The sequence below is a fragment of the Styela clava genome, chromosome 3 (assembly GCF_964204865.1).
Source record: "Styela clava chromosome 3, kaStyClav1.hap1.2, whole genome shotgun sequence".
Taxonomy (NCBI): Eukaryota; Metazoa; Chordata; class Ascidiacea; order Stolidobranchia; family Styelidae; genus Styela; species Styela clava.
Genome location: NC_135252.1, coordinates 1432250 through 1576428, shown reverse-complemented (window position 1 = coordinate 1576428; position 144179 = coordinate 1432250). Strand labels below are relative to the sequence as shown.

Here is a 144179-nt window from a genome sequence, read left to right as displayed (position 1 = left end):
CACCATATTGATCTTTATATTTGCGGTTACATTACACGAAAAGCAAAACAGATTGAACTGACAAGCATTTACGGACACTGTAAGGTTAGATAGCAATTGGAATGTCCCGGCAACAGTTTGAAACCTAAATCGTGTTAAATGAATGTTCGTTTTCTAAGTACACGCCCCATAGCAATACTATATGTATATTTTCCCACTGAGTTTTCAATGAGAGCTGCCATACTGATGTATACGCTACACCAGAAGCACAAGCTGCTGAGGATACATTCTAGAATCAGCTGTCTACTTTGTTCTATTTTAGTGGAATTTAACAGATTCTCGAAATTGGATTCCTGGGTTTCTGCAATCAATGTTTTATGTTGGGTATATGCCTGGTGCAATAATAATGGGACAGCTATCTGATCTTTACGGCAGAAAACGAGTTTCTTGGATAGGTATGTGTTTACTCAAAACTAGTTGTATCGTTACTTGTTTTGTGCAACTTGGTATAATTGTTGAAGAAAAACATCTCGTCATAACTCATGAGGAAATCACCAACTTCAAATCGAATATCGTACAAGAGTTATTTGCTTGGTCTATTCAAGATCTGTTAGTAGATGTCTAGGGTATGTCAAGTACAAGTATTTGACCCGTATTTATGGGTAATTGAACCTAAAAAAATCATCCTCATATGTCATTTTGTATGACCGCAGGGTGAGATTTTATTAGGAAATCAACTGAACTCTATTCTAACAATTTCACAGTCTATGCACTCAGTCTGGTTTTTCAAATTGTCACCGGATTCTGTCAGAACTGGCAACAATTTGCTGCATGTCGAGCAATATCGGGGTTTCTCATAGGCGGACTTGGTGTGGTTCAGACCATTCTAACTCAAGAAAGTACTGGGTCGAAGCTGTGGGTGGTAAATGGTAAGATACTTCAATTATATTTTTAATAACAATATAAATTGCATTCACTACATAGGTACAAGCTATTTGAGATATTCCGGAAGACTTTAAAAACGTATTTCGTCATGTTGGCTTCGAAGAACACTCGGTAACTGTGAAACGAATTCCAGTTTCTGATTTGTCACCGAGTATATTGGAATCAGTGATGTATATTTTGTTAGGTTTTTAATACCAGATTGAGAATATTGTTGAGATTACTGAGTTAATGAAAAATTGCAATGATTTGTGTTTTTAACTTATTATAACTCAATCATTTATTGTCCATTATATAGCGAGTTTAGGTTTCATTCGATTCTTCGTACATAATTAATTTTCCCATGCGACGTGACGAGTTCAGATTGGTTGTAAACACTGACCGGCTCACTCTTGTTCTTTTGCGTAACTGTTCCATCGGAAGCTTATACACAATGTGAGTTTGACGCAAGCCAAATCGAACTTTTATATTGGTTAGTATACATATTTTATTGTCAGAAATAATAGATTAACCATAACACATCAAATTTATTACGTCAATAAAATACAAATTTTTTAAGCAATTTCAAAACATGATCGCATTTTCAGGCGCTCTTGCTGAAATAGGATACACAGCTAACATGCTTGCTTTCTTGTGGATTGCTTATCTGTTTCCAAGTTGGCGACAGATGTATTTCATCACTACGATTCCTGGGATCTTCGTTTTCATCTATTTTTAGTAAGTTACAAATACTCACAATATATATACACATATGGAATTATGGCGAAGGGGTTCTCAAGCGACTGGACTAGGTTCGCTGAATCACTTTATTTATAACACATTCATATAAATATTCATATAACTATACGATAGTCATTTGGTGTTTCAATATATTTTCTGGTTTCAACCGCATCCAATAACCAGATCCAGGACATTTGCTCATTTGTGTTTATTAGTTCATTTTATTGGTTCAATTTATCTATAATGCGAGTGTAGATATTTAAAGTTATTTACACAAAATAATAATATAATTAATTGTTATTGATTATGTCGGTCCTGGTTTAATAACTTTATATTCTATTTGACTTCAGCATCGTCCCGGAATCACCACGTTGGTTACTGTCCCGTGGAAAAATTATCAGTGCTCAAGAAGTCGTTGAAAAAATATCAAAATGGAATAAGTCAAATGAAGAAGGTAAATATTAAGAAAACTTAAGCATAACCGACAACAACAATATTTCAATCATCTTCAGGTGTGGATTTTTTTCATACATACTCCCTTTTCAACTACGTATTCCAATCTCGTGCCTCACCAGTGTAGATTTTTTTTTCAACAAACACTATGCTAGCGGTTAAATGTTTTTGAGTAAAAGGAACATGCTGAAATCTTCGATTAGTGAATTTCTGCAGTAAATCTCTGTCGAGTGTATATCTGGAGATTCCTATGTACGATTATTCCCACCAATTCTTTTTTCTATTTCTCACATACTTTTTTCTATTTTATCACAGTTGAGTAATCTTAATGGTTATTGACAGTTTTGGTTTTCTTTACTATGGAGTACGTCGTTATTGGAATGTCAATATGATTTTACAGGATTTTTGTTACCCAACCAATCATTTGGTTAAAATGGGTGTAGAATACTATCTCAAAATTGGGAAAAAAGTGATTTTTAGTTAGATGATTCAAAACCAAATGGTAAAAACAGTTTTGAAAAAATTCCAATTTGGGAACTATGTTCAATACCACAACGGTAACAATTGAAGGAAAATAATTCTGCCTGTGACAATTACGTAGAGTTCATTTCTCATCGATCATGTTACATTTCATATATATAATGGTTACCCAAGTTATATACGCCGCACATTTCAGGGTAGAATTAATACGCTACTAAATAAATGTTACCTTGTGGAAACTACATACCATCTAAGTTCTTATATTCTAAATTCAGACTACGATCTACTATTAGATGACGATGCCGGAACGATTTCAAGTGATCGCCAGACCGGTGATACAGGTAAGTAGTATATGAATAAATGAGCGGAATCACTTTTTTTGCCAAGTTCCAGAAACGACGTTGACAAATTGTTGCCAAAGAGGAAACTCATGGTTATTAATATGATGAAATTTTTTAACGACGTTTTGAATATCTATCTTTGCTAACAAGTCGGAAAAATATATCTTCGTTTTGCATTACACCGGATGACACTCTGTTATAGCATGTGATATACCCTCGATATTCATTTTTGAAACAGGGCAAAGCAATTCCAGAGAAATATCAACTGCCAGACTATTAACATCCGAACCAGAGATTAAGAAAACGAGATCTATTATTGATTTAATCAAGCATCCTACTCTTCGTTACAGATCTCTCATTCTGAGTTTGCAATGGTTGGTGCCTTTGAAAAAACCTATTTTACAAAAAAATATTGTTTAAATCCTTAGTAAAGAATTAGAGTCGATATAATAAGTTTTGACAATAGAACAGGCTCCTTTAAAGAGGACTATTGGGCATCGACTGAAATCCTGGATAAGATATAATATCAATACTATTGGACACAATTGGTCAGGTCTGAAAAGCTTTGATGACATGACAAAACGAAGCTTATTATTCGAGACTCTCCCAATGCTTCATTTACAGACAATGACCCCAATGAGCATTGGCTGAAAATACGTTTCTTTTGGAACTTCGAAGCTTTCTTTTAAGTCAGTGGTTCTCGAACTTTTTGGAAAATTTTGCGTAACGGTCTCCCTGCATTTTTTATGAGAACTCGCGGTCCACTAAAAATTCAGAATAGGAACATGTTATATCGAGCATTGATTTATTGCATGTTGTTAGTACAGTTTTTGGACACGTAGTGGACATAACGATCGTTTGAATTATAATGTTGTTGTTGTTCTTGTTCTTTGACACGTTTTTAAAAAGTCGCTTTTCTCTTCGAATACTGGACCAATTGCTTTGAAATTTTTAGTGGTTAAAGATAAAAATTTTCTCCAGAAGGCTATTACTTTTTTTTTCGCTATAACGTCATCAAAATTATGTGACTCTACGTGTCCATATATTTGAGCATAGCTCTCTTGTTTTTAATGTGATGGGCGCAATTGCTTGGCTTCCACCTGTTCATCTATTTGGGGGTTCTGTTTGGGCCATTACTCTCGTATCGTGTCTCATGTGTTACAAATAAACACTAAAATCTTTTCAGCACTATCCCTTATAAAAAAAAACGTCACAGCAGTGCTTTTGTGTCGGTGTCAAGGTCCCCACCCCCTCCCCCCTCCCCCAAAAAATCATTGGCGGACCCCACTTTGAGAACCAATGTTTTAGGTGACTGCATTCATGAAAATTATTTCAGAGTAAACAGTGTGGTGATGTGAATAACAGATCAACACGTGGTCGTTCGCCACTTTGTCTCGACTGAATTACGACGACTTACAGTAGAAACAGTAAATTTATTGCAGTTTCACTGTGACAAATTGTGGCCTCAAACAAAGCAGACAATATTTGAATATAGCAACAGTATTCAATTACGAAGTTTGTGGGTTATGGTGCTAACATGCAGTTATGTACTTAACATGTCATATAAGTTATCGACACTATATCGCCAATGCCTCATTCATGTCAATACATTTCATGTTATACATAAGTATAATTACTTCACTTTCATTCTCAGGTTTACTGCAAGTTTTGTGTTTTATGGTATCACGCTTGGATCAGGATCATTTAGTTCAAATTTTTATGTTGCATTCATTATATCAGGAATAAGTCAGATTCCGGCTGTTCCACTCTTTATTTACCTCATGGAACGAAAATGGTGAGTCGTTGCATACATTGAAAATGGCAGGAAATACAATTTTACAAGTGCAATAACTTCATTGACATTTTTAATGAAACATGGCCTAGCAATATTGATGGAATGTGCTGCGCAGCTCTTTCAACGCTTGGTTCCAAAACATTTAATAAAATACATTTTTTTTCATCACCTATAACAAAAATAGCTGAATCCAAACACATAAATTGCTTTCATGGAAAATAGTAAATTGCCAAACATAATATATAATTTTAGATGAACTATGCTATCATATATTAAACATGGCTAAAGTCTGAATTTGTATAAACCATCAACCTAACCTTAGTTAAACACTGTGAGGCATAAAATATAATGTATATATATTTTATAGGGCTGGTCGTAGACGAACGCTCATATGGTTTATGGCTCTTGGTGCAATATGTATGTTTGTGATGTATATCGTACCATTTGAAGAAGGTAAACTCTATTTATATTACAAATTCAGCTTTCATGTGCATATCAAGATCTCGGGGTTAGAACTTAATTAAATTTAACTTATTGAATAGATTGAATTTTTTCTTGTGTCAGAGTAATAGCTCTTTTTAATGAAAATTACAGCGCGATCTCCTTCAATTCCATTTGGAAAATTTCATTATTTTATATTAGGTGAGCATTCCAACTATAAACTGGCGTTACTGTTCTTCGGAAAAATAGGAATTAGCGGAGCATTTGATCTTCTTTATATATATACTGCGGAACTATTTCCTACTGTTGTGCGGAACGTTGGACTGGGTTCAATGTCATTCTGGGCAAGAGTCGGAGGAGTGATTGCTCCCTTTTTAGCAAATCTAGCGGTGAGTAGATTTCCTTTGTATTGTCTATATATGCGCAAGTTTAAAACGCATATAGCTGTTTTCCTATTTGGTATAATAATAAGTCAATGCATAATATTAAGCGCATGTACCCTATTTTTTTCATTATACCTTGAAAAGGGTTGAAATGTAATTATATGTAATATAAAGTGAAATTGATAAATCATCCAGTCGACTTGCGGAATAACACAATATTGTCACATTATACAATTCTCAAACTACAAAGTATGGCCAATTAACACATACAAACTCTAAGGCTAAGTAATAAGTTCAGTAAATTTTGAGGTCGTCGAACAATATTTCACATGGTCATTCATTAACGTTGTATTAATTAATGTTTTTGAAATTCAACCAGAGACATACAGGTTCTTCATTTTAAACACTCATCGCTGTACAAAAATTTACGAATATTCTTGCGCCTATTTTATATAAATATGAATAACATGATCTCTTTCCACGAAATAGTAAGTCTATTTATAAGCTTTCGTTAGATCATAGTCTAACTTCTTCAGATAAAATGAGATATTGCTGGCTAATGGTATAAGTCAATGGTCTGTTAAAAAATATTAATAGACCAACAAAGACTAGAATATTTGAGGTGGGTGGGTTGAGTCTGTCTCTATTGTGCTTTCTAGAAGAATGATGTTCTGAGTGCGCTATACAAAAACGGTGATATTTTAAAAACTTGTTTGACATATATGTGTTATTTTCAGATGTTTTCTGGATTAAATACTCCGTTTCTAGCATTTGGTGTTGTCAGTTTTGCAAGTAGTGTTTTTGCTGCTTTCCTGCCAGAAACAAGAGGGAAAATAATACCAAATACTATAGAAGAAGCTGAACAGCAGGAAGACGAAACGGATGAAGATTACAATTTTTCTTTATGTCGAAACACCAATAAACATTTGTGAAGTATTTTTTGCGGTCATTCACATACTTAACCCGTTTTACGCCAGCTATCAACTTAAGTTTCGACGAATAATTTTCAACAAGTACCAGGAGCTAGTTATTGACCCACACTGGCAAATTGAGGATATTTATATTCTGATTATGCGCTGTTCACGTCACAAAACAATGAATACCTATGATGATTTTGGTACTATAGTATACTATAGAGCAGGAGTGTGCAAAAGTGCGGGCCAAATGCGGCCCGCGAGGGAATATTGTGCGGCCCGCGGAGAAGTGCCAATTTTGAATGATGTGCGGCCAGCTGAACTAGTTTTTAATTTAGTTTGATCTGGTTCCCTTTTTGTTGCAACGCTTATATTCGAGTCCAATTTATCGTTTTGCCTATGACGTTACAGCGTCCTAACAGCGGAGTGAACGACGCGATTCACAAAGCTGTCACTTACCGAGCAGCGAACAATTGAAAGGAAAATGCGGAGCAGACGCTAATGAGTTTGTAAGAACGGGCAATTGAAGATTAAAGCAAATGGAAAGCAGTTTGAAAAAATCTAATATTAAGAGATACAAAAGCTAAATGATTTTTGGTTTCAGCCTATCAGTTGATTTTGTTTAAATCTAATCTAGAATAAGGACACCAAAGTATTTGGAAATGAATCCTGGCGTATTATACCGAAAACATCTCAACTAAGATAACTTTTCACATTTGAAAAAAGTCATGGCTCCAAATATGGCACTTTTCGGTTACATTTTTTTCTAAAATGGGGGTCATATCGAATTGCTAGCACTTCCATAGCAAATTTGGATGAAAGTATTCGGAGAAAGAATCCAGCAGCAAAGCTCTCACTGAATTCGTTTAAATTGAGTGGGACAATATATTTGAATCACAGTTTTAGGAAATTTATGCGCTTTCTGCAAGAACCCCTAATGATGACGACATGAGATCAATAACAAAAAGACACTCTTTTGTTCCTGCAACCCTATGTTAAATGAAGAAATGTGCGTCAAATTATGTCTACTTACTATCTATATATAGTGCGCCTTCAATGTTAGAAAAATTCATCGTTATGGCAAAAGATCAACAAAGTTCGCCAATTGCAATATTTAGAAAATTTCTATCCAAGCTCTAAGGTAACTCTAAAGATAATATCCCAATATGATTGCCAATTTTCTTTCTCAGGAAATTAGCTTTTTTGATCAAAGCTTTTGTAATAGTTGTATACACAAAGTCAATCTGAACACTTCGGATCATATTGCCATGTTTTTGTGTTCTTTCGTTGTAACCCATGTGCACAGCAGTATCGTTTATATGAAGAATTGCCTTCCAACTATATCGGTATAATACATTGTGTTCTGTGCATTTGTTACATAAAATTGTGTGTAAGACAAAAGGGTGAAACACATGGATGGAAATATAGGAAATAAACAAAAGCAAATACAAGTGTGAAATAAGTTTGACAAAAAACGTGGCAGGTGAACATGTCAAAATTAACACAGGTCATCCAGCCACAGCTAAAGCGAGTAGGAGTGATTTAAGTAAAATTTTCAAATATATTTTATTTGCTAAAATGAAATACAGTATACATATTTTAGACGAAGTTTTGAATATGAGAGTGTAGGATGCTCCAGTCGACTAGAGAGGGGAAATTGAATTGATCGGCAGTTAAGACAACGGCGACCCTGTTCCCTGGAACGCTGGAGTTGAATCATAACCGATAATTCGAAGATGGGGTGGTACGCGCCAAGATTAATTCTCAAACTTCGGCACGTATTGCATGCCCTTGCAATAGCATATCTTGAAGGTTTTGGCGTTCAATATTTAATTAAATCATACATGTAAACTTACTCAGTAACGTCTTAGCAAAATTGTCTGTGACGACAATACTGCACACAGAATTTAATATCTATCTATCTTGTTTGTACTGAATACACATTGAGTCTATGCATTAATTTTATTAGAAAGTCAACTCTACTGGCTCCAATATTGATATAAGATATCTAACGAGCATTGACGTTTAACACCTTTGTAAATAACAGTGCGTAAATATATAATGAAATCTATATTTACTGGTTCTATACTGGTCGGTGCATTTTTAAACTGTCCAAAGTTTGTATAAACAACGATGTCGGTATGTTTTAAAATGAAGTTTTCTATTTTTAGGAGCAAATGCAAGCATATTATGTAAACAATTCCAGCGTAGATATATAATTGTTACTACATGCATTCAAGCTTTCCCAATGTGTGCCAACCGTATTCAGAAGGATCTCCTGCATCGCCGAAAGACATTTTACTGACGGGCAATTTTTCCATATCCGTCAAGTATCCTTCATCTTGTGTCATCACGTTACCGTTGTTATCACAATTACATTTATATTGGTTGTTGACGCACGTGCCTGAATATAATTACTTTTCAATAAAATTATTCTGTAACAATTTATTAGATGAGGTGAAGTGGAGCTGAAATTTTGTAGCCCACTATGATTACTGACCTGTTTCTCCACATGCACAATATCCGTTTTGTCTTGAAGTTGAACCTCCCCAGTAAAGCATTTTTTCCCCACCCCGTGATGTCCACCATGCGAAAGGAGAGGCTGGATTCGTGTGGGCGATGACAGCGCCGCGACATCGAAACTAAATTTCGGTATAATGATAAGGTTAGATGAAGCGTCCACTATAAAAAAAAGGGTTTTCTTGGTATGTTTCTTTTATCATTATTTCCTCACATAACTTGGAATAATTTCCGCAGAATGCACCTGACGTTTTGTAGACAAGGTTGTTCGTGGAAATAGGATTTTGTTACATTTCATGTTTATATAATTGATTCTTTTGTACTAATGGAACATCAATAATAATTCGTCAGCAATATAAACTGGTTTAGCAAAATTCCGTGTCACCCGTCCTGACAACAATTTCTGTATGTTTTTATCGACTAAATATATAAATATAAATAGAATTCAACATTTTCTCATCTGCGGACGTATTCGAAGTAATCCATTCAAGTCACATTTACCTATGACATATTAATTCCAATTTGTTTCAATTCCACAAATGAGATGAACATAGTTATGAGTACCTTTATGTACTGCTTACATTCCACAGAATTTTTGATGATTTGAATAATATGTTTGATGGAAATGCTGTACGTCGGCGTGGTGGAATAACAGCCTTTACCCTCGCAGTTCTTTATATTTTTCTCTCGCATTAAATCATGCCAAATTTCTGTCACGGCTAAGGAAAATATAGATATAACAACATAATTATTATATTTGGGCAAGGCACAAATTCGATATCAAACAAAAAATGTTTTGTGCGACCGTGCGATTAATTAACAAACTACAAATCTAATTATAATTACTGTATATTGAAATGCACGCTTTTGTTAGCCAAGCTTATAACTTACAGTTGTTTCAATTTTGAAATGTTTTAATGGGAGATAATTGCAACACTTTTTAATTCTCGAACGATCTTTGGGATGTAAATCACATTAGCAAATCGTCAGTGGTGTAAAAATAACCAAGATGATCCATTATACGCGTGTATAATGATTATATTAGGATTGTCGTTGAAAAATTCATATATAATTATAGCAATAGAGTATAGGTATAGAAGTAAGTTTAAGCTTCTGTTTGGGACAATCTATTTAGCGACGAGGTTTGGCACCAGACAAATTTGTCTCAAAAAGACAAAATTTAAATAAATTATATAGGCTTTATCGGATATTCCATATCTATATTTCTTCACACAGAATTTTTTTTATGCTTTCCATTTCGACATTTGTCTGACGCCAAATCAAGTGGCCACCGCACAGCTGTTATCAACTGTCAGCTCTCAAACGAGTGTGCCCACAAGGAGGCGTCAAAATGGGAGCGCTCAATAGTTCGGTTTCAACAAAAGCAAGCATCAAATAATAACAGGTTTTGCTGGGTAATCCTAATATACCTTTGAAGTTGGAAAAATTGCAGTATACTTGAAATGTTTGGGTTGAATTCGATGCCAAGAAAGTGTAAAATCCTGATTCTGTTATGTGAAACTTGTTTTTAAGCTGCTCACACGTAGAAACGCCTGAAAAGTGAATTGTAGTGTGCGATGAAAAATTTCAATGGAGAATGAAACAACATATTTATATTTTTTATATCTTACCATTTTTGGGCTGAAAATCACAGTATGCATATATTGCATTTAAACTTTCTGGATCCCTCATCAAATAATAACCTGTTTTTGTAATTCCATATTCTTTGAGTTCACCACAGTTCGATACAGCTAAACAGTAAAAATAAACATTTCATAATTTTTTAACATAAACTATGCCCACTACCAGCGCGCTAACGCAATCAGTTAAAATATGCGATTTGCCATCACGAATCGAACTTTTATGTCGTGCGCAGTAAATATATTGAATATAATGCATGTCCTGTAATCATGGCATTCTATATCTGTGGAAAATTTTACGTGATCTCTCGTATTCATAACGAAACGTTTCTGCAACCCTTCCAAGTCTTCAGTTCTAAGTCAGGTCAAACTTTTTTATTAGGTCAAGCATTCAGGCATAAGCTACAAACCGGAAAACAAATACATTTCTAAAACATTGTTTCGAAGGAAACAAAATAACGCTCTTATGACAAAAATAGTTTAATTAACATTTTATGTTTACTCTGAGTCCAGTTCCGAGAAATTACATTACCAGAATCATGTCTGCTATTGTATTTCTGCTAATGCGCCAAGAACGCTTATGTTCAATCATGCCTACGGAAAGAAACTATCGATATTTTCACGATATTTTATTCTTGGCAGTGATTGCGTGATTTACTTATCAAAGCGTCCTAATATTTTGCATATTAATATTTATATTATTTTTTTCCAATGTTAAAACTCATGAAAAAGTGTACGCACAGAGCTTCAACAAACACTCAAAAGTAACATCTACTTAAATACCGAACATTTTACAGAAACATAAGATAAACAGTTTGAAAATTACCGACTTGTTTTCGTGAGATACCAACCCATTGATCCTATTTCCTGTCGAACTCGCTGTAAATCTGCGTCATTCCCCGGTTCACCTTTCATGCCTTGTTCTCCCTGAATGCATTACATCATTTTTTGCATTTGAAATATGTTCAACCTGACAAGTGTGCAAAATCACAACGACAAGCTACAGGTAATGAGTTTAACATTTGACTAAAAGCAAGCTGTGAAATTCTCATAACTGATTCCTAATTATATTTTTTTCAAATATTTTGCACCAATAAGACAAAAGTCACACTGCAGAACTATGAATAACAATGACTAATTAGATCAAGAATATTCAATATTACATTGCAATACTTGATGAATCCAGAGACCTATTTAGAAAAAATGTTATTAACATTTTTACTTGGAAAATACGTTGTCCAACGTGAAAAAATATTTCATCTTCAAGAAAATTAGGCAAAGAAACGTATACATAAAATCTTACAGCAGGCATTTGCGTATTTTGCAAAATATGGGGCTACAGGCAACTATATGTTATCAGATGTGAATATTGGGGTTTCATTACATTTGAGCCCACGTACACTCGAACCCATGACAATTGCACCTGCATACTATTGCACCTATGGAAATTTTTTTTGTTTTACAGTTATTTGAACCCATACTAACCCTAACCCATGGGTTTTAGCACCCGCATATAGATTGAACCCGCGGATATACACATGGGTTCAAATGTACGGTCACCGAATATTGAATATTCAATACTATCTCATTTAAATATATTATTGCCGAAAGGCAGTCTTCCAATTTGATCACATTCGATAATGTGCAACACATCATTCTTTTATACAAATATTTTCTTTTGCCAAGCATAAGCCAAGTTTTACTTTTTCGAAAAAAGCGGGTTTCGTTGTAGATTGCCTCGTAGGTTTTACTGTATTAAAGATCGCATTTGCATTTGCACCATCAGTTGAAATGAACTGAATACATCTAGAAATACAAAATGCAATGTAACTTCAAAAAATGGTACGAGGATGATTCGGTAAGTTAGTGTCTTACTTTAAAACCTCTTTCTCCCTTTTGACCCATAGGCCCAATCGGACCTTTCTTTCCTGGTCGACCCTGGGTCTGTCTTGCTGTATCAGATTCAGTTGTCGCCTGTTGACGAACCCCACATTGAAAATTAACAACTGTATGAGCACCCTTTTCACTTGTCAGTGTCACTCTGTCAGACGACAGTTCTTGGCTATTGGAGTGAAAAACTGCATTTGCAAAAGCCATATAAAATAAGAAGGTACGCATATCCCTACTCCCTGATTTTTTCGACATTTACTAAAATTGTATAATTCATTAATGCGTCTAAATAAAGTTCTATGGTTTAGCTTACAAGCAATTACTATATATATGTATTAAACACAAAAAAGTACATCTGCATATTTTGGTCTAAAAAAAAATCCATGTACTCAAAAACTCCAACTGGAACTTATGTGGTAATAAATGGACCACATTTTATACAATTCCTGAGATTGACTAGTAACTCTAGCAAACAAAAACACTAGCAATTCTCATAGGTTGGATTTGACTTGATAGTTGTTAACCCAAAAAATAAATAATATAAGAAGTAAATTGAATCTGCTGTCAAGAAAGCTATAAACAGTCTGCATAGTCACGGCATCATGCTCATAATCGACCGTATTAACCACCAAATGCATACTTCAGCTGTCGAAATTAATTCTTGTACGCGGTTTGCGTAATGCTGTCAGATTTGGATTGATGATGTACCGGCTGTTCAAAACTCCTTGGCCAAATTTAAACAGTGGTTGATTGAACAGTGGTCTAAAATAGAATTTTAACATACTAAGCTGCACTGTGTAACGGTCTGCTTATCTAATCTAATTTTATGCCGCGCTACGTGCTATAGTTCTCGTGTCACTGTTGGGGTTAGCAAATTATATGCCGAATCTTTAAGATTTTTGGTTTAGTGGAAGTACTATCTGCCTAGCTAGATGTTGAGTATATGAATATGAAGCGTTCCTGGCTTTGCGTCAGAAAAAATTACCGGCGTCATTGTGATGGGCCACAAGTTATCAATGATTTTCCAACTTTCAAATGACGGGATAATCTTTCCTTACGCAGCTGTAATTAAAAGTAATTCAAGATTGATTATGTCGTAGGCCCATACATTCATTAAAATGTAGTATATACTGTATCAAGATTGTGAAGACTGCGGACTCAAATCGAAGCATTGTATCGTATTATTTTTCACAAAGAAAAAATAAATAAATAAACGGACCAATTAAAAATATTGTTCGCAATGCACACTTATGAGCAAATAAAACCAAAGTTTATTTTGTAAATTTTCTCTCGTAACACTTTGATGATAGAATGAAGAACGTTCTCATAAAACTGCAGAAAGTCTTCAAACTATTTGCTATTTAAGAGTCTTTTCTTTCGGCCATTGTATTAGTCAGCGACCTTTCTATAATAGCATGATAAAATCAATATCATATAATATTGTCCGCATAATGGCGATCTAAATTTGCATTTTAGGCAATATAGTAACAACATCGCTGCTTTGAATTCTTTTCGTACTACCCCACTGTAGATATGGATATTTAAGCACATATATAAAAGAAAAAAGCAAGTATTCACATGAAAAATTCAGTTGATAGGCAGTACAAGTCACGTGTAGCTGACCTAAAAATAGAACCCGCTGTCAAATACCATGTTTCCGCGAAAATAAGACCTACCCTTAAAATAAGATCTAGTAAATAGCAAAAAATAGTCTCGTAATTCTCTACTTTGTAATTTTGTTTTTGATAAATGAAAATAAAAGACATCACCCCGAAATAAGCCCTAGTGGTATTTTTCAAAAGGAAATTGAAATAGGACACCGTCTTATGATCATAAAAACAGAGTATCTAAGCCCTAAAGAGAAAGCAATTCAATGACGATTGGGACCATATAGCCATCTCTAGACGTAACTGTTATGAACGTGATGTCGTTTTAGTGAGGCCATTCTGTAAAATGTTTACAATCCTGTGATATTTTGGAGTGCGTCATTGCGGCAGATGAGATTTCGCATCATGGCCCGCCTGATTTTTCTCAAACCCTCTCACGAGGGCACTCGAGGTCGCTGCAAAGTCGCGTGTGTGCGCCTCGCAAGCTATGAACGCATTTGATTAACAATGCGTTTCCTAACTGTTTTTGGTAGCGTAACAAAGCATGCAGTAGTTTCATTCCAGCTATTCTCAGCGTAAAATTGGTGAGCGGCAATAAAGCCCGGGATTTTAGACAGTTTTTAATCTTCATCTAACTCAATTGAGGCCTCGTTGCAATGAAGGTTTTAAGTGCACTTCTATGACGGCGGCTGTTGGCGAATGTATTTGTTGTAAGGCCCACTACACAGGATAGAACTACACTAACGCTTGTCTCTTCCTATTGCTAACCAGTATGACCACATTGCTAACAAAAATTCTAGCACTTGACTATCTTCTCTAGCGGTTTTGCGCAAGAGTTGTTGTTAATCGCAGTGATTCCATACGTTAATTGATTTAAGACAAATTGAGCAGCAGCAATTATTATTATTAATCAATTCGATTGTAATACAAATACATGTATTCTAGTTCAATACATTCTGGTCGCTTCTATCCATTGAAAGGCATATGTATCATTGGTCGAAACTAAACTTCTCGTGTTAATGTATTTGTTTGAGATTGAGAGGACAACGTTAACATTGGACGACCAAAACCATAACATATTTTCCTCAGAAACAAACCCACAAAACACCTGTATATCAATATGGTATAGTCACCGCTGAAAACACCCTAGCTTATTCACCGAGGGTTAAACTTCGGTAGAAGTTGATCAGGTTTGAGAAAATCACTTGACTTTGTATCAAATAACATGTGTGGTTTTTCTAAAAAATGTATAAACTTTCCTCCTAGTCTTGAAATAAATGATATGTAACGGGCCCAATTTAAATATGAAATTTTTCTTTGCAATTCACTACTGTCATTTGCTTTGGCTTGTATAGCTGAGTATTATATATTACTGTTATGTATGTAAATTATGAATCCATGTTTAACAAAAGTTGGTGCCTGTATGCATTTGGATACCTTTCTTTGCTGTACCTAACTGTTAAAAGTTTTATGGACTATACACGTTTTTGTTAACGTATGTTACAGATTCGCCAATAAATTTCGAAAAAACTTGGCAAATGAGCAGTTGTTACAGGTGCAACTGACGGAATCGGAAGAGCAATCGCAGATCAACTTGCCCATCGGGGAATCAACATTTTTCTGATAAGTAAAAATCAAGAAAAATTGAAAAGGGTTGCCAGAGAAATTGAGGAATTATATAATGTTGAAACTAAGTTTTTGAAGTTCAACTACATTCGGTTTGATACCATCAATAATGTTTCACCATATGATTCCATATCACAAGCTTTTGAAAAACTTGATGTTGGAATACTCGTGAATAATGTTGGAATGCCAGCGGGAGATGTGAAGGAGTTTCATCTATCACATAGACCTAACCAAACTCTTTCCATTGCAACAAACAATCAAATTCATAGCAAGGCGTCTTCCAGGGCAAAAATGACTGAAATAATTCTCTCTGGGATGGTGGCACGCAAGCGAGGATTGGTTGTCAACATCTCGTCAATGTCGGCGTCTCACCCTCATCCCATTGTTTCAACTTATGCGGCATCGAAACGTTTTGACGATACGAGTATCGAAAATATGGAATCGTGATTCAGAGTATTCAACCAGGATTTGTGTTCACCAATTTAACAAAAGTAGTCATAAAAAATGCAATTTTGGCGGTACCAAATGCTGCTACGTTTGCCCGACATATGATGAAAACTCTGGGAAAGGCAGATGTGACGTCAGGCTATTGGGTACATGCCATTGTTCGTTGGTTTTATACAAGTTTGCCGGAAGGGAATTTGGCACGAAGTTTGAGACGTACGTTCAAGGCTTTTGGAGAATGACAAAACAAGACGTCGTCACCGACTTTAGACAGTGGGCTGCAACAAATCCAATAAAAATACTTATGAAATTTCTACTGACGTTGACAAGAGATATAATTGTGCCAAGAAATTCATCGAGTCTAAGATAGTTGAATTCATACTACAAAACGTACATTTTAAGTAGCTTCAAAACATCTATGCTTATATTGCTATCGTGTGGGCGATCATCATTGGGGATTACTTAGATACGATGCGTTTAAGGCGTCTGGTGTGAACACAACATTCTGCTTAATCAATGTGTAATTAATCACTTATAACGGATAAAACGCTTTATTTTCAGTTGCAAACAAACAGCAAAACGCGTTAATTAAGTCTAGCTAAGAATGTGTGCGAATCGAAATGAAAGGTATCCAGACTGGATAACATGTTGGCTATCCTGCCATTTAGACACGCAAAACTAAACATTGGTCCCTGTTAGCAAAAATCTTAATGGCCTTTGTTTTAATCAATATTTCTAAATATGAAAATTAACCTCGTACAGAGAGGGAAGGGTGTAGGAATCCCACCCCATGTCGCTTCTGTAATCAAGTGTTACTTCAGAGTTGGAGTGTTTTTTTCTTTCTTTCAAATATTGCCTTCGTTAGGAACAGCGATGTACAAAGCATGTGGCTCACGAGAAACCTTACCACGAAATCTCAAACAGCTGTTCACAATAAAATTTAAGAGTAAACCTTAGGCTGAGTATATTTCAGATTGAAATCATCTTGTGTGGTGTACTATCGCAACGCAATGTTACATCAAAATCACGCTTTAAGAAGCGTGTTATAAGCTTGATGCGACAGAAACATGTTTTGTTCTGTTATGTCTGGGTCGACAATAGTGGAGCTTGACGATGAAATTAGGCAGCCCTAAAACATTTGAAAATTTGTATTGAAAGCATTTTTTGTCAAATAAAAAATGGACCCACTTGCTTAATATTTTATAAATATTTTACGAGTTCCAAGTCTTATAATTTGAAAACAAATTTCGAGCTCACGCTCAGTGAAATTATGAAAAAATCGCTGGCAATTGGAAAAGCCAAGCTACTGTCGCTAAAAGGAGCAGCAAAATGTTTTATTTTTGTCCAACTTATTAGGTTACGTGATACGTGGAACACAGTGGAAAATCAGCACTCATACTCTATTCGGAATCAGGATGCGTGTTGATGTTCGACGCCGTATTTTGGTGAGGTACGACGTTCCCGCAAACTGGCAGCGGCCGTGCAGAGCGACGCAACTATGAAATGGAATTCGTTTTGAAACTAAAATGTCGTCATCTCAATCTTTTCTTTTTTCAACAGGACAAACCACTGTCCGTTTTGAAACTTATTTTCAATTGAACGAAACGATTTAAGTATAAAAATATTCACCGAGTTCACAATGGCAGGCTCTTTAGATACGTATGTCGCCAAAGAGGTTTTTGGTTGTCAATGCGGAAATTTTTTTTTTTAGGAATTAGAATTATTTAGAGAGAGACTTGAAATTTTTGGTTAAAAATCGATTTCAAAAATATTAAATCTCCAAATTTGAAGTCCCAGACTTCTTTAGATGATGGTTCTGATTGCTTGCTAATTTTTAACGGCATATATGGTTGAATTTAATAGAATACTCATTGTGCACTAGGGTGTGTCTAAATGTGCCCCACTAGTGAGGTGCAGTGGGACACTTGACAAACGTATTTTTAAAGCATTTTGGTGGTAAAATGTGTGTCGCTCAGAATTTCTTAGTCGCTGAATAAAACTTACATGTACGCCCTTCTTAATGTCAAATGAATGCTATATGGCTCAAAAGATGCAAAAGAAAGAAGTTTCCAAACCTTCACATTCCCTTACTATGATAAAAACAACCTATTTGTTCAAATCTTTCTTTTCTCCTGAATATTGCCAAGGTGACTGATCAATTACGTTGCACATCAACAAAGATTGCAGTCAATAACAAAAAGTGTGGAAATGACATTCATAATCAGGTTTCGCTATAGCTGCAAAAAATAAAATTCCATAATGTCTATATCTTATCGCATCTTAAAATCACTAAATCTTCATGGAATGATAAATGAATATTTATTTAAAAATATGATAAATGTGACACGGCGTTATAAATAAAATGTTGAGTTGCATGAAATTCGAAATTGTAGTTAGAGATGTACTCTAACCATTCAAGTAGATTGGATGGTAAGTTGAATTTAAGAACATTACTGATAGACAAAACACTATTGATAGATAAAATTATCCTTCCATTTTTTGTACGGTTCTATGACAAAAATGTCCAGAAATAGAAAAATATAATAATTCCTAGATTTGTTGTTACTTAGATAAAAAAAAGACAGCGACACTCAAATATATCGCAACGAAAGCCAGAGAGAAACAGTACCGACCCCAGCTGCTCTAGTGTACGGTACGGCCAAAAACTTTCGACTTTCGCGTTGCACGAGAGAGGTTGCAGAACCGCTACAAATAATTTTTATTAATTTTGGAGAGGTAATCACAAACAATTCCGAAGTGAAGACGAATCACATAGACCCCAAAGTGCGAGATCCGAGAATTGATTGAAGCCTAATTTCCCTTATGTCTCATTTCCTTATGGAAAATCGCACCAAGACGTTCCAGAGCAGGGGTCTCAAACTCGCGGCCCGCGGGCCTAATTTTTGATTACGGCAATTAAGCTACGACGCCCAAGCAATCAGAATGATCATTGAGTTCTTTGATCCATACTTGAATTTCTGAAACACAACCCTAAACTAACAAATAGCATGCAAAAACGGGGTAATGTTTATAAACACGCCTGAAAATATTTCTGAGTGACAAGTATCTGAGCATTTGCGAAAAAGTCTATTGTTACGTCACTTGTTGCGTCTTGCTGATTAGCTCATGTTGCGGAATAAACAAGGAAGTAGATGATCGGGGAAAGGTCCATCGCGAAATTACTTACATTTATGTTTTTAACATGTTTTGCGTATAGAAAAACAGTAAAAAATATTTAACTTTTTAAGTTTAAACGGATGCGGCCCGGACTCACTAAAGCTCCGTCTCGGCGGCCCCCAGGTAAATTGAGTTTGAGACCCCTATTCCAGAGCAAACAATCAAGGCAGATCGTTTGCGATAGAAAGATTTTTAAATTTTCAATAATACATCGACATTTTGCATATAACCGCAGTTTTGTATTTTATATGTGAATGTAGTATTATGGAATGCGCCTGATTGATGTTCATGTCGGCTGTAACAAGTATATATGTCTTTATATCCTATGCTTTAGAAGCCGTGCTTTTTTCCGTGGTGTTGTAGGGACGACTATTTGCATAGACCAGTGTTTCCCAACCCGAGTCCGCGGTCTCAAATGAGTCCGTGGAGCGTTTGAATGAGTCCGCCCGCACGTGCCAGAAATTAACTATCAGCCAAGTTACGATTTACGTTAGAATTTACACAAAACATAAAAAGCAAGTTTATTCACATAACATTAATCGAGTCAATAATTACTGGTTACTAAGTAGGGCTGGGCATATAATTGAATATTCAACTATTAGAATAGCAATTTACAATTGGAATCTTTAGTAACAGCTGACGCGACGGGTCACTTGCGCGTCGCCTAAACAAACGATTAGATTTCACAATTCACTTGCGGATTTCCGACCAAAACACGACGGCACACGCGTCTATAGATTTTCTCGCGAATTCAAACAACGAAGAATAAATATTTTTTTCTGGTAGATGTCAATGGTGGCAACCACAATTTTTCTAAATTGAAAAGCGGCAATACAGAATACTAAAATTAAAACGAGAACACCATAAGTTTTGTTTTATGATGGCCCGCGACCGATTAAAAACGGTTTTTTGGACATGCAAATCTCAAAATTTCGGGTGCTACGTTCTATAAGAACCAGGGCATTATCCCTCAAGATTCTTTGCTTTACTGCCTCTACATTGGTACGTACAGTACTAAAGTGCCGTAAGTGTTGTACGAACGGCTCAGATTTGTCGAATTGACAAAAATACGAATCAGAAGAAAAATAATTGGGCACTTTACCACGCATTTTTGTGTCTGCGGATTGTCATGATATTTTCTGAGTAGTATGTAATACCTTTATTTCGTTAACACAACCTCAAATAGACATGATCACAATTAAATTAATAACAAGCAAGGCGATTAATATGTATTTTTGATTTACTAATATACTTCAAATATATTTTTAATAAGTACTAAATCAAGTTGTATCTTCTGGAAATGTAAAGCGGATGCTCCTATCTTGTCGTAAGTCGACACAGCCGCGTGTTGAACACTATTAAATTACAATGAAAAGAATTTTCGTCGTTATCGTGTGTTGAATATTGTGCGACAGTAAAGGCCATTATACACTAAAAAAGTCGGCTCTTTTAACGAACGCGTAATTGCGGCGAATTTCCGATTTTGAACTTCTGTTGTGTTTGGTTTTATTGCTTCTTCGCACAGAGTACGGTTGCAATAAACGCACCTTGAGTCCGTAAAGGTTTTCGCCGATGAGAAAATAGTCCGCGACCAAAAAAGGTTGGGAAACGCTGGCATAGACAAAACAACTGCATCAACCGTTGATCCAACCTTTAATTAAATCACTACGCGGTGCTCCCGAAGTATGCGAACCAAGATGGCGGACATCGGAACGTAACATGGGTAACAGGTTAGGGTTAGGCGATAATTTTTTTTCAATTTTCCTTATTTTAGTCCTATTATCTGTTCGAAGACTAGCCAAGAGCCTCCCGTAGTATTTATACCTAAAATTATGGCCTAACCCTAACCTAGTACACATATTACATTCCGATGTCCGCCATCTTGGTTCGCATACTTCGGGAGCCCCCACTACGCTTCCTGGAAGAGTGCCAGCATATCCACATGATGAAGCCTGACGTGCTGAACAATAACAATCAGGTATTGAGATTTGCTTTAAAGACCATGGCATGCTTTGTACCTTGTATTGCAGGTAAGAATTGAATTTTTAATGAATGGGTCAAAAACAATATTTTTATTGTGAAAAAGAAGAGTAGCATCCAGTTCTCGCATAGGCTACCCCAAAAATGTTCTCCTTCCCTCTTGTTTCGCGCACCTCCAAATGGGACGGCTGTAACCAAGTTGCGAGAAATGTTTATGTCAAGGTAATTCAATAGCGTCACTTTTTCTTTGTTCTAATGACACCCGCAATTGAATTATTACCACCTTACTCACGTATTGCATACTCCAACGACACATATATCGCATATTCTATTATACTTTTTCATTCATGAAACTTGCTTTGAAAACAGTACTATGACTTACTTGCTGCATATATTGATGTCATTATTTGGAAGTCTCATTGTATTTGTTCTGTAAACATGACAAATTTCTCTTTATAATATTTGTGACTCGATGATCACCGGATTCATTGTTTATTTTGCAAGCTACCGGATTTTTTTGCTATGCTCTTACAAATTGCCCTGCAAGAGTGTTGACCTCCGAACCCTTCCCGTTTTCTGAAATGCTTTTTCTTTTACGCGGCTGATATGTATCACTCTTTGAATAAACTGGGATACCTTTATAGTCTACCATACTTTAGCTTTATAGTTGTCTAGGAATAGAGCTGGGCCGAAAATATGCCTGTCGGTAAAGTATATGATAACTTTGTTGAAAAATAAATATTGACATTGTATTAATTAATGAGTTGCTTATCGCGTAGCATGTACTAAGAAACACAATGTAACACATTGCGAATAGTGTTGAAACTCATGCAGCGCCACAGGTATAAATTTCCTACTTTAAGAATAGTTGAGTACAGATTGCGACCTCGTAAGTCTGAATTAAATAGAAACTTTCGTTATAATATTAAAGCTGGCTACTAGAAAGTCACTCTGCGATTTCAAATTTCGTTCACTTATTAACAACACTTTAGCCAATCTTATCTCGAGACATCAATTAAATTTATCTAGTCACTGTATATTGGATCGAGGGTAGTTTCATAAGAAAATAACAAAGAAAAAATAGAAGTTTCATTGATAGTAAGTAGTATTTTGCAGGTGGAAAATTATTGCATCGTTTGCTTCATATGTTAACTTATTTGGGAAGGTGAAGAATGTAGTTTAAAGTCTTTGCTCAAGGTAAATCTCATTACATATATACTGATCTACCAAACGTACGTAATATTTCGCATTCATGACTTCAGATAAATTCAAGCATAAACATAGTAATGGCTTTTAACGATGATATAACTGATAGTTTATTTTTACATATACTCGGGATCATCACGACGATGACACTGGTAGTCGAAGCTTTGAACAAGTTGTACAAGTTCTGCGCCATACACTTCTTTGATTCGCCCGTGCATTTGGTAAAATTTGGAAAATGGGCGATTGTTACAGGATCAACGGATGGCATTGGGAAAGCGATAGCGCGTGAGCTCGCAAAGCGGGGAATCAATATTTTTCTCATCAGCAGGAATTTGGAAAAATTATCAAAGGTTGCAGCCGAAGTTGAACGTGCTTACAATGTTGAGACAAAGATATTAGTGTTCGACTTCACCAATTTTGATCATTCATCAGGCACTGGTGATCCATATAACGTAATATCTCAAGCCATGAAAGATTTAGATGTAGGAATTATGGTTAATAACGTTGGTATGGCTGCAGGAGGTGCAAATGTATTTCATAAATCTCAAAAATCTGGCGATGATCAATCGAAATCAGTATCTAATGTGATCCACTGCAACGCATCATCCAGAGTTAAAATGATGGAACTTGTTCTTCCCAGTATGATCACCAGAAAAAGAGGTTTGATTATTAACATCTCTTCTATGTCGGCTGCTCTTGTCAGTCCCATTCTCGCGACCTATGCTGCAACAAAGCGCTTTGATGATACCTTATCGGTTTCTCTTGCGCAGGAATACAGAAAGCATGGCATCATTATCCAAAGTATTCAACCAGGATTTGTGCAAACTAATATGACCGAACCTTTAGGGTCATCTGCAAATTTATTTTTTCCCACCGCTACAACATACGTCCATCATATGATGAAAACTATTGGAAAGTTCGATTGGACGAATGGCTACTGGCCACACACAATTTCAAGATGGTTAATCATGCTTGTTCCAGAGCATATTACGTCACGCGCTATAATCAGAAAGATCACGGAGCTTGGAGAAAAATTAAGAACATAGAATATAATATAACTTAGATTGCTTCATGCTGGATATTTAAACGGTTGAACGATTTGAGTATACCATTTTTCTGTTTCGCTTTGTTGTGGCTTGTTTCGTTAATGTCTCTCTCCTCTCGTTTAGACAAAACTTGTTCGGAGTGGAATCATTTATTAACTGCAATACGAATCTTAGTCTGATACATATTAGTCTAACTATCTTAGTCTAATACATATTAGTCATTTCAATTTCTAGACTAAATCAATCTTTGATTCAACGAGTAGTAAATTACTACGCTTTCCGGCCAAGCTTCCTGCGCCATGATAAAGCCTGCGTGCTGAACAATCAGATAGTAGGTTTTTGATGAAGACAATATTTTGCACGTTGTATTGTTCATTATTGAAAGCTTTCGGGTTTTCTTGCTTAGCTGCATGTATAACGAGTTGAATAAGTGTATTTTGTACGTTAGGTTCAGAGTCGGGTCACAATACCAGAAGTGAGGCATTCCAATATTCGAAACAATTCACCAGTGAAATAGATAAGCGTTGTATTGTAAGTTAAATATTTACTTTGAATAAATAATGTGCCTGTAGCGTAGCATGTACTAAGGAACGCAATGTAATTACAGCGCTGCATTTATCGCATATATATTTATACAGATATACTTAGAACTTGAAATAATCATAGCATGTCGTGTTTGGACTTTAGCGCAATTGTGTGATAGTTCAATCGGAAAATTATTTTTACATTTTGATTCCGATACAACGGTTATTTGATGTCGGAATAAAATTATGATTTTCCTTAATTTAGGATAACATGGGGTGCGAAAATATTGGAATATGTTCGTAGGTTTGCCTGTTCAAATGAAATTAGAACTTCCAGTGGTTAAATTGAGAATATATTGATAAAAGCTAGGTCTGCTTGGAATGCCAAAATTACTTCGACGTGAAAACAACTTGGGCTTTAAAAGCAATTAGCATGATGATTTCAAATATGGGAATTACAAATTATTTTTTGGGTGGCGTAGAAGCCGTGACCGCCAATAACCTTGAGGCATTTAAGGTAATCAATCAGCTATGCGATGTAGGGTGTTTTCATATCACGCTCAGACGCTTCGCCGAGCAATACAAAAGGTTGCTGTTTACTGTAGTATATGTAGCTCATATTTCTTTCATGAACAAAACTCAAAGTCATTGTGTTAGTTTTGTTCTATATATATTGGAATTTGACTGATAGTTGAATACGAGGGGAAGTGATTCGTGTTAAAACGGTATTTTAAATGAAATGAGGATTTTGATTTTAAAATTCTCAGCTAAAAGTCCTTACCATTGCGCGCTTCATTACCATTGAGCAAGACCGCATAGGCGAGTATTCCTCACAATAAAATTTAAGCTGTATCCGTGCTAATGAAGCCATTAAGCGACATGACTGGTTCTATTTGAGTTTAGAAAGACCTTCGCATACGTTACATAGATTAAGAAAGTGTTCTGTTTCCAGTTACAATATTGAGGATAGTATTAAATCTGGCGCCACAGTCTTTGAACACGACAATTGCAAAAAAGAGCTAGTTCTATATCATTTGGTTCTAAATTAGAAAATTGCAAACCTACCATTGTGCCAAGAGTTTCAAATCATGGGGCTTTTGGAAAATTGATGATTTTTCCTTTTGTGTCTAAACCTGGCTTTATATCACTGCGATCTGGCAACGATGGCCTTGATAAACAAAAATTTACTGCTGCATCGTAGATAGTGTTGTGCATATCCGGTTGCTGGATTTTCATGATTTTTCGCTACCGGTCATACATCTATTGCCATCTGTTACCCCCCAGAATACTTCTTGCCTTCCATGCAATCAATTATGGTAGGTTAACATGATTTTATCGTAATAGAAGAAATATTACTCTCATCTGCACTGCATTTCTTGACCATTAAACCCAGGATTGCTTTATATCCAGCCATATAAGTTTGTGTTTCGTTCTCAATATCATATTTTCACCTGATTTTCTTACACAGTTACACAGAGTTGGCGCATTTTCGAGTATAAAGAATATAGTTTAGATTCAGCATATGATAAATTTGATATCATGTTGATTAAGTAAATGGACATAATATTCTGTAATTATTACAGAAATATACAGCATAAACAGACATGGCTTTTGAGAATGTTATCACTGATGGGTCATTTTTTTACGTATTCGGAATCATCTCTATGATTGCTATGGTATTTGAAGCTTTGAATAAGTTGTACAAGTTTTGCGTCATACACTTCTTTGATTCACCTGAGGATTTGGTAAAATTTGGAAAGTGGGCGATTGTTACAGGGTCCACGGATGGCATTGGGAAAGCAATAGCACTCGAGCTTGCAAAGCGGAAAATCAATATATTTCTGATCAGCAGAAATTTGGAAAAATTGAAAAGGGTAGCTGAAGAAATTGAACGCTCTTACAAAGTTGAGACAAAAATATTAGTGTTCGACTTCACCAATTTTGATCATTCGCTAGGCTCTGGTGATCCATATAACGTAATATCAGACGCAATGAAAGATTTAGATGTAGGAATTATGGTTAATAACGTTGGTATGCCTACAGGTGGTGTAGATGTATTTCATAAATCTCAAAAACCTGGCGAAGCTCTTTCAAAATCAGTATCTAATCTGATACACTGCAACGCATCATCCAGAGTGAAAATGATGGAACTTGTTCTTCCCAGTATGATCGTTCGAAAAAAAGGTTTGATTATAAACATCTCTTCTATGTCGGCTGCTCTTGTCAGTCCCATTCTCACAACATATGCAGCAACAAAGCGCTTTGATGATACCTTGTCGGTTTCTCTTGCGCAGGAATACAAAAAACATGGAATCATTATCCAAAGTATTCAACCAGGATTTGTGCTAACTAATATGACTGAACCCTTAGGGTCGTCAGCAAGTTTATTTTCCCCCACGGCTGAAACATACGTCCATCATATGATGAAAACTATTGGGAAATCCGATTGGACCAATGGCTACTGGCCGCACAACATTTCAAGATGGCTAATCGCTGTTGTGCCGGAGGACATGATGTCACGTTTTATGTTCAAAAAATCCATGGAGGCTGGAGAGAAATTAAAGGCATGAAACATAGAATTGAATTTGGCGCGTGTTGAACATTTAGACGTGAAGTGAATTAGATATTACCGTTTTTCTAAGATAAAAGTTTTGCCCTGTTGTCATGATTTCTGTGTAATTAAACCATTTCTCAGTGCTACCTTTTTGTCCAGTGGGTACACAGTTTTACAACAACTGTTTTTTATTTATTTATTTTTGCCTGTTTTGTTTGAAATTCCTGTTTTATTTGATTCCTTGTTTTAATTAGGTTCAAACAAGAAAAATAGCCTTAAATAAACGCCATCTCAAGCTGTAGCGCAATGCTCGTGTCGAATAATCTTTCTACATGTTAGTCATGAGCCGCTAGAGACGGCGAGATTTAATGTGGGTTATTTCGTGTCGAACGCGGTGGCAGCGTCGTTTGCAAATGACGGTGAACGGTACTGTAAATACGTATTTACAGCATGCCCAATGGAAAGGTAACTTAGATATCGCCTCTCGACCGTAAAATTTAACCTGATACAAGGTGGTAAGACTCACTGCAGAAGGGATGTATGTAAGCATTGCAATAAAAACATTTTTGAACTTTTAGATCGCGGTATGGGACATAATACGGAGGCAAATTTGTGTTTACATTCTCACTTCCGGTATATTCTGATGCTCAAATTCGATTTAGTTAGCTCATTCGATAAAGCATCAGGAACACGCTTGTTGCGGCACCTCTAGTCGGTACTAATGGGGATTTATTCAAAAAGATTTGTTTCAATACATTCATAAAAGACTAACCATTCCAGTCAAAAACTATCTCCGATGTCTGTTCAGTCAACTGATTGCAAAATTTTATAAAACTTCGGACGGAGGCAACATGTCAGTATATGGGCGAGCGGGATTTGGTGGAAGCCTAATATCTCTTATGTTAAATCCACTAAAGAAAATCGCACCAAGACGTTTTCGAGCAAACAATCAAGGCAAATCATTTGCAGTAAAAAGATTGTTAACTTTTCAATAACACTTCGACATTTTGCACGTAACCGCAGTTTGTATCTTATGTGAAAGTAATATTTAGTTTAGATTATGGAATGCGCCTCCGCCTCAACGAGAACCGACGTACTCGAACATGGGTGTCGTCCACAAGCATCAAGGAAATTTGAATGGGCCGTTCCGAAGTGGGGCATTGTGCTTACATTCGTATAGTCGTCTTGGTATTGATGTAGGCTACACAAGGTATATGTTTGTATATTCCTTGCTCTAAAAGCCGTACTTTGACCATGGTTTGCCAATCAGAGAGCGCTTCAGTGCGAAAGCACAGTGTAATTCAGAAGTCGTTGCGCATAAAGCGCAAGTGATAGGTAGTTCAGAACGATCGGGCCAGAGGAAGTGGGTCAAGTGGTTAATGCGTGGCTACCTGTCAATCAAGACATGCTCGAGTGATTTTAGTGTTTACGAGCCGTTTAGCTTCCTTTCCGGAGTGAGAAATCGTTTGGCCGAGAATTGGGATTTTTTTCAAGTAGATTTTGAGGTGGGGGCAGTGCCTCCGCCCCTTCAGTGATGAGGAAAAGTGTGGAAAACCACGCCCACTTAGTTAATATTGATTCTGGGCGATTAGGAGCACTTGGAATGAGATTTCGAGCAAAGCGATGCTTAATTGTCGAAGAGAACAATTAACTAGATATTTCATCACCGGGGAAATTGGGAATTCCTCCTTCCTGTCACGCTCCAGTGAGTCAGGAATGTTCGGCGACTCGGAATAAAGATATGGAGAAACGAAGTAGATAGGTACATTTGAAAAAATTTAGTTTAATGCTTTTTTCAATATTTTTTTTTACTTACCCCCAGCCAGGTTCTAGAGATGTTGGCTTATTGCGGGCCTCGGAGAGGTTCTATCAAGAATCAAATGACATGGGTATCTCTGGAAATATGATTTGAATCGTTTTTAGGTGAAATTTTTTCCTCTCATAATACCCAGGCAGGCTCCAGTGATTTTGGCTTATTACAGGCCTCTGAGAGTTCTTAATATCTAAAGGCATGGGCATGACTAGAAAAATTATTTAAATCATTTTCGAGGCAAACTTTTCTTTCTCCTCCCCTCCATTCACGCTTCAGTGATTTTGGGTCATATCCCGAGAATGGTAATAGATAGAGATGCTATATTTGGGTCATACAAGGTAATTTACGTGAAGTTTATGACAAAAAAATTTCGTCCCGGTTGAATGATCACGGACCTTAAATTGATAAAATTCGACTCCCCGTTGAGGTTATCAGTCAATCCATCTACCTCTGAGTGAACGTCCGCTTTTTCATCGTACTAAATTCTTTTCCTCACATTTACCCTCGCGGCTAGCGTAGCGACCGTTCCTGGATTGTATTGCGGGGACGGCTATTTGCATAGACAAAACAACTTAAAGGTGTAATCAAATGACTACGCCTTCCGGACAAGCTTTCGGTGGCGGCATATTCACAGGATGAAACATGCCTTGCTGGTGAGATTTGCACTGAAGACCATGCTTTATACCTTATGGATGGCGGACGCATGTCGACAAGCACAATAAAGAGATTCAACTTTCCTATTCCGGGTCTCAGACATTATTTATACATCGCAAGCAAAGTATACAATTTATGGGTGGACATTTGGCAGCTTAACATTGAATGTTATATCTGGATCTTCCGAAGGTTTAGGTTAAAATATATTATTCATGAATGTAAGTAAGATCCCGTGATTTGAGGCGTTTTTTATGACTGGGTTGGTAAGTTATTAAAATACTTTGCTACAGATTGTTTTGATGATTATGTTTTTACATGGTCTTGTACCAGCAGTTAGCTACTGCCGAAGTATATAGAGAAAATCGACAATGGTGCTGTGTATCGATAAAAAGCAAGTCTTGGACATTAAAGCAAAAAAATTGGGTTTTTCAGAAGCGCTGCCCAATTTTGATCTAATTTTTCTTATGGCATCTCACTATAAAAAATAGTGCCAAATCTTTCCCGAGAAAACAATCAAGGCAAATCGTTCGAAGTGAAAAATTATTGACATTTTCAAAAACATATAGACATTTTGCATATAGCAGCAACGTTGTATTTTATATGAATGTGATGTTTAGATTAGGGGTACGGCGCTGCCGTCCATAAGCGCATGAATGGTCCAGTTTGAAGTAGGGACAGATTCGCACGACAAGAAATAGTAGAAAAAGGATTACAAAACATTAGCGTGTAGTTCAGCGCAATCTTGTTGTTTTTTTAAGTTTAAAGAAATAGTTCTTCTTACGGTTTTGATATTCTGCCAGATCTTATTTTATAAGGTGCCTTTGAAGAACTGAGAGATTCTGGAAAATTAAGAACTGTGTCTATGTTGTTTCTTTTTTTTAGCTTCATCAGTAGAGGTAGGAGTTAAATTTCTATCTCCCACGTCAACATCTGGTATTCCTGTTGGAATTGCAGCTTGCATCCACTCACTCATTCTAAAATCTTGATTCCCTTCATGCACCCGTGTCGAATATGGTCATAATGGCGTCTTAAAATTCTTCCATCGTTCAAACGAACACGACACGTTTGACCCATAATTTCAGCTACTGTGGCAGGTAACCACTTGAACCGAGATCCAATGACTTCTGGAATAAAAAAAAAAGGTCATCAACGTGGAACGTTTTTACTCTTCCACCTGGTCCTGGAACGATCGCTGCTGAGTTTTTCAAACGTGACGAAGGTGCGATTAGATGCGTTCTAATCTTACGAAAAAAACATAATTCCGACGGAGTCTGACCAGTCGTTGTATGTGATGTAGTTTGATATTTAAATAACCACCGAACAAGTCTGACTGTCAAAGATGCTGATGCTTGTTTCTTCAATTCGAGTTCGACTTGTTTTACCATTGATTCAGCTCGGCCATTAGAAGCCGAATGTCTCAGTGGTGAAAAGTGCTTCACTCCATTTTCCTTTAGAAATGTTTCAAATTCATCTCCTGCAAAACTACCAGCGTTGTCAGTCACTACAACTGGTGATATATAATCCAACGCATCAACAATAACAAGAAGTGTTTTTTGTCATGGACTATTAGGATAAGACCTTGGCCTAGCAGGGAGTTGAGGTGCACGAGGACGTAACTGTTGACACAAACTTTTTTTCATTGAAGGTTTCACCAACTCTGAATCAGTTTTCGGTCAAAATATATTGTTCACGATTTTATTGCAAATCGTATAATCAAAATCATTCAGAAAATGCGCAAATGATGCTATTTTTCTCTATCATCTCTCAATGTAGAATTTGCAAATCGAGCACTGAAAATTTGTAACATAAATGGCTTTTAGTAACGAAATCGGGTTGTACTGAAATACTTCCATACGCGCTCGTTAAAAAGGCTGAGTTTTTAGCGTATACAGACTTTCCTGTCGAGTAAAATATTCAATTCATGACAACTACGATAATATAAAATTTTATTTTATATTGATATAATTGTGTCCATTGTATCTCGAAGTTGCGTCTTCTTGTGTCAAAATATAGCCTACACATTACTTGTCTAATATACCACTCAATCTGTTGATGTAAAAATATGAGATAAATATGCCTAATTGTATTTAGTTTGGTTTTCTGCGATCTTGCGAATTGTTATCTCAAGGTCCTCAATAAATTTCCATTTAGTACAATTAAATACATATAAACTATATCAGTTAATCAAAAATACATATTCATCGCCTCAAAAATTTTTCGACTTTTTTCGACTGATAATAATGATTTTTCTGTTGTTTCCGTATTTTGCGAATTCGACAGATCTGAGATGTACTGTTAGAAAAAACCCCAAGTCTGCTATAAAATTCCAAGGAGTGAAATTTATCTTAGTAAAATAAAAATTGATTGAATATACTTTAATTATTTATCTTATATATCACCACGACTCGGGGAAAAAAGTCGCGTTTCCAACCTTGTATAATACTACCACGAAAATTTCCGACGGAAATTTAAAGTAATGGACAAAAAGGTAAATTCCGCGCACAAGGCAGTAGTGGAATACAAAGGCATATTTCCTGCCCATACGCCTAACGGAAATGCCGAGATAAACCAACAGCTAAATCACGCGAACACCCAATGTTTTTGGTCCGATATTTTTACGTCATGAATCTGACACATCCACATTTACAGATTTTTTTTGCCAACATGAAATCCAAACTTAGTAAAAAGTTAGAAAACTTGGCCATTGGTACCAACGACAAATCGGCCCTATACAGTGCTTCCACATCTTCTTTCAGGATTTAAGTTATGTCCTTTGTAGCAGAAACATGAGGAAACATTTAAAGAATTATCTCAAGGACAAGGTCGGTAACAGCAAAAACCTTAGGAGATTAATTGTTAGTGAAGTTTTCGGTTTGTTGTGCCAAAATGAAAACGATTCAAACACTGAAGAAGTCGTATCGTATTGTAAAACTAGGTGCAAAGGCATTGTTAGATACTTCAAAACAAGATTTCTTCATTTATTTAAAAAGAATATTCGGCAAACAAAGTCGCTTACAAATGGATACCGGTGGACTAATAACAACAACGAGTCTCAAATCTAAACCATTCACTGAAATGCGTTTCCTATTGGAGACAACGTAAACTTCCCGATTTAATTCACATGCTTGGTGATATAATCAAGTCGTCGTATACCGATGTGAGAAGGTCACTGTTGAAGCAAGGGCCATACACGTTGTACCGACTCTATGCACGATTTTCGTTGCCCGTGCACACTTGGATGCAGATGACGAAAGCAGAAAGAAATAAAAATTTTAAAGATTTTTTACAACGTGTTCAGCTTGCGTCTCCTGATAAATGTTCCCCTCTTTATTTATCAACTGATAGTAAATTGCAAACAATAACTCCAACACAAACAGCTAGATTGAAAAAAGGAAGACCCAAAATTAGTAATTTTTTTTTATTAATTACGGACTTTATTTATGTTGACCTTGATAGAGTTGAGCTGTAAATTTCTACTTTGCTAATGCATGAGACACAATTCGTTAAATGCATAAGAATAACTTACTTTAATTGCATCACGTCAACCTGCTATTTTCTCAGACATGGATGACCATCTCAATAAAATGTAAGTAAATTTAGTAGCGGCCATGTTAGTAGGAACATAACGGGATCGCGAGTTCTGAAGCGAAATAGCCATATCGGTAGGGACGTCGTTGTTTTAGTGAAAACATAGCAGATATCAGTGGCGGCGCGTCAATAGGGCCAACCGGGGCAATACCCCGGTTGTTTTTTCGGTATAATAAAAAATATTCGAAAAATACCCCAATATCGGTTGCACAGACTGTCTACACTAGCCATATTCTCCCGACATGGTTCATTTTTCGCTCGCAAAGCCTTCGCCGAACGTCGACGGGGCGACGCCGATTTTGCCCCGGTTGCTCATTTTATATCGTATTCTCTCTTTTATCTTCCACTCGCCGCGTTTGTCTCGTTTGTTTTCTGTTTCTTTTCCTAAATCATCGGGGCTAGCCCCGAAATTATGACGACACAATGCCGACGTTTCTTACAACAACGTGTTGACATATTCACGCATTCCTTCTCGTTCGTTGGTTGCTTGAAGAGTTGATAGTTTCCTCGCCTTCGTTTTTGTCGCTGGTTTCGCTATTTGAATCAGTTAGAGACCTTTAGTCCATTTGCTTTCGATTTTCCACATTCCTTTTGAGCTCCTCACTTCTTTCCGGCTTCGCATTTCTTAGCCTTAGACCTCATAATGAATAAGGTTGATGCACTACTTCTCACTCCGTTTTCGCAGCTGCCGCTGGAACAAAAATTAGAGGTACAACGTCTTGGGCCTTATCAACCAAAAAATTGTTCACTGGAACAATCCCATGACATAGGAAAGCGTCGGCGTACATTCTGCGCAGAAACTTGGTATAAAAAAAACAAATGGTTGTGTTACAGCGAGGACAAAAATGCACTTTTTTGTTTTTATTGCCTACTTTTTGCTACCGCCCGTGAGTCACGTTGGTGTAAATTTGGTTTTAGAGATCTTAAACATCTTTCCGAGCGTGCCAGGGATCATCAATCTTCTATGGAGCATCTGGACAATACAGTAAAATACCGAACATTCGGAAATGTTAATATTGCAGCACAGTTGGATGAAGGACGCGCGGTTTCTATTCGTCGGCACAACCAAAACGTCGAGAAAAACCGCCATGTTCTCGGTCGATTGATAGATGTTTTGAAGTTCATTGGTTGTCACGAGCTGTCCCTCCGTGGGCACGATGAACAGGCTGGCTCTTCTAATAGAGGGGTATTTTTGGATATGGTGGAATACACCGCATCCCTAGATACAGTATTGAGAGATAGTCTTGATGCCGCAACTGTTTCGAAAGGGACATGTGAGGATATCCAAAATTGTTTGCTTGACTCAATGTATAAAATTTATTTACAACATTTGGCTCTGGAAATTGAGAATTGCCAGTTCCTTTCGATTCAGTCTGACGAGACAACTGACATCACGCGCGTTTCCCAACTGGCTGTGATTTTTCGGTTTGTGAAAGATGGTAAACCTACCGAGAGATTTCACAGCTTTGTACCAATCGTTGATCGCACGGCTTGCGGGATATCGGCTGTACTGAAAGAAGTGTTACAGCCTTACAACGCGAAGTCAAAATTGATAGCTCAAACTTATGACGGTGCGGCAGTCATGAGTGGGTCGAAACATGGTGTTCAAGTTTATATAAAAGAAGATTTTCCTCATGCGCTTTTTTTACATTGTTATGCACACCAATTTAACCTCGTTATTAAAAATATGTGTCTTGATACCCCTCTCGTCCGTATATTTTTTGCAAATGTTTCGGGGTTTTCTTCATTTTTTTTTTCGTTTCGCCGAAGCGCTCTGACCTCTTTCGCCAGATATGTAGCCGCCGTCTCCCAGCTTGTGCACCAACACGTTGGAATTTCCAATCACGCGTGGTGCAGGGCGTGTCCGAAATTAGGTTTGAGCTCATTGAGTGTTTCAATGGCATTCAGAGCTCTCCGGTTTGGGACGAACGCTCTGTGAGGGAGGCGGCAGGTCTAAAGCGTCTGCTAGAAGATGGTGAGTTTTCATTTTTTCTCCACAATATTTTATCACGTGGATGTATTATACGGCGCATTGCAGTCAAGGCTAATGGATGGAGCGTCTGCAGTCGTGTATTTCAGATTTCTGCGATGCTGTATCTCGTATCCGGGAAACAATAAAATACGACGACACATGGAGTGCTTCTTTACGCCGCGGGCAAACAACGCAGCGTTTGATTTTGTCTGCAAAGGAATGCTGTGACATTCTGGTGAATCAAATGAGCGATCGTCTGCGCACTGAACACCTTGCCGCGTTCTCTTTGATGAACCCCAAAAATTTTTCAAAATTTGCACGTCAATTTCCCATCCATTTGTTAGCTACTGTCTCCAAATTTTACCCCATGATAAACGTGGGTAAATTGGAAAATGAATTGCGATGTATATACACCAATCAAACTTTTTTGAACATCACATCAACTTGCGCGCTCTATGGGTTCCTCATAGATAACACTCTAGTAACTACCTTTGCGGCGTCTGCAAAATTTCTGGACATCATTTTGACGACGCCTATTTCTATTTCTTCCGCCGACGCAGAGCGAACATTCAGCACGCTGAAGCGTATTAAAACGTATCTCAGAAACACAATGAAGCAAGATAGATTAAATTCCTTGGCTGTTTTATCCATTCACAGAGACGTTATTTCTGGGATGCATGACTTTAATCAGCGCGTTATTGAGCATTTTGGTTCCAAGAAACCGCGGCGTGTTGCATATATGTTCAAGCAGTAGAAGTCTAGCAGCATATATATCTATGAGTGAGCGACGCATGTCCTTATCTTTGCATTAACTTTCCTTTCTTCATAGTAACGTTTCAAACCTTATTTTAGGTTTTGTCTGCTTTCCCGAAGTTTCTGTTAATATGTCATTGTATTTATCTGGGTAAATATTGCCTTTCCTTTTGAAAGAGGTTTCAAAATAAACTATGTCTATATTTATTAATCCCTTGACTTGGACCGGTTTTAAAGACACTTTCTTATCGTTAAAAATTGTCGCTTTTGCCGATTGGTTGTTACCGATGGAATGGTTTTTATACTCATAAAATGATGGGAGAACTTACAGCGCTCATCCTGTCCCCGTAGATGGGGGTGACTTGGTCCCGCAGTAGCTTGCCCCGGTTGTCAAAATGACCATGCGCCGCCACTGGCAGATATCACTATTTTACCTGGGCAAATATCCATTTTAGTAGGAACATAGCGGATATCCCCTAATTTAGTATAGGGTCATGGGAACTACGCAGTTTTAGTAACGACAGTTCATTGCACTAAAAATTCTAAGAACATCAGAATTTGATTCAGTTCTGGAGGTAGTATCATTGCTTGCTTAGCAAATTCGAAGAAATATGACATGATCAAATTCTGGTGTTTTTTGCATGGTGTGATAATTTCATCTGTGTCCCAAATAGAATTTCTTCTTGATTCCTCTAACTATCAATATATATAAAATGATGAGCATTAAATGATCAATACCTTCTAAAATTAATTGAATACTTTCATTAGTCTCCAAATAATAGTTCACCATGTTCCATTTCTCTGATGCTCTGATGAATCTTGCGTGTCAATCAAGTTTAAGGTAATTTTGGCTCTAATTTGGTGAAAAGGTTCAATTGAGCAGTTAGAGTCATACTGCTCTTGGTCATTGGACCAAGTTCTTTTCTTGAATGACATATTTCACAAAAAGACTCCTCGGAATTGCAAAGAGTTTTTGTAGAAAAGAAACGGTGAACCACTCTGAAAATTGCGGTGTAGTTTCAGATACCAAATCGCCAGATGGGTATAAAAGCATTTGTTCATTGCTTTCGAAACATAGATACGGTATGTATAAGCGCTTCATTGAGGTGTCGACATTTTTACGCAAAGCTCCGTTATGAAATATTCTGTACTAGAAATTCTATCTTTCAGGGAAATTCGAACGTGCCCTGATTTCTCAATCATTCGTGTGCACTTATTATATTTAACTTGTTCCTTAAATTAAACTACGTTTTATTAGTAGGATATAAATAACTTGCCGTTTTTGCAAATATTCAAGTTCGAAACCCCGAGGTTTGTAATAAAAACCTTAAATATTTGTTGGGAGTTAGAAAGCATCTAAAAATGAGGTTATACGGAGGTACATCTAAGTGCGTGTATCGGTCAGTCGGTTCATCTTTAAACTTTCCTTTGCGGACAGGACAAATATAGCCACATTGTTTTGGCACTTGTGTATTGAACAGAACGCGCAGTTGTTGAATCCACTTGACACTGGTATAGCATGATCCGATCTTTTATCTTTACATAACTGTATATCGCAGTGATACACCTGGTATTAATTGGTTGGTTACCTGGTTAATTGTTATAGCACAGGGGTGGCCAACCTGTTTTCGACTACAGTCTTTAAAATAGCTCGCGATCGACTGATTTTTGTCATACACAAAAACGATTGAGAAAATTCCAATCTGTCCCGTGGGCGCAATCGCCAATAAAAATTTCCATGTTACATCCAATTTGTTAATTTGATTAATTAAGTTGGGACTGGAGTAAATTTTTAATCATTTATTAGTTAAAATTTTTCAAAAAACCTTGCAAAGTATCCATATTATCTAAACAGAAAAAAATACATATTCTCAAACCATAAATGTTACGTGACTGCTCAAAGTTCAGTATCTAATTTACAATTTCCTTCGAATCCGATTCTTCGCTCGCTTGAAATTTGGAAAATTGTGCATGTTGAATACCAATGTCTGCATGCGAATACAATTTATCACACTACTCTTGGAGTCAGACAGTAACTTTCCCATAGTCTACTGCAGAACTTTTAAGACATATTAAAATTTCATTTATTACGTAATAATATGCGCTATCGAGCTTGCCCATGACTCAAATACTGTACTATCAGTAGTAAGGTTGCTAAGTATGACTACTTACAAGTATTCGATCCTTATACGATTCCTAAACTTTCGATTCCGATTCCCGAGTCCGAATTTCGATTCCTCGACATATCTTACCGGGAAAACATACCATCCTAAACAATACTGTAATAAATCGAACAAGTGAGCACTGTTCGAACATATGGACACGAAAGCCTGGAACGAATCGCACACTTAATTAATTAATAAATAAATAAAAGTAATTACCTTCTAGCGGAAAAATACAATTCCCAACCACTGAAAAATTCCTAGCAATTGGTCCAGTAGGTAATGATAAAGATAACAAGAAAATGAGTTCTAACAAAAAACATAATAACAAAACGATATGTATGTACATTTTATGTACAAAAAATTATCGTCACAGCAAAAATATATTGCAATATAAAAAGTCCAATCCGTTTACATGTCTTTCTGTATGCTCGATCGGATTTTGGATACGGAAAGCTACTCTGAGCTAAATGCTCTTTCTGATGCAGCAGATGTTGCTGGGGCACTGGGATACTTTTGGACGAAAACTGCGATGTTTGGATATGTTTTTTTTTGCAAAATGTATTCTATGTAGCTGATATGGCAAAAGTTCTTTCATTCAAATATTTTGATATCTGAAGAGAGCTGCCCATACCACCACTGATCAGATTTTCAATACATTCTTCACTCCATTTATGGAAAAAGTTTTTTGCTATTTTGTTCTGTTGGACTGTGGGTTGTTCCATCTCTGAGGTGTAAAATTTTCTACTTCAAAGTGCAACATGTATTTCATTTTTCTTGCTCCAACTGAATAGAAGTTATGAACGCAATAAGTTAGACAAAATATACACGAAATAGTTCAGTGCCCTTGTCCCGCGCAAACGAACAAAAATGAGATTGTACAAAAATATTTAAGTTTGCGGCGTTGTAGGGACACATATTATACATGTATATTTATACACATATGTGAAAGACTTATCACAAAACGTTATATATACCTTGTTTGCAATCCAAGTTTTCACCCTAAAAATCGATTCCGGAGTCGATTCCTTCATTCCTAATCAGTAGAGGTGTCGCGAGACTATCTCCCAAATGCTAAATGCCTTTGCGCTATAGTCACGCAGTGGTTCTTAACCTTTTTTGAAACATTTACCCCTTTAGCGAACAAGATTTACCCCCAATATAGCCATTGGTGATCATTTATTAAAAATTCGTCAAGCTAAGTATAAAGAGCTCTAACTCTAGACGCAAAGCCTCTCTATCTCTCCCTTCTCTGACCCCGCCTTCTCCTCTTCTTTGAGCTTCAGTTCAGCGTGGAAATGCAAGAGTGGGGTTCGGTGAAGGAGGAGCGGTGGGGGAGAGAAAAGTAGAATGGGGAGAAGGTAAGAATAGAAGTGGGAAGGAGAGAAAGTTGGGTGGGAGTGACGAGAGGAGGTAAGAATGGGAATGAGAAAGTGTTGAGATGGGAGAGTGACGGGAGGAGGGAAGATTGGGGGAAAGTGAAGTGGGTGGCAGAATAGAGGGGGAATAGGTGGGGGGTAAGAGTGTGGGGAAATTTCAGACATATCGATCTTATAAGCTCCGTTTTGTTTGTTTTTTTCAAAACATTTCGGGCTAAAAACCTATATTACCAAATGAAGAATGAACAGAATGGCTTGGACAGGAAGAAAAAAAAACATTTAATGCGACCGCTACTCTTGTTTTTGTTTCAACCAGATCTTCATCGTCTGTTGAAATAACGAAAACTTGAAGGTGTTGGTAAAGGCCTACTGATAACAAGAGAGCTGTCCTCAAATATATGGACACGGAGAGCAAAACAAAATATCGTCACGCTAATAACCGAATTGCGTAAGTCATTTTTAGCAGTTTCGAGAAAAACGTAAAAAACTTCCTAATAATATTGTTATGCCATTGAGAGTCAATAATTTGCCATGGTTCAATTTTTTGATCGTAACCGGATTTAAGTTAATTTGTATGACGCAGTTAAGTGACGTCATAATGTCGCACTGTGACTTAGGCAGAAATGTGTCTATGATTTGGGGACATACGCAATTTTGCAACTTTACTATATACACCAGTCCTGAAAACTAAACATTCCAGAAACGAATGTAATTCTCAGTATCTACAATGTCTAATCCCCAAAATAGCTAATCAGTTTTAATTACATTTTATTTTGGGTTTAAAAATATATATTTCATCAATTTAACACGTTCTGCACACCCACCGAAATAAGACTAAGATTAAATATAAAGAATAAAACAGCAATGCACCCAATATAAAAGGCAACCAAGGTGAATTGGACTCGGACAGTGAATATCACAAGTGCACGTCTTCCTATACTGTAGTATAAATTCAAATTAATACGCGCTAAGCTAGAATTCGAGATGCAAAAACTCGAAAATACTTGCAGAGGTTATTTTTCCTTTGTGACGTCACAATAGTCCTGCGGTAACAATGATAATTCATTATGACGAAACAATTGCACAAATGTATACGTCATACTGAATCTCCATTTTTATGGGTTTCGGAATTCTTAAAATAAAATCTGAGTTAACAGACAGGTATGAGTATGAGTTTATTTCGATCTCCCCTAAAAAAAAATACACGAAACAAACAATGAACACACAAAACATAAGAATGAACACACAGAATAATGGGGAAAATCGGGACAACAGGCAAAACCTTTAGTAAGGTTTAAAACACGCAGAAATTCATGTGCCTGTTCACCCATTTCACGCACACAAACATATTACAAAATAAAAACACGAACGTATATCGTTCGGGCGTCGTCTAACTTATGTAACAAACAGACTGCAGGTGCGGTGGATTCCAAACTGTTTACATCGAACGGACATGATTGGGTTGTGCCTATGTATCGTTTCGAATTTGTTTACATGAGCCCCTTAAAGTGAACAAATAACTTGATTGGCGTAGTCATAAACAAATGCCAAATAGTGTGTCAGGTGAAAACAGTGTCAGCAAAGGTAAAAATGAATTATAATGGGTTTATATGGAATTCTTCATCAGAAATCCGACGTAGTGCTGCGTTTTAATGTATGAGGAGCAATGTAGTTTCACATAAAATTCCCGGTCATTTAATAAATACCTATTTTAAAAAACTCAAAATCGCCAAAAATGACTTACGCAATTCGGTTATTAGCGTGACGATATATTATCATCATTTCCTTGAAAATCTTGCGCGGTAACTTACCGGCAGTACCTGTAGGCCTATCGGAGTACCAGTAACGGTACAGGAACTATACCAGCTTATCCTGGAATCTTACAAAACGCGCATTTTCACGACAAAACATGTACGTATCACTATCACTTACAATTTTGGACGTGAAAGGAATTTGGAATCTTTTTACAAAGCCGCCACAACAAAAACACTTTGTTTTTGATGTTCCTATGATTTTGCTGCATTAAGAGTCAAGTGTATTTTCAATTTATCTGTATTCGAACTGGATTGTGAAACTTTACAATATACGAACATTTGGCATTCAATACATTGTATGCTTCATTGACCTCTGAAGGAATTCAGATCGGAGTTACATTCCATAACGTGTGTCAATTCAATAACACGGGAATCGAATACGCATATAGGGCCAAACCTATCCCTATAAAGCTTTCTGTGGCAGAATATCCACACGATGGAGCCCGTCGTGCTGAACGATGCCGGTCAGCTGATAAGTTTGGTATAAAGACCATGCTTCTTTATACGTTGTATTGTTTATTTTTGCAAGCTCCCGGATTTTCTTGCTTGGCTATTTCAAATTACTCGGCAACTATGTTGAATTTCGAATTATGATCGTTTTTTTAAAATGCTTTTTCTTCTGTGGTGTAGCATATGTATGTTTGTGTATGCCACAAATGTATTCCAGAAGTGCATTCGCAATATTTGAAACAATTTGCCCGTGAAATTGTCAAGAAGTAAATATGATAACCCGCGTTGCAAGTTAAATATTGACTTTGAATAAACAATGCGCTCGCAGCGTAGCTTGTACTAAGAAACACAGTGTCATCTCAACCCTCCATTTATCGCAATAAGGTGCGAACCGCGCGTAATTGGTGAATGTGAAAGCAGCTTTATATACAGATATATTTAGAACTTGGAAGAAATAAATATATCACAGCATGTTGTGGCTGGACTTCGGCGCGATTGTGTAACAGTTTAGAAGTTAGCGAAATCTGTTCAATCGGAAAATTAATTTTATATTTTGATTCCGATACAACTCTTATTCGGTGTCAATTTTTCCCTAGTTCATGATAACCTGAGTTGCGAGGAATATATATAGAAATATATACAAACCTTAGGTGTTTACTATTGTGAACACTGATAATAAATGTTCAGTGAACAAAAGTGAAGTGGTTTCTTGTCATTAGCAATATTCAGAATAACATTAAAGCTTATTGGTCGTCACAGTCTTTGTACATGGAAATTCCAAAACAAATTTCTGTTTTGAAAGTTGTTCCACGAATGTTCTGTAACATTCCGGCGAAAGGCGATACATACATGTTAACAATTAATTATTCATTAAGTTCAGTCAAAAGAAACGAGTTCGTGACCTTTAAGAACAATAATGTGCTCACCAAATGCACTGCTGCAAAATAAAATCGAACTTCACTTAACGGGCATGGAAGTAAGGAATCAAAGGTTTTTTTAAATATACATCTATTACCAGTGAATTATAATATAAAAGTTTCGTTGATAGTGTTTTTATGGAGAGAAGTTCAGTCTGTTGCCTTATCTATGAACGTCAGATCAAGAATGTAGTTTGAACTTCGATTATTGTAAATTTGATTACATGCTGATCAAGCAAACATGCATAATATTTTGCAATTATGACTTCAGATATATTCAAGCATAAACATAGAAATGGCTTTTAGCGATGTTATAATCCATAGTTCATTTTTTTACATGTTCGGAATCATCACTGTGATAGCTCTGATATTCGAAACCTTGAATAAATCGTACAAGTTTTACGTCACACACTTTTTAGATTCGTCCGTGGATTTTGCAAAATTTGGAAAATGGGCGATTGTTACAGGATCAACGGATGGAATTGGGAAAGCAATAGCACATGAGCTCGCAAAGCGGAGAATCAATATTTTTCTCATCAGCAGGAATTTGGAAAAATTGACAAAGGTTGCAGAGGAAATTGAACGTGCTTACAAAGTTGAGACAAAGATATTAGTGTTCGACTTCACCAATTTTGATCATTCGCCAGGCTCTGGTGATCCATATAACGTAATATCAGAAGCAATAAAAGATTTAGATGTAGGAATTATGGTTAATAACGTCGGGATGCCTACAGGAGGTGTAGATGTATTTCATAAATCTCAAAAACCTGGCGAAACTCTTTCAAAAACGATATCTAATCTGATACACTGCAACGCATCATCCAGAGTTAAAATGATGGAACTTGTTCTTCCCAGTATGATCGCCCGAAAAATAGGTTTGATTATTAACATCTCTTCTATGTCGGCTGCTTTCGCATGTCCCGTACTCAACACATACGCTGCAACAAAGCGTTTTGATGATACTCTATCAGTTTCCCTTGGGCAAGAATACAGAAAGCATGGCGTCATAATTCAAAGTATTCAACCAGGCTTTGTACAAACCAATATGACGAAACCTTTGGGATCCTCCACCAATTTAATTTTTCCGACGGCGACAACTTACGTCCATCATATGATGAAAACTATTGGAAAGTCTGATTGCACGAACGGTTACTGGGCGCACACCATTTCGCTATGGTTAACCATGCTAATACCGGAGGATATACCGGCACGGGCAATGTTCAAAAATTTCATGAAGATTGGAAAACGACTGAAATCATAAAACACAAAGTAGAATTGGATTTGTGAATGAAGATACGTGCTATGTATAATGAATTGAGTAGTATGTTTTCGCAATGAATTCTTTTAGACAATCTTATCTGTCTCCACTTTTACCTTATTTACTCCTGAACTGGCTATCCTCAAATCGATAATTGGAGAAAAACAACCAGTTACGACTGAAATATTTAATTTTGAATGATGTGTTGGTATCAATTATATCATTTTCGTAAAACACACTCTTTGTGATTTGAGCATCTTCTTGGAATAAATACGCGAATATCGATTGTATCTAGTTATCTGTGTCATTTTATTAGCCTGAATTAGTTGCTCGACGAGGAAAATTAACATGATGACGTTCGCCAATGATTGGAAAATTCAATTTGACCTTCAAAGCCTATAATACTAACCTGTTGAGTCAGAGTTAGAGTGTATGTAATAAGTACAGTATCAAAATGACAGGTGATCAGAAGGACGGATTGCTCCGTCATCTGGACTACAGCGCCTTTTGATAAATAAAGAAAATAAAAGAAACAAATAAAAAGAGAAGTAACAATATAACACGATAGAATCAAATAAATTTCGGCTGCTCATTGGCATACTTTAGTGGTGACAGTATCAAATTGTGACCTCTAATAAATCGTTATGGGAAATCGACAAATTTAAACCACGTGATTGTCTGGGGGAACCCCGAGACTTGTGAACAAAAAAACATCCGCATGAAGTGACAACTAAATAAGACGGAATAAGTTTTAGTACTACGATCGAAATAATTAAAGTTTGTAAAAATGAATAACAATATTAACAGATTTGAACCGGTAAAATCAATATCATTGGCGTACAAATTAGTTACTAGTACCAGCACCGGCTGTATTTGAATCATATGATAGCATTTACATCATGATATAGTCCATTTCTATGCTGTTCTTTAGTTATGCCTCGTGTCTTTATAGACATATTCGGCGTAGCGTAATGAAATAATTGTAATATAAGTGACTTAGACATAGTGTGATCAATCACATTCCTATCACCATATCTGTACCTGTATTCCATTACCTGTATCTCAAGCTTTAGCGCAATGCTCGTGTCGAAAAACATCTCCACATGTGAGTCATGACCCGCTAGATTCTCAGGGATTATTTCGTGTCAAACGTCGATGGCTTCGTCGTTTGCCAATGGCGGTGATCGGTACCGTAAATAAGTATTTACTGAATGCCCGATAAAACGGGAAGTTAGATGTGGTCTCTCTGCCGGAAATTCCACCTGATACAAGGTAGTAAAATGCACAGCAGAACGTCTGCGGCAAAGACTTCGCTAAACTTGAAGATATCGTGATTGGACATTAATATGAAATCAATTTAGTCTGCAATAGACCTTCGGCGGTTAGCCCATTTGATGAAGCATCAGGAACACGCTTGCTGTCGCACCTCTTGTGGTAACTACTGCTGGGGGTTTTGTTCAAACAGATTTGTTTTAAAATATTTGTTCAAAAATACTAGCCATACCTGTCAAAAAACAGTCAACGAATTGCAATCATTCTCTGAAAGTTCGGAAGGAGACAGTGTGCCAGTATATATGGCAGGTGTTTTTACGACCCTCCTGCGATAAATCTCCAAGAGGAAACGATTCGACGTTCTCAAAAACCCTTGTCGTTTTTGGCATAAAAGAGATTTGGGATCTTTTGTAGAAACCCCCCGGAAAAAACACTCCGCCAATGCTGAAAATAAAAAAATTAGTAATTATCCGGATAGGGTTAGAAATGCAGATTATGCTGGAAATTCAATTTTTTTAATCATTCCTAACCTTAACTGAATAATCCCTAATTTTCAATTTCAAAACTTGACTATTTCAAATCGTACATTTTTGCATTGAGATGGCAGCTTTGTACAAAATATCCCAGATTTGGTTAATGTCTAAGTTCCCTTATGTCAATTCACTACGGAAAATTGCACCAAGAAGTTCCCGAGTAAAAAAAATCAAGACATTAGTTTGCGGTAAAAATTTCCCAAATTTTTCAATAACACATCGACATTTTGCATATAACTGCAGTTTTGTATTTTGTGTGAATGTAATATTTAGATTATGGAATGCATCTTCCCCTGAACGAAAACCGACGTACGAGAACTTGGTATCGTCCACAAGCATCACAGACATCTCAATGGGCCATTTCCAAGTGGGGTATTGTGCTTATATATATATATGGTCTTGATTTTGATGTCGGCTACATAAGGTATATATAATATGTTTGTATATTCCTTGCTCTAAAGTCCGTGCGTTGTCCTTTGTATTGTAGGGATGTCTATTTGCATAGACAAAACAACTAAATCAACCTTTGATTCAGCGTGTAATCAAATGACCATATAGCCAATATAGTAGAATATTTTGACGTCTTGTGTTGTATTAGGGCAGATGGGAGCGGTCCAATCCCTAGCTTGACCTCTATCACACTCTCTTTCTGCGATTGCCTCATTCTCACTCCCGATATGTTTGTATAGTCACTCAATATACACATAAACACACGTGAAAGCAATGCACAACACAAAAAGCCAATATCATAATATGCATATACAGCCAAATTAATATACATATGCGGCCAATGGTGTAATGTACATACCCAACCAATGCAATATGCTCATATGAACTACTTAGTATACTTATACAGCCACACAAGTAATGTCTACAAGTCGCAAGCCTGGATGTCATATTAATATGACAAATGAGTTAAAATGACTCTCAGAAACCCCAAAACGGCTCTTGATGGAACTTACAATGAGTGCACATGTATTAAATTAGTGTGACATTAGCATCATTTAGTGACAAGTCTCGACATGTTATTTGTGTGTAACGATGCATGCAATGTCAGCCGCTCATGGTGCATAAATACTTACAATAGGTTGCAATCTATGATGCCATGAGCCCACAACCGCTTATTGTGATAACATGAGGGATGAAAATCCTGGCAAATAAAAAACATGGAAATTTAAAAGCAAAATTTTTGTGCTAATTTAGATGCCTTTGCAAAAACTCTATGGGCATGCGTCGCACCGGTGAAAAAATGTCCCATGGTACTGACTTATTAAAAACTGACTTTTCCTTTATTGGAAAACACTGCCATTGTTCGGGTAACATTTTTCGATTCAATTTAACATGCCTTAGAATGAACCTTCCACCTTTTTTTAATTCTTTGGCATGTGCTTGGCTGAGTTTTTTTTTACCGGCACCATGACACCATTTTATGCATAATCGTGTGAAAGAATACTGAAATATCAAGCTGATCCGGCTCCAAAATTAAAATTATTAATTTGTCCTTCAGGCCTATGTAAGTAAGGTCCGTCGGAATTTTCGATGTGTTTCCGTTTATTTTGCAATATATTTCAATGAAAACACACCCAATTTTGTTCTCGCCAATGGGCAAGGTTGTATATGGCAATTGGTCAAGGATGCTATTGTAAATTGCCACTACCTTCGGTGTGTCATGATGGAATGTTATGGCATCCTACCAAGTTTTCAGTTCCACAATTTTCAAAAGAATAGGTGCAACATTTACGTTCTGGTTCGGAAATTCGACATTCAAATTATTTAGGAAACATTTTTTAACACACTGTGAACTGCAACGATTCAGATCCATAGGAAGGCATCCAGCAATGGCATACTTTTCAAGCCCACAGAGGGGAGGTTTTGGATACGCGAGTAGAGTGTATTTCTGGTTTTATGTGGATTCTAAACACGTCTTTTTAAAAAAAAAAACTTCATATCATTTTAAATAAATGCCATTTCCAGCCCTTCATTGAAATTATTGTTATACGTCAGTAAACAGGGATCCATATTTTTGCAAATCGCTATGGCGTTGGTGCTGACAAATTGCTATTTGCACGATTTCAGGATAAGGATACTTGATAAAAGACTGTCGTACACCGATGCATGATTTTTTTTTTCCGGAAATAGTTATCCAGTGATTTTTTCTGCTGTTCATTATTTTAAAAAAGATGTTATAGGATATTATCATGAATCCCAGCAATGTCGATATCATTACATCCTTCAGTCTCGATAAGTGATAATATTTTATTTTGATTAACACCGTTGCTGCATTTAGATTGTATCATTCAAAAATTAATCGATCCCGTATAATTTGATGGTCAATCAAATCTAAATAAAGACATTCCAACCAACGGTAAGAAATGGATTTTTATTTCAGTATACAGCATAAAATTCTACAACAATTGTTTTATTTATTTATTTTTTTGCATGTTTTGTTTGAATTCTTGTTTTTTGTTCCAATTAGCTTCAAGCAAGAAAAATAGTTGTAAATAAACGCCATCTCAAGTTGTAGCGCAATGCTCGTGTTAAACAATCTTTCCGCGAGTTTTTGACATTGGCAAACTACGGCCCGCGGGCCAAATCCGTCCCGTCGGGTAGTTCAATCTGGCCTGTCTGATGCTACCCCTACCAAACTAAAGCCAAATTTTTGCATGTTGAGCTTAAATAGCTCAAAGAATTTATTGAGACTGGAATTAAATATAGCTTTGGCACGAGACTCATTGTTTTCCACTTTTGCTTTTGTAACAGTGTAAATATTGTTCAAAAGTATAACTTTTTACGCCGCACTTACATGGCCCGCCAGTCTAAGTAGGCAAAATTGTTGGCCCCTGATAAAAAAAACCTGCCCACCCAGGCGCTAGATTCTCAGGCAGCGAGATTTTTCGGTTTTAATTAGGCTATTCCGTGTCGAATGCCGGTGGACGTGTCGTTTGCCAATGCCGATGATCGGTATAGTAAATAAAAAATTTACTAAATGTCGATGGAAAGGGAAGTTAGATAAAGTCTCTCTACTGGAAATTCCACTTGATACAAGGCGGTAAATATCACAGCAGAACAGCCGTGTAAAAGTATTGCGACGAAAACATTGTTGAACTTGTAGATCGCGTGATTGGGCATTCATACAAAACAAATTTCTGTTTATATTCTTATTTCCAGTATATTCTGATGCTAAAATTTGATTGCCTCAGAAGTATATAATATCACAATAGACCTTCGACGTTTGTTAGTTCATTTGATGAAGCATCGGGAACAGAACACGCTTGCTGTCGCACTTCTGAGCGGTAGTACTGGGGATTTGTTCAAACAGATTTGTTTCGAAATATTTGTTATAATATACTAACCATCCCATTCAAGATACTATCTCCGATAGCTGTTCAGCCAAAGGGTTGCAATAATTTTTTAAATATTCGTAAAGGGACCGTATATGAACACAGGGCCGATGCTAGGAACTGCGGAACCCAATTGAAAATTCGATGTCGGGCCCCCTACTCTTCATAGTGAAATTTGTAGGTTTCCATATTTCATAAAAAAAAAAACATACATATAAACCAAATAATAGACATTTATTACTTGCTATAAATCAGATTTAAGATGTTTTAATAAGTTTCAGCTTTAAAAAGCTTCTTTCCCCTGATGCAACAGTTATTGGCATAGTTAAATAATTCCTCAATGCATTGAAAACTGTTGTAAATTTATTGTTTCCCATCAGTTGTTCAAACAGGGCATAGGGCTTAATTTTAGGTCAGAAGAAAATTTTCAGAGCTTCAAGTTCTTCAGCCAACATATACCCATCAACATCTTCATTTTTTCAATAACTAATTTACCTTCAGCGTTCTGTCGTATTATGGTAATTGTTAAAAGAGCTTCAAGGTTTGGCGTGTGTTTTGCTATTTCTTCCTTAAGTATATCTTGAAAGCTATTTATAAACCCAAATAATAATTTTTAATTAGTCTAAATCTACTTTCCAATGACCAATTTCTTTTGAATCAGGATAAGGTTGATCACGTGCCTCATATATTTTTTCCTAATTTTTCCATGAAAGATTGTTTTACTTTTTATTTCACGTTTTCAGTAGTATTTTGTGTAGTTTGTAGTCTTTGATATTTTATCGCAGATCTAGGGATTCTAACGTTGATATCTTGAAAATAATCTTGGGTGGTAGCATTGTGATGAAGCGGAGTCAGTGTTGACAAAAACGTCGAATTTGTATAATTCGTAACATCACAAAAAACACGAACTAGATATAATCGGTCAGTTTGAAACACCTTTTATGACCGTGGATTGGCGTGCTATTTTGTTGTTATGTTCATATATTGTCGACGCAGGTCACATTGAACACACAATTAAATTAATAAAGAAAGATATAATTAATAGACTCGGATTACTCGTCAATTGAATACTATGCGCAACTTCAATATCATTACCCAACAACATAACAGAAAAACGTTATCCGTCAAAAAAGTGTGATATTTCACAAGTGACCTACCTGCCTAATTTCGCGACGATTTCATGGAAATTTCCGGATTTTACCGATTTCCACTCCGCCTCCCTTTTTGGTAATTCTGACGGCGCCCTTGAACGTATTTCAAGATACGTCTTATCGAACCTTCCTTTATGACATTTTGTGTTGGGTTGATAATGCAAAATTCTAGGTAATAATGGTTCAGATAAGAATTTTGGAATCCTTTGTAAAAAGCCCCAACCAGAAAACACACAACCGCCCTCGCTGAAAATAACAAATAAAAATCAAAAATAATCCAGTTACGATTGTGCGGGCTAGGAATGCAGATTGCGCGGAAAATTCAAATTCTGCAATCTTTTCTAACCCGAACCTGAACCGCAACTAGGTTGCCCCTTCTTCATTAATGCCTATGGGTTTACCGATTCGACATCGTCACTAGGCTAAGACAATGGTTATTTTTAATCCAGTGTTAAATGTATCGATGATCAAACGAAACAAGATGTATTGAAAATAGCGGTGCCAGTAGTATAAGTAATCGCGCTCCCGTTTTCTCTCTACAGTCCCTAAAGGTATGCGACTTCAAGCAAAACATACACCGAATCGGCTGAATGCTTTGCGGGCGCACGAAATATCTTGGCGGACCGCAGGTTCGTCATTTCTGTATTACAGGAGCCTGCCGTGCCGAAAGATACCGGCCAGGTAGTAGGTTTGTTTTAAAGACCATGCTTTGTACGTTGTATTGTTTATTTTTGCAAGCTTCCGGGATTTATTGCTTAGCTATGTCAAATTGCTCGACAACAGTGTTCAATTTCGAATTATAATCGTTTAAAACGCATTTTCTGTGTTGGAGATATGTATATATGTATAACGAGTTCAAAAAGTGTATTTTGTACGTTCGGTTTAGGAGTAGAGATGAGATAGGCAACGAATGTATTCCAGAAGTGAGGCATTCGCAATAATCGAAGCAATTTAACCTTGAGTAAATATGATAAATCCGCGTTGCAAGTTAAACATTGACTTTGAATAAATAATGCGCCTATATCGTAGCATGTACTCAAAAACACAGTGTAACCACAACGCTCAATTTATCGCAATAAGGTATATATGTGAAAGCAGCTATATATATATATATATATACAGATATATTTAAAACTTGGAAGAAGGAAAATTATCACAGCTTGTTGTGCTTGGACTTAGGCCCGATTGTGGAATAGATCAGAAGTTGTAGAAATCTATTCAATGAAAAAATAATTTTTATATTTTGATTCCGATACAACTTTGTTATTCGATGTCAATTTTTCCTTAGTTCAGGATAACTTCAGTTGCGAGGAAATATATACAAGTCTTGGGTGTTTACTATCGTAAACCTGATATTAAATGTTCAGTGGACAAATTTGCAGAGGTTTCTTGCAATTGGCGATATTGAGAATAATATTAAAGCGCGTGATTTTATTTTGAAGGGAATTTGCATCAGTTGCACTTTCTATAAACGCCAGATAAATAAAGTGATTTGAACTTCGGTTATTGTAAATTTGATTACATGCTGATCAAGCAAACATGCATAATATTTTGCAATTATAACTTCAGATAAAGCATAAACATAGGAATGGCTTTTAGCGATGTTATAATTGATAGTTCATTTTTTTACATGTTCGGAATTATCACTGTGATTGCTCTGGTATTCGAAACTGTGAATAAATCGTACAAGTTTTACGTCACACACTTTTTAGATTCGTCCGTGGATTTTGCAAAATTTGGAAAATGGGCGATTGTTACAGGATCAACGGATGGCATTGGGAAAGCAATAGCACATGAGCTCGCAAAGCGGAGAATCAATATATTTCTCATCAGCAGAAATTTGGAAAAATTGACAAAGGTTGCAGAGGAAATTGAACGTGCTTACAAAGTTGAGACAAAGATATTAGTGTTCGACTTCACCAATTTCGATCATTCACCAAGTTCTGGTGATCCATATAACGTAATATCAGAAGCAATAAAAGATTTAGATGTAGGAATTATGGTTAATAACGTCGGAATGCCAATAGGTAGTGTAGATGTATTTCATAAATCTGAAAAACCCGGCGAAGCTCTTTCAAAAACGATTTCTAATTTGATCCACTGCAACGCATCATCCAGAGTTAAAATGATGGAACTTGTTCTTCCCAGTATGATCACCAGAAAAATTGGTTTGATTATTAACATCTCTTCTTTGTCGGCTGGCTTTGCATTCCCCGTACTCAACACATACGCTGCAACAAAGCGTTTTGATGATACTTTATCAGTTTCTCTTGCGCAAGAATACAAAAAGCACGGCGTCATAATTCAAAGTGTTCAACCAGGATTTGTGCAAACCAATATGACGAGACCTTTAGGATCCTCCACCAATTTAATTTATCCGACGGTTACAACTTACGTCCATCATATGATGAAAACTATTGGAAAGTCTGATTGCACGAACGGATATTGGGCGCACACCATTTCGCTATGGTTAACCACGATACTACCAGAGGATATAACGGGGCGGGCTCTGTTCAAATACTTCATGAAGGTTGGGAAACGACTGAAATCTCGAAACACAAAGTAGAAATGAATTTGTGAATAAAATTACGTGCTATGTATAATAAATTTAATTTTATGTTTTTTCATTGTCAACAATTTTCTGATGTTGTCATGGTTCCCGTCTAATTGAATATCCACAAATGCTACATTTTCAAACTGAATTGTGACTAATGAATCACGCCAGTGTTTGAAATCAAAGCACAAAATCGGGCGGATGCTTTCCGCAATGATTTCTATTAGACAATTCTTATGTATAACCATTTTCACCTGATTTACTCCTAAATTGGCTATCCTCAAATCGTTCATTGAAGAAAAACAACATGTTACGACTAAAATATTTGAATTGAATTCTTTAGTATCAATTATATATCATTTCCGTAAAACACACTCATTGTGATTTTTGCAGCTTATTGGAATAAATACGCAATTATTCATTTTCTCCAGTTATCTGTGCAAAATTAGACTCCGAAACCTAACGGGTAGGAACTAATTGATTAATTAATTAGATTAGTTAATCTATTAGAATAAAACTCCTGTTTACGCAAGTTCAACACATCAAATTAGAATATCTTATGCCGGAATCTTGCCATTTTATTAACCTGAATTATTTGCTCGACAAAGAAAAATAACAAACATAATACATGGTGACGTTCGCCAATCAATCAAAAATTCAATTCGGCCTTCAAAGTCTACAATGACAACCCGTCGCATATAGTCCATTTCAATGCTGTCTTTAGCAATGCTCCACGTCTTTGTGGTTCATAGACTCGGCGTAGCGTAGTGACGTAATTGGAATATAATATACTTTGACATACTCGTGATCAGTATGTTCCCCAGCTTTTTATTTTAGGGGGGGGGGGTGTTTCGAAATTTAGGGGGTGGTAAATAATTTACTATTAGAGATAATACTAGGTTATTTGTATTCTTAAAAAAATGGTATGTATTTAAGAAACGATGTACATGAGGGGCCCCCAAGTTGATTGACGGCGAGCCAAAATCCACAGCAGAATAAAATTGTAGGGCCAGAAAAGGGGAGCGAGGAGAAGTGCGGGACGACACGGCTGGGGTTGAGAAATAGGCACCAAAATAGGCTCTAAGCTTGATTTTAGATACACCTAGCATCGCGGTTTGTTATGTAATAAAATCAATAATTACAATATTTAGCTGATAGAATTCCCGGGAAATAGATAACAAGCACGGCTTTCAACCGTAAATATATATATACTACTACGTTTCAACAAGTAATTTGCAACTGATAGTGACTAATGAAGTTACTTGCTCATCTGGCATTGTATGAATGGCTACTTATGGCTTGTTTTGTTACACATTTCACATTTTTTTGAACATGTATGTTTGACTTTTGTATGAATTAAATTTTGAAATACGCGCGTCAACTGATCATAATGGCGCATAATGTTGTATTCCTTCAGAACTGAAATTTTAGGGGGGGGGGGGGGTGTTCACCCCCTATAGGGGGGGTGTAGGGAAATCACTGCTCGTGATCAATCATATTTTCATCGCTATAACCAATGTAGATTGAAATGGATCTATGTAACGTCTTTGTCATGCTTCAAAAGTTGACCGAGTTATTTGAAAGTTTATTACTATTTGAAGCGATCAAGCTAATTTTGGAACATGACATAACATGAGAATCGTATACGCTTGAATGAACAGTCTGAGAAATTACTCTAGCTAGAACGCTTTTGACTAAGAATCTTGAATATAAAACACTGGCTGCTCAGGGGTGCGTGCTTAGGGTGGTTGCGTTTGCCGCCAATGTAGCCAAGATGCATATTTGAGATGATATCATATGTGACATGCAAACTGCAATATCATTGTTTGAGCAGGCTTCTCTTGGAATTTTCGCCTTCAACAGAATTGTTGTCGGAATTTTCCACTGAAGTACAAAAAATGTAAGGTTGATATGTAGTTTATTATGAGTAGAGTTAGACGAGCAATGTTAATATGTGTAATAGATTATGTGCAATATATAATCGGGAAACTAGCAATCCATTATATGTCAGCATGGGAGTCAGTCATCAAGGTTACTATTGTACCTATAGAATTTTTTTTTAGATATTTGAACCCACGCTAACCCTAACCCATGTATTTTAGCACCCTCATAGATTGAACTCGCGGATATACGGTTGCAAATGTATGGTTTCAAATGTACGGTCACCATCTTGAAATTATTATCGGCAGGACAGAAAGCCAGCTAAAAGTCAAAAAGTAGACCAATAACGCAATACGTCATTTAAATGCTGATGTTGAAAAAAATTAGTGCAATAAACTATGAAAAAATCAAACTAAGAAACAGCAGTAAGACAGATTCACTGAATGCAATACTAGTTATCATTAAATTTAACCCAATTCCAAATAAACAATGTTGCACGTCATATGAGGAACCTGTTTCGGTTTCAAAAAAAATGTACAGCAGAAAATATAAAAATCCCTCTGAAGCAACAACATCAACTTCGTATGATCTTCGAAATCCTCTATGATGTAATATAATGTACTATTTGAAACCTCTTGTTTTGTTTATTTTTATTAAATTTAGTAACTTCATATTTAGATATATTTTTGGATGTTTTGTTTTCCAATCTAGATATTTTTTAGGTCAATCTAGTTTTTTCAGCGCTGCTAGGGCATCTCGTTGTCTAAATCCGGCCCTGGCGTAGGTTATTCAGTTGTCATGGTATAATAATTCAACTGATCAATAATTTGTTTGTCAGCAAAAAGGACGAAAGTGGGCCTAAATGAATGAATATACCAAATAAGTGTACCATGAACGTAGTTTGTGTGACAGAAGTCGAGAAGTCTTCGAGCTGCAACGCTGATTCAGGATGCTAACATGAAAACAACTGCGAGTAACAACTATGAATGAATCAGTTGAAATTGTGTTAAAATTGCTTATCATATTAGGAAAAATTCTGGTGTCAGAGCAATAATGGAGGATTACATAATTTTCGAATAATAAATGATTAAAATAGGTGAACAGCATGATTTCATTTTTTTATTTTATTCATTTTTGGAAATTTCATTCTACGAATAGAATTTTGTTTCAGACATCAACATCTTATTCATATTGGATGCATTGGCGTCATATCGAATATATATATATATATATAATTTATACAAGGGTTAGAAATATATCGGGTACAATATATATTTTTGAACCCAAACCAGGATCTTGGAATAATTTTCAATTAGAATACAATCCACATAGATGGAGTGATGACGGACTTCACCGACATGGCTAATGAAGGTTTCTTATTGTACGGAATTGGAATACTAACCGCAATATATGTGACAATTAGGATAGCACTTGGACTATACAATTTATACACAACATATTTCATCGATTCATTCTTAGACTTAACTGCATTTGGGAAATGGGCAGTGGTTACTGGTTCTACTGATGGAATTGGTAAAGCGTTTGCTGTCGAACTCGCAAAGCTAGGCCTCGATATAATACTTATAAGCAGAAATCCCGAAAAACTGAACCAGGTATCCAAAGAAATCAAAGAACATTACAAAATCGAAACAATGACGATTGCTTACGACTTTACCAACTTTGATAGCACAACCGACGAGCCGTCGCCCTATGGAGTGATATCAAGTGTAGTCAGAGATCTCGATGTGGGAATTCTGGTTAACAATGTTGGGATGCCGAGTCCTAAGACGGCAGCATTCTTGGACGCATTCAACGATGGCGAATCGTTAGCATTATCTATGACTAATCTAATTCATTGTAACGCATCGTCAAGAGTGAAGATGATGGAAATAATTCTACCAGGAATGGTGAACCGAGGGCGAGGATTAATTATCAATGTATCTTCACTGGCATCGTCGTTCACCTGCCCCATGCTATGCGCATATGGTGCATCCAAAAGATTCGACGATACTCTCTCGCGCGTCTTGGAGAGGGAATATCGTAAGCACGGTATAGTAATTCAGAGCATTCAGCCGGGAATAGTGCGAACAAATATGACCAGGCATGTGGTGAAAAAGTCAAGCATGGCAATACCCACTCCCGAACGATACGCAAACTGTATGATAAAAACGATTGGAAAATCGACGATGACAACAGGATATTGGGCGCATGAACTGATTCGGTTGTTTTATGCGAGTTTACCAGACTTGCTGCTTCCCTGGATTATAAAGTGGCGCTTGCGACGTCTAAATCAAGCAAATTAGCTATTTCGGATATCAAAATGAAGTCAAAATACGAGAGAAAAACATTAACATATGAGAAAAGAAGTAACATACAATTGCTTGATCGCAATACCAGCTAAATACCATTTTTAAATGCATTTTCTATTTGCTATTTTTTGAAGACATGCTGTTGAATTCTACTGCGAGCATTGGTTAATCATATGTTGAACCTCTTGTCCGGTTGCTCCACATGCAGAGACATGGAAGGTGAGGAAAGTTGAAACAAACCATCAGATACTTGGAACTGACTGTGATGGTGAGAAGCTCAGTGCTACTCTCTCACATGATTTTTATTTCACATAAGATTTGAACCTGTCTTAACCCATGCAAGGTATTAAACATATATTAAGATAATCCATGGAATATTCATGTTAGAGTATTGAATATCGAATTCCGCATGTGTTTATATCCATTTATGAAAAAAAAATCTAAAATTTTCTACGAAATACAATATAGAATAGATAAGAATTTAGTTCCCAGCAACCTTAGTTTTAGATTTTCGAAGCTGTTTAGGAGCCGAAACAGTCACGGTTGTGAAAAAAATTTCAAGTCTATTACCTAAAAAAGGAGGTTCAGTTATCTCTTTAACAATAATTACATATTCTCCAGGATTAGCACCTTTCTCAGATGAAACTTTTTGTTTCGAAGTGACAATTTTACCCTCCGAACTTGATGAAGATACTGCACTTGCTGTTCTGCTTCCCTTTGACCTCTTAGATTTAGCATCATCAGGCACTTTGTTGTTGGGAGGAACGTAAGGCAAAAAAAGATTGTCAAATCCAAGAGTTCCGTTATATACTGTTCTAGTTGGTGTAGTCAGATTATGCCATGATCTAGATTCAACAGAAACAGTTGAATCTGTTATTGAAGGTTGCTTTATAAGTAAACTCTCATCTTTTATTTCAGAGTCTGATTTGTCTTCATGTGATTTTGATTCACTAACTTCTGAAACATTTGGTAAACTTTCGCTGCTCTGTCTTATTACCTTTGATGTCATATCGTCTTTCCCACTGTATGGTTCCAATTCAACAATGGGATACGATAAAATATCATATCCGAAAGGAGTTGATATAGGTTTTTCTTCTATATCTTCTATTAGTTCTAGAAGAGACTGGTTGCTTTTGCTTTGAGGAACATATTTAAATCCAGCAGAAATTTCAAACTTTCTGCCACATTCTTCAATCAATATATTACCACTTCGATCAAGTAATTGCAATTTCAAATTAAAAGCTTGTCCTTGCAGACAATGATTTCCTGTTGTACTGTCAGCAGGAGCAATTTCTTTCGCAATTAATGCAGGCTCTCCATTGAGCCACAGACCACTGTATGAAATACCACTACAATGGGATATTTTACCCTCACCACTGAATACATCTGCATGCCATTGGCCTTCATAGAATCCGCCATCAGCAAATCGCATGAGACCGTGTCCTTGTCTATTACCTTTAACAAAGTCACCTTCATAAACATCACCATTTTTAAATGTTAAAATACCATGTCCACTTTGTCTGTTGTTATACCAAAATCCTTCATACTCATTACCATGTTCATCCCGATATACACCATTTCCATGTCGGCAATTGCTAGAAAATTCACCTTTATATTGGCTTCCATTTGCATAATTCAATACTCCATGGCCATGCATCTCACCAAAATGAAACTCACCGGAATATGAATTACCACTTTGTTGCCATTTACGGAATCCGTGTCCCTCTATTTCACCCTCCTTGAACTCTCCTTCATAATAGCTCCCGTCAGCCATGATAAGTTTTCCATGACCATGTTTTTTCCCTTTGAACCAGTCACCTTCGTAACGAAAGAATTTGTTTGCATAATAATAAATTCCAATTCCATCTCGAAGTTGATTCTTTGTTTCGCCCGCATAGAAATTGGTTCGTATAACAGCACTCATTACTTTAGATATAATAGGGTAGTCAAACAATATTCTGCAATTAAAAACATATTATTTAATAATTCATTGTTTTGCGCTACAAAAACAATAACATTACTAAACTAATTTCCTCCAGTATATCTCGCCAAATTCTAATTTAAGCCAACATAGTTCTAATGTAGTTTTTTTTCAGTTGGATGAGGTATCTACAATGTAGTAATGATTAAACACAATTCACTGGAATGAAGTTATGAATATATACAGACTATTTTAAAATGAAACTTCTTGACCAATAGACAGATAGAAGGATAGACTTGCATATTTATCCCAGTGGAGAGGAAAGCTGTAAAGACTGCTTATTTACATTGCGGAACCGTGGCCACCCGCTCTGTCCATGTTGGGTAGGCTACCGTATTAGTTCAGTAGTTATAACAGTTACCGATAGCCAGTTCAGCAGTTATTCGTTTCAGATTCATGGACTTGATGGTGGAAGAAGCCGTAACCCAAAAGCTGTTACATGAACCACCCTACGGTGGCAAAGAGTCTAGCAATCCACTTTGACATAATTATTCCAACAGGATTCGAACCTGCGAACCCCCGCAGAGTATTCAGAGGTGAAGTGGCAAGAGTACCTTATTCTAAAGCTTAGCACGATGCGCCACACCGCCGAAGCTGTTATTTAATTCACTAATCAGCTACTGGTACCCGTAATGGGGATGGTCTAACTTATATTTTATTAACACTAAAGTAAACTAGTCTGACTTACCGTACATCTACAACCTGACAATAAACTTCTCAATGTGGGGTACCGGTACTGGACGAATAACCGTGACGCGCCATATAATTAGATTTCGATATGAACTTCATTTACTCTCTCCACGATAAATAAGAAAATGCTGTCATAGTCTACTCAAGTTTCATGTATCTGGGATTAATAGTCAATGAAAAGTAGGCCTACATCCACAATTTACTTAATCGCGACTGAACGTGAATGGAGCAGGAGAGTATCAAATTTCCTTGACAACCGAAATGCCGATTGTGGTGTATGGAGTCTTGACTAATAGTATTATAAAGTAAATGTAACCCTCTCCGGCCTCTCTATCGTTTAGCAGTGGGGAAGAAATGATATTTAGTGAAAGCAATACTTTTAGGTCATATATAATAAATTTTTAAAATTTTTTGACACTCCGACTCCTTGGGGGAACTTACTGGATGTTGCACTATTGCAAATTCTGCCAAGAAAAGACTATTTCTAAGATATCACATGTATGTTGCTCAATCGACTTTCCTCTCCCACGGGATAAATATGTAAATTCTATCCTAATTTGCAATACTTTGTAACATGACCAGTATGTATACCACGATGGTTAAAAATATTAATGGGATTGTCAAACTTATTTCATGGCTCAATTCAAAACTTCAATTATGATAAAAGGCGCATTCAAATGTAAACAAATGATAATGTAGATCAGGGTCACCAAACTACGGCCCGCGGGCCGGATCCGGCCCGCGACGTCATTTTATCCGGCCCGCGGCGTCATTTTATCCGGTCCGCAATAACACGCAAAAATGGCTAAATTTTTTTCCAAGGAAGATTTTCATGAGCATCGTCGTCCTTGTTTATTTCGTAACATTGGCCAATCGGCAAGATGCAGAAAAGTGACGTAATAACACTTTTGTCACCCTGACAGATTATCAGTCGTGGTTGTAAACAAAACTTCGTTTTTGCGACATTGAATGCTACCAGTACGTAACGTTTTCTGCGATACACTTGTACACTCGTGGCGCTTGCTTTCGACGAAACTGTTTGTTTTTCGTGCTAAAATAAACGTCGAATGTGCATTTTGTGCTAACAGTACTGTAATCCCTCGCGTACTGCTCCAATTTTAAAAGCCACACTAACTTTTGTACTGCTTTGATGCGGATATTCATGTAGGTATGTTACAAAAAAGTTGAAGTTCATCCGATTTAAATAAAAACTAACGGAGATATCGGAATTTTAGTACCGCCCGACAGCCAATTTTTTCCATAATGATTGTATTACTTTTTTGATAAGAACTGTACTAAATATGGAAAAATAACACATATCAATCACTAATCTTTCGATGTGCGTCACATCTATGGTATATTGAGATAATTTCAGGATTTTATTCTGGCAACGGTCATTGACACCGCCGAAAGATCGTCGCAAATAAACGCTGGAGTTGTGCATGATAGTTTGACAGTGGTTCATTGTGGGTAATAATTAACGATGTTCTGATTGTACGAACTTCATAAAAATTGGTACGTATCAAGTTAGACAAGAAATACACACGTCCATATAAATTTTATTGGTGTCCATAGACAATATCAATAATTTGCCCTACGTATAACTGGAGCGTAATTTTTAAAAGCGTCGAATGTTGGGAAATTTATGCGCTAATGAAAAAATTCAAATACCAGATAATAGTTGTTTATTTTATCTAAATTATGTCAAAATTTCATAGAATTCCAAGCTACAGCAGGCAGTCGTTTTTATGAGCGGTATTTCAACACGGCGTAACGGTACTTAGCAGACGTGATGCGTACATTTTTTGCCGCGGATTTTGTAACATTTCTAATTCATGACAGCAACGTTTTGATAACAGCTAAACTCAGGATAGTTGTCTAGATATAGAAATCTTGTTAATTTTTTTCCCAGGATGTTCTCGATCTATATTCTGCGATATTCCCAACATTTGTGAATTTATTGTATTGCATTGACAAAAATATTCATCCGGCCCGTTTCAACACAATTTGAGTCATACCCGGCCCGCGGTCAAAAAAGTTTGGTGACCCCTGATGTAGATCATGTTTTTGCCTTCTAGGTAGTTTCTTAAGTCAAAATATTCAAAAAATGCATATGAGTTGTTCCTTGACACTTTCGTTTACCTTTAAAATTATTTTAAACTGAATTTCTATAAGTATTGAAATGCCAGAATATAGAAAATCTAGCTTTTACATCAAAATATTCTTGCATTTACTTGCTGTTATGTATTTTATCGAAGAACGAATTCTTAGCGTGAGAGTTCTTTTGATCACGCTACGCTGCAAAAAAATAGAAAAATAGAAATAGTTTTAAGATTTCGAGATTTTTCTCTTTTTACTTCAGACTTTTTACTTTAGACTCTTTTTTACTTCGTTTGGATTTATCGACCGGCCATGCCCCCACTCTAGAAGACGCTATAAAAACACGGCCAGCGGTAGTTTTCTGCAACATTTGTGTTCAGGGGTCACTTCCATTTTTGTGTATACATTTATTGTTTTGCTCAGCAATTAGTATAGATTGGTTTATGAGTGAATTGCAATACATTTATGGTGTTGTCAAAAATTCGGAGCAGAGAAAAACTGTGCTCCCCCGAACTTTGAATTAGCTATTCTTTTTATCTGGGTGGACTGCGCCGCACTCTGACTTTCAAAACACGACTAAGTTTTAACTCTAGATTTGTTTTTAGATGGCTATCGTCTGTCCATATATATTCCCACAGTCAAAATGCTGGAATGATCTGATTTTTTAGGCTCAAAATCTTACCTACATAAATATCGTTTTGGAAATTACGTGTTTTATCAAGATCAGCGTCATCATATTCATAATTGTAAGTCTTAATTGCCTTTTTATCTGAAAGTGTTGCATTAGAAATACGCGCGAATTCAATACAATTTCTGCAAAAATTCTACCCTTTGGCATTTTTGCAATTGCTCTGCTAGATCACTGAAAATACAAAATAGGAAATCTGACCAATATCTTCTCTATCATTCTAAACACGTATTTATGGCTAATATACCTCGATTTCATTTGGTTATAAATCTAAACTAAACCGACGAATCTTAGCTAATTTAACAACCGAAATTCCCTTCTGAGGGAAGATGTTGCACCTATGCAACACTAATTTTAAACCACCCCCTCATGAAAACACATAAACCGTTCGAGGTTGCAATCAGTTTGTAAAGCTTCTGTATACACTATTCTTTTGTCCCGTGTACAGATATGACGAATTCGGTGTATATTAATTGATATCGTTGCTTAAAATATGACCATGGTTCACCAGCCTGACACGAGCACCGGAGACCGCATCTTGCAAAAGACGCTTGCAGCGTCATCAGGCGGCAATGCAAAATAGTAGTTGCAACTAAGTACCGCAGTAGTATGTTTAATAGAAAAAAGCATTCTGCGGCAGAAAATGTAATTCATGGCTAATTTACAATATGTTGTTGCATACGTGTTACGCATTCCCGGAGAGGGGGAAAAGCGCCTTGTACTTTCATACTACACACACAACTTCACGATAGTCGGCATACCATTTTCACATGATTTGCAATCCACCGTTACCTGTTTCTTGGTTGACTGGGCCACCTGTTGCCCGCTATCTACATAACGTTCGGTATGCGATTTAAATATGATTGGAAAACTACCGCTGCTGATAAAACTCAATGGCTAATTAAATTCCCATATTCCCATATTAATATTCCCATATTTATCTCGCATCAGAGATTTAAAAAATGTTAATCGAATGGAAAACCAACCTTTTTTATCATTTTCAGTTCAGGTCTCTGTGGGTACCCCATTAGCACGGGTCGGCAACCTTTAGCTTTGAAAGAGCCATTTGGTATACTAATATTGCCATTTGGTATATCGTTAAACTCAGACCTACTCGGAGCCGCAACATCTAGGCTACTCTAATGTCAGTGGCTATTAAAACTTGTAAAACCACCTATGCTTCAACATTCTAGTTATTACTAAGAAGAATCCAACTAAATTACGATTGATGCAATAATTCAATTTACGACGAAATATAAAGATCTTGAAAAATGAAAAGAAAATTTTTGTTTTGACAGATTTGCATCGCCTTGATGCGACCTAGTTTTACCACGCTCGACTCACACCTGTTGTAATTGGTGAGTATAACCGACTTTATGCCCCTGACTTTCATTGAATCCCCATTGCTTAAAAAAACTGCTGTTAGAGCTCCGAAAACAAATAGCCACATTCGGCTCCGGAGTCGCAGGTTGCCGATCGCTCCCCCAAAGCGTACTAATTAATCGTAGCGGATAAATGTGAGGTTTCTTAATTTCTTTTATTTAATTACTCGACGCGGCCGATCCATTGGTCGCGCTGTATCACTTGAAAATTTTACGGTAATATTATAGATCTCGCCTTCTACTTTAATCCTCCTACTTTAGTGCAAGATTCCTGGATCTAATTTTCTCTCTGGATCCAATTTTTTGACCTCCTCAGTAACAAATCTTTACTCTACAATTTAAAATAAATTCATTTACAGTTGCAAAATATGTTCAACCATATTTACGGTTTAACCCAGCAATGATAAATTTCTCCTAGCAAATGTTTTAACCACATTTATTTATCATTATTTATTCATTCAATTGGCTCTTTCTCGCATTTTCCAATCTCTCGTTTTCTGTCACAGAATGTGTTTTTATTCACTCATTATTATGCATACGCTAATGGGTAAATCAAATTTAACTGAGTGATGTTGCTTCAGTTACTGCAAGCCCATGCGAAGATCAGAGCCCACGAAGATTCAACTTTTAAATTGCCCACCAACGATTAAATTTGTGAGCAATATTTCATTTTTATCGGATCGCTTTAGAATGCTTTATCAAATGGTACTACATAGAGAGCATTTTAAAATCCAGTTAATAGGAAATTACAGAATGACGAAGAAGATAATACACTGGTACAAGTCAAAAAATAAAAACTGATATACACGTAAATCAGATAAAATGATAAAATCAGAAAACACTCAAGGATCGTTTGTAGAAATCCCCCTACTAATGCGAAAATGTGTGAGTTGACGAAAACAACACCCCCGCCAAGCTTTGAAGCACTGCGGACCGCGTTAGCGATGGCGAAGGCTTTCTACAAAAGATCCACACTTGAAATAAAAATATTACTCAAATGAGTGCAATTTAATATTTCCATCTTTATGAAATACTGTCTACCAATACATCAAAAGGATTAGCGCATTTCGATACAGTGCATAGACGTGCATAGTCACCATGCCTTTCAGTGATGTGACGTAATTACATCGAATATATATTTATAGTTAAATAGGTTTTCAGATTTTTTCCAAACATACATTATGTCTTCATCGGAGGAGTTGTAGTTACATGATGGGCATTGCGCGTGTAAGATAAATCGCTCTTTGCGCGATTGGTAATCATAGAGGTTGTGTCATCGGGTGACGGTGTGTTCGATGAGCTTGGGGCACGAGACAGATCGGGACAGATTTCCCTCGTGTATGGAACGGCGTTCTGCGCAGGAAGAGAAATTCCGTGGCCAAAAGCAAGTCTATAGGTTTCCTGAACATCACTAGAGAACATTCCAATACGTGGATAAAATGCAGACGGACTAAGTTGCGGCGTACAGTATGCGTGCGACTTTTGGTGACCCAATGTTTGTGCCGCCAGCATCGAAAAGTAAGGAGACTGCGCATTGTCCACAAGAGAGGCTCTTCTCTGATAAAGCTTGTTGGGCACGTCAAATTCAGTTCGCAGTGAGTTAAATGGAGATCTTTCTACCATTTTCAATTCTTCATCCATGCAAATGTTTTCACGTGTATCCGATTTGTTCGATCTACTAGTAGGAGAAACTCCTTGCCCATCGGGAAATTTGGAAACCGCATCTTTACGAGATAAATACCCATTTGCTAGCAATGCCTGTGGTCGAATCGGGTAAGCTGTGTCCTCAGTAGGAGATAATGAAGATGTTCTTGACAATGTACTATGTTCTGGCGACGTTGAAGAGACAACCGGGGGAACCATGCTACCAGTCAATGCAGGATGAAAGGAGAGTGGTCCTGGGAATCTGTGATCTGCTGAAACAACAAGGATCTGTGAATTATTTGTGGAATTTATTCCATATTACCGATGTATCTCAAACTTAAAATGGCTGATTTATAAAGGAAAGCTAGCTTATAATGTACTTAAATAGTATGAATATATTATATTAGTTTCAAGTCTATACTATTTTTGTTTCCAGAAGATTTATTTCTTACCATAATAATGTGGCAATGTAAACAGAGGATTCGGAGCATTAACAGACATCTGTGACATTAACATTGCGTATACAGGGTTCAAAGCAAGTGGCCACGAGTGCGTCATTCTTTGCCGCTTGTCCTTCATTCGACGATTTTGGAACCAAACCTTAGAATAAATTCAAAAAATGTTACATAAAATAATAATAAAACGCAAAAAATGTGATGTTGGGGGACAAAATCCTGATTCTGTTCTCGCATAATATTCGTGGTGAATGGAATCGTGAATCTGAAAAATCTCAAACGAAATCGTATTTCTCTTTATTACTGTTGTAAGGTAATTAAAAAACTGAAAAATCGATTCTTTCATGGTACCTTTATCGTTGTTTCGGGTAGACCTAACTCTTGAGCCAGTTCGCATCTGCGAGGTCTGGAGACGTAATTTTCTCGCAGGAATTCTTTTTCCAAGCTAGCGACTTGTTCTCTGGTGAATGCTGTTCTATAGCGCCTAACTGCGGAGGGGTCAGACATGTCATATTTTCCTCCACTATCGCTGCTTTCGGTGCGTCCAACATTACAATGTGTTCTGTGGTCTGGACTCTGTAATAAATATTGTAACCCGATTAACACAATTAATAATACCATACCTCCATGTTATGTTATCGTAGTTTCGAACGTTTCCTTGTGAATTTATGTTACATTATTTGGCTCTCCAGAAGTAAGTGTACCAATATGGAGGTAACTCATTTTGTTCGCCTACTTTACATCAAGTTGTGTAAAGGAGCGGAAGCCTATGGACAGAGTCTGCGCAGGGAGTATATTCACTTGGCTAACATAAACAGTCCCCGAACTCGTAATAGAACTAAAATAAGGAAAATCGGAATAAAATTATGTCAATTATTATTTTATGTCAATTATCTACTTACCGAAATATTAGAAGACGACAACATTTGTTTAACGTCGTCATGCTTTTGTAAAGCTGTATTCGATCGGTCGGTTACAATTTTATCATTTGTTGATGTAAGATCATTCTTTCCGTGATATCGGCTATAAGAATCAAACAAGCCGGAAGGCATCAATTTTTCGTTCACTTTTTCATAATCATCGACTTCCCTTTTAACTCTCTTGTAAGGAATTATGGATTCTGCATCTTTTTCGCGGTATTCGTGCCTTTCATCTTCATCGTGGACTTTTCGTGTCAGTAAAGAGGAGCCAGACATTTTGCAATTTTGTAATGGAGAATTGCGATTTACCAGGGAATCAATCGAATGTGGAATAGCAGGATTTTTCATGGACTGTAACTGAAGATGCTTGGATGGGTGTGCACGGGGGCTTTGCATTCTGAGATCAAGTGATGATGACTTGTAATACTCTTCGGTCCGTTTTGATGATTTTTGTTGATTCAGTCTGCTTTAAGAATTAGTTACATTTTTACGCGACGGTAATTCAATACGACCAAAGTAAACCACATCTAGATAACTTCAATTTTCAGAATCGGAGATTTGTGAGTATGTTATTCGATAATTCCCAATTTTTACGTGTTTTATTTGTTCCACTTGACAAAATAGATAACAAAACCACTGTATGCCAGTCTTCGAGGTATGTCATTTTCAGTATAAGGTAAATATTGTTGATGTTTTCCTGCTTTAGGCATGATTGTCCTATATTATAATATCCATTATTACTTAGGTTAGAGAGAAAGACGCGGTAAAGTAGCAACGAGTATTATTTGTTCTCACTCTTAAATAACAGCATATATGATATCTTTCTTGTTTTTTTAAATGAACTTGATAGTATCAATTTACATATATACAGCGCATACCTTAAAATTTTTTCTTTCATGAACTTCTTTTCTTCTTCTCGTTCGGAAGATGTTTCACCAAAAGTTTTATATTCGTATTTGATATTATGCTCAACACCGTCTCTCATATCGTGTATTTTTTAGCTCTGAATTATTTTCAGTTAATTACAACAAATTACTTCTGAAACAAAAACAATTATTTAAAATATAAAAATGAATACTACTCAAAAAAATTCTCCACAAAAGTTATAGTGATATTTTTACAAATGCAGAAAGTATCATTTATGTAAATTCTGTTTTTCCCCTCGAATATTCTTGAAAGCAGCAAAGTTTTATTACAACACTTTTCAGTTAGAACTCTGAACACTTTAGCTTCTGCCATTTGCTAAATGGGTACATAATCATTCAACTAGTATGCTGAGAAAAAATTCATATCTGACTTGGTTGAACACAACCTTCGTCGGACCTGTTCGGCTGACTAATAATGGCGGGGTAATTCCAGGACTTATATATCGCAAATCAAAAACCATTAGCCCCGTGTCGTCAAAATCCGATGAAAATGAAAAACGGCAATAAAACCAGATGCTTGCGATGTATTTTCGGAATCACTGTGGAAACGGAGATCGAAATTGAAATATATGTATATATATATATATTTCTCATTGAAAAATTAAATTAAAAGGCAAAATAAAATCACATGCATCATGCGACAGCTCGTAATTGCGTCTTGGCGCCAAACGCGAAATAAAATATGTCATTAATGCTGTTTTGTCAAACATCTATTTGCGAGATTCTATTTGCTCATCTGTCATATAGTCTTTTGTTCGGCATTTTATATGTCTAATCTCTTCATGAAATTATTTCTGGGTGCTGGGCTATAAAATGATAACTACAAACAGTAGCAGTTATATGAGTCCTATTTCATTTATGAAATTATCAGCCCATTTACGTAATATGAAATCATAAAATATCTCCGTTGGCAAAATATTCATATTAGCTTACTAGTCTTATCTAGGCCTAGTATGACGCGACAAAAACCGTGTATAGACAGGGAGTTGTCCGCTACAATCAAAGTAAAGAATAAATTTTAATGAACACAGATGAATAGAGGGAAATAACCAAAAGCGTTGGTCGTCCGTTATCGACTTCTTTATGGTAAATCAAATTCTGGCTCCACATCAATTACGCTAGAGACGCGCTTCTTACACCAAAAATTGGTCTTAAAATACAATTATCAGTGACCGTACAATGACCTCGCTTTTCCTATTTTGTTTTCCGCGGAAATAATAAACTGTTTACATTGACCTTCATAGCAGCAAAAGACTATTTTAGGAACAAACTTTTAAGTTCACTTTTTGAGATGTAATATCTGAAATTATAGCTTGGATAACTTATAGTTTATTATTTTTTTAGTCGTTGTACAAAATATATTATCATCAAGTCAAATGGATAAAATACTCCTACACTGCTGACAGAAGCAATCATTGGAAATTTTCATGTTCATTTTTCTACATAATATCAGACGGCAGTCGTCAAATTGAATTTGAATTTTCAATGGAATCCTCCATTACCAAGTGAAGGCCATGCATGGGCTTAATATAAAAGTTCCAGTGGGTTTGAAATTGCTTCTCCAACCAAATTCCCAAAATTATAGCGCGTTTTATGGGCTATTACAGTGCAATTCATGATTGCATTGTCGGAGACGAATGAATACGTTCGATGCCTAATGAAATTTATGTAGTGGCGCCCTAATGTCCCCCTCATAAAGTTGTCAGTGGCTTCCATATTACGCTCGACAAACATGGAACAATAGCCCGACGGGGCTGACCCAAGCCCATCCCAAAATTTTAATATTACAACCAAAACGTTACTCTTTATATCTTATATTACAGAAACGTGACTGAAAGCTTGTTCAATGTTTTCCAAGCATGGTGCATGGTTTATTCTAGTCTGTTGATATCAGTTTATTGTAGATTCTAAGTTGAATCAGCTACACCGGTCGCACTTTTGAACCCTGGTGGCATTATCGTAAACATAACATCAGTAATATAACAATCCAATTCCAATCAGTTGTAAAATGTCCTTCAAATTTTTTCGCTGTGTGGGGGCTGAGAATTAGAATTCATCCATTTTGGTCTCATTTTATCAAAGAAAAAAAGGAATGGTAATCTGGCGCCCTTGTGGATGAAATAACAAATATTCAAAACCTTTAATAGGTAACATTAAAACAGTTATTTTTAATCAATTACGTTTCACTGAAGACGTAAAAAACTTTTTTCGATTCGTACGTTTTGAGAAATGAACATTTAAAGTTACCTATTTTTTGTGATATCAAAATGCCGAATTACAATCTTCCTAATATTAACATAAACGATGTAATCATATATCTTCGCAGTTTATTATTAAACATTTCATCATATTTTTCATGGGATTTAGTTGAATTGGAAAAAGCAGTTTTTTTTTTATAATTAGATCATCGCGTTTAAAATATACATTCACAAATTTTTGTTCCTATTTTAAATGATCGGGGGTAGTGTTTACAACACAAACCACAGTTTCTTCTGCGAAAGCGGCTTCTTGCAGGTAAGCAATTACTAAGTTTGAACATGCCAACTGACTAATCGATTTGTTTCAATCTACCAATCTATTAGTTAATGCACCACAGTTGCCTTCGCGTTAACCAGTGCTTGATTCTCCTACATGTATTTGTTAGTATATGAATACCTGTATACCCTCATTTTCACTGCTCACACATTTGTTTCGCTGATAATCACGCGTCTCCAAAATAATTATACTTCTGTATATACATCGAGATCGCTCAAGTTCAGCTGTGGGTTTTAAAATCACTAACAAATGTATGAAGTGCCGCACAATACTGTCATCGGAGTCAACTTCATGTATTTGCCACTATTGAGTGTGTGCATACTAAATTTATCACACACATGATAATTGTTCATCATTACACGACACCTAATGAAACTATTTTCACAATATGAGGTATGAATATACCTGGTTAAAAATATATATAAATTCTCACTGTTGAAATATTTTTATTGAGTATAATATTCCATTATATTCAATAAGTTCCGAAAACACTCAAAACAACATAATAAAAATATCACGGTGTATTATTCACATTATGCTAAAAAGGATCAATAAAGACCTGTTGTAATACTGTTGTAATTGCCTATTTATCACATGACACACTCCTTTATGAATCCCAAAATAGCGTTGAAATCATGGCTACATCAAATTTAATAATATTTCTTCTATGTTCAAATACCAATTTGCTAAAAAATTATATTTTGTCGAAAACAACAGAGTTTTAAAGTTTTAGTAGCGCATGTGACTATTCTCCAGTCGGAAAACTATAATTGGAAATATGAATGAGTTGAATTTCAAGTTATTCTATTTTCGGGAAATCGCGAATAATAACAATCTTACAATCGTACGCAGTCAATATCTAAATAAAATTTTATTCTGTTCCAAAGTACAACATAAATTTAATTGAAATCCAACATGTTACTGTGAAACTTTTTTGCCAACAATATCAAATTTAATCCCTAATTACGCCTAGTTCAGCGTCATTCAAAAATTCGCATGTTGTAATGACGACATTGAAAATAATAATAACAATAAATTACTATTTGCCTAACAATTAAACCGAATAACATTTCCCCGATACCCTTATGAATTAAGGAAAACGCGAAATGGAACGACAACTTTAGTATTTTAACCTTTAGTAAATGTGGGCGAATAATACCGCAGTAAATTCTGCCGATCATTCTATTTCTTGAAATATTATTTCGATCCAGATTCATAGATACAAAACACGCGTTGTATTGACTTCTTATGAAGATTAGATTGAAACTTTTTCTATATGCTACACAATTAAACACATTTTTATAAATTTGTAGCAGTTTAAATCCCGTTTTAACGTGTCAATTATTGAAGAAATATGAATTAAAGCTTCAGCGAGAGTGGAACGCCACATTTCATATCTCTTCGTTATTGACGTCTAATGGTAGGTTGTTGCGCTACCCCCATCACTCAGCGAAGACAGCGGCGCTGGCAAATGTCAGCTAAAATCCATTCTTTCGCCCCGCTATTCGAATTAATTGAACATTATCACAAATCGTTATCGGTTCGCTTTACTAGCTTTGAAGACGTCAGACTCTGGAATGAAATCAAAGCGCTACCGCACAACAAAGGGATTTGCGGAAACAACCACTTTCACAGTTGTTTTACCATCGAATGTCGCCATTTTGATTCGGAAGTCGGATACGCATATGCCGTATTCCAGGGTCGTTAAAAATACATCTCCGCCAACAGGCGCACAACATAAGCTTATGCTTAAGAGATTTTCCCATAAAGGTATACCAAATAAAAAGCAGAACTTTTCCTGAAGTCTTTTACTCTTTCACCTCTAATTGATTACCAACGTTTATCCTGACCTAAGCAACTTCTTGTTGGCAATTTGCCATATAAATACTTGAGTACTTGTTCAAAATTGGTGAATTAATTTCAAAAAAACTTAAGATAAACGAGTCAATATTGAATTATTCTAACACTGAATAGTTTAAATTATTATAATGACAGCAAATATACAAGCCATTGGGATGTTTTAACTTGATATCCTCGCCGACTATGTTGTATGAGCTACCTAACACAAAAATCCGAAACAAGCCGTAATTTTGAAACTCAGGGAAAAACTAACAATTTTTAACATTTATAACAAAAAGAGCCAATATACATATTTGATAAAAGATCAATACTAAATTACACTCGACTCTTTATACCTCACGCCCTGCTTTGAATAATGCCTGCGCTGCGTGTGCGACTGTTTTTCGTTTATAATGAAGCAACTCCCCTCCCTGTTACTACGATTAAAAAAATGGATTCTCCGTTTATTTAGATTTCATAAAATAAAATCTCTCTGCAAAATATTACCGATGCATCTCCCAACACCAAAAGTAATGTGAACAATTAGGTAAGGGAAAGAATATTATATATTTATTACTCTATTGATAAATACAAAAAAAAAGAAAGAAAAACGCGAAACAATGATTGAATAACTCTAATGACCACGGCCATCATCATCAGTCAAATGATCAACAATTATGTACAATAACGAGATAAGCTCAGCTTTAATTACCACACATTGTCACCTTGAATCTAGCAGAGATTAACTCGTTACACGCAATGAAACTCCAGGAATTTTTTATTCTTTCGCTGCGAACATAAAGCTGAGCTACAGAAATCTTTTTCATCTGTTTATATTATGATTTAAAACATTCAACGTAAAAGTAAATAAAACAATTTCAACAGTAGGAAATCGCTTCCGGATTATAAAAGACAATATTTCTATTTCCACGCACGAATCATCGATGAAATGCTAGGTTGATACAATAATTTTCATTGACATTTTAAATTTAATCGAGGATGATCGAACATTAAACAAAATTTAATAAACGAGAATTTACATCGAAACTGATTTAATCTGAAAATCGGTGTCGTAATGAGTTATTCTCCTAAATTTTAATGAAAATCGTGTTGGCTTAAATATTGCAAATATAGGTAATTGCCAGAGCTTAATTGCAAATTTTGGGTTCAAACATAAGAGAGACAGTGGCATTTATTGGTCTTTATTGTTAGTATTAGCATCGTTATTACTAGGGAGTGACGGATTTCGTTAGGAAGTCGAATGCTTTTGTTAAATTGAAATATCTCGGTTTAAGATTGAAATTTCTGAACCAAACATGAGAAATTATAGAAATGAAGATGAAAATTAATATTTTAACATCTTCTTAAAATTTATATATAGAATCAAGTATACATGTGAATATTCAGTACAACAATTTAGTGGTGGTTTAAAAGTAGGTATTCGGAGGCTTTCAGCTCAAGTTGACTTAAAACTAATCGAGTGTTCGTTTACGTTTTATCGTCAAGTTCCACCTAATACAATTGAATATTGAACCGTTATTTTCGGAAAATAAAATAGCTCTTCTTCACTAAAAAATGTACTTCAAAATTGTAATAAAAAGTTACAGTCTGTGTATTCCAACTATAGTGTGGATAGTTAAATTAAATATTAATTTTTTGAATATCAGTTCCTTGCGACGGTCATATTTCGAGACAGAATGATATTCATATTTCCAGTATTTCAATTATAAAGTAGGAGATAAAAAACGTGATAAATTTTGTTATAGTTTGGAATGAACATATTAAGGTCGACACTCTAATTTCTAATAAGGTATCTGAAGTAAAGCACTTGATGCAAGATATCCTTCACAATACAAAAATATAGTTTAAGGCAAACAAATAACCTCTTATTGAATTATCATCGAAGCCGGTCTGTATTTCATAATAATGCCGTTGTTGCTGTGTAGCCGTTCTACATGCGACGTTAGAGTTAAGATATTTCGTTAAAACGCATACAACTCGTGTGTATGTATGTTTTATGATATTGAACAACCCTCATTGTCGCTTCAAATGAACGTTAATTACTCTCGGATTTTACGATTTTCCGGTGCTGGTTGTTCTTTAGTTAATAACGCTGCAGAGAGAGGCGTTGTTGTCGCGTTTCATCATTTTCCGTTCTATTCAAATATTGAAAGCGCTATTTAATTTTTACTTTTATAATTAATAAAACAATAATATATTCTCCCAGTTGTAATGATTAAGTATTATTTGTTTAGATTCAGACCACACGCGAAAGCGACTGGGTACGCTTCAATTATCATTTTCTTCCTCCTTAATAACGAATAAAAATTTGACAAGAAAATGTTCTATATGGAAATGTTTTCCTACCGGAAATGCTTATTAGATATATATGAACATGCTTCATAATTGTTGTTGAAAATTTTGCCACGATATTGTACTATAACGTACTTGTTTGCTTTTAGAGAAAATAAAAGTATAATATCTAAAGTTTCAAGATATTCTCAGTAAAAAATAACAAAAAAATTAGCTACATACATGAATTTAAACGAACCGAATTTTTTATATATAATATTATATTGTATGTTAATTGCATTGTAATGTTAATTATTCATATGTAATATATATTGTATGTTAATTATTTAGAACATCTATATTACAATTTGGTTTTGATATTTGGTATTGTTTTCAAAATAACATTTTGTCATCAGTGAATTTTCAAAAATATCTGGTAAAATAATATATCTCACAAAATGGACGACGCTCTGTGGTAAAATATATAATTTCTGGTTACTTATTAACTACGATAGATATTTCTTGGTGAAATATTTTGGTGCAGAAAAGCTTTATATAGTCATGTTGTGTATAATACAATAATAATATATAATAATAATAATAACGACCATTCCAATCTTATGAATATTGTTGTATATCTTTTTTTCTTTTATAGATCATAAATATATTAAATCTAGAATTAAAGACAAAGTCGCCACATTAGGAAACCAAAAAGAGTGGTACCTTGACTGTATAACATTGCAGTCTGATTGGATACATGCCCAATACGATAGTGACGTAACGACGAATTCCACACCGCAGTGATTACTCCGTGCTACAGCGTAATGACGGCATTTAGAGGAACTAATTCCTATAATAACGTACCATTAAACAAATAGTAATGATCGTGAGGTGACCACAAGTATTCACCTTGTCGCGAGAGCGAGAAAATTACTTTTTAACGAGAATAATAAACAAAAATTAGCAGTCAAACTGGTGGGAATTATAATAAACTGTATTCCTTTTCTAATGTTTACATAAACTTGATAAACTCATTCAAAATACTGGATATAATTTTGAGGTTATTGCTGGAAAGATTGACTTATTTGATATTTTCGTTGTCCGTGTCGAATTGTTTATTGTATAACCTAACGTATTTACTATAAATCTATGTGTATAACCACGCAGGAAAGCAGAGTTTTCACGTGACAAATTGGTATTATACAATCGCTACTTTGTGCACCTCCAACAGGTAACGTTACCTTAGCGCTCCAACAATTTTCGCGTTTGGGGCAAATAGTCGCACTGTTCTTAGAGATAGGACGTCACATGTACGGATAGAAACAAAAGTTTTATTTTTATTTTATAGTTTTATCTATTAATTATGAATCACCTGAAACAGGCAAAATAGGCGAACATCATATAATTAATAAATGTTTTTCATCTTAATTTGACCGTCGCGATTTGTGGTGACTGGCTGTTACAACAGAAAGGCATTATCGTGACAATTGGTATTGCACTTAAGACGTCTTTTCTAGAAAATTATTTGTTATTATATGTTTTTCTTTCCAAGTGCAATTTGCGGATTTTCCAACGCAACTATAATTATAAAGAAATTTAATTTCAAGTTTTCCAACTGGTAATTCTAGTCGCGAAAGCCCTACAGTAATTACGTGAGAGAATGAGGTAAACTGAATTGTCCAATTTTGACGCATTTTTGTTCAATTTGAAGTAATCCGTAATATTCAACAGTCTTAAATTCTGTGTGATGCGCGTAATCAGTAATATCGGCCATTTTGAACAATAATTTTAGAATAATCTTGATTCACTACACCGACAATAATTTATCCAGAATTACTTCTTTAAGTCAAGATCTTTGAAATATGTTTGATACAGATTATAAACTATATTAAATTTAAAATTTAGAAAATGACTTCAAATAACAACGTGCTCTCAAATCTGATTTTAACAAATAAATACACGCGTGCATACCAAATCGCTGTTTCAACAGCAGTCAGAATCGCCATGGACGCTCCGCTATATGAAGATATATTTCCGCCTGTTCTTACCATCACCATTGATAGTTGCCATTTTGGCAGTAATAAAAATAAACGAAATCTTACAATAAATTTACGGATAGCTGGTAAACTTGATTTATTTCAACTACATTTACTGAAAAAATGAAACTATTTCAACATAAAAATATAGATATATAGATAGATAATATACAGAAGGCTCCCGAGCATATACCGTATGTAATTTTATTTTGCAGGCCTTACTCTATCTGCTTCTCAATCTTGAAATTAATGCTAACCTGTTCATTTTAAACAATTAAATTGCGAAATTTAACATAAATCGCACAACGTATGATAGGATTCACGATTCTGCGCTCGTAAAATATTACGACCAAAATAGCTTCCTTTCAACTAGCTTTTGGGGAGAAACGTTCGCGTTTATATCTATTTTTTTATTAGTTGAATAATGACTCGAAAAAGTCATATCGAAATTTGCAATGAACAAGCTTGATAAGCTGGTAGAATTAAACTGCAAGTTAAGTGAACCCAAACAAATATTATAGAATAAAGTATCATCAATTCTTCCAGTATTAAGGATTCAATATTTATTATTTTCTTCAAAATGTTCGTTTTCAAATTTTGGAAAATCATCTTGGTATTTGTCGAGTGGTCCTTGATTTCATAAATTTTTCGGCGAAAAATGAAATGCCCGTGATCACGGCGGTATTGAGTTTCGTTTTACGACTCTCTCGTGATGATGGGATCTTTGCAAAAACTGTGACAAACGCGTGGCAAAAAACCACAGTCATTCAATTATTTCAATATCACTCCCGTTTTAACGAATACGCACGCATACGGATCCACCTGCGCAAAGGCATAGAGCAAGGAAAGGTAGTTAGTTTCACGCAACCTCAACTGTTAGTGTATTATAGGTGTCATTTGATTTAAGTCTACTTTGTAACTTTGTTTTTATTTCGTGCGTATGCAACAGTTATTTCATTAATACTTGAGTTTTCTCGTTTGTTCGTCAGCAATTGATACTGCGTCCTGATATAAATGGTCTTCAGCCCACGGCGTATGTATGTGTTACAGTCTGTTAATTTAAATTTCGCATCTTTCATTGAAATGTGAATCGAATTATACTACAGTGAGAAGTTATTTGTTTGAAATCAGTATGTCGACACTATGAATTCTCAGAAATGGACGAAGCCCATTTTTCAAAGTTTATGTGATAAAAGTCAAAAGGGAAGCCGCCATAATCGGTAATTATTCTTCTTGTCGGACAGGCAGTGCATGTTTCCTATCTTGGCTGCTGACGAGAAATGTTTTACGACTTCCATTTTGTACCGTCGCATAATAGATAATTAAAAGATAAAAGAAAGCCGACAAATGTAACCATTGTTAAAACAGCTATTAGCAGACATCAAATGCGGAACTACGACTACTCACTTAGCAAACATAAATAATATTATCCAGGCTGCTTTTGAATGAAGGCATTAGTGAAACATATTTTGTATTTCCTCCAAGTCATATTGTTTGCTTGAAGGAGTAAAATATTACAAACATTATTTATCATTTAAAAGTATCTGCTAACCACCAAAGTTATATTATATATACATGAGTCGCGTCAGTCTGTATGTTCAATCAATACCAATTGAAGTATACATCATCTTTCAAACAGCTATGGTCTCTGCAGAACTGTTCAATTCAAAAAATCAGGGATGGGCGACGACGTAATTGTGACAAGCACACAACACACAAAAGAGCAAAGCTCAATTATATGAACACGAAAGCCAAAACAAAATATTTTCCCACAATTTCCCCAACACCATATCCTGAACGAAGCTAAGCTATGGAACGGCTACCGTACCTGTGGGTCTGGTGTAGTTTAGCATAAGCACTCTCTGAATAAATTCCACAATATTATAATACTCAGCGAAATGAATTGTAGGAATTATGACCGATAAAGATACGATCGCGTGTTTTGTTTCATTCGTCAGTCAACTGCAGTATATTTTTACTGCTGATGACTTTTGCCAACAGAAGCTGTATGAGCAACCACATCAAAAATACCGCCTCTGTCATTACATGACGCACCGTAATGGATAATGGGCTACAAAACCTAGAAATACTGTGTGTTTTCCGTGATGCGTTTTATTTGATATGCCACTTCGATTATACGATATAATTGTGTCTGTTTAACGTGTGGGCAAAAATATTATTCTGGTTAAGTGGTGAAAACACGTGAGGTATTTGGGGAAATATCCCAAATATAAATTAGATAAAAACATGTCAGTTGTCGGGGGCTGTTGACTCAATATAAAAGAATAAATTTTATGATGTAATTAACCAAAATTTCGCCCTAATTGTTTGTTTTCGCAGGTCACCGATCGGTTCTGTTTCGTCTGTACTAGCCCCAAACCACCACATTTCCCATGCAGATGTAATGCATTAGGTGAGATGAGGAAACGCAGAAAACCTTGTTTCGCGTTCTTATAAAGATAATAGCAAGATCTACATAACAAATAGTAAATGCCGCAATACAAAATATTGAATCATTTTTAAATGATGAGTTTCGGACTCTGACAAGACTTGTGTTATAGAGCGTCGAGCGTCATAGTATCGGAGTGTGGCAGCCGTCGTTAATAAGTTTAATGTTTGAGAGATAAACGTTGTTGTGATGTTATCAGCCGTATTTAGACACTGAATAACTTCATATTGCTCTTCCTATTTTCCGAAGGTAAACATTTTACAATGGGTCAGAATCACGTATTCCATTTTCTAAATTATAATCTAGTATAAAGCATAGAAATGCCAAGTTTGCCTCGCCCAATTTACACTGATAAAATTCGACACTCTCCTCACTTAGGACATTAACGTATCTTATCACCATATCACAAGATAAACGAATTAAAATTCTTGATACGAAATCGATTTTTTAGTTAATTAAATCATTTGAAAGCTTTTAGGAAACATTATCACAGTTTCGACTAGTGAGGTGTTCCTTATCGCAATGCCTCTGAAAATTTCCTAAATGCCTCGCTTTAATTGTCTGGTATGAAAACATGCTGTTTGAAATTTTGATTTATTCCAATATGCTATTTTGTATAACGAAGTATATTCAAACGATAAGAACATCTTATTTGTGGACGTTTATCAATCGATATTCGCTAGTATGAATATCATTGTTACATCACAAAACAATATGATATTATATTAAATTTTTCCAAATATCATTAGAAATTGATGTCATGTAAAGTTGCAAGATGCCCGGCATCTTGAAAGATGTTCCGGGGTATTTTTATCCTGCTTGTTTGCTCATTATATTTACAATTGCTTCCTATTTTGGATACAGACATGCTGAAACTCTTGAAGATCCAAATGCAAAAGGTATACTGTACAAGGTTTAGTATAGTACACTTTGCTTACTTTTAGCTTGCAGAGCATATACTTGACGCATTGAGCTGAGTTTTGAAGTAATTGAACACGTAATTTGTTTCTACGCTAACTCCGGGTATCTTTTCAGGAATAGCAATCGGCGTCATCGTTGGTACTTTTGTAGTTACCTCAATAATCTACGTAACTTGTAGAAAATTATACCAGAGTGGAAGGCTTGAACCTCAACGTGGAGTTGCAGCAAATGTAAGATCATTGGGTGCGAAATCCATGAATCGATTGAGAAGACATAGTTCCCTCGATGTAAGTTAATTTGCTTCAAGGAGATCACTAACTCCGATTTCAAACCTTTCAACTATGATGGGCTCCGACTCAATATTGACAACAATTTTGACTATTACTCCGGGTCAGAAAACGCGACTCTTACCCAATATTTCGACTGGAAATTTGTCGTTTAAAGCTTCGACTCCTCGAGATATTTCGAAAGCAATATCCCGCAAAATAGCGCATCAAACTCCGACCAGCCTACATGTTTTGTGAAAAAAAAAAAACTTTGGCTCATGTGTATTGAATCTCACAATATCCACGTCAAACTGACATTCCTACTTTATTGAATGTTTTACTCATTTTTGCAAACGAACCTTCGATTTGGGCGGCTCGGTTGAAATGTTTAATTAATATTAGCGTAGCGGTTTCACCGTATGCTTACGGCGATACCTCTTGCGCTGCTTATCTTATTCAAAGATAGCTAGATTCTGACATGGGAAATGAAGTTATTGTTGCTTCAAATATCAATAATTGAAACAGAAAAGGAATATTATTGATTTTTATTTTAAATTTGCATTATTCTTTCTTTCCAGATCGTGCCCTTGCCGGGATACACGGAAGCTGATTTTCGCCGCACCGTGGCTACGAATTGAAGAAAAATATCATCCACTTCCATGAATTATCGTGACATTGTTATAACACTTTATAATGAATAAAGTATATTATTTTCAATACGTATGAATGAGCGATCGGACGCATTAGATATGTTACTCGTTATCATATCGCGGTGATCTCTTCTAGGATATTACTTTTCCAAAGTATCTCTGTTTGCTTGTTCATAATTCTTTGATCGTCAGAAAAGTATGGAATATGTAGGCCTAACTCGAACTTGTTTCGGTGAATTTTAAAGAGTCTGTCAAAAAGTAAGTCTCGGAAAAATAATGTTGTTTGGCTTTCAAGCGCATATTATAATTCTATTCATCTATGCACCCTGTTAAATTCACTTATTGCGTCACAGATCCAAACTTGGAGCGATGTTTTGAATTTGTACTGAGAAATAGAATAGATAGGAATGTTAGATATAGGTAGTTCAAATAGGTAATAGAAATTAGGGTAGGTCAGCGTATTAAGGCCATTGTTTGTATTATTGTTAACGACGTTTAAATTCGGCATGATTTTTTTGGATTCATCGGATGAATTTCAAACTAAGCCATGCTGCGTTTTCCTGCGTTCGTGTTCCGTTATAATTTTTTTGGCGACTGCACTTCTAGGGATATCTGCCGGAGGCCAATGGATAGTTAAAGGTGTCGGGCCTCGTTACGGTAAGAATATTAATCATGAATCTTTACAACCTCCGAATGAGTACAATATGGGATATAAACATACCCATTTATTAGATATAGTGTTTGGCGACAGAAAGCATAACTCAGTCAATATACAATTTCGTCTAGCTATTGAATAAACTAAATTATTGGACACGAAATGGACTCATGGATCGATCGTTTTGCTAATATGTTGTTATTGTGGCGTATTGATTCAATTACTACTAGAGCTGGGCATTTTTTTGAATACCTGATGCCTCAGAATAAAATCGAATATTTTTTCCAATCGAATCAAATCTCTAATACTTGGAAGATGAAAAATTGTATGTAACTTCCTTATTGTAATATAGGTTTCGTTTATAGGTCGTGTCCATATATTTGAGCATTACTTTCTTGTCGAACTCATATTTGTAGGGTATACAAATCACAAACAAACCCGATACATAGAGACTGGTGCTGATGTGGTTTTTAAACGTTCCTTTTTTTACGCACATGCTGTAGTCATTGCGTTATCCTCACGCTGTACCGACGCTGATACGATGATTTGAAATTATCACAGTTCACTATTCATCCCATTTTAACGGCGCTAATATACAATTTAAAGGGAACGCAATTGTGCAATCAATGTAATTCAAAAAATGGGTTCATTACTGGTGTCTCTTAGCGATGGGAAACAAATTGGTCATTGCTTGCTGTATTTGCTGGTAGAGAAGAGTAGATACGCTTGATACAAGTTCGTACATATAAAATAGACATTCCATGCGAAATGAAACAGAGCGTAATGCACATTGTCCATGACGCGTTTGTGCGTGTAGCATAGTATGTAATTACCGTTTCCCGAAACAGGGGGACTTGTCAGTACGAATAAAAGTTGTCGCTTTTGTATGTATATTTTATTAATTTTAGTTTACTTTTACGAGCCTATTACTGTATTTGCAAATATTTTTAGGTTTCATTGCTTGTGCTGCTTTTGTGATCGGTGCCGTGATTGTGATCTTTTGCATTTTGCGGGCGTGTTCTGCATGTGACAGCAGGTGAAGACCAAATCTGATCTCCTTATGATATTTTATTAATTAGTACTTTAATCAGTAAGCATATTTTATACATAGCATTTAGTGATCAACCTTATTCGATGGTTCACTTATTATTCGATTACCAAAACAATGAATCTGGTTTATAAATTAGCCAATATAAATACCAAAGCATACAAACAGACCTAGAATGAATAAGTGCTGGTGCTGAATATTAGACGGCGTTTCCAGGCATTCTGTCTAAACAAATTTCAGCATTGCCATACTTGACATAATATTTTTATTGTAAAATGGGTACTCCCGAAGTATGTGAACCAGGATGGCGGACACCGGAACGTAGTATGTGTTCCAGGTTAGGGTTAGGCCATAATTTAAAGTACAAACACTACGGGAGTCACTTGGCTATAGTATTCGAACTCGTAATAGAACTAAAATAAGGAAAATTGGAATAAAATTATGGCCTAACCTGGTACACATACCACATTCCGATGTCCGCCATCTTGGTTCACATACTTCGGGAGTACCGTAAAATTTCAGTGTCACCACTAAACTTATTTCTCTTTAGTGAATTTTCTATGTTGACAACCCGATATCTCCAACCTGCGACGATTGGTTACGCTCAGCGCAATAGCCACCGGGTCATGGTGCAAACTAATCAATTGTCTTATTTTTTCTAGTCCAACCGAAGATGGAGACGATATAAGCAATGCAACAAGTTTTGAAATATTGCAAGACGAAGCACCAGTAGAAGAAATTAATTCTTACGACATTTCACCGCAACAAGCGCGCCAATTAATATCCGAATTCTGTCAACACATGTCGCCCGGAAGGTGAAACCAAATATATTGCTTGCTTAATTATTAATTATTATCCACTTTCAGTCCATCCTAACTTTGCTACGCTTAATATAGGGTAGCCTACGGAAGACCTACACTGCACCAATTTTTCAAACTTCTAATTACGTTTAGTATATAAATTCAAAAAATATAATCAGAAAAAATGCGATCTTGATACAATTCGTTCATAAACTCCAAAACGCTTAAACTACGCATTTGTCATCTATCCGAAAGTTAATTTGTCCGCGCATATTATAGTTTTATGGTGGCATTGGCATATTTATAGAGTATTTTTAGATTTCTTCCGTCAACTATTAAACTGAAATGCATTTTATACAATATCCGTTGTCACTCTACTTGCAAAAAAGGTATCCATATTTTGACACCCATGTCTGGTCCCCGTTCATTTTGTTTACTAACTAGTTCGCAATAAAGCGAGACAAAATTCAACACTGGTATACTTAAACCTTAGTTGTGCAATTTAGGCCAATCACACTCTTTCCGCCGGTGGAACATGAAGTGAGTCAAATGATCGATGGTTTTACCAAACGAGTACAAGACTTATATTCGAAGATAAATCGTAATAGTTTAAAGCAGGGGTGTGCAATGTGCGGCCCGTGGGCCAAATGCGGCCCGCAAGGGAGAATTGTGCGGCCCGCGGAGAAGTGCCCATTTAGAATGGTGTGCGGCCATCTAAACTAGTTTTTCATTTAGTTTGATCTGGTTCCCTTCGCGTTATATTCGAGTCCAATTTATTATCTATGTCTATGACGTTACAACTACCTAACAGCGAGGGGAACAACACGATTCACAAAGCTGTCACTTGCTGAGCAGCGAACAATTTAAAAAAAGTGCAGAGTAGACTTAATGAATTTGCAAGAACGGGCAATTGAAGATTAGGCAACCATAGACAGCAGTTTGAAAAAATTTATTATTAAAAGACACAAAAGCTAATGAGTTTTGGTTCCAGCAAATCAGTTGATTTTGTCTAAATCTAATCTAAAATAAGATTTGACAGCAAATTATTTGAAATGAAATGAATCTTGGCGCATTTTACAGAAAACACCAAGATAACTTTCCACATTTGAAAAAAGTCATGGCTTCAAATATGCCACTTTTCAGTTACATGTTCATTTCTAAAATGGGCGTCATATCGAATTGCTAGCAATTCCATAAAGCAAATTTGGATAAAAAAGCATCAAATTTCTCACTGAAATTTCTCTCGTTTAAATTGGATGTGACAATATATTTGAATTACAATTTCAAATAAATTTATGCGTTCTACCTCATCATTTCTAAAAAAACACTAATGATGACATGAGATCAATAAGAAAAAGAGACACTATATTGTGCCTGCAACTAATAGAAAACCTATGTTAAATTGAGGTGCGGCCCGCGGTTTTACCCAGTTATTGATATTTGACCCGCCTGCGAAAAAGGTTGCACACCCCTGTTTTAAAGCACTAGCAAATGTTTAGAAACCGGATGTACAGTACTCTAGTAATGAAAACCCTAAAATTTCTTCAATAGGCTACTTCTTCGAAATTAAAAAACACTTATTTAGCACTTGAACTTCTGTTTGTATATGATGGTACTCAAAAGTTTCACACATGTAGGACATTTTGCACAAAAGTTTCTTTGGAATGTGTTCCAAATGACCCGAGTTCTATTTCACCATGTATAGCACACAGCCACACACCACCCATACTTAATACATTAACCCCGTCTGAAGAACTCACGTGGACATTCGCGCAATCATGAATTACGGCAGTTAATTGTTGAAATTTCTTTTTCATAAATATTGGATTACTCATAACCTACCTTGATTAGTTCATGTCATGATTTATACAGATGGCACGAACATTCGCTGGAACAAGGATTTGTCGTTAATCTCGAAGATCGACCTCCATCATATGACAAGTTATCACTCATATCGGACCAAGAAGAAGCTCTTCGACCTAAGATAGCTTCAAGTCAATGCAGTGATATTTCACCACCAGACTACCATCAAATTTCTGATTAAGTGAATAATTATATTAACCAATAGCACTACATTGTTCGAGAACTGATAGTTTTAGGATTAGGAAGAGAGGGATTCAAAATTTTAAAAACATGTTCTCTTTTAACCTAATTTAAAAAAACACTGCAGAACCTATAGCTCCACAACTGGTATGTTTGCAATAGAAGAAGACAATAAAGTTATTAACAAGGTTCTAGAAAAGCTTGAACTATTCTGTGTTGGCCAAATAAATGAAAGCTATGAAAGATAAGTTTTTAATAATGGAGAGCAATTGCCTGGTGAATATTTTGCCACATTTTTGTCAAGTCTGAGATCTTTGTCAAAAACCTGTAATTTCGGAGCATTGGAAGATAGTCTCATACGAGACCAAATAATTGATGGAGTACCTGATAATGATCTTAGAGTTAGACAAAGATTGTTACAAGAACGAGATTTAACTCTTGCAAAGTGTATTGATCGCTGTTGAGCTCACGAATCTACAATGATTCGCTTAGAAACAATGAAGGCAGCGATAGAAAATGTCAACGCAACTGAAAGCAACCAAACTAAAAAGTCACATTTTACGCTTGGGACTGAAAGTACTAATGAGAGTAAACTCAATATTCATGAGTGTATATTGTATGGTAGAAATTATCGCCCAGCGTAAGGGAAAATTTGCACCAGATGCAATTTAAAAACCACTTTGATGTGAAATTTCTAAGAACTGAATATAATCTTGGGACCAATGGCCCAGATGCTGAATGTGTCGATACCTATTCTAAAAATGACATTGTTATGTGTGAAAAAATTAATACTAATAGCAGTACCAATTTATCTCATAAGAAGTTGTTTACTCAATTATTGTTGAATAATTTTAGTATCAATTAGGAAGGATCTCTGTACCGGTTTATAACCATGGGTTTTGGGGCAATTCAAGAACTAAATTTAGTCAATTATGGAAATATCTTTTGTACCAGCTCTAATTCATGTAGATTTGGCAAGATGTCGCTCAGCCAAATTTTTACCGAGTTCGCTGGAAAGGAAAATCGAAACTCATGGAAGTTGATAATACTGTTATTCCGGTTCCATTGTCACTTCAATGCAAAGGAATGAGACTGGTAAATGAGGGAGGGTATTATATCTCCTGTAGATTGTCATACGCCATAGATTTCAAATTTAATTGTAGTATCGAAGGAATTTGAAAAATAATCGTGTATGTCTTGCCTTGTCCCAAAGCCTTAATTTAAACAAGAGAGCTATGCTCAAATATATGGACACGTAGAGTCACATAATTTTGATGACGTCATAGCGAAAAAAAAAGTAATAGCCTTCTGGAGAAAATTTTTATCTTTAACCACTAAAAATTTCAAAGCAATTGGTCCAGTATTCGAAGAGAAAAGCGACTTTTTAAAAACGTGTCAAGCGGTACTGAGTTAGCAGTCAGGCAGCATCTTACCTGTACACTGTAGGCCATATACGGTAATTGATCTCAGAACAGTTGTTCCCTTGCCAATTTTATGTTGTTTACACTTTAGGACAGATATTTGATCACAGAACAATTCTTCCCTTTCAAATTTTATGTTGTTTCCAGTAGACTCTCATCAAAATAAACAAATATAGTAGGCTACAAGTGCTACAACGCTTGCATTACTGCACTGGTAGGACCGTGAAAGAATAAGTTACGGTAATTTCATTGTGGTAGGACACCGGTACCGGCACCAGTACCAGTATCGTACTTACGTACTGAGCTACCAGTACCGGTACCGAACCTGTAGGTCTGATATTCCGTTCCGCATACGATAGGCTATAAAACTTGCATTGCAGCATTAGTTATACCGCGGAAGGAATAAGTCAATTTCACTGCGTTACGGTACCGGTATGGCAACTTACCAGTACCGACCTACAGTAGCTGTAGTACTGAGCAAGACAATCGATCGCGAAACCGCTTGAAATAAGTGTAAAACAGTGTTCCCATGAGTAAAAATAAATACCGCGAAATTTTGTATGAAATATCATATCTCATAGGATTCATATAAAATTTAAGAATAAACAAAAGTAATAGCCTTCTAGCGAAAAAATTAATCTTTAACCACTGAAAATTTCAAAGCAATTGGTCCAGTATTCGAAGAGAAAAGCGACTTTTTAAAAACGTGTCAAAGAACAACAACAACAACAACAACAACATATTATTGAAACGATCGTTTTGTCCACTACGTGTCCAATAAGGCACTCGAACGAAACAAGCATTCAATGCCTACTATTGATGATGCAATGCCCCACTTGCATAAGGCAAAAAGTACTCACCATTGCCGACGTTAAAAATGAATTTTGGCATATTGAACTGGATGTTAGAAGTAGTTATTTAACAACATTTGGTACTCCATGGGGGCGGTATAGGTGAAAAAGAATGTCATTCGGAACTTGTGCGCCGTCTAAAGTTTGCTCTGAACGTTTCAAGTGGAGTTATGCCAGTTACCGATGATATCTTGATATATGGTGTGGGTGATAGCATAGGAGAGGCGACGTTCAATACCAAGAATTTTTTTTTATGATTTTTTGAAAAGATGTAGAGTGAAGGGTATTAAGTTGAATAAAGAGAAATTTCAACATATGAAAACTGAAGTTGTTTACTTGGGTCAAGTTGTCTGCAAAGACGGTTTAAAACCAGATTTGACAAAATTGGAAGATATCAGAGATATGCCTCATCCGACTGATAAACAAGAGGTAGGCTACGAAGAATTCTGGCTACAACAGATTTCTTGCAGCGATTTGGTCCAAAATTATCTCAAATCAATGCATATATCAGAGAACTTCTTAGAAAAGATAATGAGTTCATATGGGACGAAAAAGTACAATTGTATATTTCAATACAATTTAAGGCGATGAAGTCGCCTATTTTGCAATATTATGATGAGAAAGCGGCTATTGATTTGCAATGCTGCAATTAAGCAACGAAACATCATGTGGAGGACATAAATAGGGAAACATCGAATAGTAACAGTCAAACAGAATTGCGTAGAAAGAAGTGGATGGAATGCCGTCTTCTGGGGCCGTTCAACCATGTGTGAGCCCATACAATACCCCGATCGTGCTTATCCCTAAGAAAAATTGTAGGTGGTGGTTCTGCATTGACAAAAAGCTATCTTCTCGTCGGAAAGGCTGGATGTTTTCTGCTTCTTAATTGTGAAACTACCTATAAGTACATTTCATGTCCCACAAATGCGTGTTTCCCAGAGTATCGATTTCCTTGTTTATCTCCGTAATGCGCGCAATGAGACTTTTAGGCTACCACCACTAATGGTGCAGTACGGTTTACCCGTACAGTCAGATCACAGTCTACAAATATATTTACACCAAGCGAAGCAGTACAGTAGGACTTCCAACTTTCGCTAAGGCGGTACGGTAACGTCCCCGCAGAAAAGAAAACTAACAGTATTGCAATAATGTACGGTACAGTACCGGTACCGTAGTAAGACAGCGTAAGGAAAAAATCGTAGCAAAGTACCGTAAGGACTTCGTTACGAACCATCGACGTTCGATGTCACGTGATCAAAAAGATGAGGAGTGTCGGGCTATGCGTCCGCAGAACGTTCGGTGACGTCATAGCAAACAAAAACAAATCTAACAAAAATATTTGAAATAAATAAAAGTAATAGCCTTCTGGAGAAAAATTTCATCTTTAACCAGTAAAAATTTCGAAGCAATCGGTCCAGTAATGAAAGAGAAAAGCGGTTTTTTAGATTTTCCACTAGATGTCCAAAATGTGTCAAAGAACAACAACAAGACCAACATAATATTGAAACGATCGTTATGTCCACTACTTGTCCAATAATAAACACTGTTAAAGGTAAAGACTGGAGGGAGCGATACGATTATACGGTCATACAAGTCAGCTCATCCCAAATTCACTGTTATTGGATGACTATGTGTGTAACGGCTAATTATTAGAATATTACACACTTATATTATTGAAAAAAAAAGAACAAATAAAAAGGGGCTAATGATTGAATTTAGTTATCAGGTTGAGCCATGCACATTTAGAAAAATTACTAAGGGTCTAGAAATTTCATAATATAGAGAAAAAAATGGGGTAATGATGCCCAATGATTATGAGCATATTTGGATAATTGGTATGGTATATGAAAAAGGAATATAAATATAAGGGATAAAGAATTGAAATATTGGATTTACAATGATAGAATATAATTTGGTGCAATTTTCCAAAAATGGAAATCGAAGGTAATCAATTGTCTGGAGTCCATGCTAACTTTTCATATTCGAAAAACAATCAAGTTAAATCCACATTTTCAACTGGTTTCAGCAACCGTTTCCTGAAACCAATCGGGTTCTGGAGAGATATCAGTTCTAGTGTCTATGACCCTTTCCCCGAGCATCGACTTCCTTGTTTACTTTGTGACATTGGCCAATCAGCAAGATGAAAAAAGTGACGTAACATTTCCCCCTTTTCGCATTCGCTCAGACACTTTTCTCACTCAGACAGATTTTCAAGCGTGGTTGTAAACATTACCTCGTTTTTGCGTTTTTGAACTCAATTCGTTAGTTTTCAGTTGTGTTTCGGAAACTTAAATATAAATCAGATAATTCAATGATCACTCTGTCTTCCTAGAAGTTTTAATTTAATTGCAGTAATAAAAATTAGTGTAGAAATATCAGTGATAGACTAGTTTGAAATTCTTTACCAGTACTTTTAAAAAGCAGATTGTTGTATGCGATGAATCATAATGATGGTTTGAAATACATACTTCATTTTACAAGCGCCAACTCGCAAAAGCACTCTCAAAATAGCCTCGAACATTTTGCAATGGTAAAGTATAGGAACAATTTTCCGGGGGTCAAAGGTCGGGGAAGGGTTCATAGGGCCGGCCCACTGTGTAACATTTTTACCAAATTTACCAAACAGCAATATATCTTTACACTGTAAACTCTGAATAATTATTTATTTATCGCAATCCCGGTCGTAGATTCAACCGTGAACAAGAGAGCAATGCTCAAATATATGAACACGCAGAACAATTCCCCCAAAATCATATGCGATGACTTACCAGTACATGTATTAGGGTACTGTGACGGTACATGGACTGGCATAGATATTTTAGGTCCTGTGACAATGATTCATTATTGTTGATTATATTGAAACATCAATTGAAATATCTCTGGATGTGAGTCAATTATCTACCGTATTACCGGATCAGGTACCGAACCACAGACAAACATTTCACATAAAAACGTTACAAAATAACATGCGTCAACTTGGAACCACCTGAATCGGGGTACAAATTTTGGTACAGTGACTGTCATAGCCGTTTAGGGCTGATCAACGACTAACATACTAACATGGGGCTGATGGACAATTCACGTGGATGGACACGTGATCAAAAGAACACGAAGAGGAGTGCCAGCATATGCGTTCGCAGAACGTTCGGTGACGTCATAGCAAATAAAAACAATTCTCACAGAGCTAACAGAAATATTTGAAATAAATAAAAGTAATAGCCTTCTGGAGAGAAATTTCATCTTTAACGACTAAAAACTTCAAAGCAATTGGTCCAGTAATCAAAGACAAAAGCGACTTTTTAGATTTTCCACTAGGTGTCCAAAAAGTGTCAAAGAACAACAACATAATATTGAAACGATCCATAGGTTCACTAACGTGTCCAATAAATACCAATACGATTCAACAAATCCTGCTGGAAAGGTTCCTTGTTTTTCTGTGTAACCTCTGTCCTCAACACGACGTTAAAACCTCGGTCCCATTAATTTATGGTGCCAGCGCAGGCCGACTGCTCCTGCTATCGGAATTCGGAAAGCTCGTATTGTCAGTATTAGGGCTAGCGTTAAATCTCCACCAGAAGAAGGTACCGCCGTACCGGTACCGGTACGGTACTGATACGGGGACCTGACTAAAAGAGGTAGATATCAGTGACTAAAAAGGCAAGAAACAGTAGTAGCATAGATGACTAAAAAGGTAGGTATCAGTAGTAAATGCAGAAATGACTGAAAAGGTACCGGTACCGGTACCGTATCATTGACTAAAGAGGTACCGGAACCGTACCGTACGGTAGGTATCAGTACCGTAGTAGATGATCAAAAATGTAAGGTTAGGGTTACCAATACCCCAACCCTACCTTTTTAGTCATCTACTACTGATACCAGTGGCGCAGCCATCAGGTCGAAACACCTCTTTTGAAGTTTTTTGAAAACTGAGAAAGTCGCCAACAACGCATGCAATCGCATTTAGCTAAAATCGCAGATTGTTTTCATCAGCGTGACTTGTTATTTCTGTATTTAGGTCGTAGACGCCTTTATGGTGGTGTTTATTCTCTCTAAATTCAAAATTACAATTTTTTTTACAAATTTGTGCCACAATACCGGTAACAATGATAATTATTTTATCTTTGTACCGGTACCGGTACCAGTACTCGCACGGAATTGTGAATCTGATGAAAGTTATTAAAAGTTCATCGGCGGCGAGGTTCTAAAGACAAATGAAGGAGTGAATCCGCGGTGCAAATTTTTTGATTGAAAAGCGGTAATATAAAATACTGAAATACTGAGAATAAAACCGTAAACAATAATAAGTTTTGTTGAGGCCCCGACAGTCCAAAAACCCTTTTCTACGCACTGAAAATTGCAAATTTTAGTAGTCTATGTTTGGCTGGCGTTTAGAAACATATCAGCATATCGTCACTGAAATCGAAACACTGTCAATTGTGAGCGGGATTTATCTTTTTATCCATTACCATACTTTAAATTGTCAGATTGTCGTATTATACTGTTATACAAGGTTGGGAACGCGACTTTTTCCCAGGTTGTGATGATATATAAGATAATTAATCTAAAGTATATTCAATCAATTTTTATTGTATTAAAATTATTTTACTCAGTGAGATTTTACAGCAGATTCACTGATTTCTCGATTGGTTTTACTGTTTTAGCTTAAAAATAATCGGATGGCAGCATTGCGATTAAGCGGAGTCAGTGTTGTATGTATGTATGTTTATTCGTCTCGTAATAGTGATACATAAATAAATGAACAATTATTATTATTTAAGACGGGATGCACGCACAAGACCTGGCTGGCCTAAAACACAAATGTGCGGCATGCACCTCTTTTGACAAATATGAAACAAAAAACATTAGATTAGATATGTATAATATGCTCCCTTATATAGACAGTTGTGCAAGGTGGGGCAATGGGTGGGTTGGTGTGGTGAAAGTGGTAAGGGTGGAGTATACAAACTGTATATACAGGGGGGCAATTCCATGGAAATGGGGACAAATTAGAAAAAAATAAAAGTGATCAATCCTGCATAAACAACCAAAATTTTCATAGAATATATCTTGGAGTTTTGTGAACGCAATTTATAACAAACCTACAGGGACAAATAAAAATGTGACAGTCATGGAGAGTTGGTGATGCATTGACCCCAAATTTCGCCATCATAAGTCATTGAAACAATCTTGGGGTTTTAGCCTTAATGACGTATCATGAAAAACCATAAATTATTTGATATGTTGGAGTGGCATAACCATTCCCAAAAAATAATTCAATTTTGTATAATACTATTTCTTGGCATCATTAGCCGCAATCTACTGGTAACAATTTAAATGTAGCGAAAGTACATTTTTTTGGGCATTTTTTTATTTATCTGAAAAAAAATACTGTAATTCTTTTTTTTTAGCAATACACCATCTTCCTGTAGATAGCTACACATACAATATGTGCACATTTTTATTTCTCATGGTTGTATAAAGTTTTCAATATTCAATGTCATATTGTGTAACGCAAGTACCAATGTAACGTAAGTAACGAAACAAGAGAAATGAAAATTTAATAAATCAAAAAGGTTTTAATAATAAAAGATATATGTTTTGGATATTTAGTTTTTATTCTTCCCTGGGAGTTTATAAGACAAGACAATATATATAAATAGAGACAACACAACATCAAATATACATATATTCATAACAATGAAATCAAAATTTAGGCGCAAATACAGCACCTTTGAGTGGTAATATAATAATATGCTTGTATGTATGGATATGCTCGTATCAAATAGGCCTGTATTGGTCATGGATTGATTGCTTCGCACAACAGAAAAGTCATTATTCGTTGAAAAAGTCAGCTCTTTTAACAAGTGGCGTAATCGCGGCGACTTTTCCACGTGAATTCCGAGGCGATAAATATGTATTTTTGATTTACTGATATACTTGTATTTTATTTGATAGACAGGTATTTTCATTGTTTGAAATAAAATTGTACTCTACGGACTTTATATCAGTTATTGAGATTTTTCTAACGGCTATAACGAGTTCGCCGCAAGATTGCAAAAATACGTATCAAAATTAAATGCATTAGGCAGTTTCACATATTTTTATATCCAGAGATCGCCGTGGTATTTTACGTGAGTGATGTTTTTATTTTGATATGAGAAGACGCAACCGTTACGTTGGACTCAACTAAATTATTATATTAGGACATTTTAGAACATCGTAGTTATTATAAATTGAATATTTTATGCAACAGAAAAACCATTATACGCTGAAAGGGCGACTCTTTTAACGAGCGCGCAATCGCGGTGACCGTGACAGACGGCAATGGAAGGAATTTCCGATTTTCAACCCCCCTCCCCCTTTTTGAAAATCCTGGCTGCGCACCTGACTGATACCTACCTTTTTAGTCAATTAAAACTGATACCTGTGATACCTTTTTTAGTCGGGGCCCCTGGTACGGTACAGAACCGGTAGTCCGGTATGTTAATAAATTACCGAGTTAGACGAATGCTGGGATGTCACATTGCTCATCGAAAGAGAGACGTTGTATAATAAAATCGAGATCTGTTTGTGATTTATCTTCAATAAGAGAAAATCCGAAAATGATATGGTAACTTACCGCTAGCGACCGAGCCTCGCACGATGTTGATAAACGTATTCCAGTTTATTACATCCAGCCTTCTGATTTCATACCGGTACCGGTCGGTACCAAATTTTCGATAGTCAGTACCTGCCGTGACGCACATGCATTTAAAAAATTAGAACCCATACTCCAATATCTCAATCTTACTACAGTACCGTACCATACTGCCATATGCTCAACTTATCCATTTAATAAATCTGCTTATGTCTGTATGTACCTCCAGACTTCTATGCTAAACTTGATTCCGTGGCAGGTGAACGCAACACGCCTGAGTAGACTTGTGCTCTCAAAAATGCATGTGAGCAAAAATCAATTGAAGGGGAGAAAATTCGGAAAATGTGTCAATCCTAATAACCCCCACCTGACTAAGCCACGCCAAATGCTGGTTACCAACTAAATGGCCTGTCTTGAAAAGCAAGCGCAAAAACTACTTCGCCTGTATAAAACTGTTTATCACAGTTTGTTTGTTACGATTATTTAACCTATGCGAAATTCGCAACATCGCCATCTTGCGTGACAGGACTGTGCTTCAAAGCACCAGTTGGCATGTTCCGTTTAAATAATTTAAAAATTATTTGTCCAAATTTATATCAAATGGGGCCATTCTGTCAGTTGCACGCTAACAATCTACAAACAATCTTGGTAAGTTTGCACACAGGCTCAGGGGTTTGGCATGTCACACTTTGCACGCTGAGATTTTTGGATTTATTTCAGGATCTATACGAGTTGTGTACTAAAGTTGTTCATCCAGTTTACAAGCAACTTCGTTCCCATAGCTACAAAAACCGTAACTACTGAACTTGCTAACTCTGAAATGTTCACTCAAAGTCAGTTCTGTAGTTAGTTGCATTATACACTCCAAATACTGAAATACAACCACTGCTGCACTGACAGTTTGACTTTTCAGGGCTCTGAATCTACTGTATCAAGACTAGCAAAATGATGTCATACATAGACACACATGGCATGGAAGAATTTGACCTATCTAAAGAGAATACGATCAATGATATATTATATTTCTAACTAGATTCAATACAATTAAACCATCATGATAAAGTTGCTAGACACTTAGAAATCGTTTCTTTTTTGTGAGTTATAGTAATCGCAAAAATATCGATAATAAATGCAACCAGTGATAAAAATCTAATTCAAAAATCCCCACATTCCAATCATGTATTATGTTTTAGCCTATTATCCCTTATGGTTTTTTGTTTGTTTTCGACAACTTTCCAAAGGAAAGTACTCAGCTATTTGGATTAAATATTATTAATCTATTGCTTGCTATCATTTTTATGTTTTTTTCTTGAAATTTGGGTTTCTGGAAACTTGGGTAGCACATCACCCGTCTATATTTTTTCAATATTAATTATGTTAGGTTATTAAAGTCAATGATCTGGAATTTGTCGTAACGCAACATAGGTAAACCACCCTATGCTATGCCTGAGAGCTTGGGCCAACACTGCTGTTCTCATTTTATAAACATTAAATTATGAAATTGTTGAATAAGGTACCGGTGGCGGTAATTGTGATTGAAAAATAATAGCTTAGTGGCGATATTGACTAGATTAACTAAACATAGCCTACTTTGTCAGATTTGTCCTAAACGTATTGCAAGTTTAGCATGCAAAAATCAAATAGCAATTCAGGATAACATATTTCGGGAAAACCAACAGGAAAGACCTCTGATGTTATTTTCAATACACCAGGAAACAGCATATTATGCTGATTCAGTTAATGGAGAAAATTACCAATTTATTGCAAAGAATTTTTTGTTTTAATTGATGAAAAAACGTTTTCAATGATGAAAAAAGATTTGGGTTTATTTTGAAATATTGTAATTCCATAAGAATAATTGAATCAAAGTAACTATTTGTTGTGGATATTGCAATAAGTCAATATCAAGTGAAATTCTAATTGCAACTCTATATGCCACGTGTATTTATTTGAAGTTTCTGGCTCATTTGATACTTTTTTGAATAAAAATTACAACCAGTTGGTTTGAAGATCATATATAAAAAATTCTACGAGGTTCGAAAGCATAGAGATAATGTAAAATCATCAATTTGAAGCAATAAAACTAGCCAACTATGACTGAAATCCTGGAGTAGAAGTCCTGGAGTGTTATTTCCAATAATACATTTTAACATTATTGTCTTAATTTCTAATCGAAGTACAAGGTATGATTAAATATATACCAGTATAATCAACTGAATAACCTGCAGAATTTAGGCAAGAATATTTATATATTCTCTTCTTGTCATTAGGATCATAAACTACGAATTTCAAATTCATTCACTTAAAACAGATGCAGAGGTAAAATCAGAGATATGGATTAAGGTTGCTTTTAATAGTTACGGTAATCATGACATATTTCAAGCTATAAGTGGTTTAAAACAGTGTGGTTTCTGAAAATTGGAATATTTTTACAGTCATATATGATTTAACTTGCCTTGAGAAAGTATAGTGAACATTTTATGTATGTTTGACCAAAATAATTTTATGCCTATGGCATTGGTTCTCAAAATTTGCTATGTACGCCCCGAAAATTAACAGAATTGTGTTGTTATAGCTACAGTACTATATGGTTGAATATTTTACATATCGTTTTATTATAATGTTTTATTGTTTCCTATTTTAAATGCTGTGTATATAAATCAGTGAATTCATTTTTACCTTTCTATGTTGTTTACTTTCTGTTAGGTAGTGTCTGCCTCTATTGTTATGTAACAATGGAGATAATCCTAGTTGCTGCTATTTCATGAGCTGCAGTTTATTTATCTTCTGAGTTTAGCAAACATGTTTTTAGTATTCCGAAGGAAATGAAAATAAAAGACATCCCCCCAAAATAAGCCCTAGTGTTATTTTTCGAAAGAAAATTCAAATAAAACCCTGCCTTATTTTCAGGGAAACACGGTATAATAAAGTACTAGACATAGGGCTTTGTTCTGCAATTGAGTTGACAATTTGTTAGTTTGCAGACACAGTGTAGGATACACATGCCGCAAACCATTATCCATATTGTCAGTTTGTCTGGTTAAGATGACACAGTATCAATGTCATTATTTCATTACCAAGTTAATTCTGTTAGTTCTGTTTTATTTTAATCTATAAAGAAGATGTTTTGTAGGGCTCAGACTCTTCAGTTTGGAACAATTCCTCATTCTTGGTTTTTCAACTTATTTGGTAATATTTTATAGAAGTGCCTGAGGCAAAGGAACATATCTGTTCTTATAACATGAACTATCATCACTTGTGACACATCTTTCCCCTCAGGCAAAATCTGGTATTTCTAGTTGACAAATTTTAAGATGAAGACTGTAATTGCACTACTTGACTATGCCATGAAATTATTGAGCTTTTAAATGACTTATAGTATGTATTAGGCTTCAGTTAGAGTAAAATATTAGAGTTATTTATATCATATATATAACAATATAATAGTTGTCAGTTCATCCATGGTTACACTGTGTCGTATCGCAGGGAATATCATTATCGTAATCAGTGAGATTGTATTTGAGAATAATGATTCTTATATTATCTTAGCCATAGCATATTTTCATAACACCTCAATGTGAAAAGGTTTCTTCCATCAATGAATACTACACAGTTATGAAATACTGGTGCATTAAAAAAAGTTTTGAGGTTTTCAAATTAATAATGTTCGAGAAACAATATAACTCATTACCAGTAGTATGTCCTTGGTCAGATTAACTGCGAAATTACATTTCCATGTTCCAAACAGTATGTACCGTAAGTTTCTTATTTCAGAAGCAACCTAGTCAAAGGTCTAAAGGTGTTTCACAAAGTTGTGGTAAAAATTACAGTAACTCAAATAATCTTTGTAGTTGATTTGTAGTAATATAAATTGTAGACTTACTATTTCTTCTCTATTGCTTTTCAATTGGTGTATTATAGCAAATATGAATATTTTTTATTTAGTCTTATTAAGCCGTGCTTAAATGCTGCACATATTCACAAATTATGATTTTTAATTGTTGTGGCCAATGTCAGGCCTCATCAGGCAATTTACAGCATTGATCGAACACATTTTTTTGTGTGTAAATTGTTATGGTGGTTATGATTAGTTCTTATTAAACAGTAGAATGAGTTTATTCCTGTTTTACAACTTTAGTCTCCTTAGACCAATTTTATGCAATTGTTTTTGACATGCCAATTTCATTTACAGCTGATGACTTATATAATATAGGTTATGTGATACACCTGCAAAAACATACAGTCTGTAATTTTTTATTGCTTACTTGAGGTTTAGGAAATTTGAAGTTGTAATACACAAGATTATCATCATGTCTTCTGGGCTCATTCAACGGAAGACAGAAGCTACTATGGCTGCAGCCCAGATGAAAAAGAAAGAAAGTCGTAGTGATGACGAGAAAAGTGATGATGATAGGTTTGTAGTTCATTTTTATGTCTAGTTCATTTTGCCTACGTTATATCTATTGCATCAGAAATGCTCTAGCCAAGAATTTCTCAAAATTATCCCTCCACATATAGGAGGGCACAGAGCGGCATTGTGGAGGTCAAGAACAGATATTCACTAGGTCACCGTTCATGATAACTGCATTAATTTAGAGTAAACTGAGAACGATTTTTTTGTTTATTTCACCGTAATGCATTCTTTTGCTTTCATTTGTTGGCTTTTTTTGTGTTAAATTAAAATAGCTGATGGCAATAATAATTTCTAAATTATTCTTTGCATTTTCCTGCTGTTCATCAATTGAGTTGTTGATTTTCTTTTGAATTAAACACCATGGGAGATATATTTGCGGTAGACAAAGTGTTTTTTATTATTTTTCAAGTAAATATACGTCAGAAACTCAGAATGGTGTGTAAAATCGGTTAATCATAACCAGCCCTACTGATCAGCCATACAATCAATAGTAAGCATGTTCTTGTCGCTTATTAACACATTGCACCGATCGTGGATACTTATTAATTGTAAACAATAGCTACAACCTACTGTGCATTTTTATTTCATGTTCATTGTTCTTTATTTGAATGGTGTTGTATTTCAATTTTAACATAGAGACCTCAGACACCCATCGCTAGTTATTCTGTGTTTTTACTGACTGTGTGCATACTCTATTTCAGAATGTCTGATAGTGGGGACAAGTCTATGCGATTAACTTTAATGGAAGAAGTTCTTCTGATGGGTTTGAAAGATCGTGAAGGTTACACATCATTTTGGAATGATTGCATATCATCAGGATTAAGAGGTTGCATTCTGGTTGAACTTGCTTTGCGTGGAAGGATTCAGCTTGAAAGGCAACAAGCAAGGAAAAGAAAATTGTTGGATAGGAAGGTTCAGAAACATCTCTTCACCAATCTTTAGAAGTTTTATTTTTAATTACTCATTTTGAACAGATTTTATAGTAGTCATAGCAAGCAAGCCTGAAGTTGTACCACTTATTTAGGGAATTGAGGTTTAGGTATTAGAGTTGTTAGACTAAATTTTCTTTATATTGTTTTTTTACTTACCGTACACATTTTTTTACGCAAAACTCTGAATTCCAGGTACGATGTAAAAATGACGCACCTACTGGGGATGTTATCTTAGATGAAGCTTTGACACATATTAAGAAAGGAGAAACAGAAGAATCAGTTCAGGTATACATTGTTCTTTGGTCTAATAATATTTGAAAATATTTTACATCAGGATGCAAATTACTGGGCGGGCAACATTTGCGCAGGTGCTATTTTGAATTAAATTTCCTTCCGTTGGATATCCAATATATAGATGTCAAGCGGAATAAATACTAGAAATTAGAATACTCACAATTCCTTGATTTCACCTGAAATGTTCAAAAAATGTAATTGCTCCGATGAAAAACTTCCAGTTATACTAACTTTCATTTTTTTCCTGAAACAACAACTCCCAACAACGAAAAGAAGAGAATTCCTTCTTCGAATGGTCCGATGTGTATATAATGAACTTTGTATGACACCAGTCTATGAAGGAGCCCAGAGGATTTGTGTCTGCTTTATTCCAATATAGTGACATAGAAAATATCTCTATCAAGCATATTGTTGGCTAAATCAAACCACCCATTCCTAGTCGAAGAGGTGAACTAATATTCGAACTGAATGCCCGTTTATGGTAACCATTATTGAGTTCAATCGTTCCAAATTTGATGTGGTGCCAAATTATTTAATTTCAAGGTTTTTTTATACAGTTTTTTTTAAATATTATCCTAAAAAATTTGAGTATACTGAGTTACAAAAGAAAAGCCTTTTATGACTACTTGAATAAGATTCAAACTGTTTAAACCACAAGAAAGTACAGAGTTAGAATGTTACAAATGAAACCATAATTTCATAGAGAATTAATTTTACATCGCTTCTAACGTCAAAAACTACTCAAATAACCAGACCCCCTTATTGAAAACATATAGCACCAACTGCACAATATACACTTTTCATTTCGGTGATGAGTGGGTATTTGATAATGAAGATTATCAGATTCAATCTTGTAACTTTGTTCCGATGATTAATATTTTGCAGGGATGGATAGATCTGCTGTCTGGAGAAACGTGGAATCCTTTAAAATTGCAATATCAATTACGAAATGTACGGGAACGCCTTGCCAAGAACCTTGTTGAGAAAGGAGTTCTAACAACTTCAAAACAGAATTTTGTTTTATTCGACATGACCACACATCCTGTTGTCAATGATGATGTAAAAGCAAGCCTTCTAAAAAGAGTTCAAGATGCTGTTTTAACTAAATGGCCAAATGATGTTGAAAAGATGGATCGGTCAGTTTCTCATACTATAGTAACTTCTTTTTTACAGTGTAAAACATATGAAACCTCAAGTGATGCATTACTTTAGTTATATTTGAAAAATCAATCATGCTCACTCCTTTTTGCTTTCCTGCTAATCAGTGATTTGTGTTGTTGAACTTTGTGCCAATATTACTGGTTGGGTGAAACTCTGGCGGTTTACATGATTTGTAACTGTATGTGGGTGGGAAGCCCACATAAATAACAAATTCCTCTATTTTATTTTCGCGAAACCTGGTTTTGTTCGGCGCATCGTGCACTTGATTACTGTACTCTGCGTGCTTTCGTAGGTTTGAATCACGTGGGCAATTATCACACACGAAAGAATTGCTGCCGTAAGGCACGGTAGTTTGCTTACCTTATTGGTCGACAAAATACGGCCGGACGCTCCATTAAATGGACCTTTCCCCGACCTTCAACCCCGGAAAATTCTTTCTATGCTTTACCATTTTAAAATTTTCGGTGCTTATTTTAAGAGTGGTTTCGCGAGTTGTCGCCTGTAAAATGGGGTATTTCAAACTATCATTCGAATACATACCATTCAACAATCTATTTTTTTAAATTACCGGTAAAGAATTTTAGCCTAGTCTATCACAGCTATTTTCACTTTAATTTTTGATTACTACAATTAAACTGAAACTCCTAGGAAGACAAAGTGATCATTGAATTATTTGATTTTTATTTAAATTTCCGAAACACAACTAAAAACAAACGAATCTAATTCAAAAACAGAGAAATTGAGGTAATGTTTACGACCACGCCTGAAAATCTGTCTGAGCGAAAAAAGCGTCTGAGCGGATGCAAAAGGGGGCATTGTTACGTTTATTTTTGCATCTTGCTGATTGACCAATGTCACGAAGTAAACAAGAAAGTCTATGCCCGGGGAAAATCCAATACGCAGACAAAACGACGTTTTGACAATGAATTGATTTTATTTATAATCTACGCTCAAGAGTAAATTACATTTTTTACGTAACAGAATTTATCGTGAGACACGTTTAGACTAAATTATAGCATATCCTAACAATTTAGTGAACAGCTACTCGTTTAATGAGCCTATAATTTAATTATAATTAGGCAAATGACAACACACAGAAAAGTTGATGCTGAGTGCAGGGGTTCAATATCGCAGTAAATATTCAAATATATTGCGATGCAATGAGGAAATAAAATTCATATTATATTCGAGAGAATCATCACTGCCTAATTTTTGTAAAAATGTATCTTTCTAAGGAAAATTTTTATCAAAATTTTAAAAACCATGCGAAAATATTGTGCGAACAATTATTTTCGAAAATGAACATTACAAAGAACAAGCAAAGAACTAGGATTAGTCATGCCCATTTAGAAATTGTTCCTTGGCGTCGTAAGGCTATTAAGCGTGATGCAGCAACAAGACAGTGTCACATCAAATGCCATTGTAATAATTTTTTTAATAAGACGACTGAGTTGAGTTCATGAATTGTCGCAGTTTTTGCGCGCTGTTCCGTTTTTAACTTTCAAAAAATATATGCGACCCGCAAAAGACTATCAACCCCTAATTTTGTCCCGCGAGCGACATAAAATTTGCCGACCCCTGGGCCGTAGCCGATAGTCAATCACGGCTTTTGCCACATCCGAGTCCAGGAATCTAAACGAATGGCTGATTAATTCTATAACCTGGAGGCCATGGTACGATGAGGAATCGATGATGAATTTTACCGAAAATCTTTATATATAATGTATTTTGGTACAGGTCATCAGGCTGTATGGATGAATGAGATGTACGGAAATCATTATTAAAAGTTCGAGAAAATTAAATTTGTTTTCATTATTTTAATGTGAAATGGGGTGAATTTAGGACGGCGGTTTTTGAGGAGGTAGAACCCTGGATCCTTTCATTTCCGACCTCTCATATGGTGAAAAAGGGATTTTCAGCCGTGCTTCTATTATTATCAAAACAAGAAATCGCCTTTCCATCAGTAAACGGGGTGATATTAGATTGTGTCTCATTGATGTGTCTCATCCATCTCATTGAAAAACACTATAAAATATGATTTGTCTTCTTATTTGGTCTGTAATATATTCGTTTCTGACTTCACATTTTTTTGTAGTGCTAGGGGGCGATGAAGTTGTATCACTGGTCCAGTTGAACCACTGGTCTAAATCACATTTTGGCCTGTAATGATTTTATTTTCATGCTCCCTTTAATATTTTTATAGTAAGTGTTTTTGTTTTCTCTCAACAGTCGTACACTTGCTCTGCTCTACTTGGCTCATTCCAGTGATGTTCTCGAAAATGCGTTTCAACCTTTGTCAGATGAAGACTACGACACTGCTATGAGAAGAGTTCGCTTTTTGCTCGATCTGAACCCAGAAGAACAAGGATTACGGAACAGCAATAATGAGTTACTATGGGCAGTTGTGGGAGTTTATTTAAAATAAATTTGAAGAATGCACACACACAAAAATTTAAAACAAATTCTTGCGATAATGAAATGACTCGTATTTCGTCCGTAACACAATTGTTTATATGAAACTTGGTCCATTTTTATATTATCAATTGGAAACTAATCGTTTCCTAGCTTCGAATCGTGGTGCTGTTTGATACTTTATCATTATTCAAAATGATGTGAAAGCAAAATATATATTTTATTTCCAAGGCGAAATCGACCCATCGCTCGTTACAGCATCTTAGGATTAGTTCCATTTAGTTGGTGTTTCTCAATCCATAAACCTGATTCCCCCAGATGTTGACATTGTATTCACACCTTTTTCTTACAAGGTCTTAAATCATTATCGCTTTGTTGAAGTATTTTTCTTCAGTGTGGATATTCAGGTCAAAGCAAAGGCTCAGTGAAACTAATCTCATAGGAGCAGCCAGATGGTCGAAATATTGAGGAGCATTGCCTTAAATCATAAGTCACACATTGTAATCGAAATGCCACCATATTTATATCCTGAAATCACTTGAAAAACAGTGCTGCAAAGTAAATTACGGTAGTTATTTTTGTGTTGTACATTGATACAATGTCATATACAGCTTTCCAGTATGTATTATATCTGATATCTGTTTTATAGGGCCAAAATTAAAACTTATTTTATTTATTGATGTAATTTTTTTATGTTTGATGGAAAGTGAAGTTGTCTTGTTGCTGTTTCCAAGAAATATGAAACAGTATTCACAGATTGCATTCTGTTTAAGCAAGGGGTCGGCAACCTTTTGTTGCTTGCGGGCCAAAATAAAGGTTGCAAGTCATTGGCGGGCCGCACATATTTTTAGAAAGTTGAAAACCTAACAGATGCTACTTTTTATAATAAAAATGAAGCAGTGATACATCTCTCGAATAGAATATAGATTTATTTTCTTATTGCATTGCATTTTCGGCGCCATTGAACCCTTTGCAACAACTTTTCTGCGTTATGTTCCCAATTGTCTAAATATAATTAAATTATATAGGCTGATTAAACGAGTAACTGTATTTTATACTTGTTAGAATATAATATAATTTAGTCTATACGCGTCTTACAATGAATTGTGTAACATGAAAAATATAATCGTCAAAACAGCTGTTTTGTTATTATAATTCAGTGAAGCGTCACGGGCTGGATTATATTGCTCCGCGGGCCGTAGGTCGCCGACCCCTGGTTCAAGCTATTGTACAAAACATTTCACTTGAAGTTTCCAGTTGGAAATTTGAATGTTGAGCAGTGGTGTATCAATCAATATACAGGCATCACATGTGATAACTTTGCATTGACTACAAGATTTCAACAAGAATAAATTTTCCTATAGACAATATATTCTAGTTGTCCACATACTCTTACAAAGACATCATTTTTGTTATCCATTTATCGGTTGTATATAGACTGCAGTGCATCACAATGCAGGGATATACATATATGTATAGTTGGGATTTATGGAATTGTTTGTAATTCATTTAAATTGTGTCGAATCATGATATATCCACATTTTACTGAAAAAGCATATCCTACCAATTTGTTAACATCTAGCTTGTGTCATGACAATGGCAAGATAATGAAATGAATATATACATTGCAACTCATCTTTATTCCAGAGTTTGACTGAACTTAATTGGGTTTAAGTGATTCAATTATCTTCATTTTGGCGATGATGAATCCGTTTTTGTGATTGGAATGTTGTCCAAATAAAGTTTTTAGATAGGAAAACCAGTGCATGCTCTTGTTGATATTTTTAAATTCTTTTAACACTAATATAATTTTGTATCCGGATGATGTAAAATGTAGATATTATGCTAGTACAAATCTTTTATTTAACTTTCCAAACGCTTTATTACTCTTTTTGTGCCTCTCTTCGCTTATTTTCTGTCCATGTCATTGGATATTCTGAGCTATTTGTGGTATGTACATTGTAGTGTTGTGTTTTTTCACTGGGTTCGATTGCAAAAGTAGGAGACTCGCCATCGTACATATAATAAAACTTAGTTCAGATATTTTTGTGCATTTCAAGTATGGTGTTTAGTTTTTGCAACTTATTTGTCATTGGAATCAGCGCTAGTAAATAATTCTGGTATGTTGTATTTTTGCCCACCCTTGGTCCATCATTGGTTGTGTTTTTCTGCACTTGTAGTTAGATAAAAATTTGCTTTTGGAATATATGTGTGACATTATAAGTTACTGTTCTGCCACATGCCTTTTATTCAACATTTTTAATTAGTGAATTGAAGCACAGCTATATCATCCTTTTATTCAAACAGCACATTGGCCTACTCTGTATTGTCAAAAATTAATTAATTGAAACAGTGTAAAACTAAATGCTAATACATTGTATTTTAACGGTATGCTTTTCAGCTTTTTTATGTTGTTTGGAACCCAGCAATATGCATTTTTTCCTTTCGAGAGAATTTTTTTTCGCATTAATCTGATGGTCTCTACAATTCACTTCTCTTTCTCTCATTTTGAAATTGTAACATGACGTTCCTGACATATTTAGATATTTATGTTTTGAGAATTCAACAAAAGGGAAGAGCGAGATTGTGTTTGAAAATGAGGATTAGTCAATTTTTGTCTTTTGAGACAAAAGTTCTATAAACAAATATTTATATTCAAAACTCTGAAATTCTAGCAGAGTCAACAGGCAAGCTTTATACTGCTCTTTAAAATAATTATGAACAATGTTAATATGTAATTCTTTAATTGTACAATTGTATGTTTTAACACCGATGTACAGCCAAAGTATGCTGTTACCGTATATTTTGTACAATTCGCGAATTTACAAAACCTTTGGCCTTAACGTTTTTATCCCATTAATGGTAGACAATATATAGACGCTTCATTTTACTGTATATTGATGATATTCTTGTTAGGCATTTAAATAAAATGCTCTGCTGGAATGATTCTTTAAATACTCTTCAGTGACTTAGGAGTTTGAATTAGTTAAGTCTTAATTTTTTCTTCCAAGGGTTCCTGTTGATGAATAAAACCTCAATCCATTGAGGTTGACATGTGTATATATATATATATAAAAGGTGAAAATATTTTGTGTAAAAAGAACTGTGGAGGGCAGATCATGAATATGGCAGTGCGGCCAGATGTTAATAAGCCGACTTTTAATTTTCCCATTTTACCCAATATAGAAGAAAATCCTTTTCATAAAGCGGATGGATCACAGAGTTATGTGGCTTGTTTTTGGTCAGCAGTTTGGGTATGAGAATGGTTGAACAGAATTTTTTTTACATGCACGCGGTGCCTTATCAAGAGACCTGTTGCCCGATGGCAAACTCGAGATTTATTAATTTTGGCTCGAACTAACATCAAAGGTATTGTTAGTTCAGAGATACTGTGTAGCAATAAACATCTATTTCCTGAAAATATGTTCATGTGAGACGCGCGTGTGTATGCATACGTTTATTAGTTGATACCTTTCGCGCCTTTGTGGCAGCAAACTCGTCAATCATGAAACTGGAGTGAATTTCATGGAGAATATGCACAAAAATGACAACACACCAAAGACAAAGAGTCTCTGAGTCTGACCCGTAGAGGATAGTGCAACGTTTTTAATTCGAGCCGAGAAAATGAGCGTTCCCTAGGTTAAAATAATAGCCATCAGTGACGAGTGAGTCCACAAAAAAAATCCAAAACTTGCGTAGTGGGAATTAAGGTTAAAACTCCGGTCGTATACAACTATTCGAAAACAGCTGGCAAACCAGTTGTTTCTGCAAATTTTTGCTGTAATTTTTATGAGACTGCACCTTTTACCAGAACGGAAACTGGAAAAAAATTGAGTTAAAGTCAATGATGTTGTTATTATCATAATATTATATATATACTGTATATATATATATTGGTAATGTATGGAAACTTTTATATATATAACGGCATCTTTGTAAAACTTTTTAACACTTTAAAGCGACAAACAAAATTGGGCAAAACTATAGGTTCTTCGAAACTGTGCTGTATTCAATGTAACAACCCTGGGGCGTGTTGCAACTCGGCAAAACGCTTTTGGGCGATATTGAGAACGCCGCCTCGTGAATTGCCCCGTATTACGACTGTTTTTTTTTTATTTTTTTATATAGAATCGAGTCTTTTCCTGAAATTGCTTTGAATCGATTGGAATGGATGTTGATTCGAATCGCTTCAATTAAAAATTAGGAAACTTACAGCCATACCAACAATCATTTCAATTTGGTTTTCGAACATCGACTCGACACCAATCAGAACACGAACCGCTGATGAATGGCTGAAAACTTGCCAATTCGATTTTTCGGAGGAAAGCTTAGTTGACAAATGGTGTCAATGGAAGTCCTATCTTTGAATTTCTGCCTGCCCGTCATCCCCTCAACAGCGACAGGAGCGATTTCTCCACTAGCATGAGCCACTCAGATGTGAAAGCGAGCTACTTGGTGGCAGTAATAATCGCAGCACGATCTAAATTCTAAGCCATTCTTAGGCGGAGAATGAATTGTTCGGATTGGACATTTTATAGAAGAAACTTCAGTTGCGAAAACGGGGCATTTTTCATCACAGTCATTGGCGCTTGGCAAAAGCATCGATATCAAGTCTGCTGCTCAATTGGAAATCTTCTTGCGAGGAGTTAATAATGATTTTGAAATCCCCGAAGAACTTGCAGCCATTGTCTCAATTAAAAAGCGCGACTATAGGCATTGATTTGTTGGAACAGGGTGGTCCAAGGTTGTCGGCTTCGCGGGCCCCACCATTATTTTTGTATTTTTCGCGGGCCACAAACAGACGAAACAGTGCAATACAAAACATGCAAAAACCACTAAAACGTGCAAAAATCTTACTATATCTACATTTAGTGTAAAATTTCAAACCCTTCATAACGAAGAAAATACCGTTTTAGATTATCACCGACCCAACTTGCAGACATATCAAGCGAGCATTGTGGTATTTTTCAGTCAAATATCTGGTTGAATTAGTCAATGACATTAAACAACATGATGCGCAACTCCGCCATTTTTGGCCGAAGATCGTATCCGATAGCACGCTCCAATGCACATACTTGACGAGACGAAAACGAGCGGATGTGTGCTGCTTTCAAGGAATAGCACGAATGGTGTTCGTGCCTGCTTTGACAGTTGTTGTCGATTTTAATGATATTTTGTAAAGTTGAGGTGAAAGAAATTGGAAATAGGTAAGGTAAATACTATTGTTGTATATCACACCCGGGCATCGCACTGTTTAGTACATGTGGGAAAGCCAGCTTTTGTCAAATACTACGAAGTTATTAATTCAGTACGGTACGTAGTTGTCCATTTGCCGAAATTGCATATTTACTTACCCCTTATGGTTTCAAATAGTTCATGCACCTCCAGTTAGATTTTTTAATCAGTGAGGATATATACTCATTGCTGTAACATACTATTGCTCAATAACTTTTATTTGCGTATTGAATCAAAGGGTTAACAAGTTCACCTAACATTTTACTCATACCGGTCTATATTGTATAGTCTGATCTCTCAAGTATAAGAATGCTTGTAATTTTCTAACTAAACCCTTTTATTAGTTGGTTTATATACCATATTCAGTAAAACATATTTTACATAGACATGGGATATTGGATTTATTAGCTTTTCCATTCTAAATCATATAGACTGCTTTATTTATTCTTAACGAAAATTAATAAATCTCCTCTCTTTCTTCAGATGTGAATGTTGTGGAAAAACCTGTCTAGCATTGTGAGACTCCTGCAGCACAAGCGGCAATAGCAAAAATAGTAAGTATATCAATCAAGAAATTAAGCCGACATAAAGCAAAACTTTCAACTATTCGTCTAATCTCAATTTCCTATTATTTATTCACAAGACAACTGTAGCAGAAGGGGAGATATCAGAAGTCTGGCGACATATCAGTGACAGTGTGATTCCAAGAAATATAATTAGAATACTCCATAAATGTTTGCAATAGAAGAACAACCTATGGAGGCATGCAAATGCATTTGACCCTCCGGTAGAGTTGTGTATGGCCCCTACATCCTGCAAGGCTTGAGGAAAATAACTAAAAATTCCAATGCGTAAGATTGCATGAGCGGTTTTATTTGTGAAAAAGCACAAAACATGCCAGGCATACTTAAAACAGCTTTGAAAAATGAAGATTTCGGGTCACTCACTACACCTGTGTTATAATTGGTCCATCAACTTTTGGTAGTACTGTAGAGGAAATTCAGGAAAGGGTATAATCATGATTCATGATAAAATACTGGTATATATTTTGGACAACTTCAATCTAGACCAAACTCGCGGCCCAGAGAACTTCCAGTGCGGCCTCGAACGCTTAATAATAATTGTAAAAGTATTTTGGAAGTTTTTTTATCTAAATGTAACAGATTTTTCAAACTTTTTAAAGTGAAATTGAATATTCACACAGAAAACAAGCTAGCGAAAGAATACTTGAATAAAACACTTGAGTGATTAAATTAAACGCAAAGTACATGAAGAAGGTGGCATTTTCGAAGAAAATGGGAGTTGCAATATTTCTGCATTTCACAAAAATTCTCTGAAGCACATTGTTTAATTTGTCATATTTCCATCAGTACAATGAAAAAACACAATAAGCTTAGCAGTCAATATGACAAATTCGAAGACCAACTTCGAACAGAAAATTTCCATATGTTTGTATATTAATATAATTATACAACTTTTTTGTTACTAAATATCAATAATAATTCAAGCAATCCTATGCCATGCAATGTGGCGCGAAATGTCTTGTCGTAAAAATCTGTCATTTGTTTTTTACTGATCTATACATGAAATGATAAAAGTAACTTTTTTGCATTACTGGAATTAATTAAACATTCGCAAAGATCCAGATTAACCCATGATCATGTGACCTCGTTAGTTAGAGTTGGTACTATAAAATTATTTCATCCTGGCCTTAGTATGCTGGTGACACAAAAAAGATGCCAAACGTCAGGACAAATGTAATTAAAAAACATTGAGTTTATATTGTAGTATTTTTGTTAATTTTAGGTTCATATATTTAGATTAAGTCATTTTTTTAGTGTATGTATTATTCTTTCCTTATCCAAAGCTTGTTCAAAAATGATTTTGATGGTTGTACATAGAATTTTATGATTTTTTGTAACAAATACAGTAACTTGCAATAATAGTGGAATGCAAATAATAACATGAAATTGCATTTGAAATTAAAGAAAATAATAAAACTTAATCCAACTGTTTAGTTGCATCCTAATATATGTCACAAACTAAAACTATCTTGAAAATATCTTTCAAGTATACATTATCAAAAACTGTTTGCGGCCCTTTTTACAATTTCCAACATGCAATGCGGCTCTCGAAACCCCATGAGTTTGACACCACTGATCTATTCTAGACAATTCAAGCATTGCTTTGGGAAATAATATCACTTCAATTAAATTGAAAAAAATCTTGCCGTATTAAATACAAAATTGTTGCTATCATAAAGGTAAACCAATTCAGCCACTGGGAATATATTGGCCTTCACAAAGCAATGGAGGCAAAATTGAGAGTTCATGAGCTATGAACTTTTGTTCTTTTCTTTGTCTTGAACTTTTCATACTCCACAGCCCCTATTAATTTTAATTTTAATTACCATGTGATGGTCATACATATCTTTAACTTGTATTTTCTGTAATGATGTATTATCTCAATGTGTCAAACTTTTAATTAGTGTGCATATTTTGCTTCCAGATGACATAAATGTATTGTCATGTTTATTACCTCAGCTTGGAGTATTGACAAGAAAAAAGTGCCAGTAAATTCTTTGTTATAATCAGAATTCACAATTAATAGGAATTATAAACAGCCACCAATCAATGAGAATTACATGCGAAATCCCTCACAATAAATTTGTCCAAAAAATTCACCTACTAAGGCAAGTTCGATAGGTTCAAACTTTGTGTTATGGAATTGTATCACAGCACCGTTAAGAAAAGTAAAAACAGTTTTGCTGTTTTGTATGACACCCTCTTTAAATGAAATTTCAATGTTTAAGCGCAAACATTAAAATTACTACCTTTGAACTTTGTCATTATCTGCAAAATGTCCCACACAAATCTTTACGCTATCGCGTTTGTAATCTTCTCTGATAAAAAAAAAGTCTATGATGTCCATTTTACTCTTTACAGCTTGTATGTCATTCCAGCTTTCCAAGTGAGCAAAACTTCTTAGATATAGAGACTATTTTCTTACGTTACAGGCGCAAAAAGGCAGGTACTAAACGTGAAGAGGACGCCGATTAGCAAAAGCAAGCGGAAAACGGTCGCGAAAGGCGACGAGAAATATGTGCATTGGAGCGTATCATGAAATACAATCTTTCGCATGTAGTCTTATGGAGTGACGTCAGAGTTGCCTATCATGTTGTTTAATGTCATTGAATTAGTCAGCTTTCTTTTCGGACCTCCTGAAGTATGCGCACAACCTGAACTCTGGTTGTGTACCAGGTTAGGGTTGAGGTAATGCGACATCTTGGTGCGCATACTTCTGGAGCACCTTCTTTTCAAACTCATGTATACAAAACAAGAGAGCTGTGAAAATATATGGACAATTTCAAAGCAATTGGTCAAGTATTCGAAGAAAAAAGCGATTTCGTCATGACCAAAGAGAAGACTAACAAGAACAACAACATACTATTAAACGATCGTTATGTACACCGACGTGTCCAATAACTTATTAATACCTGCAGATTGATTGATTACCGAATTTTACCTAATTTGAGATACAGGGGGGTAATTACTAAATTTTCTGACATATAGGCAGCATTTTTGTAATACTGTTTAGGCTGGTTGCAAAATAAAAACCGGCAGGAATTATAATGTTCAACCTTAGCATTAATATTTAGTTATCGGACATAGCCAGCCTATGCTAATAGATTTCTCATTCGATTTTTAGTTTTCTATATGACGCATATTTTGTTAGCCTATATTCCCGACCAAAAAAAGAAAACCAGTTAACAATTTAGACTAGCCAAGCACATTATTCAACTTAGCCTGTTGCCTCAGCTAGCCACAACACCAGTAAATTCAGTAAACACCAGTAAATTCAGGGATATAACAATATGTCAAATAAATATTCTGGTCAATATTTATGACGAAACAACACAAAATGTAATTGTTTGTTTACTCTCCCGCAAATGCAACGCGTGCCTCAGATAATGAAGCGGGCTTGGGTTATGGCGCCCCGTTAATGAGTGGGAGACAACAGGGTTTAGCAAACTTACTCCAACTCAAAGTAAAGTCGGGAATGACACCATTATGCAGTTCCATTGCAGAATACACCAAAATGGTCCTTGTGTTAAGTCAATAAAAATGCCATGTCAGTTATCAATAAAACTTCATTCGTTCCAAACGAGTGCGCCTGCGCCACAGAGAGTTTCACAAGCTACTGCACAGCTTGGATGCAGACTTTGATGACATTCCATATTACACCGTGGTCCGATGACTGAGTCGCGGAAAAGTGCTGAAACAAGTGTTTGAACTCAAATATGTAATACAAGCTCTCATGGAAAGTAAAGAAATAGTATTGCTGAATTCAATAACGAAGAATTCCACCTGCTGCAGTGCGATTAGTAAAAGCGAGTATTGAGTTGATGTTTTGCTCGCGTGGCCCGCTTTCAAAATATGAGTTATATTCTTCCAGTCATATCCTGAAGCACATAGATTTACACTCCTATGCTCTGATTACTCTGAGCCATCCCTAGAATCCGGTACACTGAACTAGCTACTACAGTTTGCAATTCAGGCTGAAAATTAACTTATGACCGGCATTTAAAAAGACGATAAACAATTCTAAATGTGCACAACATTTGAACAGTACTGATAATAGCTAATTCCATGATAAAAATGAAAATACAACACTAAATGAACTGCGATGGCCATGCACGCAAACAGCAACATGGTCCCAACATTAGCTCACTGTTCAGCTCAAAAACATCCAACCAATCCCAATCCCACAGTAACAAAACCACAAACAAACATCCCCGATAACCCACCGGAGACCGAAGGCACTCCCACAGACACAAGACACCCAAAATCCAACCGAAAACAACCACACTGTACCGGTCACACGCTAACAGGCCACACCCAAAAGAACAGATTGACAGTGTTACAGAGCCCCCAGTGTCCCCAATGCCAAAATATCAAATTTGAAACAATATCACATGACATCATTTAACAGATAAAACAAGGGCCGTCACACATATAAATAGATAAATCTCGGTTACGAATGCGCGAAATTAATTTTAAAAAGGCAATGGACAATGTTGCTTGTAAAATCACTTGGGATATCACAACTTCAAATTTATTTGGTGTATGTATTCTTTGCCTTGTAAATAATTTTATGTTTATTTCTGGTCTGTCAAAATTAGCGTTCATTTTCTAAAATATTTGCATTAGTAAAAGCGTAACATTTCCGAGAATAAATACACAATGTTCCAGTCATCAAAGTTTGCTGAAATGTGTATCTTTGGTTTGAAGAAACTCAGCTTTCAATTTGAACTACTTACTACAATATGTCGTTTGAGGTTTGAATTGTCGAAAGATAGCTAATGCATAGGGGACACAAACAAGTGCTGCTCATATTCGTACAACTGAATGGGAAATTCTGAATGAACACGTACGATGATTTGCAGTTGATTTCGACCATATTTCATGATTAAGTGATAGACCTGGTTCATTTAATATGTGAATATATACGGTACACACCGGCTGACAAAAAATTTGAATCCCATCACTACACACACATATAAAATAATGAATAAACACATAGTTTTGGTAATTGACTGTGTAGTAACGATGCGGCGTCGAGGTCGTGTTACCAGGAGACTGTTACCACCGATACAGTCACATAGGTAATGAATAATCGTACAAGTTCAATATTTTAGTAAATCCTCCACATCTCAAGAGTGGTACATCAGGAACAGTCATATGCTTCTCTAAATACACTAGCCCAGTGGTTTTCAACCTTTTTCGTGGAGCGGAACCAATATGAACATTCCAGAAGCTCGAGTAACCCCTGTTCAAAAGTTTAACCGTAAATATATACTACTACGGTTTAACTGCTTTTTATTGTCTGAATTACAATAAAATATGAATATATATATATATATACATATTTATAAAAGAAAACCTAATATGTACCGAATAAACAAAATGACCTTTAAAATGTGGCACGTGTAATAGCTGAAACCTTAATAAGTATTTGATTACATTAAAACAATATACATATATTAGGTTATATACTATATAGGCCTAGTATAAACCAGAGGTGGGCAAGGTTTTTGAACCAGGGACCGAAAATATTGCCCACCTGGTATGGCGGGCAATGTAAGTGAACAGTATGTGTGACATAAAAAGTCACATTTTATATAACTATATTTATAGCGCTACAAAGCAAATGCGAAAAACTCAATTTAACCGCAAATTCAACAGATTCCTTGAAATATTTTAAACTAAAACAGTAAAGTTTGGTGTCAGTTTGGTTGTGGTAGCATCAGGCGGGCCAGATTGAATTACCCAACGGGTCGAATTTGGCCCACGGGCCGTACTTTGCCCATGTCTAGTATAGACTCTCGAATTTGAATGGGAACTTGGTGAAATCGGAGATGATAGTTTATTCTCGCTTGTGTCGCGGCGGTATACCGAAGAAATACCGGACGAGAGGCCGTGGTTCGCCATATGATTATGCCGTTTTATTGGCTTTCCTCTCCCGGGGGATAAATACTTAAATGAATCCTATCCTATCCTAAAGAAACATTGAGATTTGAGAATACAAGATATGAATTGGTAATCGTACGTTGGCCATGGTCCCTGATAATTTAAACTACTTCTCGACTTCCGTACTCACTGGGACAAATGTGAAACATACTACTGTATCGTAGTCTCTTTTTGTTGATGTGAAATGGTATGAGCTATTTTCGCGAAAGCCTCTTTCAAAAATTATTCATTATATTAAGTCGATTAGTTCCAAAAATGAGCGTTAGAATTTACCTATCTATTTTTCGTGGGTGATGGAACTATTATTTTGGAACATGTAACCAAAAATTTTCAGTTTGTCTTGATTTTTTGTCGCGAAAAAATTATTCCCGGAAAGCGCAAATATGACGGACGATACCGTAATATGTGAAACCCAATTTATGAACGTACACCTGTACGACCCACGCTTTTCTCGACTTCCATCAGTTAGTTGGCGATCTGTGTTCTTTTCTCGACTGCCGGTACTGCAGCTCTGGGACTCGGTTTGTTTATTGGTATTTAATGGCATACCGGTACCGGTGGCAAATAGTGTACACATTTCAGAAGTTTATAACCGTACCTGTACCCGTACAGTCAGACGGTAATGGTACTGCATTAAGCCGGTTAAATCATCACAATCAGACAATGCGACAGCGTAACAACGGTGGAGTACGGTACCGGTAACTGAATGGAAGCCTCCAATTACAGTACGGTACCGGTACTGGCTTACCCTGTCAGGCTGTTAGCCGTGACTCTTTCATCTGTCTGGCTGTTCTTCATACTGCTGATACTGTGGGACTGCCAATAATTTCTGAATTTGTGAAATATGTAACTGGTCTCAGATGATAAAATAGGCCTACTAGAATTCTCGAACCACACATGCTGACATGATCACTCCCCACCTGCCCAACATACATTCGTCTGTCAATCCTGCAGTCTGTTGGGTGTCTATTCTCTGATTCCTGTATTCGCAATTTCGAATCTTGTGTTGGATACCGTACTGGCATCAGGATATGCGGATATGGTAGCCTAGTTCATGCTGTCATCACACAGTACTGCCTTACCGGTACGGTACTTACGTTACGGAGACATCATCACAGCAGTTACGGAGAAAAAGCTGAAGCTAGGAATGTACAAAATGAATCGCATTTCTGAATCAATTCTAAATTTATTTAGTTCGATGTAGGTACCGGTAGTCTATTTGGTTCTGGAATAATTTAGTATAGTTTCAGAGTTTTGTTTCCGGGATAATCATGTAAATCCTATTTGCCATGGCATCTGATGAACAGAAGACCCATATAATTATTATCTGAGAAATTGTTTCATGAACATATGCCAAAAACAAGACTTCAAGTACCCACCCATTCCAGCATTTGCCTATTTCTGTATTTAGACTAAATTCATTTATAGAATGTATCATTTTGGACATGAAGTTTTACAGTAGACTACGACAGACGACAAAAAAGTTTATTAAAATATGTAAATCCTCTCCTATCCTAGATTTCTGAGAATGATGTGGAATAGATAACCAATTAATCAGTCAATGATTTATTTTCAAACTCATTTTATGTCTATATAAATCTGTACATCAACTTGTACCACACTACAGAACAATTTACAGATTTATGACTCAATTTAGAATATATTCAATAATTCACAGCTCACGCTCATTATTAACATAAATTTAAAATTGTATGGAATGGTGAATTATTGAGTTATGGACTTATGACCATCTCTGGTAAACATGGAATTGCTCAACACAGCATCAAATGATCAGTGTCAATTGAATACGCAAAACAATTGTGTAAACTTTTATTGAAATTTGATATCCACAGAGTTGATATATTCATAACTTATTTAGTTGATTGTAGTGTCGTATTCAAATTATTAACTCTTAGTATTAATTTAAGATATATTAATGAGTAATGACTTCAATTTACACTTATTGCTGTATTGAGGCTAATATCAAGGTGAACAACCATCTAGGTATTTTGCCATGACACCCCACATTTAGAACAATATTCAAACTGATAGTTTTAGTGGAAACCTTACTTGAAGTATTGTTATGAGATACTTCGGTCTTATCTATGTTTCACATTGATTCATACATATTGTAAAAATAGGATTTTGACTTGGTTTGCTAATGTCTTGTTTATCAATTACAATTCTCTTTTTTGCAGGTGCATATTGCAACAAAGATTTCTTTGTTGTTGTATGAGTGATACTTTATAACAAACAATATTTTTAAAAACTGGAATGGCGTTATGAATTTCACGTTTCAAACATTCATGGATCATCTTGTTCTCAAGTCCCAGTCCTAGAAAGAAAATTGAAAATGTCGTCAGGAACTGCTATCTCAGTGTCTGAAAACAACATCAAAAATATTACCAACATCACAGGGCCACAAGCAGTAGAAGAATTAGAGAAAACTTCAAACACTGTTTTCAAAACAGATAGCTCTAATATGCAGAACCAAAAGTGTTCTCAGAATTCACTAGAGGTATTACTCTTCAACTTATTTTTTTAATGTCAATTTGTAACTTATTAGATGATGCTAATTTTGAATTTATAAATGGTAATAGCTTGAATATAATAAAACGTACATTTTTGCGCCATTTTGTCTGAACCTGTATAGGAGATAAAGATGTTGCCTACCAGCATTCATGTGGACTACCTGATTACTTTAAAAAGTTCAGAGATTTTATTTTGCGTGATCAAAATTCAAAAAACTCTTCATTCCATTGAAAAGAATTCATAAACCTCGTTTCATTAGGTTCTACTTTTCACATTATCTTTTAGTTTCAAATTTCATTCGATTACCTTCAAAAATAGCGGAGATACAACTTATTATTTATTGGTCACACATTCTATCGAGAACAGTTTTTGAGTCAGCTTAACAATAACCTTAACTAGAAAAAATGAACTTCCGGGCATTACATTTCCTGCTGTTCCATTTTTTCCAGAATCATTCACCAAATCAGATTGATAAAAATGACCATTCACATATCGATTCCAATCATATATTGCGACCTGCTATGACGGAGAATATTAAGCAGGTTTTGAATACATCGTCATTTCCATCTCAAGGGAAGTCTATCTTACTAAACAACTGCACTGTTGAGAAGAAACTAATGATGACAAATGTGAGCTCTCATTTATTGATATTCAATTAGACAAATACTAGCACATTACCTATTAGTTATTAGTGCTCTTTGCATAATTGTCATTTTTGTATCACCGTTGTGCTTGCCATGGAATCCTTAAATAGGTTAAAGTTTGTATTGGCAGGTAAAAAAAGGATTACCGTAAATGAATATTAATAAATGAATAAATTCAATTGATGAATTCATCTACCACGAAATCTGTTATTTTTATTTAAAAAAACAATATTACTGTATTGCAGAGATGGCAAACCTTTTTCAGTGAGTGGGTCAAAAATCATATTTTTAACGCGGAACAGAAGAGAGTGGGTCACATATATCTAATCAAGGTTTTATCTATAAGAAACTTCTGAAATAAATCTTATTAGCTTCTGTTGGTGATGGTGTGGTTTTGGGCTTTACTTCTATCAGGAACTTATTATGGCACTCGATTTCATGAAATTAGAGTACGAAAACACGCGTATGAATTACCAAAAAGTTTAGGATGATGCAGCAAATTATTTTACAGTTCCAAGCAGTTTGGAGGGAATTCCACTCTGATAGTGTTATATTTGTCGATCAGCTTCCAATCACATTAAGGCACTTTTATACTGCCCCATTGTTATTTCAGATTTCTGGGTTTTTATTTCAAATCTAAAAGATTTTTTTTTCTTGACGGCATTGTAGGCGAGAAACTAATAAAATGCACCCAGTATCCAGTTCTCGTATAATTCCTAAAACAGTCTGCAGATGCATTTCCGAAAAAGACGGGACATTGTGAGAAATGAATAAATCAATTGTATTGTTATGTCATAAACGATTTCAGAGCCAATGAATAGTTGAATAACAGTACATATCGGTGCAGACATGCGTTCAAGATTAGGGGTTTTGAAAATTACCATATCGGTCCGAAAATTATCAGTTTGAATATGAGCGATCGCAGCCCTGACTGCCTAATGGTACATTATAATAGTTTAGTTATTGTTAAAATTAATTTAGGGCCGGCTTTAAAAAATTTTTATCACTGATATTTTAGCATTTTTTTTTTTAAATTTTATTCCTGCCGTTGCGGGTCACGAATAAAACGTGGTGGGTCACTTTGTGACCCGCGGGTCAGTGGTTCGCCATTCCTGCTATATTGTATAATTATATTTATTACCAAGGCAAGAATTAATGTTATTAATTGTGTAACAATTACTGAGCATTTCTGGCTTCAAACTAAAAATATTATCAAATATTGAACTGTTTAGGTAAAGTACTATCTCTTGTGGGAAGGCTTTTCCGTGTATATTTCAGGGAATCATATATATCTATTGCTATACTTGAAATATATTACATTTGCTCATAATACATATTGTTTTATTTGTAGTCTGTTGGTGCATCAGGTGATGGTTTACCACAGAATGAGAATATTGTTCTGCTTAAAAATCAAGCAAATATCTTGTCATGTACTGCTTCGAAGGATAAAGAAATTTTGAATGATAAGACTTCAAGTATAAAAACCAAAAATGCACCTAAGATATCCGGACAAACCTACGCTATAGCTGCAAGAACGGCAACTTCAAATTCTGGCGGTAAAAGTGCATACAAAACTACATCTAAGAATCCGATAAATCCAATTAATGTGCAATCTGCAACGAGAGATTCTGAAGCAGTAACAGTTCAAAAGCCTGCTGCTGAAATGAATGGAATCTATCAAGAACCTAATGATTCTGACTCGAACCTCATTACCAACAGTTCTCCTCCAGTTCAGATTTCAAAAACCAAGGTAAGAAGTGTAATTTCCTCTTCCTGTAGTTGCTAACCAAACTTGATAAGTAATTCAAGTTGCAGTTCTTACCACTTCATGGCAGCTCCTGCCACGAATGAACCACGGCTTCTCTTGCAATGGTTTTATGGCGCTATTCAGTAATCAGTATTACCGGTATATTCACAAAGTCACAAATGTACCAGATTTTAGTTTACCATGCAGAATTATATCTACTTACTAAACCTGAAACCTAACCCCAAATCCATCAAAATCGAGGAATGTTCAAACTAACCCAATATTTGTCACCATCAGGGGCAGCCCTGCCATTACAGCCGACATGCCTTGGTTATGGCAATAAAATTTTACCCGCCATTGGTTTTCAATTTGCTGCTGTGGTACTAGCATCGCGCCATTGGTGTGTGGCAGCTAAAAAAAAAAGTCAGTCGCCCTGGTTTGGCCATAGCGGCCATGGTTTGGAAATGCCTTCAGATGCCACAAAATACTTGAAATCGCACTTTGAGTAATTCAGCGTTGTGTAAACTTTTGATTTTTTGTTAGAGGAGGATAGGAGGATTATGTTCTTAGAAATGTAACCGTGCGTATTCCCAAGTTTCGTATAATTGGCCTTGTAGCCTATGACTTTCTGTCAGAAGGCGTTCTTCATTGAAGGCAACTCTGCTGGCTACAAAATGTTCAGGATTTACTAGGTTTAACATAGGCGCATTCCGGCTTTGTATGAAGAATGTTTTATGCCAATTATGAATTCTACGTATTAAAGGTACAGATGAATTCTTGTTGGGATAACCATTGCGTGTTGTATCATCAAACTGTCATTCAAGCAACCATGTTCGCATAGCTCAATAGTTTTGTTGGTAACTGAACAAGACTTCATGCTTTATCATATACCGTAATTAAACAATTCTAAAATGAAATTTTCTCTGATCAAGCCAATTGTCCTTGCCATGTGGAATACAGGAACTAGATAGTCTGTCTAGTTTTATTTGTGTCTATCTGTATTTCCTCAAGATGGTGCTGTTGCGTAGGAATTTGTTTCCAGTCTTGGAACAAATTTGACTCGGCTCACTGTGTTGTTAACATACATAATGTGGCATTTCCCTCATTTGCCAGTTTATTCATAGTGAAATCTTTCACAATATGTTATTTGAGAATTCAAAACATTTGATTCTAGAAATAATTATAAAATGAAATTTGTGACATGTTTCAATCGTATTTTAGAGCAAAACTTTCTCTGTGGTATTGAATCTATATTTCAATTACTAGTGTATTATTAAATGTTCGTGATCTGAAACGTACCAGCATAATGAAATTGTATATGATTGTATGTTATTAATTCGATTTGTATACGATAGTTTATATTATATTTGCTTGGTCTGTAATTCTGAAAGAGTTATTCTGCCATTTTACCACTGGTCTAAGTCATGCATAATTATGCTGTTGCTCTTCAAGATATAAGATGCATTCCTGAAGTCGCATGAACGGTTGCATGCATTATTCATTCTAGTATGCTACCAAAGGTATTGCTTGTCGTATTTAATAAATTACTTCACTGTAGGAGTATTCCCAATGCACAGAGGTTGGCGAGTCTGGACATGTTGAGTCACGCGTCGAACGCATTATCAAGTTGAACTCCTAATTTGTTGGTAACCTAATTATAAGATAATTAAGCTTTTATCAATTGTTATGTACGGTAATATTTTTGTGTTAGCGTTTTATCTACAGAACCTAATAACATAGAATTCTTAGCGAATTTGGATTTGCATATTTTCCGAACATGTATAATACCAGACTGCTAAATACGGTATTATGTGCGAATAGTTTGGTGTGATGTGTGAAATTAATGCACATGATGTAAATGAAGAATTTTATCGGAACAAAATTTGAACTCGAGTTTTTTTTTTAGAATTCGTATAATCAAAATTTGAATTTTCTTGTTATATTAGTGTTTGAGTGGCATGAACATAAATATTGAATTGTTTGAAGCAAATCAAGATGATTTTAATGTTATTCCATCCATCCATCCCGTATATAGAATTTTGTATTTAACTAATATGATGTATACCTGACCTTGAACATTTTGTTGAGAAATCCCATGGGACCTGGATTTAAATTTTTGTAGGTTTGTTTTTCAGTATCTTCGATCAGGGCTCACACTGTTGTTGAGATTATTTAGGATCAAAATGTGCTTGAGGAGTTTGTTACTCATAAATCAGCAATTTGCTTTCAAGTAATTCCCTGAAGAGTTTTTTAATCCCATCTCAACATTGTCTCATGATTTAATAGTTGTTAAGCATGGGGCTGATAAAAATATGTTACTTTCAAATGTCAGGGAAAGTAAATATTGTTAAATATGCTATCTATTTTTTTTGAAATTTTTGATAAAATATAATAGGCAAATAAGAGAGAAATTATTGGCAGGGCTCGACTTGGAGAGTATTTACTTTATTTTGAAACATGACAGAACTGTATGTTCTAGCATAAATGTATTAAATAAGCCTTGGCAATAGAATAGTTTTTGTGACTCAATGTCAGAGTTCTCTGGGGAAAATGGACAGAAGCCTAAGGTAGGAAAGTACTATAAGTATCTGTATCTGATTTAGGTATTTTTCGTCTTTTTATTCCAGTCAACTTTAATTCTTGTTTCTATTAATTACGCATTCATGTTTATTTTCAAGGAATTTAATCAGCAATCGATGAATAGGGCCTATAGTCTGGGCTATTCTTCAATTTGTCAGTGCCAACTATGTTGTAGAATGATTTGAAAAGTATCTTTAGTATTAGTATCATATCTATGTATTTAATCTATAAGGAAAATTATATTTTGTAACCAAAATTTTGTACATTAGACATCAGTATACTTTATCAGTATACTGAATTTGTTGCTGAACTTTTCAACCTAAACCTATAGAGAGGTACATTGCTCAATTTTGGAATACTTGGAAGGTTCCTATTGAAACATTTCATTTCCTTTGCACGTCATTATTTATTATTGCTGTCACCTGTCAAAAATTAATTATGAGTTGAAGATGGAGTTAATGAAGGGGATCTTCTTTTCTTGTTGTTATCATCACTGCATTCCTACTGTGCAAAGGTTTTTCAATTTTGCATTCCGATGGTTGCGCAAATGCAGGCGGGTGATGACCAGATACTCAAATGATTTCATAATCAAATGTCTCGTGGGATTTGCTGTTTTCAGGCACCTACACCGTGCACTGAGACTGAAACAATGTGGGGAATTTTTGAGTTGGCTACAGAATGCAAAATCCAACCATACAAGGGTGAAATATGGGTGCTCTTGCTTCACAGAGGCCACACTTCATATATAAGTTTATATGAAACTGTTTTGTAAGAAATAGGGCGAAAGATTTACATATTGATTCAAGTTGTTGGTATTACTAACGCATACAGATCTGTTTCGGGAATAAAGAATTTTCTATTGTTTAAGAAGTCATGTTGAGGTTGTATGACTTTAATGATAATGTAAGTTAATTTAAGTTTGGATCAATTACTCTCTCATCTTCATTGTTTTTTTAAATCATTGCTTTAATCATAAAGTGAAAACTGATGGCTTGTATGGGGTTATTTATCAACTGGAGAAGGTGTACTACCACCTAGACTAACTAGATAGAAAGTAGAACAGACTGGTTGATTTTTAAAGGGTCATTTACTTGATTCAAATTTAGTTTGAACTAGATAAAACTGGTCATCCCTAGCCAGGGTCAGCGATGAAAATAATTTTTTTTTTAAAATACAACAGACTTCTATAAATTTTATGTACAATGATGAAATTTTCCTCGATATGCATTTTCATTTCAAGGTGTTTTGTAAACAGGCTATTAATATCAATTGCGTATTATTAGGTTATACAATTGTTTGTTTCAATCCGCAGAAAAGAGATGTTTCAATAGGTGATAGTTGTAACAAAACACAATAAGGTCTATACATATGCATTAATAAATACACTATATACATTTTTTAAAAAATTGTTATTTTGAGTCAGTGCAGGTCAAACTACCTACCGTAATTAGGGTTTTTGAGTGATGTCATTAATTTGTCTGTCTGATTCGCTTGTAACTTGAATGAAATTTTGCATAATAAAATTATTTTCAAAATTGAATTTATACAAAATTATGTAACTCAACTTTTTCAAAAGTTGTTATGTTAGATTATGATATGTAGGAAATAAAATACAAACATAGAAATTAGATAAAGTTATCTAAAGTTGTATAATGGAATTTGATAATACATTTGACGATGACAATTTTGATTGACTGATGGCTGTACTCTATCAAGTGGTAACTGTATCTACAAACAGCAGCTGATACTTAATTAAATGTCACCGAATAAATAGGTCATCTTCTACGCTGTAGTGATTTGCGTCTCTCATTTGGGGTGTTTCAGCCCCATCTTGAATTTAATTGTCCATTTTCATATATTTACATGGCATTGAATTATATATTGTCGAACAGACAGTTAGTTTTTATTAAATCGATTTCTTCTAGACTTGTATAAACTATGTTAGATGTAAGTTGCATGAAGTTGATGCAACTTTTTTGAAAATAACGCACTGAATAATGCATGGTATCACTACTAAATAATTGAACAAAATTTGTGGTTTACCGATCACCTGAGGAGAAATAGTTGTTTTTAATGTAATAATGCTTTTCTTGTGAGGAGCCTTCACATTTTGTTAAAACCCAGTTTAAGTAGAAAATCTGTAATGATGTTTGTTTATATTATCTATATTTCAACCTTTTATAAATTTAGCATCAATAATTTTAGGGAAAAAAATTCAAGAAATCAATTTGCATTTAAACTAGAGATAATTTAAATGACATGACATTTGCTATTTAATTTCTTCAACTTAAATTCATCAAATTATCAATTTTTAGTCATTTTTATCCTGATACACTTACTTAAATATATGATTACAGGAAATTAACCTTGTTATTAATAAAGAAGATATTTGAATGTTAGAAACAAATATGCAAAAAACATTACCACTTGTAAATTGATAGGTCTGGAGTCGGGTCAATAACATATGTTTAGTGTCTGCAGATTTTGATGCATTTTAAATATAGCAATAAAACATATTTTGGATAATAGTTCGCTGAAGGAAATCTGAGCTAACCATACTTGTTTGAACATAAAAGATTTTTAAAACTAGAAATGTGAAGAAACTGCACATTACCGTATATCATTTTTATCAAGTTCTAGTACAAAACACCAAGATATTTTACTTATTTTTAATTGTCAAATTTAGTATGCTTTCATATAAAAATTGTAGAGATTTTGAAAAAATTTTTAGAACTTGTTTGCTCTCTTTCATGTCTAATTTTCTAAAAAGTAATGCAGATATGTTTCATTTCCATTTAATCTTCATATATTCTTCAGTCTCTGTCGCAGAGCAGAATGAAACTGCTTGTACGGAGCAAGGCAATCTGTCAGGACGATTTTACAATCAATCTGGATTCTCACTACCCTCTCGATTCACCTCTTTCGTCTTCTTCTGTTTTTATATCTGACTCCATCTTTCCATCTCCTTACCCCATTTCTAGAGAAGAAGTAAGTATCAGAGTATGGATGTTTGTTAGTCTGGCTGTACTAAATGTCTGAATGTTGTAGTTGTATATGTGATCATCATTTTTGACATTATATGCTGTGGCTGGTTGCATTGTCTGTATGTATGTGGCCTGTGGCCTGAATGTTTTCTGTTTACCGTAATTAAAAACAACTCGACATTCTATTCTGTTTTTTCTTGTAATTTCTGCTAATTCTTGTTTCTTGGATATATAATTCTTGGCACATTATGATATTGATTTGACAGCTGGTTACAGTGTACAGTTTCATTGGTTCAATTCGTATCCTGTATGGTAGGATTTCATACCAACATAGAAATGGCCAAGGGATGAGAGATTGTTGTTAGGACTGGGTATTGCAGTCGGGTTCAATGCAATCTGTCAGTTTTTTTTTTAAAGCCATACAATTCTGACATGTGACTCTTTTTTGCGAGTGAGTTATCAATGAAACGTGTTTCATATTGTGTGTGAACAGACTTTTCAGTAATTTATGCGTCTGGAGTATCCATTACAATAAAAAAGTCTCGTATAATTATATTATGTCTTCCAAGAATTTAAGATTCGGATCAAAAAAATTATTTGATTGGATTCGGAAATCATTGACTATTCGAAAATGCCCAGCTCTAGCTGTTGTTTGTCATATAAATATGATATATAAATCACATTCACAATGCATCCAGAGGGCAATTCAAAACTTATGAATTTAAATATTTTATCATATACCGGTATTTGAAAATAAGTTTAGACATAACGAGAGTGAAAAAACAAAGTTTCTAATGTATTACTTGAAGTCCAGAGATATCCATTGCAATTTTATTTCTGATGTAAATATTTCTTCATCTGGTATAACAGAAGAGCAATGCAAAACGAAGTAGTATCATATCTTTTACAGTACTGGTAGTCTACTTAATAAAAAAGACTCCTGACTTCGCTCAGATTCGATCACGGAACCGCCACATGGTCTGCACTTTTAAATTTTGATGACATTATCACACAACAATTCAAAGTGAAAAACAAATCATATAAAGCCTACAGAAATTTTTGAAATGAATAAAAGAAATATCCTTCTAGTGATGGTAACAATTAGTCTAGTATTTGAAGAGAAAGACGACTATTTCACAACATCAACAACAAGAATACAATTTAACAAAATTATCCATAAGCTGTCACGCCCACATCTCGTCCAATGATCCTGTCTCCAGTATGAACAAGTTAGGCAAAATTTATTGTGACTGACATTCTTCTGTACACGTACTTCTTACATACTGTTGTGACTACCATATTTGTGTCTTCACATAGTTGGTTGACAAAGTACCAGTAGTACTTCCTCAAATTTTGGAGTATCTGTTTTATATCATAAATAATTTATAACTAAGCATGGTCTGAATTTAATTGTTATCACAATAGTTCTGGTCTGAACTTTGTTGCTTGTATTATATATTGTGAATAATGCATGAAAGGATTTCTGCTTATGTTGCAGTTGCTTTAGAGAATTTAATCGGGTAGCTTGACTGACAGTTATGTATTAAACAAAGACCGGCATGTAATGTTAGATAAATTAACCAAAAACCTTTGTTATTATTTCTATCTACATTTTTAAAGAAGCAATAAATAAGTTATATATATAACATATAAAACTATTTATAGCAGTTTATTTCATTATTCTTCAAAGCTAACTGAAAGCCATCTTTTGACATCTCTCTCTTTTATTCATGTTCATCAGTTCGTGGATATTACCGTAGTTTGTTTATTTTTTACTCTTAATGATTGTAATATCATCCATCCCGATACTGATATCATCGATATTGATTTTGAGCAGTATTTTATTAATAATGCATTTCTATAGTACATTCAAAATATATTGTATTATTTTTTCCATCCGCTATTATTAATAATATTTTCACTAATATGTTATGAATTCATCAATATATGCAATTATTAGGATACTCAAAGTGTTCAAACAAATCCTTGTCATCCTTTTTCAAAATTCCTTGATATCGCGCTTTGAAAAATATGTAGCAAATCGTTTCTCTAATGCACACAGTATTCCTAATTTACTTACTTTAAATTTCTTCTGTTGTTTTGTGGTTAATTTAAATATTAGAATATATTAAATTTTCAAAAACGATAGATTTTCTATGACATAAAAAATTGTGGTTCTTATTGAAATTATTTGGTCATCTGCATTTCTTCCTGTGCATTTATATTTTTAATAATATTTTAGCAATATATAGAATAATTATAAACGAACAGTTATATATTATGAATTTTGATACAATTCTTTCTTGAATAATTTATTGAAAATTATCTTTCTAGTTTAAGTAACTGACTTTCTATTCAGATATTCTTAATTTTCAAAATCTTCTTGTCAGGCACTCAAAGAAACAATTGGTCATATATCCACGAGATTGCCTGATGATTCTCCTAACACAAGACAGAGCTCAAGTTCGGAAGCTCAACTTCCTAATGATCAAGGTAAGATCGTGTTCAGCGACTGAGTTTTTGGTATTTGGTATTTTTGTCATCCTAAAATCTTGATATAAGAATTCAAATTTTTCATCCAGAAATACAAATATTGTCGAATTCTGAACGGATGAATGATGCTGGAACTCATGATGTTTCGAATGAAAATTCACCAAACAATCTGGAGCAAGATATGTTGGGTGCAAAATTAAGCAGTGGTATGTCCTTTTTGTTGCACATAGTTTTTTTATTATGATGGTAATTAAAAGAATTTGGGTTTCATAATACAGACTTTTAAAGTATAACTTTGTAGAACAATCATGCAAATGGGTTGAATTAGTAAATCCTGTTCAATCAATAATCCTGTTTTGTCAGTTTTCAATGCTGAATCGCTTCGAATTTTGAAGCCTTTTTATACGAAATACTGAAACATATTTGATTACTGTATCTGATTATGGCACTTTTTGTATGTTTAAGCGATTTAATTTTACCCATAATTTCAAATAATAAAATTCTGTAAAATGTTATTTTCAGGTTCACTTAGAAGAGAAGCAGAAAAACCACCAAGAATGCAGAAACAAAGAAGTCAGGATCGACTATTATCAAAACAACAAAAGCCAAGCTTTGATACAGATAAAAGAGAAACATTATCAAGAGGTGAAGGCATGTTCTCTTTTATCTATATATAAAATATTATTTTTCATCATCATTTCCTGATACTACATTATAGTCATATACATTTTGTTTTTGTGTTCAGTGCATTCTAACAATTTCATCTGTTTTTTTTCCTGGAAAAAGGCTTTATTTGTATGGTAGCCCACTACAGTAGTTTTCTACTTCATCCTGAAAGACCTGGTCACTCAGAGAAGCATAAACTTCTTTATCCTAATGATTTGAAACGTTTTATTATTATATTTTTTAGAATCTAGCATTGAATGTGTTGATTCTACTGGAGTTGACGTTCATGAATTCTTAATAACGACATTACGCAATAGTACAAGAGATCGAGCAATATTACTGAAGATAGAACATGACATGATAGATTTTGTCAATGACAAAAAGTAGGATGATTGTCTATTTTATATGTATTCAAATATAGTGTGTGTATTAACTGTATAACTTCCCAAACTTTTCAAGCTCTGCAGCTTATTTTCTGTAATTCAAATCATGACGCATTGGAAAGATTTTACTTTAGAAACATTTCCACATCGAAAAGTTTTACATTATGTTCATATTTTATCAATGCAATACTTTGCTTTTATAAACATAAAGAATCACTACTCTGAATGTTGGATAAACCAGTCGTACTTTCCTCTCAGCTTTAATTTTTTCAAATTGGATCATTGTATGTCAAAATCTGAACACCTTAGGCAAAAATGCAGTACTTTTTAGAAAATGGATTGATATTAAGTGAAAAACTTGAAATTATTGCTGTTTCATAGTGATAGTTTATGTATAGTCTTTCCTGCAGCTTTGACAGAGTCTCAAATGATTTGGAATCAATTCTAATCTTGGTCAAGGTTTGGTTCAATTCGTCATGAATTTGAAATATCTGTTTTAATTTTACTTAATGTCTGTTTTGTATTAGTAACGTAGAGCGCAGATATTTGTACTGAGACTGAGATATTATTGTTGAAATGGAAATAGCTGGCGCTAAAAAACATTATGTCAAAAAATGCAAATTTTTTCTCAAATATGACCATTGTTTTATATTCATATAACATATTTTATCTTGAAACAATTTTATCCGACCTTTATTTCAAGATTTCTACATTTTGCCAGTGGTATCCTCTCAGAACATATGTTTAAATTAATGTGGATAAAAAATGCCCCTTTTATTAATGTTTTTCTATATTTCTGTTTAATCATTATTATAAGGATTTTAAATAATAATTCAATTTTTTTTTAATCCAGGATTGATTTTATGAAGTTTCCTCCAATGACCTCGTACCATAGAATGTTGGTTCACAGAGTTGCAGCTTACTTTGGCATGGATCACAACGTTGACGAAACTGGAAAATCAGTGATTATCAACAAAACTAGTTCCACAAGATTGTGAGTCATCCACCCACACACTTGGCACCTAGTCCTCTAATCTATGTTAGATGAGATGTAGTTTTGTATCAAGCTAGCATGACTACTAGATAAGACATGCTATATATGTGTATTGCAGATGTTAGCCATGTTTGATGAGAGTTGTTTTGTGCATTAAAAAGCTTTTGTTCCGGTCATAGCTAATCAATATTTCGATAATCAAAATTTGCCTAATTGAAATGCTGTTGATGATAAACTAGAAAACAGCTTCAAAATTTTAAATGAAAATATTTTCAATCAAACCACTCCATAACATGGCTAAGAACTTGTTTGTGTTGATCAATATCAACCTTTCTGGAATGGGGGTGCAATATTAAAATTCATTTTTTTGTTCAATTTATTTCGATTTGGAAAAGAAATGAAAGAGTCATATTGAACTTAAAAAAATGTTTATTTATCTACAATTGTATTGATGGGTTATTAACAGGCTTCAATGTTTCTTTTAATAGTCACAAAAGCTGGTTTGTATGTCAAAATCCCTCAACTCCTCAAAGCATAGGAGAGGCTCAATTAAATGCCACATTAAAATATAAGAAAAAGCAATAAAACTATTGACTCATGTCAGTTCACACTTCACATTATAGATATGGTATTATTTGATATTTACTGGTGCCTCTATAGGTGACATGGCACTATAGTGCTACAATTTCACCAGTAATTAGTTTATACACTTGAGTCAGTTTTCTCGCGTCTCATGAACCCTCGAAAAATCTTAATGACATATTGTTATGAAGGATAACAGGATACCAATTCTAGGCTTTATTGAACAGAATAAAGAACACCATTGCTACAACTTAACATTGTAAACAGTACAATAGCGTGTAAACAGTGAAGTATGCAGTGCGGCCGAACTAGGGTAATCAAGAGTACCTTGCTTATCTCAAAATTTTTTCTGCAAAGAAACACTAACTAACACCAAACATATATATTGTTTTTACGAAGACAATATATTTTAAACATAGTTTGTGAGTCAGTCCAATGTGACATTTCATTTCTGGCATAATGAAAGTACTATTTACACACATTTTAGTCAGATTATAATCTCATGATATTTAGCCCTAATTTTAGCATTTAGATCGTTTGCCTCATAAATAGTAACAGTTGTCAATGAACAATATAAGAGATTTTTGTTTGCTTTGGTAAAAAAAAACAGTTTTTTGACTCAACATCCGAATTAATTTCAGACCAGAAGTTCGATTTGCAGACCAGTTCGATCCTCGTCAGCCTGACCCACATATTGGTCGCCGAGATGATGATATGAGGCGACGATCCATATTGAAGCGAACACATCAATCGAGGAGTTTTGATAGAGATGATGTGAGAATTTATGTATGAAACAAAGATAATATTTATTCAAAAATATTTAGGTTTAGCTCTACAATGCAATACATAGTTTGCACCATGATATTTTCAACTTTTCATACTTCATGTGACTAACAATTGAGAAAAAGAGCACTTTTCATACCAAATTTCATTGCAGTGAAACAAAGTGACCATTTGTCACATTTTATAATTTTGGGACAATTGTTTTTTTGTAATTTTCAGGTCTATAATTAACAAGTGCTCTAAACCAATGGTTCTCAAAAATTTTTTATACCAATTGTTGCGCAATTCACCACCCATTAAGTGTCGAGCTATCAAATCTAGAAAAAACAAATAGGTTCATAATAATAGAGATCAAGAAAAGTATTTTCTGACAAATGTGAAATCATAAGCTACTTTGGTTTTGTAGCTACTGTAGTGATATACAGATGACTATCTTATGTCCTTCTATTTGTATATTGCTTTTTATTTTTTGATGATATCACGAACTATAGCTTATGCCCAATAACTGGACATAAGCTAGTTAGATTCTAACAGCCAAACTTAAAAATGGACATGACAAGGCACTGCCTAGATTTTAATGTAAAACAGGTGCATCTTTGAAACTCCGATTAAAAGATAGTTCCTAGTTCTTTATGACAGAAATTTGAAATATGTCATTTGTGAAAAACATGACCAAAGCTAACTTGGTTTTACCTAGGCGATTTAGTGTTCCTTTGTCTTCTATATTGTTATTTGCTGATTTTAGATGAAGGGATGTGGGTTGTGGAAAGACAATCGTCAGCGTTCAATAGAAGAAAGAGAAGAACAATATGAGAAGGTCAGGGCGAGAATATTCAATAATCCAGAGGTATATTAAAATGGTTACTCTAATAAAATAGTTATGTGTTTTTTTGTCTATCATTAACTTTGAAGGATTTTATTTTGGAGAGGATTTGCAATCTCTTGTAAAAATGTAATCTTATTTTTATTCTCAAGCTGGCAAATGTGCAGTCTCCATTGTATGGAAGGCGTGGCATGAGTTCTATAGCAGCTGCTCGAATTGCGTCTTGGACAGATAGACCATGGAACAGTACAGGTAATGTACAATGTAAATGCTAATATATTTTTGAATTGAAACTATTAGATAGTACATTATCTCCTCTTTGTTCGTAAATTTTATTTAGAAAAGTAGTTAAACTATTTAATTTATAGTTTTATGTAGAAAGAGGGTACTTTTTGAGACTTCTTCATAAATTTTAAAATTTCAGATTTGGAGCCCATGTCGACTGGTATGCGAATGCCGCTGTCAAGACCTCTCACAACTAGAGCAAGCAGTTATTCAAGTATAAGTGTGCTGCCGAGACACAATAGTGCGACAAGTGTTAAGACAGGTAAAACTTGTACTTGTCGGAACTATTTTTGAGTTTGGCTTTTACTAGTAATTGATTTACTTTTTAAAGTACAAAATTGATATACTATTAACTAATTTCATCTGTTTCAAAATTAATCTCTCACAAAGAAAAGATCAAAATACCGAGATTTCAATACTGATTTGAATGATATTATCAATCTAGGAATCTAAAAAACTAACAAATCTCGTTTCATCCCTAAATAAACCATATATTGATTACATGAACTGATGATTCAGGTTCCTCAAGCAGTGTATCTTCAATGAATGGGTTGAACAATGGAATGCAAAATTATCCACAAAACCGACCACCTCTCAATATGGGTCATCCAAGACCTCCCACACCAAACCGAAGATCAGGTGGAAATTCTGTGATGAATGAAAGCAACAATGGAGCATATTATTATATGCAACAACAGAATCAAGGTAGACTTTTTGCATTTTGTTGATAATAGCAGGCAACCTTGTATATATATATTATGTATGTATATGAAACTTTGTTTTTAATAAGGTAATACGGTAAGGTATCAGATCAAAATATTGCAAAATATTATGAATATCTTTCTGAAATTCATAATCACTTGTATGATACTTTTATTTGGTTGCTGATAAGTTAATGGAAACTTTAAATATTTATTGAAGATGGTTTCATAGCAATATTCATTTCTCAACTTTCCATCAATATCCGCACGCTTCCTAATATCCTGTTATATCAACAATAATTGATAATTTTTCTACTTTCTTTCTCATGCTCTGCTGTTGCTTCGGATATATTTTTGGACAATGGTAATGATTTGTGTGATGTTGTGCTTTTGACATCATTTGTATGCTTTGCTTCATTCTGTATTTAAAGAACCTGCTTTCGATGCCATTGAAGATGACATTGCAGGTTCATGGTTTGGAATATCCGAGTCACCTGAACCAATGACAATGTATGATAATAATGTTGTTGTCCCTAACGATGCCCCAATTCTTCTGGCTGTACCTTACGGCACTACATTGCCACCAGAAACTGTGTTGTGCCATCCTTTGACAGGTAGCAAATAGCTTGATTTATAATGCTGTTATGTTGGCACTGCTTTTTCATTCGTAAAACAAATTTGATCTCGCTTTGTAGTATTCGGGCCCTGCAAAAGTAATATTCTTTCTTGTTCATTTTCCGCTAGTCTCTCAAAATTATGCAGACCCGTTGACTGGTGTGCTCTTTTCAACGATTTTTCGCTATTGCCCATATTGTGTTACTAAATTCTAGTATATTCTTATTGTAATATAGAATTCTATCCCTGAGTTTCATTACGATTTGCAGATGAAACCAGCGGTCGTCAAACTTTTTTCATCACAACCCACTTGGCATGACCTAATTTTATCTAGAACTATAATAAAAATAAACTAAAATTTAATAATACAGAGAATATTAAAAAAATAATAATGAAATTGGCAATACTTCAATGAGGTCGATGTATTCGAATATTCCTGCTCAAAAGATCGAATCTTGGCTCTATTTCGGTGATGTACTGGTTCCAAAATTTTCAAATTGGAGCGATGTTTTGTTTTAACATAAGTTAGTGTCGAAAAAGATTTCACCATGGCCCCCTATGGGCCCTTTCGCGACCCACCAGGGGCTCCCAGTTTGAAGAACCCTGAATTAAACTATAAATTATGCTTGAATTCAAAAATTTATTAATTGAAATTATTTAAGGTTTTGGGTTGTGCAATAAATGATAGATAAATCTCTTCATATTTGTTACTGGTGTGTCCATTGTCATGCATGTCTCCAATATCACAAATACATATTTCTCATGTGAGATCTCCAACAACTCATTCACTTAAAGATGAAGTTGGTCGAAGTGAAGTTGTATTCATCCACTGAATTGATTGTAGTAATGAGAATTCCATTTCAAGTCTCTATAAATCATTTTAAATCTATATAATATGCCATATTACAGATTGGCTCAATAAAACCATTCGATGATGATCAAACTGTATATGAATCAAATAGTTTTGATTAAAATCATGAATTTTGTTTTGTTGGATTTGCAATTATAACGTAATTGTTGCAGCTCCAATTATTTGATGTAAATTTATTATATAAATAAAAATGTGAAACATAAGTTTTATGCAGATAGTTAGTTTTCAGGATTCAAAATTGTTGTTTAGAAAGTCCGGGTTAAATTTTTATTTTTAAATTTTGAGGTACAACCTATTTTATCAAGTATTTATTGTAGTGTGCTATATCCTTCTGTTCATTGATACTTATATTATTTATTAAGGTTTGCCTTATCTGAGTCCCGAAGGTTACCAACTTTTTTACCAAAGTGGTGCCGTCAGTAGCGGAATGACATCACCTCAGTTTGCACAATACTACCAAATGCCTCCTCAACCTTCACCAAACCACCCTGGCATGGCATATGCACACGGATACAATCCTTATCAAGAGTCTCCACAGAAAGGAGCTAATGTACCACACGCCTCTACTAATACTGGTATATTTTTATCTTCAATTAGTTTTTACAACTGCATTTGTTTGTGTTGAGACTGCAAAGAACACACTTGGCAATTTCAAACTCAAATACATATATAAAATTGATTACCTTCCCGTTCATTCATTCTGGAACGAATGACAGCCAAGTTTCCAACTATTTTTGCAGCATTGCATCATGATAAACTACTCTCGATATTAGAATTATGTTCTAATGAAAATGTACAAATTATCCCTAAATGAATTGATTTGTCTAAGTATTCAATTATTTTGTGGCTCAAATAACATTTTTGTTACATTTCTCTAATTTCTACTTTAGATTACACAATGATGACGCCGATGTCTAATTATCATCAACCAAACTTATCTTCAACAACGACAGTTTACTCTGGAGTTCAGGTAATTACCTAGAATTGTGAAGCTCGTATCATTAAGCTGAAATAGGTAGTAACTGGTTGATTCCTTACCTGTTATATTTGAATTTAAACTGGACTATTTTATGACAAAATCTTTTGACCAACAAATTTTACATTACATCCACACATTAATCATATGCATGCAATTCCGTTACACTATTTTATATTTATCAGGGTCATCAAAATCCAAATTATCCATACCAGCCTCCAACATCAACCGGAACTGGATATAACAACAGCAGGTCAACACAAGATCAGACGCCTTCATCACAAACTACAATGCCAATGAATCATATGGTAGTAAACACAAATCAGCAGGTAACATTTTTTAATTAAATATCTGTTTTCCTTCTATTTTTTATATTAGGTAAGTATTTATACAGCTTTCGCTCCAAACTAGGCTCTGCACAGATAGCCATTATTTGTGTCCATGGTAGCTAAGTAGCATAGTCAATAATGTGTCTGCTGTATAAACAACATCTCTAATTTTGTCTTCTTCTTACCATGTTCAGGGGAAACAGATGCCCATTGTTCCAGGTCAAAATTACATACAACATCCTGGTGGAGCACCTGTTGGTTATCCACAATATATATTGACGCAACAACCTGCCAATGCCACACCTGCTCCAGGACAATCACAAGCACCTCAGCCTGCTAGCAAAGATACCACAACACTACAGAATCCAAATGGTGCGGTCAGCACACCCAGACCATTGTTGCAGCACCCTTTGCCTATGATGCATCCTGTGCCACCCATGTATCAGCAGCAACAAGCAATGCATGTTATTTACTCCCCACCTGCACCTAATGCTGCTACTCCCGGTAGTACAGACGCTTATAATCAGGTATGTGAAGATGGAATAGGCAGATAAATTGAAAATGCATTGGAAATTTTAATGTTATGCTATTAATTTGGGTTAAATGTAATATAATTTTATATTTAGTCCATCCTTGTTGAGGAGACAATGTTCTTTGATTCTGTATATTTTATCGTAAACTATCTGACTTCTTAATATTAAATTATCGTTATACAAGTGGAATAAAGTTTTTATCCTGATTTTTTTATCTAGTCTGTCAATAATGTTGATCCTACGAAATCTTCAAACAATCAATCTCACCACCAACAACAAGAACCGAAAAAACTAGCAGAAGACGAATTAAATGAGAAGATGCAAGCTATCGTACTAAAGAACTTACAGGTACCTCTCAGTATCAAGCTTACAACTTGATATTCTAATTCTTCATTCAATAGTTTTTAATGTCAATTTTACTTTTATAGCAACAGCAAGAACAGGCTCAAGTACCTGACGTTGCTGCTTCGAATTCTCCTACCACTGTGACGACATCTGTCACTCCTTCCAACAATCAAATCCAAGCAACAAAACAATTACAATCTCAACACATGATACCAGATCAAACTGGTCACAACAGGATTTTGTCTCATCCACCACCATCTGGTTCACATCAGCCCAATTCACAAGTACAACAAGGTTATCAATATCATCAGTATGCAAATCCTAATGGAATGCAACAACATCAACAGGTTTGTTCTTTTTCTTAGAATTTCAGATTCTGTTTTTTTGTGTGTCATATCAACAAAATATATCATTTTTTAAGATGCAAGTATACTTGATGCCAGCAAATGCACCAAATGCTGGAAATGCATCTTACAGAACGTACTCCCAATTTATGACGCCACCACAAACTCCCCATGTTATGGGAACTGGTAAGTACAATTTTTCATTCAGATTTGTTTCAGAAATCTTGGTCTCAGGATTAAAAAAATAAAAACATTTTGAAAAAAAATCTGTCATTATGAGAATGACTGAAAGGATAAGTCGCATCCCATGCATTCAGATTTTGAATAAAACATGACATCGTATTTATATATATGGGAATTAGTGTGAAACTAGCCATTTAAAACCATAAAATCGAACACCATTCTTTGGTACCAAATATTGTCCATAAATAAATTCTGGCAAGTTATGCTTCAATGATCAATTTTATTTTTTGTTTCTGCAGGAATGCATTTGGTCTACCTCAGTCCACCACCTATGATGGGATTAGATAACTCCAGTACAGTTCCTATTCCATCAAGTGTTCCGTCAGTGATGCAAAATCCTGCACATCATCACCAGCATCAATCTCAGACTTCACAACTCACTGGCGAACCTACAACACAAGTATATGCATCGAATACAAATAACAATAACGTACAATCAATAACAGATGATGCACAGAATCACGGTCACAACCACAGTGAAGAGCAAGCTCAAACCAGTGACTTGGTTGCTTCGAAAACAGATAACATCAACAATGATGCACTAATGCCAAATTCTAATGATAATAGTATTTCCCCACCTGCAGAAACAAATAGCATTCAAGAAATAGTTGTGGAAAAAGATGACTTGCAACCAGAAATCAGCTTGGAAGATTCGTCTGTAGCTGAAGTACCTGCCAGCACAGGTAAAGCGGTCGTAAAAAATTCAATTCATATTTGTGTTATGAACCCATTTTAATGTGTATAATAGTTTGCATTTCACTATCATTCGATCCATATCTTTTTGTATAGATGGTAGTTCTAGATTTGTTTTATTAATAGTTTCAAATATTTGTTTTGACAAGTCAATTTTCAAGTAGAGTGTTCAAACACGATACAAAAAAATTGCTATTTCATCATTTTTCAGTCAAAATCATGTAATATAAATCATGATTTTGCAGCTTTATCAAACAATATTTTTTGATAAAATTCGAAAATACTGTTTTACTAATAGCATACCTAATATCATATCATTTCAATGTTGTTGTTGTCCCTTCACCTAGCTGCTGCAACAGATTATTCTACACAAAGTCATCCGGTCACTGCCAACACCTCGTCGGATGAAAATCAAAGCGGCAAACAACCAGCAATCATGACAACACAGTCAACACATACTGCTCATAATCATATCCATTATCAAGTTCAACCACATCATAGTCATCATCATCATCATGCAGCAGTACAATATTCTAATTCACCAATCATGATTCAACCGGATTACAGGATGGCAGGAAGTAGGTTTGAATTTCATGTTGGTGGGGTTTATTCAAGGCTGATTTTCTATATCGGTAGAAAAAATTCTCAAGATCTGTAGAGTAATCTGAGAAGTACTGTGCATATAACAGGCTTGAATGCATGAATTCTGTTCAATTTTGTCTAATCACTAAAAATAGCATTATTTTCTCGCCATGGAATAGCAAGAATATTCATAAGATCTACCAAAACAAGATATAACTTAAGCAACAAATAATAATGCCAAATTCTTGATATATTGAATTGTGTAGACTATGATAGTTGACAAGGAAGATATTCATTCCTCCAATCTCATGATACTGGTTGCCCAAGTGTAATCATACTTCTCATGTTTTGTTGCTGTACTGTGGGCACTTCGACTTTATCCCAATTTACCGGTATTGTTTGTGTAGCAGAACAGGACAAACTACATAGACTGCAATGCAATTTTTTTACAGAGTTTGCAGTTAGAAATCATCAAATTAGTATTTTTCGTCGTATTGGATGGCACACACTTTCTAAACTCGACAGAACTCCTGTTAGATTTTGGTTATGCATTGGCTGAAATACACATAGGTTGAGCTTGTAGTAGGCAAATGATAAAACTTACAACAAATAACGAAGAATTTTTATTTTCAGTCACAATGAATGCGGCTGCTCCTTATTCTACCAGAGTTATACCGCAATATTCAATGTATCCTGGCATTACACAGACACCATATGTATACTTACCAACAGCAGCTTCAAATCACAACCACAAGCTTTCTGAAGTTAAAATGTTCCCAGTAAGTTAGTTTCTATTAACTGTGGTACTGACTGATCTTAAAATATGCTCATTGATTTTATTTGGGATTGCTAACTCTGATTATTCTGTTTTCAATTCAAAGTAAATTCGCAAATATAATTCTGGATCATTATGCATTGGAATGTATGTGCACATTGATGTATTGAAATATGAGCCGAAGTATGTGAACCAAGATGGCGGACACCGGAACGTAGTATGTCTATGTGTACCAGATTAGGGTTAGGCCATAATTTTATTTCAATTTTCCTTATCTTAGTTTTATTATGAGTTTGGGGACTAGCGAAGTGACTTCCGTAGTATTTGTACCTGACATTATGGTCTAATCCTAACCTGTTACACATACTACGTTCCGGTGTCGGCCATCTTGGTTCACATACTTCAGAAGTACCAAAATATGTGCTTGAATTTGAGTCTAGCCAAGGTAGAAGGTTGCGTAAATCAAATTGAATTTAAAATCGAACATTATGAATTAAGTTATTTTTTTCGATTGTCAGATTGTTTCATTCTCGAAATCATGATTTCAAAATGAATATATCATACTATCCGAACTCTAAAATATAAATTACTGAATATATATTGAATTACAAACGTATGTTATGTGTGTGGTTGAATATTCCCGGCTATGCTTATTGGATATTTTTCTGTTTGATCCAATAATAAAAGATATAATAACTGCAACAACAACATCATTCAGGCACAAGCTGCTTCTCCTACACCTGGTTTGATTGCCGTTCATGTCCCAAATCAGAATCATATTCAACTAGTTCCTGCTGCTTCACTGCAACAACATCAACAACAAAATCAAATTTATTATACTCCACAGAATTACATGACATCAGGTAAAAGAAAAAACTGCTTTCATTGAGTTGTACTACTCATTTTCAGTGGCCAAGTAATATGGATAACTAGCGGGGGAAAAGTTGGATTACGGTATATAGAATGGGTTGGTTGGATAATACCCTAAACTACGGTAATATTACTTTTTGAAAATCGATACGATAGCGAAAAGCCATAATTGCATAGTACAATATAGCTATTGATTTGAATTGTATGAATCCTATTGTTCAGATTACACAAATCAACCTGTAACACAATCTCATCACCAATTATATACAACAACAACAACTACTACAACAGAAACAAATTCATATGCGAAACAAGATATGGCAGTATCGTCAGTAGCAACCGATCAAAATCATGTTGCAGAAGCTCTGGGTAAATGAGAATTTTCTTTCCACAATTTTCGGATTGGCATCGACTTTTTGAAGTTTTGGGGAATTAGTATGAATAGATTTTAAGAATATGTTGAAATCAATCAAGTTGCTTTTATGCTTTTGTACAGTTCAACTAGTTCACAATGTGTGTTATAGTTAAGATGTCGCACAACCTGAGCCCTAACCTGATACACAACCTGAGTTAGGGTTGTGCGCCATCTTGGTGCGAATACTTCAGGAGGTCCCAAAATTCCGAAGGAATTCTTCTCTAGTTATGAAACATAGACTTAAACCGTTCGAACAGGGTCTTGATCGTACATTGAACTATTTCATCTCAGCTTTCTCAATGACACATCTGTCTATTATTGTATTCAGAAGCCACAAATGTTACTAGAACTGCTGGCACAACGAAAGATAGCAATTCGACAGACAATGTATATCAAGGTAATAGGAGAGGTAGCTATAAATGTTTTCCAGTGGAGTAGAGATCCACCTATAGGATTTTACATAACCTTGAGATACCTAGAGAATTTACCACACAATAAAAGCTTCAGAGACATAACTTTTTATCTAAACCTAACATATTTGTTGATGAAACTTGACCAAGCATGAGCTTTTGATAAAAACCCACATTCAAAATTGATATGTGGAACTATCTTTGCATAATTATAATAATATGCAAAATAGACCCCAAAATAATAAATTTATATAATGTAATGTGCTCTGCATTTTATCGTATTTTTTTCAGATGAAAATACAAACAGCAAAGAAAAGAATGAACATCCAAGGCATGAAAAAAACAAAGACTAAATTAACATGATAGACAAATGAATTTGCCTTACAGAAGTCATTTCTTTATATTTTATTTTTATTGCTATTTTTTCATCCTGCTAGTTTTCATATTCTTTTCTATCTCCTCCAAAAAAGTTTTCTGTTCGTTATTTTTCCAAGTTCCTGAAACTTTCTTCTCGCCAATTACTGAAATCTTCGCTAGCATGGAACATGAGTATATTACTGGTGGCCAATTATGAAAATATCAGTCTATAGTTTCATCCATGTGCTAATAAAATATCCTAATAATGAACTCACACAGACACTTATCTAATAATCAATTGCACTCAATAAATAAGAGTAAATGATGCAGAAAAAGATCTATTCATTTACTGTTGAGTGTCCATCAGTGGTTGTCAAATATTAATATCACGCAAATTATGCCACAGAGTTGATCATAATTTTTATTTAACCAACCTGCAGCACAAACATCTCATATTTTGTCCATATGACTTAATCATATTATAGACCCTTTTTTGAACAAGTTAGCACAACATTGCAATTTTACACTGCCTTTTTCTACAGCTGTGTGTTAACTGTTAACAGATTTCCTTGAGAAAGTTCATGTAACAGAACTCTGAATGTTAACCATTAGGTGTCTGATTTTAACATAGAATGGTAAATTGCTAACTAAAACTCGTTACCATCTCGATGATCGAATAACAATGGTGTGGACTAAACGAATGGTCATGGCTTTTTAAGAACTTTTTGATAACAAAGATCCAACTGAATTTTAAAATCCATGTATTTAATTTTGTAATTTCAGATAGGAATACAGAATAGGCAAAGAAGCGAATGTACCAATCCACGATGAACAAAACCATTTTGGCCGACTATAATTAACAAAATGTACTACCTGGGTTTCAAATTCCTGCCGTATGACTAAGTTAGTATTGCCATGCATACATATATGGTACTAGAATGATTGCACCAATTAGTTCTATACTTGTGTGGAGGGAATAATATTTTCTATTTTCCCAAATGTGCATTTCGTTTGGTTCTTTAAATCATGTTCGTTTTTCTTTGCTATTTTTCTACTTTATTTATGTTTTTATTTGTCAAGTCTGTAAGGGGTCATGGACTAAATTGTGCCACCTGGTAGGTGCTATTACACCAATTTTGTTTTGCTCCACATTATGTTACTTACCGGCAATTTCATTGATGTGATGTGAATTCTTGCTCTAGTTTGGTATCCAATACCGAATCTTATGATGAACTAAGATGATTGACAAGGTGAAATCATTTTGCATTTAATGAACTTCCTTAACAAATGATGAAAAGTAATTGCTCGTGAATACGGTAATACCGGTAGTTCGAAACCTGATTATAGCATTGGATTAATTCTTAGAATGCAGTTATTTATGCAAAGCTCAACAGAATTTCTACTCCACAGTATATGTGATTCTGTTATGCTGATGTATAAATTTTGTTTTCATTTGTTGCCTTTCAATTAAAATGCTCGTGTGGAGAAATATGTAACAGTAAATCATTTGAATATTGATATTTCAGAATTATGTCTGAATGATCATACTAGGCAATCATATTTTAATGTGAACTTGTTCAATTGCGTCTCATCTTCATCAGAATAGGAAATTATTTTGTGACAAAATTATGTCTTTTGCTGGACATAAGCATCAATATGTCGAATTAGCCCTGTTCTGCAGTTATCTTTCTACCAGATAACATTTTTGTGCTTCTGTTTCTGAGACCTTCCATTGCGGATGTGTAGGCTACATGTCTTATGTCTTTATAGTTTTATTTGGTATTTAGGGCTGTTGAACTTATGAGCCAGTCAGGTTTTATGACATGACTGTAAACCTGTCTAGGTTTTTGCGGGAATGCTTGATCTTTTTGTAATAGCAGTGTTGGTAATGGTGAACCGCTAAGATTCTACTAATTTATGTGTGGAGTACTTTTTTATTGCCTTGTTCCTTTCATATTGACTTGTAATAGGAAAACCTTGTACTTGAGCCAATATACTTCATCACCTTGAGCGTAAAGTTCTTGTATAAATTGTTTCTACTAGTAGGGAGTTATGTTTACTATTGGAGAAGGGTTGGTAAGGCCATTTATTCAAATGTCTGTTGTCTGGAGACCAAGAAATATTATTTTGCTGCTGCTAAATTTCCTAGATGCATGGAAATACTGATTGAGAAAGCTGACGCCTTTCGTTATTTCAACATGCATATATCTAGCCTGTACCTTTTCATTAACGATTTTTGAAAATATCTGAGCAAGTAATAAATTCCTTATCGAGAGATAGCTTGCTATGATGTAGGTAAAAAACAATTTCGCACTATCGACTAGGTCAGTGGTTCTCAACCTTTTTTCTTTCGTTGCACAAAAATCCTGTGGCCCATTAACCTCCTCATGCAAGGGGAATGAAAATAACAATAAAAACTAAAAATTATTTTCGCAAACACAGACACTTCCTTCCCCACTCTATTATTTGAATGAGAAATCTGACCTAGAGCACAAAAGCAGCAGCATCATTCAATGCTGTAACAATCAAAGTTCAACTAATTTATCAATAAAAATCGGTTTATGGCCCACCTGAAAATGTTTCTGTGGACTAGGTCTTATTTTAAGGGTAGGACTTCTATTGAAATCAATTTTAAAATCCAGATCGTAGGTCCTATTTCCGGGGAAAAGCTGTACAAATTGAGAAAACAAACAATAAAATTGATGTGTGACAGACACAAACGCGTTCCAGCCAAGTCAACGCATTTCGCAATAAAATCAATTTTGTTTCGGTCACTAAAAGAAACAAAACAACAACAAACGGACAAACAAAATGCAGAGGACTTGGAGGACGGGCGTAACTTAATAAAAAAGTTGAAAACGTACAAGAACATGCCCGTCCACCAAAAACAGTCAAAAGAACACAATAAAACAAAAACACGCTGTAAAATCGTGCAATACCGTTTAAATCGACTT

General features: G+C 35.2%; 12 protein-coding genes and 2 pseudogenes across 20 annotated transcripts in view; 11 read left to right on the top strand and 3 right to left on the bottom strand.

Moving 5' to 3' along the window:
- LOC120343294 (solute carrier family 22 member 15-like) overlaps positions 1 to 8742 on the top strand; it is a 9692-nt gene extending 950 nt beyond the window's left edge. The window contains exons 3-13 of one of the 2 annotated variants that reach the window (XM_039412430.2): positions 302 to 434; positions 744 to 908; positions 1509 to 1638; positions 1992 to 2095; positions 2850 to 2915; positions 3154 to 3289; positions 4570 to 4710; positions 5078 to 5163; positions 5353 to 5540; positions 6272 to 6467; positions 8620 to 8742. In XM_039412430.2, coding sequence (XP_039268364.2) covers positions 302 to 434; positions 744 to 908; positions 1509 to 1638; positions 1992 to 2095; positions 2850 to 2915; positions 3154 to 3289; positions 4570 to 4710; positions 5078 to 5163; positions 5353 to 5540; positions 6272 to 6466 — 1344 coding nt within the window. In that variant the 3' untranslated portion in view covers position 6467; positions 8620 to 8742. Of the gene's footprint in view, positions 1 to 301; positions 435 to 743; positions 909 to 1508; positions 1639 to 1991; positions 2096 to 2849; positions 2916 to 3153; positions 3290 to 4569; positions 4711 to 5077; positions 5164 to 5352; positions 5541 to 6271; positions 6468 to 6859; positions 7981 to 8619 lie in introns of those variants that run through there. The other variant, XM_039412429.2, reaches the window with a different exon arrangement.
- On the bottom strand, positions 8095 to 12798 carry LOC120343295 (EGF and laminin G domain-containing protein-like). Its single transcript, XM_039412431.2, has 7 exons — positions 12484 to 12798; positions 11460 to 11535; positions 10600 to 10719; positions 10399 to 10521; positions 9533 to 9687; positions 8949 to 9090; positions 8095 to 8852 (listed from the first exon to the last, which is right to left on the bottom strand). The coding sequence occupies exons 1-7, from the start codon at positions 12751 to 12753 to the stop codon at positions 8674 to 8676; spliced, it is 1065 nt and encodes a 354-aa protein (XP_039268365.2). The 5' UTR covers positions 12754 to 12798; the 3' UTR covers positions 8095 to 8673.
- Positions 12799 to 15644: 2846 nt separating this feature from the next.
- LOC120341861 (very-long-chain 3-oxoacyl-CoA reductase pseudogene) lies at positions 15645 to 17326 on the top strand (annotated as a pseudogene).
- Positions 17327 to 22618: 5292 nt separating this feature from the next.
- Positions 22619 to 24209, top strand: LOC120342958 (very-long-chain 3-oxoacyl-CoA reductase-like). Its single transcript, XM_039412016.2, has one exon. The coding sequence runs from the start codon at positions 22619 to 22621 to the stop codon at positions 23582 to 23584; it is 966 nt and encodes a 321-aa protein (XP_039267950.2). The 3' UTR covers positions 23585 to 24209.
- A 1339-nt stretch (positions 24210 to 25548) lies between these two features.
- LOC120335716 (very-long-chain 3-oxoacyl-CoA reductase-like) lies at positions 25549 to 26969 on the top strand. The gene has a single exon (XM_039403305.2). It carries the CDS (start codon positions 25713 to 25715, stop codon positions 26676 to 26678), a length of 966 nt encoding a protein of 321 aa, XP_039259239.2. The 5' UTR covers positions 25549 to 25712; the 3' UTR covers positions 26679 to 26969.
- Positions 26970 to 42249: 15280 nt separating this feature from the next.
- On the top strand, positions 42250 to 43708 carry LOC120342318 (very-long-chain 3-oxoacyl-CoA reductase-A-like). Its single transcript, XM_039411099.2, has one exon. The coding sequence runs from the start codon at positions 42460 to 42462 to the stop codon at positions 43423 to 43425; it is 966 nt and encodes a 321-aa protein (XP_039267033.2). The 5' UTR covers positions 42250 to 42459; the 3' UTR covers positions 43426 to 43708.
- Positions 43709 to 51289: 7581 nt separating this feature from the next.
- On the top strand, positions 51290 to 52680 carry LOC120342921 (very-long-chain 3-oxoacyl-CoA reductase-A-like). The gene has a single exon (XM_039411969.2). The coding sequence runs from the start codon at positions 51308 to 51310 to the stop codon at positions 52283 to 52285; it is 978 nt and encodes a 325-aa protein (XP_039267903.2). The 5' UTR covers positions 51290 to 51307; the 3' UTR covers positions 52286 to 52680.
- A 1568-nt stretch (positions 52681 to 54248) lies between these two features.
- Positions 54249 to 56661, top strand: LOC120343209 (very-long-chain 3-oxoacyl-CoA reductase pseudogene; annotated as a pseudogene).
- Positions 56662 to 56787: 126 nt separating this feature from the next.
- LOC120343208 (MORN repeat-containing protein 1-like) lies at positions 56788 to 59325 on the bottom strand. The gene is made up of 2 exons (XM_039412343.2): positions 59133 to 59325; positions 56788 to 58421 (listed from the first exon to the last, which is right to left on the bottom strand). Exon 2 carries the CDS (start codon positions 58385 to 58387, stop codon positions 56945 to 56947), a length of 1443 nt encoding a protein of 480 aa, XP_039268277.2. The 5' UTR covers positions 58388 to 58421; positions 59133 to 59325; the 3' UTR covers positions 56788 to 56944.
- A 4290-nt stretch (positions 59326 to 63615) lies between these two features.
- Positions 63616 to 67355, bottom strand: LOC120342286 (uncharacterized). Of its 3 annotated transcripts, none has more exons than XM_039411055.2 (5): positions 67202 to 67355; positions 66306 to 66789; positions 65755 to 65979; positions 65401 to 65548; positions 63616 to 65220 (listed from the first exon to the last, which is right to left on the bottom strand). In XM_039411055.2, the coding sequence occupies exons 1-5, from the start codon at positions 67306 to 67308 to the stop codon at positions 64484 to 64486; spliced, it is 1701 nt and encodes a 566-aa protein (XP_039266989.2). In that variant the 5' UTR covers positions 67309 to 67355; the 3' UTR covers positions 63616 to 64483. The 3 variants fall into 3 exon arrangements, with proteins under 3 accessions (XP_039266989.2, XP_039266990.2, XP_039266991.2); XM_039411056.2 differs by having other exon boundaries at positions 63616 to 65217; XM_039411057.2 differs by having other exon boundaries at positions 66306 to 66786.
- Positions 67356 to 79153: 11798 nt separating this feature from the next.
- On the top strand, positions 79154 to 80306 carry LOC120343442 (uncharacterized). The gene is made up of 3 exons (XM_039412613.2): positions 79154 to 79299; positions 79436 to 79608; positions 80166 to 80306. The coding sequence occupies exons 1-3, from the start codon at positions 79176 to 79178 to the stop codon at positions 80223 to 80225; spliced, it is 357 nt and encodes a 118-aa protein (XP_039268547.1). The 5' UTR covers positions 79154 to 79175; the 3' UTR covers positions 80226 to 80306.
- Positions 80307 to 80635: 329 nt separating this feature from the next.
- Positions 80636 to 85019, top strand: LOC120343043 (uncharacterized). The gene is made up of 4 exons (XM_039412113.2): positions 80636 to 80894; positions 81844 to 81928; positions 82603 to 82755; positions 84613 to 85019. The coding sequence occupies exons 1-4, from the start codon at positions 80744 to 80746 to the stop codon at positions 84782 to 84784; spliced, it is 561 nt and encodes a 186-aa protein (XP_039268047.2). The 5' UTR covers positions 80636 to 80743; the 3' UTR covers positions 84785 to 85019.
- Positions 85020 to 97869: 12850 nt separating this feature from the next.
- LOC120341875 (Golgi phosphoprotein 3-like) lies at positions 97870 to 105848 on the top strand. The gene is made up of 5 exons (XM_039410433.2): positions 97870 to 98106; positions 98808 to 99018; positions 99231 to 99323; positions 100218 to 100468; positions 102723 to 105848. Exons 1-5 carry the CDS (start codon positions 98003 to 98005, stop codon positions 102916 to 102918), a joined length of 855 nt encoding a protein of 284 aa, XP_039266367.1. The 5' UTR covers positions 97870 to 98002; the 3' UTR covers positions 102919 to 105848.
- Positions 105849 to 116868: 11020 nt separating this feature from the next.
- On the top strand, positions 116869 to 143235 carry LOC120341952 (uncharacterized). Of its 6 annotated transcripts, XM_039410570.2 has the most exons (29): positions 116869 to 117188; positions 117652 to 117831; positions 119198 to 119596; positions 124991 to 125161; positions 127548 to 127650; positions 127740 to 127856; positions 128173 to 128301; positions 128561 to 128699; positions 129553 to 129693; positions 130917 to 131061; positions 131804 to 131905; positions 132034 to 132133; positions 132306 to 132428; positions 132686 to 132871; positions 134716 to 134928; positions 135244 to 135323; positions 135515 to 135658; positions 135853 to 136185; positions 136411 to 136539; positions 136620 to 136883; positions 136958 to 137066; positions 137363 to 137806; positions 138164 to 138394; positions 139032 to 139177; positions 139892 to 140036; positions 140266 to 140412; positions 140787 to 140855; positions 141160 to 141257; positions 142009 to 143235. In XM_039410570.2, the coding sequence occupies exons 1-28, from the start codon at positions 117024 to 117026 to the stop codon at positions 141219 to 141221; spliced, it is 4716 nt and encodes a 1571-aa protein (XP_039266504.2). In that variant the 5' UTR covers positions 116869 to 117023; the 3' UTR covers positions 141222 to 141257; positions 142009 to 143235. The 6 variants fall into 6 exon arrangements, with proteins under 6 accessions (XP_039266504.2, XP_039266505.2, XP_039266506.2 ...); XM_039410571.2 differs by having other exon boundaries at positions 128173 to 128295; positions 141160 to 143235; XM_039410572.2 differs by having other exon boundaries at positions 130917 to 131049; positions 141160 to 143235.
- Positions 143236 to 144179: the final 944 nt, after the last annotated feature.

What these genes read in the sequence shown, in the direction of transcription:
- LOC120335716 (XM_039403305.2), top strand. Translation starts at nt 25,713, where the DNA reads ATGGCTTTTGAGAATGTTATCACTGATGGGTCATTTTTTTACGTATTC.
- LOC120342318 (XM_039411099.2), top strand. Translation starts at nt 42,460, where the DNA reads ATGGCTTTTAGCGATGTTATAATCCATAGTTCATTTTTTTACATGTTC.
- LOC120342958 (XM_039412016.2), top strand. Translation starts at nt 22,619, where the DNA reads ATGGCTTTTAACGATGATATAACTGATAGTTTATTTTTACATATACTC.
- LOC120341875 (XM_039410433.2), top strand. Translation starts at nt 98,003, where the DNA reads ATGTCTTCTGGGCTCATTCAACGGAAGACAGAAGCTACTATGGCTGCA. An exon ending in GAGAAAAGTGATGATGATAG is followed by an intron (nt 98,107 to 98,807) that starts GTTTGTAGTTCA and finishes ACTCTATTTCAG; the next exon opens with AATGTCTGATAGTGGGGACA. An exon ending in GATGTTGAAAAGATGGATCG is followed by an intron (nt 100,469 to 102,722) that starts GTCAGTTTCTCA and finishes TTCTCTCAACAG; the next exon opens with TCGTACACTTGCTCTGCTCT.
- LOC120342286 (XM_039411055.2), bottom strand. Translation starts at nt 67,308, where the DNA reads ATGAGAGACGGTGTTGAGCATAATATCAAATACGAATATAAAACTTTT. An exon ending in ATGAAAGAAAAAATTTTAAG is followed by an intron (nt 66,790 to 67,201) that starts GTATGCGCTGTA and finishes TAATTCTTAAAG; the next exon opens with CAGACTGAATCAACAAAAAT. An exon ending in TACATTGCCACATTATTATG is followed by an intron (nt 65,221 to 65,400) that starts GTAAGAAATAAA and finishes TTGTTGTTTCAG; the next exon opens with CAGATCACAGATTCCCAGGA.
- LOC120343295 (XM_039412431.2), bottom strand. Translation starts at nt 12,753, where the DNA reads ATGTCGAAAAAATCAGGGAGTAGGGATATGCGTACCTTCTTATTTTAT. An exon ending in TGATTTTCAGCCCAAAAATG is followed by an intron (nt 10,522 to 10,599) that starts GTAAGATATAAA and finishes TTCACTTTTCAG; the next exon opens with GCGTTTCTACGTGTGAGCAG. An exon ending in AATGTAAGCAGTACATAAAG is followed by an intron (nt 9,091 to 9,532) that starts GTACTCATAACT and finishes ACCGAAATTTAG; the next exon opens with TTTCGATGTCGCGGCGCTGT.
- LOC120341952 (XM_039410570.2), top strand. Translation starts at nt 117,024, where the DNA reads ATGTCGTCAGGAACTGCTATCTCAGTGTCTGAAAACAACATCAAAAAT. An exon ending in GAATGCAACAACATCAACAG is followed by an intron (nt 136,884 to 136,957) that starts GTTTGTTCTTTT and finishes TCATTTTTTAAG; the next exon opens with ATGCAAGTATACTTGATGCC. An exon ending in GACAGACAATGTATATCAAG is followed by an intron (nt 140,856 to 141,159) that starts GTAATAGGAGAG and finishes TATTTTTTTCAG; the next exon opens with ATGAAAATACAAACAGCAAA.
- LOC120343043 (XM_039412113.2), top strand. Translation starts at nt 80,744, where the DNA reads ATGATTTTTTTGGATTCATCGGATGAATTTCAAACTAAGCCATGCTGC. An exon ending in TGTTCTGCATGTGACAGCAG is followed by an intron (nt 81,929 to 82,602) that starts GTGAAGACCAAA and finishes TATTTTTTCTAG; the next exon opens with TCCAACCGAAGATGGAGACG. An exon ending in CAACACATGTCGCCCGGAAG is followed by an intron (nt 82,756 to 84,612) that starts GTGAAACCAAAT and finishes TGATTTATACAG; the next exon opens with ATGGCACGAACATTCGCTGG.
- LOC120343442 (XM_039412613.2), top strand. Translation starts at nt 79,176, where the DNA reads ATGCCCGGCATCTTGAAAGATGTTCCGGGGTATTTTTATCCTGCTTGT. An exon ending in TGAAGATCCAAATGCAAAAG is followed by an intron (nt 79,300 to 79,435) that starts GTATACTGTACA and finishes GTATCTTTTCAG; the next exon opens with GAATAGCAATCGGCGTCATC. An exon ending in GAAGACATAGTTCCCTCGAT is followed by an intron (nt 79,609 to 80,165) that starts GTAAGTTAATTT and finishes CTTTCTTTCCAG; the next exon opens with ATCGTGCCCTTGCCGGGATA.
- LOC120343208 (XM_039412343.2), bottom strand. Translation starts at nt 58,387, where the DNA reads ATGAGTGCTGTTATACGAACCAATTTCTATGCGGGCGAAACAAAGAAT.
- LOC120342921 (XM_039411969.2), top strand. Translation starts at nt 51,308, where the DNA reads ATGGCTTTTAGCGATGTTATAATTGATAGTTCATTTTTTTACATGTTC.